This window comes from Aulonocara sp. 'chitande type north' Nkhata Bay, linkage group LG12, assembly GCF_057382095.1.
Source record: "Aulonocara sp. 'chitande type north' Nkhata Bay isolate Kocher_YH1m ecotype deep benthic linkage group LG12, A_spYH_male_GT1.1, whole genome shotgun sequence".
Taxonomy (NCBI): domain Eukaryota; kingdom Metazoa; phylum Chordata; class Actinopteri; order Cichliformes; family Cichlidae; genus Aulonocara; species Aulonocara sp. 'chitande type north' Nkhata Bay.
This window is the reverse complement of record NC_141355.1, coordinates 8,209,226-8,353,404: the sequence shown is the minus strand read 5'-3', so window position 1 is coordinate 8,353,404 and position 144,179 is coordinate 8,209,226. Positions and strand designations below refer to the sequence as shown.

The 144,179-nt window shown below is 39.3% G+C and overlaps 1 protein-coding gene and 3 pseudogenes across 1 annotated transcript; 1 reads left to right on the top strand and 3 right to left on the bottom strand.

Annotated features, from left to right (window-relative positions):
* Positions 1-31,804: 31,804 nt before the first annotated feature.
* Positions 31,805-35,988, bottom strand: LOC147316888 (uncharacterized; annotated as a pseudogene).
* A 6,697-nt stretch (positions 35,989-42,685) lies between these two features.
* Positions 42,686-45,787, bottom strand: LOC147316887 (uncharacterized; annotated as a pseudogene).
* A 12,258-nt stretch (positions 45,788-58,045) lies between these two features.
* LOC147316886 (uncharacterized) lies at positions 58,046-61,469 on the bottom strand. The gene has a single exon (XM_086313439.1). It carries the CDS (start codon positions 61,353-61,355, stop codon positions 59,073-59,075), a length of 2,283 nt encoding a protein of 760 aa, XP_086169565.1. The 5' UTR covers positions 61,356-61,469; the 3' UTR covers positions 58,046-59,072.
* A 2,079-nt stretch (positions 61,470-63,548) lies between these two features.
* LOC147316885 (dynein axonemal heavy chain 5-like) lies at positions 63,549-142,788 on the top strand (annotated as a pseudogene).
* The last annotated feature ends 1,391 nt before the right edge of the window (positions 142,789-144,179 follow it).

Sequence of the window (144,179 nt, the reverse complement as noted above, 5' to 3'; positions counted from 1 at the left end):
TGTTAGGGCTGTTCGATATAACGATATATATCAAATGACAATATAAAAATGTCTATCGTTTCCTATTACGCTATCGTTTGTTTCGTGATGTCGTAAAATAAACTGTTTACAGCAGTATTTTTCATCGTTTTGACGGTCACCTTAGTGGCTATATTAATTTCTTAAAGTTCTCTCTTTCTCTTATATTTAATATAACCACACTATGGGCGGGCAAGTGCCTGTTTTTACGTGTTTTCGTTAGCAACAATGACGGTAAAACCATCGCGTGGTTCCGCTGTACGCTTGTTTGTTTTCCACGTAAACCTTTCACAATAAAGCTCAAGATCCTGTTGAGACTTTTCAAAACAAACTGAATCACATGAGAGAGTATGCAGAGTTTACAGATGAGAAGCAAACAAAGAGCCGTCAGACTCAAACTATATGTATACACCTGCCCGCCTTCGTAAACAACTAAATGCTATGTTGCCCTATCATTTTTTGATTGGTCCACATGGTATATTTTTTCACCAATAGGAAAGGCTGGGGGAGTTGGGAGGGGGACTGAGTGCTTTCTAGTGTTTTTCCTTATAAAAACCGTTTCTTCCCGCAGTAAATATAAACAACGATACTATTCAGGAAGAAAACCTGCATATATTATACTGAACATAAAGTTGTTTGCAAAACTTGTGCATAATTTTTACAAATGTACAACTTCTATTCGCATTTCAAGTTATGAAAACAATTCCTTAAACATGTTTGTGGCTTTTACAGTAAAAATGACAAGTATTTTCTACTCGGATTTTGAATTTTTTTTGTCTGAATTTAGATCTATTGTGCAAATATAGTATAAATGAAAAATTAACTCAAATTTCAGATATTTGAGGTTGTGCCAAAAAAAAAAGAAGAAGATTTTTTTAAAGGTGAAATATAGAGGTAAAATCTAAAGTAGTCAAAAACGGCCAATTATACTCTGGACCCCAGAGGGTTACTAAATACATTTACATGTCTTGGTGACTGCAGCTGGAACCTTGGCAAAAAGTGTATGTGTGTGTGTGGAATGCTAGCTACCAGCATTCATAATATAATAGTTACAATAGCAACAGTAACCAGGGGGGTGGGGCTTAAATGACAGAACAAAGACAGGCTACTATGATGTCACATGCCAGGCCACCATGATGTCACATGCCAGGCCATAAAAATCTATAAATAGGGGTGCCTCGACACACAGTTGTAGAATTCCCTTGCAGGTGAATTTAAGCTAGCGATTGAATTGTGTTTTCAGATGAAAGCGCTTATAACCTTCTCCCAAAGTAGAGTACTCTTCCTCCACCCAAACCTAAAATGTATATTTCTAAATACAGGGAAGCAATTGTATTAGAAAATAAATATAAAAATGAACACAGGACCATGGTGCCAAGAACAGTTAAGGCCCCATCTCATCGCGAAATGTGCCCACAGAGGCCAGAAGGCGAAAAACCTGAACACACATTCAGGAAAAAACCAGAACACACAGGCATGAAGAAAGTCATGGCTCAACCTGCTTGTGTGGATACACGCAAAGGGGACAAGCAGCTCCTTGAGAAATCTGGACTTGTCCCCTTTTATTTACAGAAAAACGATTACAGAATCGTTCCAGGCTACCTGCGTAGAAGAAAGGCAGAGAAAGAAAAGGCTAAGCAGGACAATGATGCCTGGTTAACAAAACAACAGGAAACAGTTAAACCACTGGCCGAACAGGAGAAACAAAACATTCTCCAGGGCCTAAAGAGGAGGTTTAATGAGCTAAACTTTGAATATCAATCCCTCCCTTTTACTATCTCCCCTTCACAGCACAAAAAATACAATTACAAAATGTTTCTCGAAGAGGCAATGAGTCAAGTTGAAAAAGACATTGCCCTTTTTGAGGAACATAAATACATTTACGTAGGCAGGGAAGATGCATCTGACGAACAACAGTTACAGCGGACTCCACTGCCACCCATTAGACCGAAAAAGACAAAGTTGACACCCGCTCCTCAAGTCACACAACCAACGAAAAAGGAAACTTTCTCCACCGACAACCTACCACCTTTTCGTAGGATGTGTGTTCCACCTATATCCAGAAGTGGAAAGCAACCTATTCCCATGACTGAGAACCTTCACAGACAACCTATTCCCACCCAACTAGTTATAATTCCACGACCTAGTCCTGTCCCTCTGCCACCTATTTGTAAAAAAGCTGAATCTACACCCCGACCACCTGTAAGACCTCCAATGAAACTAGGTGTAACACCCATCCTTCCACCCATTTCCACCAAAAAGCTGTAGTGCTGTACCGTTAGAGTAGTTTTTTAACTACCTAACCCCCAACCGGTCTTGACAGAAGCCGCACCATCTGAGCCTGGTTCTGTCGAAGGTTTCTTCTTTTTAAGACAAAGGAGTTTTTCCTTCCCACCGTCGCCCAGTGCTTGCTCAGATGAGATCATTTGATTGTTGGGGTTTTCTTAAACATAAATTGGCCTATTGAAAAAATGTAGTGGTTCTTACTACATTTTATTTTCAATAGACCAATTTATGTTCAAAAAAAAAAAAAATTACAGCAGAAAAGAAAGCATGGGAGACATCTGATGCATTTCATTGCTTTTTAAAAAATAATTTATAATTTATCTGGAACAAATAAAAGAAAGTAAAAATAATCTTTTGTGGATTCTTTTTCTTCAATAAGTAGTAGAATAGGCAGTTCTTTATACATAAAGCGTAGTGTTTTGTTAAAAAATAAAGTGGCACAGCGGCACTGTGTTAAAGGCCTGTGTTTTTACCATCAGCGTGACAGCACCGTGCCGCCTTTGCAGTTTTAAGGCCCAGGGAAACAAGCCTGCCAGCGCTCTGTAGCGGCTGTGACCGCTGCCGATAAGGAAAGGCTGCTCTTCATAGAGGACTCAAGCTCGGGGAAACGTTTTCTGGTCGACTCTGGCTCCCAGAAGAGCCTCTGGAACTCTTGTGTCGTCTTTACAATGGTATATTATTTAATCTCAAAAAAAACAAAAAAAAAAAAAATTGGAGATTTCCCGTATCACATAACATGTGCAGGTACACTGGTACAGCACATGTGAGCGAAATTCTTATGTGTGTGCAACAGAGGTGTGCAAAATACAATAACATAAGAACAAGCAAAATATACGAATGGGTAAATCTGAGAATTATAAGAATAAATATATGTACAAATATAAGAGTGTATGTTAGGGCTGTTCGATATAACGATATATATCAAATGACAATATAAAAATGTCTATCGTTTCCTATTACGCTATCGTTTGTTTCGTGATGTCGTAAAATAAACTGTTTACAGCAGTATTTTTCATCGTTTTGACGGTCACCTTAGTGGCTATATTAATTTCTTAAAGTTCTCTCTTTCTCTTATATTTAATATAACCACACTATGGGCGGGCAAGTGCCTGTTTTTACGTGTTTTCGTTAGCAACAATGACGGTAAAACCATCGCGTGGTTCCGCTGTACGCTTGTTTGTTTTCCACGTAAACCTTTCACAATAAAGCTCAAGATCCTGTTGAGACTTTTCAAAACAAACTGAATCACATGAGAGAGTATGCAGAGTTTACAGATGAGAAGCAAACAAAGAGCCGTCAGACTCAAACTATATGTATACACCTGCCCGCCTTCGTAAACAACTAAATGCTATGTTGCCCTATCATTTTTTGATTGGTCCACATGGTATATTTTTTCACCAATAGGAAAGGCTGGGGGAGTTGGGAGGGGGACTGAGTGCTTTCTAGTGTTTTTCCTTATAAAAACCGTTTCTTCCCGCAGTAAATATAAACAACGATACTATTCAGGAAGAAAACCTGCATATATTATACTGAACATAAAGTTGTTTGCAAAACTTGTGCATAATTTTTACAAATGTACAACTTCTATTCGCATTTCAAGTTATGAAAACAATTCCTTAAACATGTTTGTGGCTTTTACAGTAAAAATGACAAGTATTTTCTACTCGGATTTTGAATTTTTTTTGTCTGAATTTAGATCTATTGTGCAAATATAGTATAAATGAAAAATTAACTCAAATTTCAGATATTTGAGGTTGTGCCAAAAAAAAAAAGAAGAAGATTTTTTTAAAGGTGAAATATAGAGGTAAAATCTAAAGTAGTCAAAAACGGCCAATTATACTCTGGACCCCAGAGGGTTACTAAATACATTTACATGTCTTGGTGACTGCAGCTGGAACCTTGGCAAAAAGTGTATGTGTGTGTGTGGAATGCTAGCTACCAGCATTCATAATATAATAGTTACAATAGCAACAGTAACCAGGGGGGTGGGGCTTAAATGACAGAACAAAGACAGGCTACTATGATGTCACATGCCAGGCCACCATGATGTCACATGCCAGGCCATAAAAATCTATAAATAGGGGTGCCTCGACACACAGTTGTAGAATTCCCTTGCAGGTGAATTTAAGCTAGCGATTGAATTGTGTTTTCAGATGAAAGCGCTTATAACCTTCTCCCAAAGTAGAGTACTCTTCCTCCACCCAAACCTAAAATGTATATTTCTAAATACAGGGAAGCAATTGTATTAGAAAATAAATATAAAAATGAACACAGGACCATGGTGCCAAGAACAGTTAAGGCCCCATCTCATCGCGAAATGTGCCCACAGAGGCCAGAAGGCGAAAAACCTGAACACACATTCAGGAAAAAACCAGAACACACAGGCATGAAGAAAGTCATGGCTCAACCTGCTTGTGTGGATACACGCAAAGGGGACAAGCAGCTCCTTGAGAAATCTGGACTTGTCCCCTTTTATTTACAGAAAAACGATTACAGAATCGTTCCAGGCTACCTGCGTAGAAGAAAGGCAGAGAAAGAAAAGGCTAAGCAGGACAATGATGCCTGGTTAACAAAACAACAGGAAACAGTTAAACCACTGGCCGAACAGGAGAAACAAAACATTCTCCAGGGCCTAAAGAGGAGGTTTAATGAGCTAAACTTTGAATATCAATCCCTCCCTTTTACTATCTCCCCTTCACAGCACAAAAAATACAATTACAAAATGTTTCTCGAAGAGGCAATGAGTCAAGTTGAAAAAGACATTGCCCTTTTTGAGGAACATAAATACATTTACGTAGGCAGGGAAGATGCATCTGACGAACAACAGTTACAGCGGACTCCACTGCCACCCATTAGACCGAAAAAGACAAAGTTGACACCCGCTCCTCAAGTCACACAACCAACGAAAAAGGAAACTTTCTCCACCGACAACCTACCACCTTTTCGTAGGATGTGTGTTCCACCTATATCCAGAAGTGGAAAGCAACCTATTCCCATGACTGAGAACCTTCACAGACAACCTATTCCCACCCAACTAGTTATAATTCCACGACCTAGTCCTGTCCCTCTGCCACCTATTTGTAAAAAAGCTGAATCTACACCCCGACCACCTGTAAGACCTCCAATGAAACGAGGTGTAACACCCATCCTTCCACCCATTTCCACCAAAAAGCTGTAGTGCTGTACCGTTAGAGTAGTTTTTTAACTACCTAACCCCCAACCGGTCTTGACAGAAGCCGCACCATCTGAGCCTGGTTCTGTCGAAGGTTTCTTCTTTTTAAGACAAAGGAGTTTTTCCTTCCCACCGTCGCCCAGTGCTTGCTCAGATGAGATCATTTGATTGTTGGGGTTTTCTTAAACATAAATTGGCCTATTGAAAAAATGTAGTGGTTCTTACTACATTTTATTTTCAATAGACCAATTTATGTTCAAAAAAAAAAAATTACAGCAGAAAAGAAAGCATGGGAGACATCTGATGCATTTCATTGCTTTTTAAAAAATAATTTATAATTTATCTGGAACAAATAAAAGAAAGTAAAAATAATCTTTTGTGGATTCTTTTTCTTCAATAAGTAGTAGAATAGGCAGTTCTTTATACATAAAGCGTAGTGTTTTGTTAAAAAATAAAGTGGCACAGCGGCACTGTGTTAAAGGCCTGTGTTTTTACCATCAGCGTGACAGCACCGTGCCGCCTTTGCAGTTTTAAGGCCCAGGGAAACAAGCCTGCCAGCTCTGTAGCGGCTGTGACCGCTGCCGATAAGGAAAGGCTGCTCTTCATAGAGGACTCAAGCTCGGGGAAACGTTTTCTGGTCGACTCTGGCTCCCAGAAGAGCCTCTGGAACTCTTGTGTCGTCTTTACAATGGTATATTATTTAATCTCAAAAAAAACAAAATAAAAAAAAATTGGAGATTTCCCGTATCACATAACATGTGCAGGTACACTGGTACAGCACATGTGAGCGAAATTCTTATGTGTGTGCAACAGAGGTGTGCAAAATACAATAACATAAGAACAAGCAAAATATACGAATGGGTAAATCTGAGAATTATAAGAATAAATATATGTACAAATATAAGAGTGTATGTTAGGGCTGTTCGATATAACGATATATATCAAATGACAATATAAAAATGTCTATCGTTTCCTATTACGCTATCGTTTGTTTCGTGATGTCGTAAAATAAACTGTTTACAGCAGTATTTTTCATCGTTTTGACGGTCACCTTAGTGGCTATATTAATTTCTTAAAGTTCTCTCTTTCTCTTATATTTAATATAACCACACTATGGGCGGGCAAGTGCCTGTTTTTATGTGTTTTCGTTAGCAACAATGACGGTAAAACCATCGCGTGGTTCCGCTGTACGCTTGTTTGTTTTCCACGTAAACCTTTCACAATAAAGCTCAAGATCCTGTTGAGACTTTTCAAAACAAACTGAATCACATGAGAGAGTATGCAGAGTTTACAGATGAGAAGCAAACAAAGAGCCGTCAGACTCAAACTATATGTATACACCTGCCCGCCTTCGTAAACAACTAAATGCTATGTTGCCCTATCATTTTTTGATTGGTCCACATGGTATATTTTTTCACCAATAGGAAAGGCTGGGGGAGTTGGGAGGGGGACTGAGTGCTTTCTAGTGTTTTTCCTTATAAAAACCGTTTCTTCCCGCAGTAAATATAAACAACGATACTATTCAGGAAGAAAACCTGCATATATTATACTGAACATAAAGTTGTTTGCAAAACTTGTGCATAATTTTTACAAATGTACAACTTCTATTCGCATTTCAAGTTATGAAAACAATTCCTTAAACATGTTTGTGGCTTTTACAGTAAAAATGACAAGTATTTTCTACTCGGATTTTGAATTTTTTTTGTCTGAATTTAGATCTATTGTGCAAATATAGTATGAATGAAAAATTAACTCAAATTTCAGATATTTGAGGTTGTGCCAAAAAAAAAAAGAAGAAGATTTTTTTAAAGGTGAAATATAGAGGTAAAATCTAAAGTAGTCAAAAACGGCCAATTATACTCTGGACCCCAGAGGGTTACTAAATACATTTACATGTCTTGGTGACTGCAGCTGGAACCTTGGCAAAAAGTGTATGTGTGTGTGTGGAATGCTAGCTACCAGCATTCATAATATAATAGTTACAATAGCAACAGTAACCAGGGGGGTGGGGCTTAAATGACAGAACAAAGACAGGCTACTATGATGTCACATGCCAGGCCACCATGATGTCACATGCCAGGCCATAAAAATCTATAAATAGGGGTGCCTCGACACACAGTTGTAGAATTCCCTTGCAGGTGAATTTAAGCTAGCGATTGAATTGTGTTTTCAGATGAAAGCGCTTATAACCTTCTCCCAAAGTAGAGTACTCTTCCTCCACCCAAACCTAAAATGTATATTTCTAAATACAGGGAAGCAATTGTATTAGAAAATAAATATAAAAATGAACACAGGACCATGGTGCCAAGAACAGTTAAGGCCCCATCTCATCGCGAAATGTGCCCACAGAGGCCAGAAGGCGAAAAACCTGAACACACATTCAGGAAAAAACCAGAACACACAGGCATGAAGAAAGTCATGGCTCAACCTGCTTGTGTGGATACACGCAAAGGGGACAAGCAGCTCCTTGAGAAATCTGGACTTGTCCCCTTTTATTTACAGAAAAACGATTACAGAATCGTTCCAGGCTACCTGCGTAGAAGAAAGGCAGAGAAAGAAAAGGCTAAGCAGGACAATGATGCCTGGTTAACAAAACAACAGGAAACAGTTAAACCACTGGCCGAACAGGAGAAACAAAACATTCTCCAGGGCCTAAAGAGGAGGTTTAATGAGCTAAACTTTGAATATCAATCCCTCCCTTTTACTATCTCCCCTTCACAGCACAAAAAATACAATTACAAAATGTTTCTCGAAGAGGCAATGAGTCAAGTTGAAAAAGACATTGCCCTTTTTGAGGAACATAAATACATTTACGTAGGCAGGGAAGATGCATCTGACGAACAACAGTTACAGCGGACTCCACTGCCACCCATTAGACCGAAAAAGACAAAGTTGACACCCGCTCCTCAAGTCACACAACCAACGAAAAAGGAAACTTTCTCCACCGACAACCTACCACCTTTTCGTAGGATGTGTGTTCCACCTATATCCAGAAGTGGAAAGCAACCTATTCCCATGACTGAGAACCTTCACAGACAACCTATTCCCACCCAACTAGTTATAATTCCACGACCTAGTCCTGTCCCTCTGCCACCTATTTGTAAAAAAGCTGAATCTACACCCCGACCACCTGTAAGACCTCCAATGAAACGAGGTGTAACACCCATCCTTCCACCCATTTCCACCAAAAAGCTGTAGTGCTGTACCGTTAGAGTAGTTTTTTAACTACCTAACCCCCAACCGGTCTTGACAGAAGCCGCACCATCTGAGCCTGGTTCTGTCGAAGGTTTCTTCTTTTTAAGACAAAGGAGTTTTTCCTTCCCACCGTCGCCCAGTGCTTGCTCGGATGAGATCATTTGATTGTTGGGGTTTTCTTAAACATAAATTGGCCTATTGAAAAAATGTAGTGGTTCTTACTACATTTTATTTTCAATAGACCAATTTATGTTCAAAAAAAAAAAAAATTACAGCAGAAAAGAAAGCATGGGAGACATCTGATGCATTTCATTGCTTTTTAAAAAATAATTTATAATTTATCTGGAACAAATAAAAGAAAGTAAAAATAATCTTTTGTGGATTCTTTTTCTTCAATAAGTAGTAGAATAGGCAGTTCTTTATACATAAAGCGTAGTGTTTTGTTAAAAAATAAAGTGGCACAGCGGCACTGTGTTAAAGGCCTGTGTTTTTACCATCAGCGTGACAGCACCGTGCCGCCTTTGCAGTTTTAAGGCCCAGGGAAACAAGCCTGCCAGCGCTCTGTAGCGGCTGTGACCGCTGCCGATAAGGAAAGGCTGCTCTTCATAGAGGACTCAAGCTCGGGGAAACGTTTTCTGGTCGACTCTGGCTCCCAGAAGAGCCTCTGGAACTCTTGTGTCGTCTTTACAATGGTATATTATTTAATCTCAAAAAAAACAAAATAAAAAAAAATTGGAGATTTCCCGTATCACATAACATGTGCAGGTACACTGGTACAGCACATGTGAGCGAAATTCTTATGTGTGTGCAACAGAGGTGTGCAAAATACAATAACATAAGAACAAGCAAAATATACGAATGGGTAAATCTGAGAATTATAAGAATAAATATATGTACAAATATAAGAGTGTATGTTAGGGCTGTTCGATATAACGATATATATCAAATGACAATATAAAAATGTCTATCGTTTCCTATTACGCTATCGTTTGTTTCGTGATGTCGTAAAATAAACTGTTTACAGCAGTATTTTTCATCGTTTTGACGGTCACCTTAGTGGCTATATTAATTTCTTAAAGTTCTCTCTTTCTCTTATATTTAATATAACCACACTATGGGCGGGCAAGTGCCTGTTTTTACGTGTTTTCGTTAGCAACAATGACGGTAAAACCATCGCGTGGTTCCGCTGTACGCTTGTTTGTTTTCCACGTAAACCTTTCACAATAAAGCTCAAGATCCTGTTGAGACTTTTCAAAACAAACTGAATCACATGAGAGAGTATGCAGAGTTTACAGATGAGAAGCAAACAAAGAGCCGTCAGACTCAAACTATATGTATACACCTGCCCGCCTTCGTAAACAACTAAATGCTATGTTGCCCTATCATTTTTTGATTGGTCCACATGGTATATTTTTTCACCAATAGGAAAGGCTGGGGGAGTTGGGAGGGGGACTGAGTGCTTTCTAGTGTTTTTCCTTATAAAAACCGTTTCTTCCCGCAGTAAATATAAACAACGATACTATTCAGGAAGAAAACCTGCATATATTATACTGAACATAAAGTTGTTTGCAAAACTTGTGCATAATTTTTACAAATGTACAACTTCTATTCGCATTTCAAGTTATGAAAACAATTCCTTAAACATGTTTGTGGCTTTTACAGTAAAAATGACAAGTATTTTCTACTCGGATTTTGAATTTTTTTTGTCTGAATTTAGATCTATTGTGCAAATATAGTATAAATGAAAAATTAACTCAAATTTCAGATATTTGAGGTTGTGCCAAAAAAAAAAGAAGAAGATTTTTTTAAAGGTGAAATATAGAGGTAAAATCTAAAGTAGTCAAAAACGGCCAATTATACTCTGGACCCCAGAGGGTTACTAAATACATTTACATGTCTTGGTGACTGCAGCTGGAACCTTGGCAAAAAGTGTATGTGTGTGTGTGGAATGCTAGCTACCAGCATTCATAATATAATAGTTACAATAGCAACAGTAACCAGGGGGGTGGGGCTTAAATGACAGAACAAAGACAGGCTACTATGATGTCACATGCCAGGCCACCATGATGTCACATGCCAGGCCATAAAAATCTATAAATAGGGGTGCCTCGACACACAGTTGTAGAATTCCCTTGCAGGTGAATTTAAGCTAGCGATTGAATTGTGTTTTCAGATGAAAGCGCTTATAACCTTCTCCCAAAGTAGAGTACTCTTCCTCCACCCAAACCTAAAATGTATATTTCTAAATACAGGGAAGCAATTGTATTAGAAAATAAATATAAAAATGAACACAGGACCATGGTGCCAAGAACAGTTAAGGCCCCATCTCATCGCGAAATGTGCCCACAGAGGCCAGAAGGCGAAAAACCTGAACACACATTCAGGAAAAAACCAGAACACACAGGCATGAAGAAAGTCATGGCTCAACCTGCTTGTGTGGATACACGCAAAGGGGACAAGCAGCTCCTTGAGAAATCTGGACTTGTCCCCTTTTATTTACAGAAAAACGATTACAGAATCGTTCCAGGCTACCTGCGTAGAAGAAAGGCAGAGAAAGAAAAGGCTAAGCAGGACAATGATGCCTGGTTAACAAAACAACAGGAAACAGTTAAACCACTGGCCGAACAGGAGAAACAAAACATTCTCCAGGGCCTAAAGAGGAGGTTTAATGAGCTAAACTTTGAATATCAATCCCTCCCTTTTACTATCTCCCCTTCACAGCACAAAAAATACAATTACAAAATGTTTCTCGAAGAGGCAATGAGTCAAGTTGAAAAAGACATTGCCCTTTTTGAGGAACATAAATACATTTACGTAGGCAGGGAAGATGCATCTGACGAACAACAGTTACAGCGGACTCCACTGCCACCCATTAGACCGAAAAAGACAAAGTTGACACCCGCTCCTCAAGTCACACAACCAACGAAAAAGGAAACTTTCTCCACCGACAACCTACCACCTTTTCGTAGGATGTGTGTTCCACCTATATCCAGAAGTGGAAAGCAACCTATTCCCATGACTGAGAACCTTCACAGACAACCTATTCCCACCCAACTAGTTATAATTCCACGACCTAGTCCTGTCCCTCTGCCACCTATTTGTAAAAAAGCTGAATCTACACCCCGACCACCTGTAAGACCTCCAATGAAACTAGGTGTAACACCCATCCTTCCACCCATTTCCACCAAAAAGCTGTAGTGCTGTACCGTTAGAGTAGTTTTTTAACTACCTAACCCCCAACCGGTCTTGACAGAAGCCGCACCATCTGAGCCTGGTTCTGTCGAAGGTTTCTTCTTTTTAAGACAAAGGAGTTTTTCCTTCCCACCGTCGCCCAGTGCTTGCTCAGATGAGATCATTTGATTGTTGGGGTTTTCTTAAACATAAATTGGCCTATTGAAAAAATGTAGTGGTTCTTACTACATTTTATTTTCAATAGACCAATTTATGTTCAAAAAAAAAAAAATTACAGCAGAAAAGAAAGCATGGGAGACATCTGATGCATTTCATTGCTTTTTAAAAAATAATTTATAATTTATCTGGAACAAATAAAAGAAAGTAAAAATAATCTTTTGTGGATTCTTTTTCTTCAATAAGTAGTAGAATAGGCAGTTCTTTATACATAAAGCGTAGTGTTTTGTTAAAAAATAAAGTGGCACAGCGGCACTGTGTTAAAGGCCTGTGTTTTTACCATCAGCGTGACAGCACCGTGCCGCCTTTGCAGTTTTAAGGCCCAGGGAAACAAGCCTGCCAGCTCTGTAGCGGCTGTGACCGCTGCCGATAAGGAAAGGCTGCTCTTCATAGAGGACTCAAGCTCGGGGAAACGTTTTCTGGTCGACTCTGGCTCCCAGAAGAGCCTCTGGAACTCTTGTGTCGTCTTTACAATGGTATATTATTTAATCTCAAAAAAAACAAAATAAAAAAAAATTGGAGATTTCCCGTATCACATAACATGTGCAGGTACACTGGTACAGCACATGTGAGCGAAATTCTTATGTGTGTGCAACAGAGGTGTGCAAAATACAATAACATAAGAACAAGCAAAATATACGAATGGGTAAATCTGAGAATTATAAGAATAAATATATGTACAAATATAAGAGTGTATGTTAGGGCTGTTCGATATAACGATATATATCAAATGACAATATAAAAATGTCTATCGTTTCCTATTACGCTATCGTTTGTTTCGTGATGTCGTAAAATAAACTGTTTACAGCAGTATTTTTCATCGTTTTGACGGTCACCTTAGTGGCTATATTAATTTCTTAAAGTTCTCTCTTTCTCTTATATTTAATATAACCACACTATGGGCGGGCAAGTGCCTGTTTTTACGTGTTTTCGTTAGCAACAATGACGGTAAAACCATCGCGTGGTTCCGCTGTACGCTTGTTTGTTTTCCACGTAAACCTTTCACAATAAAGCTCAAGATCCTGTTGAGACTTTTCAAAACAAACTGAATCACATGAGAGAGTATGCAGAGTTTACAGATGAGAAGCAAACAAAGAGCCGTCAGACTCAAACTATATGTATACACCTGCCCGCCTTCGTAAACAACTAAATGCTATGTTGCCCTATCATTTTTTGATTGGTCCACATGGTATATTTTTTCACCAATAGGAAAGGCTGGGGGAGTTGGGAGGGGGACTGAGTGCTTTCTAGTGTTTTTCCTTATAAAAACCGTTTCTTCCCGCAGTAAATATAAACAACGATACTATTCAGGAAGAAAACCTGCATATATTATACTGAACATAAAGTTGTTTGCAAAACTTGTGCATAATTTTTACAAATGTACAACTTCTATTCGCATTTCAAGTTATGAAAACAATTCCTTAAACATGTTTGTGGCTTTTACAGTAAAAATGACAAGTATTTTCTACTCGGATTTTGAATTTTTTTTGTCTGAATTTAGATCTATTGTGCAAATATAGTATGAATGAAAAATTAACTCAAATTTCAGATATTTGAGGTTGTGCCAAAAAAAAAAAGAAGAAGATTTTTTTAAAGGTGAAATATAGAGGTAAAATCTAAAGTAGTCAAAAACGGCCAATTATACTCTGGACCCCAGAGGGTTACTAAATACATTTACATGTCTTGGTGACTGCAGCTGGAACCTTGGCAAAAAGTGTATGTGTGTGTGTGGAATGCTAGCTACCAGCATTCATAATATAATAGTTACAATAGCAACAGTAACCAGGGGGGTGGGGCTTAAATGACAGAACAAAGACAGGCTACTATGATGTCACATGCCAGGCCACCATGATGTCACATGCCAGGCCATAAAAATCTATAAATAGGGGTGCCTCGACACACAGTTGTAGAATTCCCTTGCAGGTGAATTTAAGCTAGCGATTGAATTGTGTTTTCAGATGAAAGCGCTTATAACCTTCTCCCAAAGTAGAGTACTCTTCCTCCACCCAAACCTAAAATGTATATTTCTAAATACAGGGAAGCAATTGTATTAGAAAATAAATATAAAAATGAACACAGGACCATGGTGCCAAGAACAGTTAAGGCCCCATCTCATCGCGAAATGTGCCCACAGAGGCCAGAAGGCGAAAAACCTGAACACACATTCAGGAAAAAACCAGAACACACAGGCATGAAGAAAGTCATGGCTCAACCTGCTTGTGTGGATACACGCAAAGGGGACAAGCAGCTCCTTGAGAAATCTGGACTTGTCCCCTTTTATTTACAGAAAAACGATTACAGAATCGTTCCAGGCTACCTGCGTAGAAGAAAGGCAGAGAAAGAAAAGGCTAAGCAGGACAATGATGCCTGGTTAACAAAACAACAGGAAACAGTTAAACCACTGGCCGAACAGGAGAAACAAAACATTCTCCAGGGCCTAAAGAGGAGGTTTAATGAGCTAAACTTTGAATATCAATCCCTCCCTTTTACTATCTCCCCTTCACAGCACAAAAAATACAATTACAAAATGTTTCTCGAAGAGGCAATGAGTCAAGTTGAAAAAGACATTGCCCTTTTTGAGGAACATAAATACATTTACGTAGGCAGGGAAGATGCATCTGACGAACAACAGTTACAGCGGACTCCACTGCCACCCATTAGACCGAAAAAGACAAAGTTGACACCCGCTCCTCAAGTCACACAACCAACGAAAAAGGAAACTTTCTCCACCGACAACCTACCACCTTTTCGTAGGATGTGTGTTCCACCTATATCCAGAAGTGGAAAGCAACCTATTCCCATGACTGAGAACCTTCACAGACAACCTATTCCCACCCAACTAGTTATAATTCCACGACCTAGTCCTGTCCCTCTGCCACCTATTTGTAAAAAAGCTGAATCTACACCCCGACCACCTGTAAGACCTCCAATGAAACTAGGTGTAACACCCATCCTTCCACCCATTTCCACCAAAAAGCTGTAGTGCTGTACCGTTAGAGTAGTTTTTTAACTACCTAACCCCCAACCGGTCTTGACAGAAGCCGCACCATCTGAGCCTGGTTCTGTCGAAGGTTTCTTCTTTTTAAGACAAAGGAGTTTTTCCTTCCCACCGTCGCCCAGTGCTTGCTCGGATGAGATCATTTGATTGTTGGGGTTTTCTTAAACATAAATTGGCCTATTGAAAAAATGTAGTGGTTCTTACTACATTTTATTTTCAATAGACCAATTTATGTTCAAAAAAAAAAAAAATTACAGCAGAAAAGAAAGCATGGGAGACATCTGATGCATTTCATTGCTTTTTAAAAAATAATTTATAATTTATCTGGAACAAATAAAAGAAAGTAAAAATAATCTTTTGTGGATTCTTTTTCTTCAATAAGTAGTAGAATAGGCAGTTCTTTATACATAAAGCGTAGTGTTTTGTTAAAAAATAAAGTGGCACAGCGGCACTGTGTTAAAGGCCTGTGTTTTTACCATCAGCGTGACAGCACCGTGCCGCCTTTGCAGTTTTAAGGCCCAGGGAAACAAGCCTCCCAGCGCTCTGTAGCGGCTGTGACCGCTGCCGATAAGGAAAGGCTGCTCTTCATAGAGGACTCAAGCTCGGGGAAACGTTTTCTGGTCGACTCTGGCTCCCAGAAGAGCCTCTGGAACTCTTGTGTCGTCTTTACAATGGTATATTATTTAATCTCAAAAAAAACAAAATAAAAAAAAATTGGAGATTTCCCGTATCACATAACATGTGCAGGTACACTGGTACAGCACATGTGAGCGAAATTCTTATGTGTGTGCAACAGAGGTGTGCAAAATACAATAACATAAGAACAAGCAAAATATACGAATGGGTAAATCTGAGAATTATAAGAATAAATATATGTACAAATATAAGAGTGTATGTTAGGGCTGTTCGATATAACGATATATATCAAATGACAATATAAAAATGTCTATCGTTTCCTATTACGCTATCGTTTGTTTCGTGATGTCGTAAAATAAACTGTTTACAGCAGTATTTTTCATCGTTTTGACGGTCACCTTAGTGGCTATATTAATTTCTTAAAGTTCTCTCTTTCTCTTATATTTAATATAACCACACTATGGGCGGGCAAGTGCCTGTTTTTACGTGTTTTCGTTAGCAACAATGACGGTAAAACCATCGCGTGGTTCCGCTGTACGCTTGTTTGTTTTCCACGTAAACCTTTCACAATAAAGCTCAAGATCCTGTTGAGACTTTTCAAAACAAACTGAATCACATGAGAGAGTATGCAGAGTTTACAGATGAGAAGCAAACAAAGAGCCGTCAGACTCAAACTATATGTATACACCTGCCCGCCTTCGTAAACAACTAAATGCTATGTTGCCCTATCATTTTTTGATTGGTCCACATGGTATATTTTTTCACCAATAGGAAAGGCTGGGGGAGTTGGGAGGGGGACTGAGTGCTTTCTAGTGTTTTTCCTTATAAAAACCGTTTCTTCCCGCAGTAAATATAAACAACGATACTATTCAGGAAGAAAACCTGCATATATTATACTGAACATAAAGTTGTTTGCAAAACTTGTGCATAATTTTTACAAATGTACAACTTCTATTCGCATTTCAAGTTATGAAAACAATTCCTTAAACATGTTTGTGGCTTTTACAGTAAAAATGACAAGTATTTTCTACTCGGATTTTGAATTTTTTTTGTCTGAATTTAGATCTATTGTGCAAATATAGTATAAATGAAAAATTAACTCAAATTTCAGATATTTGAGGTTGTGCCAAAAAAAAAAGAAGAAGATTTTTTTAAAGGTGAAATATAGAGGTAAAATCTAAAGTAGTCAAAAACGGCCAATTATACTCTGGACCCCAGAGGGTTACTAAATACATTTACATGTCTTGGTGACTGCAGCTGGAACCTTGGCAAAAAGTGTATGTGTGTGTGTGGAATGCTAGCTACCAGCATTCATAATATAATAGTTACAATAGCAACAGTAACCAGGGGGGTGGGGCTTAAATGACAGAACAAAGACAGGCTACTATGATGTCACATGCCAGGCCACCATGATGTCACATGCCAGGCCATAAAAATCTATAAATAGGGGTGCCTCGACACACAGTTGTAGAATTCCCTTGCAGGTGAATTTAAGCTAGCGATTGAATTGTGTTTTCAGATGAAAGCGCTTATAACCTTCTCCCAAAGTAGAGTACTCTTCCTCCACCCAAACCTAAAATGTATATTTCTAAATACAGGGAAGCAATTGTATTAGAAAATAAATATAAAAATGAACACAGGACCATGGTGCCAAGAACAGTTAAGGCGCCATCTCATCGCGAAATGTGCCCACAGAGGCCAGAAGGCGAAAAACCTGAACACACATTCAGGAAAAAACCAGAACACACAGGCATGAAGAAAGTCATGGCTCAACCTGCTTGTGTGGATACACGCAAAGGGGACAAGCAGCTCCTTGAGAAATCTGGACTTGTCCCCTTTTATTTACAGAAAAACGATTACAGAATCGTTCCAGGCTACCTGCGTAGAAGAAAGGCAGAGAAAGAAAAGGCTAAGCAGGACAATGATGCCTGGTTAACAAAACAACAGGAAACAGTTAAACCACTGGCCGAACAGGAGAAACAAAACATTCTCCAGGGCCTAAAGAGGAGGTTTAATGAGCTAAACTTTGAATATCAATCCCTCCCTTTTACTATCTCCCCTTCACAGCACAAAAAATACAATTACAAAATGTTTCTCGAAGAGGCAATGAGTCAAGTTGAAAAAGACATTGCCCTTTTTGAGGAACATAAATACATTTACGTAGGCAGGGAAGATGCATCTGACGAACAACAGTTACAGCGGACTCCACTGCCACCCATTAGACCGAAAAAGACAAAGTTGACACCCGCTCCTCAAGTCACACAACCAACGAAAAAGGAAACTTTCTCGACCGACAACCTACCACCTTTTCGTAGGATGTGTGTTCCACCTATATCCAGAAGTGGAAAGCAACCTATTCCCATGACTGAGAACCTTCACAGACAACCTATTCCCACCCAACTAGTTATAATTCCACGACCTAGTCCTGTCCCTCTGCCACCTATTTGTAAAAAAGCTGAATCTACACCCCGACCACCTGTAAGACCTCCAATGAAACGAGGTGTAACACCCATCCTTCCACCCATTTCCACCAAAAAGCTGTAGTGCTGTACCGTTAGAGTAGTTTTTTAACTACCTAACCCCCAACCGGTCTTGACAGAAGCCGCACCATCTGAGCCTGGTTCTGTCGAAGGTTTCTTCTTTTTAAGACAAAGGAGTTTTTCCTTCCCACCGTCGCCCAGTGCTTGCTCAGATGAGATCATTTGATTGTTGGGGTTTTCTTAAACATAAATTGGCCTATTGAAAAAATGTAGTGGTTCTTACTACATTTTATTTTCAATAGACCAATTTATGTTCAAAAAAAAAAAATTACAGCAGAAAAGAAAGCATGGGAGACATCTGATGCATTTCATTGCTTTTTAAAAAATAATTTATAATTTATCTGGAACAAATAAAAGAAAGTAAAAATAATCTTTTGTGGATTCTTTTTCTTCAATAAGTAGTAGAATAGGCAGTTCTTTATACATAAAGCGTAGTGTTTTGTTAAAAAATAAAGTGGCACAGCGGCACTGTGTTAAAGGCCTGTGTTTTTACCATCAGCGTGACAGCACCGTGCCGCCTTTGCAGTTTTAAGGCCCAGGGAAACAAGCCTGCCAGCGCTCTGTAGCGGCTGTGACCGCTGCCGATAAGGAAAGGCTGCTCTTCATAGAGGACTCAAGCTCGGGGAAACGTTTTCTGGTCGACTCTGGCTCCCAGAAGAGCCTCTGGAACTCTTGTGTCGTCTTTACAATGGTATATTATTTAATCTCAAAAAAAACAAAATAAAAAAAAATTGGAGATTTCCCGTATCACATAACATGTGCAGGTACACTGGTACAGCACATGTGAGCGAAATTCTTATGTGTGTGCAACAGAGGTGTGCAAAATACAATAACATAAGAACAAGCAAAATATACGAATGGGTAAATCTGAGAATTATAAGAATAAATATATGTACAAATATAAGAGTGTATGTTAGGGCTGTTCGATATAACGATATATATCAAATGACAATATAAAAATGTCTATCGTTTCCTATTACGCTATCGTTTGTTTCGTGATGTCGTAAAATAAACTGTTTACAGCAGTATTTTTCATCGTTTTGACGGTCACCTTAGTGGCTATATTAATTTCTTAAAGTTCTCTCTTTCTCTTATATTTAATATAACCACACTATGGGCGGGCAAGTGCCTGTTTTTACGTGTTTTCGTTAGCAACAATGACGGTAAAACCATCGCGTGGTTCCGCTGTACGCTTGTTTGTTTTCCACGTAAACCTTTCACAATAAAGCTCAAGATCCTGTTGAGACTTTTCAAAACAAACTGAATCACATGAGAGAGTATGCAGAGTTTACAGATGAGAAGCAAACAAAGAGCCGTCAGACTCAAACTATATGTATACACCTGCCCGCCTTCGTAAACAACTAAATGCTATGTTGCCCTATCATTTTTTGATTGGTCCACATGGTATATTTTTTCACCAATAGGAAAGGCTGGGGGAGTTGGGAGGGGGACTGAGTGCTTTCTAGTGTTTTTCCTTATAAAAACCGTTTCTTCCCGCAGTAAATATAAACAACGATAGTATTCAGGAAGAAAACCTGCATATATTATACTGAACATAAAGTTGTTTGCAAAACTTGTGCATAATTTTTACAAATGTACAACTTCTATTCGCATTTCAAGTTATGAAAACAATTCCTTAAACATGTTTGTGGCTTTTACAGTAAAAATGACAAGTATTTTCTACTCGGATTTTGAATTTTTTTTGTCTGAATTTAGATCTATTGTGCAAATATAGTATAAATGAAAAATTAACTCAAATTTCAGATATTTGAGGTTGTGCCAAAAAAAAAAAGAAGAAGATTTTTTTAAAGGTGAAATATAGAGGTAAAATCTAAAGTAGTCAAAAACGGCCAATTATACTCTGGACCCCAGAGGGTTACTAAATACATTTACATGTCTTGGTGACTGCAGCTGGAACCTTGGCAAAAAGTGTATGTGTGTGTGTGGAATGCTAGCTACCAGCATTCATAATATAATAGTTACAATAGCAACAGTAACCAGGGGGGTGGGGCTTAAATGACAGAACAAAGACAGGCTACCATGATGTCACATGCCAGGCCACCATGATGTCACAAGCCAGGCCACCATGATGTCACATGCCAGGCCATAAAAATCTATAAATAGGGGTGCCTCGACACACAGTTGTAGAATTCCCTTGCAGGTGATTTTAAGCTAGCGATTGAATTGTGTTTTCAGATGAAAGCGCTTATAACCTTCTCCCAAAGTAGAGTACTCTTCCTCCACCCAAACCTAAAATGTATATTTCTAAATACAGGGAAGCAATTGTATTAGAAAATAAATATAAAAATGAACACAGGACCATGGTGCCAAGAACAGTTAAGGCCCCATCTCATCGCGAAATGTGCCCACAGAGGCCAGAAGGCGAAAAACCTGAACACACATTCAGGAAAAAACCAGAACACACAGGCATGAAGAAAGTCATGGCTCAACCTGCTTGTGTGGATACACGCAAAGGGGACAAGCAGCTCCTTGAGAAATCTGGACTTGTCCCCTTTTATTTACAGAAAAACGATTACAGAATCGTTCCAGGCTACCTGCGTAGAAGAAAGGCAGAGAAAGAAAAGGCTAAGCAGGACAATGATGCCTGGTTAACAAAACAACAGGAAACAGTTAAACCACTGGCCGAACAGGAGAAACAAAACATTCTCCAGGGCCTAAAGAGGAGGTTTAATGAGCTAAACTTTGAATATCAATCCCTCCCTTTTACTATCTCCCCTTCACAGCACAAAAAATACAATTACAAAATGTTTCTCGAAGAGGCAATGAGTCAAGTTGAAAAAGACATTGCCCTTTTTGAGGAACATAAATACATTTACGTAGGCAGGGAAGATGCATCTGACGAACAACAGTTACAGCGGACTCCACTGCCACCCATTAGACCGAAAAAGACAAAGTTGACACCCGCTCCTCAAGTCACACAACCAACGAAAAAGGAAACTTTCTCCACCGACAACCTACCACCTTTTCGTAGGATGTGTGTTCCACCTATATCCAGAAGTGGAAAGCAACCTATTCCCATGACTGAGAACCTTCACAGACAACCTATTCCCACCCAACTAGTTATAATTCCACGACCTAGTCCTGTCCCTCTGCCACCTATTTGTAAAAAAGCTGAATCTACACCCCGACCACCTGTAAGACCTCCAATGAAACGAGGTGTAACACCCATCCTTCCACCCATTTCCACCAAAAAGCTGTAGTGCTGTACCGTTAGAGTAGTTTTTTAACTACCTAACCCCCAACCGGTCTTGACAGAAGCCGCACCATCTGAGCCTGGTTCTGTCGAAGGTTTCTTCTTTTTAAGACAAAGGAGTTTTTCCTTCCCACCGTCGCCCAGTGCTTGCTCAGATGAGATCATTTGATTGTTGGGGTTTTCTTAAACATAAATTGGCCTATTGAAAAAATGTAGTGGTTCTTACTACATTTTATTTTCAATAGACCAATTTATGTTCAAAAAAAAAAATTACAGCAGAAAAGAAAGCATGGGAGACATCTGATGCATTTCATTGCTTTTTAAAAAATAATTTATAATTTATCTGGAACAAATAAAAGAAAGTAAAAATAATCTTTTGTGGATTCTTTTTCTTCAATAAGTAGTAGAATAGGCAGTTCTTTATACATAAAGCGTAGTGTTTTGTTAAAAAATAAAGTGGCACAGCGGCACTGTGTTAAAGGCCTGTGTTTTTACCATCAGCGTGACAGCACCGTGCCGCCTTTGCAGTTTTAAGGCCCAGGGAAACAAGCCTGCCAGCGCTCTGTAGCGGCTGTGACCGCTGCCGATAAGGAAAGGCTGCTCTTCATAGAGGACTCAAGCTCGGGGAAACGTTTTCTGGTCGACTCTGGCTCCCAGAAGAGCCTCTGGAACTCTTGTGTCGTCTTTACAATGGTATATTATTTAATCTCAAAAAAAACAAAATAAAAAAAAATTGGAGATTTCCCGTATCACATAACATGTGCAGGTACACTGGTACAGCACATGTGAGCGAAATTCTTATGTGTGTGCAACAGAGGTGTGCAAAATACAATAACATAAGAACAAGCAAAATATACGAATGGGTAAATCTGAGAATTATAAGAATAAATATATGTACAAATATAAGAGTGTATGTTAGGGCTGTTCGATATAACGATATATATCAAATGACAATATAAAAATGTCTATCGTTTCCTATTACGCTATCGTTTGTTTCGTGATGTCGTAAAATAAACTGTTTACAGCAGTATTTTTCATCGTTTTGACGGTCACCTTAGTGGCTATATTAATTTCTTAAAGTTCTCTCTTTCTCTTATATTTAATATAACCACACTATGGGCGGGCAAGTGCCTGTTTTTACGTGTTTTCGTTAGCAACAATGACGGTAAAACCATCGCGTGGTTCCGCTGTACGCTTGTTTGTTTTCCACGTAAACCTTTCACAATAAAGCTCAAGATCCTGTTGAGACTTTTCAAAACAAACTGAATCACATGAGAGAGTATGCAGAGTTTACAGATGAGAAGCAAACAAAGAGCCGTCAGACTCAAACTATATGTATACACCTGCCCGCCTTCGTAAACAACTAAATGCTATGTTGCCCTATCATTTTTTGATTGGTCCACATGGTATATTTTTTCACCAATAGGAAAGGCTGGGGGAGTTGGGAGGGGGACTGAGTGCTTTCTAGTGTTTTTCCTTATAAAAACCGTTTCTTCCCGCAGTAAATATAAACAACGATAGTGTTAACTCAAAAGACACGACGTTGTACTCTCATTCACAGCGCTTTTATTCCTTCCGCCATTTTACATACGGACCACAACAACAACACTTCGCGGGCAACCGTACTCTCGCGATAAAACAGAAAATAACAAGTTAACAATCTCCCTCTTTCTTAAAAAAATAAAATAAGAGTATAAACACACCCCAGTAAACATTTGTATACACACCCCTGTAAACATTTGTATACATATATGTATATATTTATATAAACAAAAAAAACATTTCAAAAGTGCTTTGCTTTACTTAAAGCATACTATCATTGCACACAATAAACAATGGTACATTTGAATGCAAAGACAACTTTGTAGACAAAGGATTACAGTATCCAGAGTCCTTCATCTAGCGCCTTTAGAAGGGTTAAAGGTGAAACTCCCTTTTTCGTCAGACAATCAGCAAGTTGAGATTTTGAATCTGACCAACAAACCTGTCTGATTTTCTTGGCTTGTATGAGCTCTTTAATGCTGCTCATTTCTAGCCTCAGTCTCTTCTCTGTAACCTGCTTAGTAGACTTGAGTGCATCAAACAAGGAATGATTATCAGTTACACAGATCAAAGGAAGAGCGTTTAGACCAGTGTTACCAGTTGTAAGCTCAGAAAAAAGTGTTGCCAGGAAGACAGCACTGTCTATTCCATCTGACATGGCAAGAGTTTCTCCTGCCAGTGTACTTCTGACCACGCGCCTGATTTTTTTAGACTGCCAGAAGAGAGGACAAAACTTTCCTCCTTTACCCATAAGGACGATTAATGCCCCTCCTTGAGTACCGCCATCAGGAAGGTTGCCAAATGAAGCATCACTGAAAACAACCAATGCCAGATCCTCACTGTTACCCAAGTGCTGAAACTTAAGAGTCACTTTCTCTGCCTTAAGTTTACGGATAACTTTGTTCACTTCATGAATAGACTGTACAGTTGCATCTTTGATATTAGATCCAAGGCTACATGTGTCAAACATAACATCAGGCCTTGTTTGTTTGGCAACCCACAAAATCTGTCCTATTTTTGACCTGAGTTGCTCACGTTCTGTTTCACTTAAGGAAGCCTCCCTCTGTACAGCCCGTGCTGCTTGTAGCTGAACCGGTTGTAGGTTGTCAATGTAAAGTTGTTGATGCACCTCTATTACATCATTAACTGTACAAATGTCCATACCAACATAAGAAAAGCTGTCATGTTCTTCACGGCCCACAAGGAAGGTAGATTTCAGTACAGGAATGATATGAGTTGCAAAGTGACTTGAACCAGCCCAAAGGAAATCATCAACGTGACATGCAAGCACTCCTGTAACCTCAGATTGTTCATTCTGCCAATAGAACACTGCAGGATCAACCTGTGATATTTTACCACCAGTTTTGAGCATAATGTCTTTGACCTTATTGTACCAATAAAGTGAAGCATCTGCAAGTCCATAAACACACTTTTTCAGTTTCCATAGAACATTGTCCTTGCCAGCTTCAGGTGGGGGACGAAGATAGATGTCTCTTGACAGTTGCATTCCCTGCAAGAAGGCAGATTTAATGTCCATTGAATTTACTCTCCACTTGTTTTGACATATCACAGCTAGCACCAGTCTGAGGGACTCAGACGCACATGTTGGAGAGTCTTTCTGTAGTTCTTTAGTATTTACCTCTTCAAACCCCCGTGCCACAAGTCGAGCCTTTGGGACAACACCATTAGTAGTTTCTTTGAGTGTACAGACCCATCTAGTAGACACACATTTTTGACCCAGGTCTTTCACTTCATCAAACACACCATTACTTTGCCAGCTCTCAATCTCCTGCTGCTTAGCAGAATCAAAGGTAATATCTCTTGTTATGAGTACATCTGCATCTCTGTTTTCAGCTTCAGTGCAAAGACCATCAACAAGTGACATGTCTACAGCTTTCTTTTCACCTTCACTACCATCATGCTCAAGATATTGCACATTGTACCAGTTTTTGTATTGCCCTTTTGCTTTTCCCGCTCTGCCTAGCACTCTGGCTGTGTGTTGAACACCGTTGTCTCTGTTGGTAAAAGCAATCAGCTGTCCTGATCTTAACTTTACATTTGCAGAGACATGATCAGTGGGTGTAGAGGGCTCATTTGCAGTTTGTGTGACAGACATGTTTTCTGTAGTGTGTGTGACAGACATGTTTTCTGTAGTGTTAGTTTCTCTGTCAATAGTGATGTCTTCTTCCTCACTAATACTCTGTTCCCCATCGGGTGTGTCAGTGTCATCATTTTCAACTGCGTCTTTGTTGTCATCATCAGTAGTACTGTGTGATATTTGTTTATCTCCAGTCCGTGAATCCACTTTAGTCAATCTTGACTGGTGTACTCTTACAAGAGTCCCCCCATGTCTTACAAATACAACAGTTCCATCCTGCCCAATAACTACACCTGGACCCTTCCACTCTGTACAGTCGACTCGTTTGTAGTATACTTTATCTCCTGCCTCATATTTGTCATCTGTAGGCCTAAGTTGTTTGCGTAGTGCTCTCCTGATCCTTTCTGAACACTCTGCCTCAGTAAATGCTTTTCTGGAAGCATGTAATGCTGAGATATGTTCAGCTACTCTTGCACTTACAGTTGTGCCCTCTAAGGCAGGTGGCTTATCCATCAACACAGAAGGAAGGTTGGGGTTTTGGCCAAACACAAGTTGATGTGGACTATAACCATGTACATTAAGCATACTGTTTTTGGCCATAAGGGCCCAGTCTAGCGCAGTGTGCCAGTCACATCCTCGTTCCTTTTTTACCTTCAGGAGGATTTCTGTAAGTGTCATGTTATGTCTCTCCAGTAGTCCGTTGCTCCAGGGACTATACCCCGCCGTTGTTTTTACCTCAATGTTGAAGTTTTCAGCCATGTCCCGAATGTCCAACCCGTTCTCACTCCCAAAGCGTAACATTTTACGCTAGGTGACAAATCGTCACCATATTACGTTTTCGGCTACCCACCACGTTCCTAAATGACGACCTCGGAAAAAAGAGGAAATATGAGAACCGTCTGGACTGAATCTACACATGTTCGCTCTTTTTATTCAAATCGCTTAGAAACACACTATTTAACTTCATTAAAGTCCTAGATAAGGTCAGGAATAAGGTTATGGTCAGGGCTAGGGATAAGGTTAGGTTTAGGGCTGGAATACAGGGCTGGAACATCTATTACCGCGGAAGCGTCATTGCACTGGATCCCAGCCATAACCCGCCGCGTACCATAAGAACGCCGAAGGTCTCCTTTCGCGTTCCTCAGGAACGCCGCGGGACGTGACAAAACGTCGACATGTTACGCCTCGGGAGTGAGAACGCTCTGACATGTCAGTTATGAGGAGTGAAGGAAAAAATACAAGATTGATGATACAGGATCTGGATCAGATGGAGAAACAGGCGGAGGAGGCAGGAAGCCAGCAAGAGGTAGGAAGGCATCAAAATGAATAGCACAAACATGTCTGCCTGTTAAATATAGAACATCAGCCACCATGTTTTAACTCAACTCTAAAGGTAAATACTTCAAGTCCCTCTTCCAGCCTTGCGAGCTATAACCTCCAACCTCTTTGTTGTGTCATGCCTCTCCCAGGTCGTGGCCGTGGCCGACGAGGTCCAAACGTACAGAGCTCCGGTGACCACAAAGCACGCTCGGAGCTGAAAACAAAGGATCAGATCATGAAGCAGCGCAAGAAAAAGCAGAAGCACCAGTTCCTGCAGGGCGGGGGGATGAGGAAGCTCCGCTCCAAGAACAAAAAGTGGCTCGGATAAGTTAAAAAGTCAGGTTTTGGAAGGGGTGGCCATAAGAAAGGCAAGCTGAGGAAGAAACTGGGAGGAGGACAGAGGGTTGATGGTGTGGAGGACATCAGGAGGAACTGGGTGATAAGCGTCAGAATCATCTGAGAACATCACCAAAGATTTTCCTGGCGCTTTGTGTGACTGTAGATTAAGGAGAAAATCATTTGTGAATCTTTACACTGCAGAAATGCACGTCACTTCTTCCTTGATGGCCTGCTGAACTCTGCGTTTGCCACAGAGTTATGTTTAATTATGATCCACTAACCTGGATTTACTACTTGTAAGCATGTTGGCAGTCTAATAAAAGTGTTTTGGAGTACTGAAATATGTCTTATCAAAATGGTAAAATACAGATATTAAATATTGTGTGCTTAATTTGCAGTTAGTTTCAAAAATCGTCTCGCCCATCTTTTCTTAAAATAAGAGGTGCTCTATAAAAATGACATTAAATTCTGTAAACGTGCTCTATTTGCAATTATTTATCATTACTGTTGTCCAAGTGGTCTCATTTCAAAGTTGAAAGCGAGCATCGGAACGGGCAAGAAAGGCGACTTTTAATTGACTTTGAATGTGTTGTGGTTACTGATATCAGATGGGCTGGGTTGAGAAACTGGCTTAGAATTCCTCTTGCCTTCAGCATGGCCACGCCCCTCTGACTTCTGCAATCAACAAGGAATTTTTACCCAGGGAAATGTTTATTTCGCTTTTCAGTTTGGACTGTTCTCTGTAAATTCCTGAGAAAATTTGAGAAGATCAGGAGTGTCTGAAAAACGTAAAACAGCCCATCTGTCACCAACAGCAATGCTGCCTTCAAAGTCACTTAAAACACCCTTTTTTTTTTCTGGCATGTGATTGGCTGATTAGATATTTGCATTCACAAGCAGCTGAATAGGTTAGTGCAGGGGTCAGCAACCTGCGGCTCTTTAGTCCTTTTAGTGCGGCTCTGCGTGGTTTGGGAAAATAAATTATTTTTTTAAGTAATTAGCTGAAGTGTATTTTATTTATGTTAGTTTTTTTTTAACTTGTAGTTCTAAATTGGAAGATTACTGTGATATTGAAATATAAATATAAAATTATATTCTATTACAGTTTTTTCTGAATGCCTAAGCACATTTTTTGTAACTATTGGCTAATTTTGCAAAACTCTTCACACAAATAAGAAAACCTGTCACCCAATAATCAAAACATTGTAGTTCTCTTGCAAAAGCAAACACAGCTAGATTAACTCTTCACAACTTCGTAAAAATGGTGTTTCCGTATCAAACAGTACACACAAGCCATCATCTACTAAGCACACAATGCGCCAACTGCACACTGATGATATGAATACAAAACACATCTGGCTTTTGCTTTCTCTGTGCACAAGGTAGGCTATGTCAGTTTGAGCTCATACTTCTGTCATAGATCCATAAGCATAGAGGGATCCAAACTTCAAGTACTGGTGTACTTGAAACACATCAAAACAAACACAAGTGTTCATTTCCAAGTATAGGATTATTTGCAATCGCCATAATGACTATATGGGTTACTTGGTCTGCAGTGAACATGCTTCCTCTGCCCCCAGCATCTGGTCATCTAGCAATTCTGTAAAGTAACAATTTCAGTATTTTTACATCAATGGTATTGGTGTGTTTCTCATTGGCATATGGCAGTGCTACAAATCTTTGTGCGAAGTGACTGTACTAACCGATTCTCATTTCAAGATGTCCTTATGGTACTTGCTACAGTGTAGCGGCTCAAGTTAGGCTGGACCCGTTGGCCAGCTACCCTCAGGGTCATTCCACGGTTGATTACATGGTTGATTACATGGTCCACTATTGTCATCAGCAATTCTATTTCTTACTCTTCCTACCCTTCCTCTCCCCCCTCCTCATCTTCCTCTCCCCCCTCCTCGTCTTCCTCTTGCTCCTCCTTGTCCTTGTCGTCCTCTTCATCCTACTTCTTCACCTCCACGTCCTCTTCCTCGGCCTCCTCTACTTCTCACTCTTTCTGCTCCCTCCATTGTACTCCGCACACACAGCTTACCTGTATTATAGTGCTTAGGCTGATTGCAAAGTGAACTAATTATCTAAAAAAGCTTTCACATGTGAAAGTGTGCCAGACAGTTGGCAAATTAGTGTTAATGATAGCCATACATGTGTATACTTTTGCTAGGAGTGTGTTGGAAATTTGGTAATTGAGTGTTGTGCAGTGAATTGTGCCTACCGTTTTGCAAAGTGTGTGTTACAAAATTGCAAACTGAGTGCAAAGCAGTTTATGTGCTTTTAGTTTTGCAAACTCAGTGAGTGGTTTTGCTATAAGTCTGAATAGTTTTAGAGATTGTGCTACAGGAATCACAGTTAGGGTTTAAGCATTCAGAAAAAACTGTAAGTTTAGAGGTTTACACATCACATCATTATAATCATTGAGCCTGTCTGACTTTAATCGTCCACTTGATGGCGCAGTAGAGCCAATGAATCGTCACAATGCTTCGAACCATGAATCGACCAGTTGGATGGAAAGCTTCAGTTCATCACAAGGCTTCATCTCACCATCACTAATGAAAGCTCTTATAATTTGGCTGCTATTAGAGACCATTGATTTAGTCTCTCTTTGGTTACTACGTGGATCTTTTTTCAGACAAATTAATGAAAAAGAATATAATAAATGGAAAAACAGAGTACAAATGTGGACAGTTAACTGGATATTACAGCGCGATTTCAGTGCATAAATACATAAATACAGGTCTGAGACGTAAGTGGTGCAATATTGATAGAGCTCACATGACTCCGTCCTGTTCGTATCCCAGAAATCCACCAGGATTTTAGTGCCTCATATACTGCACAGGTCATTGGCACACCTGAGATTCAGGACGACATGCTAAGCAGTGCTGTGTCACCATCAATAATACACCATATTAATGCAAGGTACAATTACAGCTGGGCTCCGCCACATTTTATTTTAACAGAGGAAATAAAATATGCAGAGCTAGCTGAGTTGGTTGAAATTCAGTTGCTACTTTAAGAGAATTTCATACAAGAATAATTGAAGATAAAATAGGTTATTAAAGCTGTCATCATTGCTTCAGTGCCATATTCTCTCTGCTGTAACTCCGATTTGAAGAGGGCTTGTTTAGGCAACAACTCAGAGCACTATACGATCACTGCCGGTCACTTAGGTGATTTGTTATAAATGTGAAAACAGCTATGCAGGTTTAATGCAAGGAAGTCTTTACTCAGTGTTTGGCATGGGTCCTAAATGAAGGAGGGGTAGTCTGTCAGTCACTGCATTCCTCACCTGCATGGGAAACTTCCCAAACTGGAAGTTATCAGAAACATTGGAGACAATACTGAATCCACCAGAGACAGCTGGGACAGGTCCTAGTCATTACCATACAGAAAAGAACGGATTTATTTCAGTTCAGTTCAAATTAATAAGGTGAAGAAAAAACAGAGACTGCATCTTATGTGTTTTCTATTCTATTCTAGTAGTTTTAGAATCCAATAACTACACAAACAATCATGGCAGTGAGGTGTGGAGGGCCAGGAGTGACAAAATGAATGAATTAAATATGCCATTAATTATTGAATTAAATGTTTCATTATTTAATTAAATGCCCATTCACTTCACTAGTGTTTGTAGTTGTTGTTGAGAAATGCCCACTGAAAGAATGGCCACCAGGGCAAGTGCCTGTAATCGGATTACAGTAACTCGTTACTTGTAACGCATTACTGCCCATCTCTGTTGAGAACAAATAATGTAAATGAATAATAGTGTTCAAATTGTTCGTTAAAACTCTGCATATCTCAGAAAAACTAAAAAAAAATCAGCTTTCTTCACTCACTTCTTTACAATGCAGCCATTACAGTCTTCTTTGATTGGTCGCTGCAGGATTGCCATTCTTCTCATGTTTAGTTTTTTTTCCTATCAGTGCTTTAATTCTATGAAATAAATTTTTCAAAGTCACTTTTTGCTTTCACTAGCTTGTTTTTAGTGTCCCACTTTTGGATCTTCTGAACTCACTCTGATTAAAGTTGTCATTGTACTAATGTTATTCATGTGCAGCTGACTTCACAGCTGTGTGTGGGTTTTTTTTTGCTTTTTTGCAACTTTTTGTGATATCTAAATGTTTAACCTGTTCAATAACATTATTACTATTCAGTGATTATTATATATGATTATCACTTGGCTACGTGAACATACATAAATCTGTTCAATCTCAGCGACACAAGCATGTCTTCATGCGCACACACAGTTTCTACTCCCATTCATTCAGGTTTATATTTACAACTTTTACAGGACGAATGGACAGCCATCACTTTAAGGAAAAACAAAGAGAGAGAGAGAGAGATTATAAGTTCAGGGCAGGTCAGTTTTTATAGAAATGCATAGATGTGTGTTGTACTTCCATCTGGCTTATTACTTTCTAATGCAGGGGAAAGACATTGGCAAAGAAACACCTACTACATAAATAGTTTGATTTGAAGTTGCTCTTTTGAGTCCTCTCTATTGACTCTGACATCCTGCTGTTAACAGTTTCATGGTATTGCTTTGTTTGCTTTAAACAAACCTCACAGGGTGGTAGAATATGTCTGCGGTGCAGAGGTCCTTGGATCGCCTCTCTGTTGTCTTTGTTGACAGCAATGAAGGTGGTGAAAGAACTGCTCACTCCTGATTGGACACTGAGCTGCACCACCTTCTCCTTCACTCCTCCATCTTGCTGTCCTCTGAGCTCTCTCTCCTTCATCTCCAGGGAACGAATCAGAGTGCAAGCACCCAACCTGTGGACTGTTAATCTGCAGACAAGGAAGAAAACATTTACAGTTCTAATGTTTCCTATTTTTGCTACATTTGTGCATCACTGACTTTTCTGTTTTTCTGTACTGAGGGTGCATTCTTTTTATATTAGAATTAGTAGAGTTACAGAGGGTATATAGAGTGTGAACATAAAATAAGAGCTTGATTAGGCTGTAGAAACGGATGAAAATCCAGTAAAGTGAAGAGTGTGTGTGTGTGTGTGTGTGTGTGTGTGTCTGGCAGGAAGTGAAGCAGGAAGTCTGAATATAGCTTGTGAGCTTGTGAGAGACGTTTCAAAAGGAAAACAGAGGAATTAGAGAGTGAAAGTGCTAAGAAATAGTAATGAAAATGATATTAAATAAATGTCTTAGTGTGTTAATACAGGTGCCCATGGACTTGGCTCAACCTCAGATGAGTACAGCGGCAAAATGATAGATTAACATAATTGGAACGACAAACAGGCCAGGCTTTGGCTGAAATTTTACAGCTTCACCTCTCATCCTGCCCTTATCCTGAGAAGAAGCTTAAAGGACAGTCAATCTCCTGATGAAGACAGAAAACAGACAGAACAACACCGTAGATTTGAAGAATTAACAGCAGGCAGAAGACAGTACAACTGACCTAAAACACTGAAGGGTCCAGCAGCATGTATGTTAATGGAACATGTGCTCTGAATTACAAGCTGGAAAGAGTACCAGTGACATGACTGTGTGAAAGCACTGCATTGGACTGTCTGAGTTCATATTTGCCATGCTGGGAGTTAACCGCCAAGAAAAGACTGAAAAGATGAAGAGAGAATGAACAGAGAAGAAGAAACGGCTGATTTGGGCCTGTGTTTGATTTGGGAGGCCACACAGGAAGCTGTGAGAAGAGGGGACGAGGACCGGTGAGAGGTGAAGGCTGGACGTGTTCAAGTGAAAGTATAGGAAAATTGGGTTGAAAATTGAGGCTGAACTTGTGGGGTTTAGAAATGTCCAGAGCATCGCAACAGAAAGGTGAATTAAAAAAAAGAGAGAGAGCGGGATGAAGAAATAAATAAACTAATAATACATAAATGAATAGAAAAATCTTTTGTATATGGCGAGGTGCTGTGGGCACCTAAGTCTTTGATAGTGTAGAATTTTCAAGTCAATACCATGGTTGCATCTACTGAAAATCTCTGTGAAGCTTAAATCTCAATGACCTTGACTTCAAGGTCAGAGGTCAACTTTTCTGAAAATCAGAGGAGTTTCACATTCATAACACAGGTATGTCTACTAGGAGGCTGAAGGGTAGCTCTATATATTTATAAACAATCAAAAACAACAATTATTACGCAATTTATTTCCAATTTGTATGGAATTTATTTCTGTAAAGGTGGTGTTTTAGGTCTGATTGAAGGACTGATGTGATGGTAAGGTGTCCACTGCTGCGCTTTGAAGATTGGTAGGCTTTTTTTTTTAAATTTTCACAAGAATTGCTACTTCCCCTAGAGTTTTGGCCACTCCAACAATCAGAAGATTTCCCTATGAGCAAGCATTTAGCGACAGTGGGAAGGAAAAACTCCCTTTAAAAAGGAAGAAACCTTCAACAGAGCCAGGCTCAGGAAGGGACAGCCCTCTGCCACGACTGGTTGGGGTGGGGGGAGTGAAAATTAAAAAAAAAAGAAGCCAAAGTGATCATTTTTGGAGCAGCTTAATTAATTTTTGCATTGTAATTTGCTGTTAATGTCATTTTCCAACCCCAGTTTGTATTTTTATCACTTTTGTCCAGGGTGGAAGATGCCATGCTGGAGACTGATTCAGTATGGTCTTTCAATGTTGATACATGGGAACCTTTTAGAGAGGCCAGGGCTGAAAAAGGGATGCCGGAGAACCTGAGAGGGTGTTATCCGCTGGTGTGCATCCAAGGCCAACATCTGTTTAATTAGGCTGACAAATAAGCGTTGGCCAGCTTCTGGTCCTCGTCTAAACATCATTAGCTGTTCAAGGTCATCCAGACGTGTAAGTATTATGTATCTTGTCTCCAGGGATTCATGTCCTGTCCCTGGAACAGAGCCTTTATATTGTTCTTCCGTCTTAAATGTCCAGCGCTGTTGCTTGTATTTGTCTCCAATGAAATAGTTTTCAGTGTACACGCCAGAGTCTAGCACATGATCTGGTGGCTGACCCTGAGTCTCTATGATGAATTTCAGATAATCATAGTCATTCTCCGAAGGGTAGAGTGGCAGCCCTGTAGCAAGCTCCACAGCCACCAGCCCCAGAGACCACATGTCACTTGCTTCATTGTAAGGAAGGCCAAGCATAACCTCAGGTGCACAGTAACCAACCGTCCCCACAAAGTCACCAGGTATCACTGCAGACGCAGGACATGCGAGGCCAAAGTCTATAAGTTTGACTTTGATGGGAGACTCATGGCGGTTTACAACCATGATGTTTCCAGGTTTGAGGTCAGCGTGCACTATTCCCACAGAACTCAGGTGGGACAGAGCATTTGTGATTTGACCTAAAATTGGCCTGACTTCGCTTATGGGGAGACCCTGTTTATTCCGGTCCCCTATGTAGTCCCACAGGCATTGATCAAGGAGTTCAAATTTCAGGCAAACCCGCTGTCCGTCGTGGAAAAAGCCGTTCCATTGAACAATGTTGGCGGCATCTGGATCCAACCTTCGCAGCTGCTCCAAGATGAAAATTTCCACATGTGCCTGTTGCAGAATATCAGGGTCGCTCTTGTTGACTTTAATGGCAACAGCTTGGTTGGTTGTTGTGTCGCGACATTTGGCTACAATACCAAAGCCCCCTTCTCCGAGGAAAGCCTCTACCTTGTAGTGCTTTCCCAAAATGCTCCCTTTAACTAATTCAAGCTCATCTGAGCTGAATGATGGACTGGCTGATGTGTGGACGAATACTTGCTGAGAAAATTCAACCGAGGTTTGAAAACTGCAGTTGATTTTCTGTGATCTCTTGCTTTCCAAGTTTGAAGGGTGCTGAAAGACCACAGGGTTTTGTGATATTTCAGCACTCATGTCAATGCACAGGGAACTCTTAGGGTTGAAAAAGGGATGCCGGAGAACCTGAGAGGGTGTTATCCGCTGGTGTGCATCCAAGGCCAACATCTGTTTAATTAAGCTGACAAATAAGCGTTGGCCAGCTTCTGGTCCTCGTCTAAACATTATTATTTGTTCAAGGTCATCCAGACGCGTCAGTTTTATGCATCTTGTCTCCAGGGACTCATATCCTGTCTCATACTGAAATTGTTGGTCAGTCTTAAATGTCCAGCGCTGTTGCTTGTCTTTGTCTTCAATGAAATAGTCTTCAGTGTAGACGCCAGAGTCTAGAACATGATCTGGTGGCTGACCCTGAGTCTCTATGATGAATTTCAAAACATCATAGTCTTCATTTCCAGGGTAGAGTGGCAGCCCTGTAGCAAGCTCCACAGCTACCAGCCCCAGAGACCACATGTCAATTGCTTCATTGTAAGGAAGGCCAAGCATAACCTCAGGTGCACAATAACCAACCGTCCCCACACGGTCACCAGGCATCACTGCAGACGCAGGACATGCGAGGCCAAAGTCTATAAGTTTGACTTTGATGGGAGACTCATGGCGGTTTACAACCATGATGTTTCCAGGTTTGAGGTCAGCGTGCACCATTCCCACAGAACCCAGGTGGGACAGAGCATTTGTCAGTTGACCTAAAATTGGCCTGACTTCGCTTATGGGGAGACAGTGGTTTTTCCGGTCCCATATGTAGTCCCTCAGGCATTGATCAAGGAGTTCAAATTTCAGGCAAACCCGCTCTCCGTCGTGAAAAAAGCCGTTCCATTAAACAATGTTGGCGGCATCTGAATCCAACCTTCGCAGCTGCTCCAGGATGAAAATTTCCAATTTCGCCTGTTGCAGAATATCAGGGCGGCTTTTGTTCACTTTAATAGCCACAGCTCGGTTAGTCATGGTATCACGACATTTGGCTACAATACCAAAGCCCCCTTCTCCGAGGAAAGCCTCTACCTTGTAGTGCTTTCCCAAAATGCTCCCTTTAACTAATCCAAGCTCATTTGAGCTGAAGGATGGGTGAGCTGACATGGTGAAATGTGTCGGCTTGGTCGGTGAATTGCTAAGTAAAATTCTCTCAAAACTCTCCAAAAAGGGTTTGCTTGCTGTCAGGTCAAGGTCCGTTGAGCATTAAAGTTTAACAGAGCAAAGCTCCTACTTAAGGGTTTTTTCTCTCAGCAAGATGATGACATAACAAAGGATCTATGTCATCATCTTGTGATGTCACAAGATGTCACCTTTTTTCACAAGATGCATTCCATTTGGATCAAAGGCATTCTATTTTTTCAGTTGAAACACTAAAAAAAAACAATGTTTCAACAGGCCAGGCTGCATTTTCTGCTGCGACATCTCAACAGGAGATAATAAGATAAAGACAAGGAAGACTGGTGATCTATCCATATCAGCAACATCGGCAGGTTTCTAGTGCAGGAAGTAATAAATTCAGCCCTCGTGTTTGCACTACAGGTTGCTTTCATGAGTATTTCTGTTTTTGTGGTGGGGGAATTTTTCCTCGTTCCAACGATGTAAACAAAAACATTAATTGTGCTTTCCGCAATGACTAGTAATCATTTTGTCCTACTGTTCATTTACAGAACAGGAAAGGTTTTGTTTGGTTATGATTGTTTTGCAAGAAATGCTTCAATCACAGTGGGGTAGTCTTGATTAAAATGTTATATGAGAACTGTGGCACCATGTGTGACCAGATATTGGCATGTAGTCGTCGCCAGACTGTCATCAAAAGTGTAAAGTTTGGGACAGACTGGACAAAATACATTTTTAGAGATGAAAATCTTATGTCCAGTGATAAATGATCAAAATTCCACCACAAACATGGCTTTGACGAAGATGTCCCTTTCTGAAGTAACCCCAAAAAGTTCCTGAAGTAACCAAATGGAATTTAACCAGTGACCTCTCACTTTGCAGGCGAATGTGTAAACCAGCGATGCCTGGAAAACACTAAAACTGTGCCAAAATGTCATTTTACATTCAAAATGGCGGACTTCCAGACTTCCTCTTTGGATTGGGTTCACTGAATCTGTGTGTAATAAATGTCATACACGTATTTCAAGCTGTAAATAAGTTGTTAGAAGTTCTTTAAAATTTCTTAAGTGGTGCTGTAGATCCATTTCCGCAGTGCCAGTCACTTTTTAAAAAAAAGTACATTTTGACCTGATGTGAAGAATGCAAAAAATGTCATTAGTTTGGAAGCATGTTTGGTATATGATATACTTGCCTGACTAATAATAATTTATTATTACTATTACTACTGTTGTTGTTGTTGTACAATGGAGCCTTTCCCCTGTGAATGACCAGCTCCCAGCTAAAATGTGTATTTTGTGCCATTTATAAGGTCAGTGCTTTATCATACCTTAAACTGTGCAGGGTAAAAGCCTCAGTTGCTGGGAAAAGCACAGGTGTATTAGAGTTTTTCTGAATTGCTAAAACACTAAACCCCATTGTAAAAACTAAACTGTCAACTATGAAAACTCTTTCATCAAATCAGTCCCACTGTTGCCAAAATCTTAAACACTATTCAAAGCTCAGTCTCCCATTTAGCAAAACTCTAAACACAAAACACACTTAGCAGTGTGGTGCACCTGTTGTCGTGTGAAGGCTGTGTGCAGTAGTGATGTCTCCTGTGTGTCGAAGCTTTGAAGCGTGTGTCGGGTAATCTCGTGGTAGTTTTGTAAAGCGCGTATCGAGGCTTGCTTTGATTACGTATGCAGTGATGTTCGAGGCCTCGCGGGCAGTCCGTACCACGTGACTGATTCAGGAACTGGCTCGCCGGTTTGCACCAGATTCTAAATAAATTGGGCAGCAAAACACAGCTGATTCCCCGTCACATTGTGTTGTGGAATTGGATTACGTCCCAGTTACATACTTACTTGAACATTTCTCCTTCGATGGAACCAGCAAGGAAGAGAATATTTGTCTGACAACATTTAATCTCATCTCTCCTAATAAAGTATGCACACAGTAATAAATATCACAAATGATAAGTACCATAATATAAATCAACAACACCACAGATCTTATAATCTGATTTCTGTCTTTTAGTTTATTACAGTTTTTTCTGAATGCCTAAGCACATTTTTTGTAACTATTGGCTAATTTTGCAAAACTCTTCACACAAATAAGAAAACCTGTCACCCAATAATCAAAACATTGTAGTTCTCTTGCAAAAGCAAACACAGCTAGATTAACTCTTCACACCTTCGTAAAAATGGTGTTTCCGTATCAAACAGTACACACAAGCCATCATCTACTAAGCACACAATGCGCCAACTGCACACTGATGGTATGAATACAAAACACATCTGGCTTTTGCTTTCTCTGTGCACAAGGTAGGCTATGTCAGTTTGAGCTCATACTTCTGTCATAGATCCATAAGCATAGAGGGATCCAAACTTCAAGTACTGGTGTACTTGAAACACATCAAAACAAACACAAGTGTTCATTTCCAAGTATAGGATTATTTGCAATCGCCATAATGACTATATGGGTTACTTGGTCTGCAGTGAACATGCTTCCTCTGCCCCCAGCATCTGGTCATCTAGCAATTCTGTAAAGTAACAATTTCAGTATTTTTACATCAATGGTATTGGTGTGTTTCTCATTGGCATATGGCAGTGCTACAAATCTTTGTGCGAAGTGACTGTACTAACCGATTCTCATTTCAAGATGTCCTTATGGTACTTGCTACAGTGTAGCGGCTCGAGTTAGGCTGGACCCGTTGGCCAGCTACCCTCAGGGTCATTCCACGGTTGATTACATGGTTGATTACATGGTCCACTATTGTCATCAGCAATTCTATTTCTTACTCTTCCTACCCTTCCTCTCCCCCCTCCTCATCTTCCTCTCCCCCCTCCTCGTCTTCCTCTTGCTCCTCCTTGTCCTTGTCATCCTCTTCATCCTACTTCTTCACCTCCACGTCCTCTTCCTCGGCCTCCTCTACTTCTCACTCTTTCTGCTCCCTCCATTGTACTCCGCACACACAGCTTACCTGTATTATAGTGCTTAGGCTGATTGCAAAGTGAACTAATTATCTAAAAAAGTTTTCACATGTGAAAGTGTGCCAGACAGTTGGCAAATTAGTGTTAATGATAGCCATACATGTGTATACTTTTGCTAGGAGTGTGTTGGAAATTTGGTAATTGAGTGTTGTGCAGTGAATTGTGCCTACCGTTTTGCAAAGTGTGTGTTACAAAATTGCAAACTGAGTGCAAAGCAGTTTATGTGCTTTTAGTTTTGCAAACTCAGTGAGTGGTTTTGCTATAAGTCTGAATAGTTTTAGAGATTGTGCTACAGGAATCACAGTTAGGGTTTAAGCATTCAGAAAAAACTGTAAGTTTAGAGGTTTACACATCACATCATTATAATCATTGAGCCTGTCTGACTTTAATCGTCCACTTGATGGCGCAGTAGAGCCAATGAATCGTCACAATGCTTCGAACCATGAGTCGACCAGTTGGATGGAAAGCTTCAGTTCATCACAAGGCTTCATCTCACCATCACTAATGAAAGCTCTTATAATTTGGCTGCTATTAGAGACCATTGATTTAGTCTCTCTTTGGTTACTACGTGGATCTTTTTTCAGACAAATTAATGAAAAAAAATATAATAAATGGAAAAACAGAGTACAAATGTGGACAGTTAACTGGATATTACAGCGCGATTTCAGTGCATAAATACATAAATACAGGTCTGAGACGTAAGTGGTGCAATATTGATAGAGCTCACATGACTCCGTCCTGTTCGTATCCCAGAAATCCACCAGGATTTTAGTGCCTCATATACTGCACAGGTCATTGGCACACCTGAGATTCAGGACGACATGCTAAGCAGTGCTGTGTCACCATCAATAATACACCATATTAATGCAAGGTACAATTACAGCTGGGCTCCGCCACATTTTATTTTAACAGAGGAAATAAAATATGCAGAGCTAGCTGAGTTGGTTGAAATTCAGTTGCTACTTTAAGAGAATTTCATACAAGAATAATTGAAGATAAAATAGGTTATTAAAGCTGTCATCATTGCTTCAGTGCCATATTCTCTCTGCTGTAACTCCGATTTGAAGAGGGCTTGTTTAGGCAACAACTCAGAGCACTATACGATCACTGCCGGTCACTTAGGTGATTTGTTATAAATGTGAAAACAGCTATGCAGGTTTAATGCAAGGAAGTCTTTACTCAGTGTTTGGCATGGGTCCTAAATGAAGGAGGGGTAGTCTGTCAGTCACTGCATTCCTCACCTGCATGGGAAACTTCCCAAACTGGAAGTTATCAGAAACATTGGAGACAATACTGAATCCACCAGAGACAGCTGGGACAGGTCCTAGTCATTACCATACAGAAAAGAACGGATTTATTTCAGTTCAGTTCAAATTAATAAGGTGAAGAAAAAACAGAGACTGCATCTTATGTGTTTTCTATTCTATTCTAGTAGTTTTAGAATCCAATAACTACACAAACAATCATGGCAGTGAGGTGTGGAGGGCCAGGAGTGACAAAATGAATGAATTAAATATGCCATTAATTATTGAATTAAATGTTTCATTATTTAATTAAATGCCCATTCACTTCACTAGTGTTTGTAGTTGTTGTTGAGAAATGCCCACTGAAAGAATGGCCACCAGGGCAAGTGCCTGTAATCGGATTACAGTAACTCGTTACTTGTAACGCATTACTGCCCATCTCTGTTGAGAACAAATAATGTAAATGAATAATAGTGTTCAAATTGTTCGTTAAAACTCTGCATATCTCAGAAAAACTAAAAAAAAATCAGCTTTCTTCACTCACTTCTTTACAATGCAGCCATTACAGTCTTCTTTGATTGGTCGCTGCAGGATTGCCATTCTTCTCATGTTTAGTTTTTTTTCCTATCAGTGCTTTAATTCTATGAAATAAATTTTTCAAAGTCACTTTTTGCTTTCACTAGCTTGTTTTTAGTGTCCCACTTTTGGATCTTCTGAACTCACTCTGATTAAAGTTGTCATTGTACTAATGTTATTCATGTGCAGCTGACTTCACAGCTGTGTGTGGGTTTTTTTTTGCTTTTTTGCAACTTTTTGTGATATCTAAATGTTTAACCTGTTCAATAACATTATTACTATTCAGTGATTATTATATATGATTATCACTTGGCTACGTGAACATACATAAATCTGTTCAATCTCAGCGACACAAGCATGTCTTCATGCGCACACACAGTTTCTACTCCCATTCATTCAGGTTTATATTTACAACTTTTACAGGACGAATGGACAGCCATCACTTTAAGGAAAAACAAAGAGAGAGAGAGAGAGATTATAAGTTCAGGGCAGGTCAGTTTTTATAGAAATGCATAGATGTGTGTTGTACTTCCATCTGGCTTATTACTTTCTAATGCAGGGGAAAGACATTGGCAAAGAAACACCTACTACATAAATAGTTTGATTTGAAGTTGCTCTTTTGAGTCCTCTCTATTGACTCTGACATCCTGCTGTTAACAGTTTCATGGTATTGCTTTGTTTGCTTTAAACAAACCTCACAGGGTGGTAGAATATGTCTGCGGTGCAGAGGTCCTTGGATCGCCTCTCTGTTGTCTTTGTTGACAGCAATGAAGGTGGTGAAAGAACTGCTCACTCCTGATTGGACACTGAGCTGCACCACCTTCTCCTTCACTCCTCCATCTTGCTGTCCTCTGAGCTCTCTCTCCTTCATCTCCAGGGAACGAATCAGAGTGCAAGCACCCAACCTGTGGACTGTTAATCTGCAGACAAGGAAGAAAACATTTACAGTTCTAATGTTTCCTATTTTTGCTACATTTGTGCATCACTGACTTTTCTGTTTTTCTGTACTGAGGGTGCATTCTTTTTATATTAGAATTAGTAGAGTTACAGAGGGTATATAGAGTGTGAACATAAAATAAGAGCTTGATTAGGCTGTAGAAACGGATGAAAATCCAGTAAAGTGAAGAGTGTGTGTGTGTGTGTGTGTGTGTGTGTGTGTGTGTGTGTGTGTGTCTGGCAGGAAGTGAAGCAGGAAGTCTGAATATAGCTTGTGAGCTTGTGAGAGACGTTTCAAAAGGAAAACAGAGGAATTAGAGAGTGAAAGTGCTAAGAAATAGTAATGAAAATGATATTAAATAAATGTCTTAGTGTGTTAATACAGGTGCCCATGGACTTGGCTCAACCTCAGATGAGTACAGCGGCAAAATGATAGATTAACATAATTGGAACGACAAACAGGCCAGGCTTTGGCTGAAATTTTACAGCTTCACCTCTCATCCTGCCCTTATCCTGAGAAGAAGCTTAAAGGACAGTCAATCTCCTGATGAAGACAGAAAACAGACAGAACAACACCGTAGATTTGAAGAATTAACAGCAGGCAGAAGACAGTACAACTGACCTAAAACACTGAAGGGTCCAGCAGCATGTATGTTAATGGAACATGTGCTCTGAATTACAAGCTGGAAAGAGTACCAGTGACATGACTGTGTGAAAGCACTGCATTGGACTGTCTGAGTTCATATTTGCCATGCTGGGAGTTAACCGCCAAGAAAAGACTGAAAAGATGAAGAGAGAATGAACAGAGAAGAAGAAACGGCTGATTTGGGCCTGTGTTTGATTTGGGAGGCCACACAGGAAGCTGTGAGAAGAGGGGACGAGGACCGGTGAGAGGTGAAGGCTGGACGTGTTCAAGTGAAAGTATAGGAAAATTGGGTTGAAAATTGAGGCTGAACTTGTGGGGTTTAGAAATGTCCAGAGCATCGCAACAGAAAGGTGAATTAAAAAAAAGAGAGAGAGCGGGATGAAGAAATAAATAAACTAATAATACATAAATGAATAGAAAAATCTTTTGTATATGGCGAGGTGCTGTGGGCACCTAAGTCTTTGATAGTGTAGAATTTTCAAGTCAATACCATGGTTGCATCTACTGAAAATCTCTGTGAAGCTTAAATCTCAATGACCTTGACTTCAAGGTCAGAGGTCAACTTTTCTGAAAATCAGAGGAGTTTCACATTCATAACACAGGTATGTCTACTAGGAGGCTGAACGTAGCTCTATATATTTATAAACAATCAAAAACAACAATTATTACGCAATTTATTTCCAATTTGTATGGAATTTATTTCTGTAAAGGTGGTGTTTTAGGTCTGATTGAAGGACTGATGTGATGGTAAGGTGTCCACTGCTGCGCTTTGAAGATTGGTAGGCTTTTTTTTTTAAATTTTCACAAGAATTGCTACTTCCCCTAGAGTTTTGGCCACTCCAACAATCAGAAGATTTCCCTATGAGCAAGCATTTAGCGACAGTGGGAAGGAAAAACTCCCTTTAAAAAGGAAGAAACCTTCAACAGAGCCAGGCTCAGGAAGGGACAGCCCTCTGCCACGACTGGTTGGGGTGGGGGGAGTGAAAATTTAAAAAAAAGAAGCCAAAGTGATCATTTTTGGAGCAGCTTAATTAATTTTTGCATTGTAATTTGCTGTTAATGTCATTTTCCAACCCCAGTTTGTATTTTTATCACTTTTGTCCAGGGTGGAAGATGCCATGCTGGAGACTGATTCAGTATGGTCTTTCAATGTTGATACATGGGAACCTTTTAGAGAGGCCAGGGCTGAAAAAGGGATGCCGGAGAACCTGAGAGGGTGTTATCCGCTGGTGTGCATCCAAGGCCAACATCTGTTTAATTAGGCTGACAAATAAGCGTTGGCCAGCTTCTGGTCCTCGTCTAAACATCATTAGCTGTTCAAGGTCATCCAGACGTGTAAGTATTATGTATCTTGTCTCCAGGGATTCATGTCCTGTCCCTGGAACAGAGCCTTTATATTGTTCTTCCGTCTTAAATGTCCAGCGCTGTTGCTTGTATTTGTCTCCAATGAAATAGTTTTCAGTGTACACGCCAGAGTCTAGCACATGATCTGGTGGCTGACCCTGAGTCTCTATGATGAATTTCAGATAATCATAGTCATTCTCCGAAGGGTAGAGTGGCAGCCCTGTAGCAAGCTCCACAGCCACCAGCCCCAGAGACCACATGTCACTTGCTTCATTGTAAGGAAGGCCAAGCATAACCTCAGGTGCACAGTAACCAACCGTCCCCACAAAGTCACCAGGTATCACTGCAGACGCAGGACATGCGAGGCCAAAGTCTATAAGTTTGACTTTGATGGGAGACTCATGGCGGTTTACAACCATGATGTTTCCAGGTTTGAGGTCAGCGTGCACTATTCCCACAGAACTCAGGTGGGACAGAGCATTTGTGATTTGACCTAAAATTGGCCTGACTTCGCTTATGGGGAGACCCTGTTTATTCCGGTCCCCTATGTAGTCCCACAGGCATTGATCAAGGAGTTCAAATTTCAGGCAAACCCGCTGTCCGTCGTGGAAAAAGCCGTTCCATTGAACAATGTTGGCGGCATCTGGATCCAACCTTCGCAGCTGCTCCAGGATGAAAATTTCCACATGTGCCTGTTGCAGAATATCAGGGTCGCTCTTGTTGACTTTAATGGCAACAGCTTGGTTGGTTGTTGTGTCGCGACATTTGGCTACAATACCAAAGCCCCCTTCTCCGAGGAAAGCCTCTACCTTGTAGTGCTTTCCCAAAATGCTCCCTTTAACTAATTCAAGCTCATCTGAGCTGAATGATGGACTGGCTGATGTGTGGACGAATACTTGCTGAGAAAATTCAACCGAGTTTTGAAAACTGCAGTTGATTTTCTGTGATCTCTTGCTTTCCAAGTTTGAAGGGTGCTGAAAGACCACAGGGTTTTGTGATATTTCAGCACTCATGTCAATGCACAGGGAACTCTTAGGGCTGAAAAAGGGATGCCGGAGAACCTGAGAGGGTGTTATCCGCTGGTGTGCATCCAAGGCCAACATCTGTTTAATTAAGCTGACAAATAAGCGTTGGCCAGCTTCTGGTCCTCGTCTAAACATTATTATTTGTTCAAGGTCATCCAGACGCGTCAGTTTTATGCATCTTGTCTCCAGGGACTCATATCCTGTCTCATACTGAAATTGTTGGTCAGTCTTAAATGTCCAGCGCTGTTGCTTGTCTTTGTCTTCAATGAAATAGTCTTCAGTGTAGACGCCAGAGTCTAGAACATGATCTGGTGGCTGACCCTGAGTCTCTATGATGAATTTCAAAACATCATAGTCTTCATTTCCAGGGTAGAGTGGCAGCCCTGTAGCAAGCTCCACAGCTACCAGCCCCAGAGACCACATGTCAATTGCTTCATTGTAAGGAAGGCCAAGCATAACCTCAGGTGCACAATAACCAACCGTCCCCACACGGTCACCAGGCATCACTGCAGACGCAGGACATGCGAGGCCAAAGTCTATAAGTTTGACTTTGATGGGAGACTCATGGCGGTTTACAACCATGATGTTTCCAGGTTTGAGGTCAGCGTGCACCATTCCCACAGAACCCAGGTGGGACAGAGCATTTGTCAGTTGACCTAAAATTGGCCTGACTTCGCTTATGGGGAGACAGTGGTTTTTCCGGTCCCATATGTAGTCCCTCAGGCATTGATCAAGGAGTTCAAATTTCAGGCAAACCCGCTCTCCGTCGTGAAAAAAGCCGTTCCATTGAACAATGTTGGCGGCATCTGAATCCAACCTTCGCAGCTGCTCCAGGATGAAAATTTCCAATTTCGCCTGTTGCAGAATATCAGGGCGGCTCTTGTTCACTTTAATAGCCACAGCTCGGTTAGTCATGGTATCACGACATTTGGCTACAATACCAAAGCCCCCTTCTCCAAGGAAAGCCTCTACCTTGTAGTGCTTTCCCAAAATGCTCCCTTTAACTAATCCAAGCTCATTTGAGCTGAAGGATGGGTGAGCTGACATGGTGAAATGTGTCGGCTTGGTCGGTGAATTGCTAAGTAAAATTCTCTCAAAACTCTCCAAAAAGGGTTTGCTTGCTGTCAGGTCAAGGTCCGTTGAGCATTAAAGTTTAACAGAGCAAAGCTCCTACTTAAGGGTTTTTTCTCTCAGCAAGATGATGACATAACAAAGGATCTATGTCATCATCTTGTGATGTCACAAGATGTCACCTTTTTTCACAAGATGCATTCCATTTGGATCAAAGGCATTCTATTTTTTCAGTTGAAACACTAAAAAAAAACAATGTTTCAACAGGCCAGGCTGCATTTTCTGCTGCGACATCTCAACAGGAGATAATAAGATAAAGACAAGGAAGACTGGTGATCTATCCATATCAGCAACATCGGCAGGTTTCTAGTGCAGGAAGTAATAAATTCAGCCCTCGTGTTTGCACTACAGGTTGCTTTCATGAGTATTTCTGTTTTTGTGGTGGGGGAATTTTTCCTCGTTCCAACGATGTAAACAAAAACATTAATTGTGCTTTCCGCAATGACTAGTAATCATTTTGTCCTACTGTTCATTTACAGAACAGGAAAGGTTTTGTTTGGTTATGATTGTTTTGCAAGAAATGCTTCAATCACAGTGGGGTAGTCTTGATTAAAATGTTATATGAGAACTGTGGCACCATGTGTGACCAGATATTGGCATGTAGTCGTCGCCAGACTGTCATCAAAAGTGTGAAGTTTGGGACAGACTGGACAAAATACATTTTTAGAGATGAAAATCTTATGTCCAGTGATAAATGATCAAAATTCCACCACAAACATGGCTTTGACGAAGATGTCCTTTTCTGAAGTAACCCCAAAAAGTTCCTGAAGTAACCAAATGGAATTTAACCAGTGACCTCTCACTTTGCAGGCGAATGTGTAAACCAGCGATGCCTGGAAAACACTAAAACTGTGCCAAAATGTCATTTTACATTCAAAATGGCGGACTTCCAGACTTCCTCTTTGGATTGGGTTCACTGAATCTGTGTGTAATAAATGTCATACACGTATTTCAAGCTGTAAATAAGTTGTTAGAAGTTCTTTAAAATTTCTTAAGTGGTGCTGTAGATCCATTTCCGCAGTGCCAGTCACTTTTTAAAAAAAAGTACATTTTGACCTGATGTGAAGAATGCAAAAAATGTCATTAGTTTGGAAGCATGTTTGGTATATGATATACTTGCCTGACTAATAATAATTTATTATTAGTATTACTACTGTTGTTGTTGTTGTACAATGGAGCCTTTCCCCTGTGAATGACCAGCTCCCAGCTAAAATGTGTATTTTGTGCCATTTATAAGGTCAGTGCTTTATCATACCTTAAACTGTGCAGGGTAAAAGCCTCAGTTGCTGGGAAAAGCACAGGTGTATTAGAGTTTTTCTGAATTGCTAAAACACTAAACCCCATTGTAAAAACTAAACTGTCAACTATGAAAACTCTTTCATCAAATCAGTCCCACTGTTGCCAAAATCTTAAACACTATTCAAAGCTCAGTCTCCCATTTAGCAAAACTCTAAACACAAAACACACTTAGCAGTGTGGTGCACCTGTTGTCGTGTGAAGGCTGTGTGCAGTAGTGATGTCTCCTGTGTGTCGAAGCTTTGAAGCGTGTGTCGGGTAATCTCGTGGTAGTTTTGTAAAGCGCGTATCGAGGCTTGCTTTGATTACGTATGCAGTGATGTTCGAGGCCTCGCGGGCAGTCCGTACCACGTGACTGATTCAGGAACTGGCTCGCCGGTTTGCACCAGATTCTAAATAAATTGGGCAGCAAAACACAGCTGATTCCCCGTCACATTGTGTTGTGGAATTGGATTACGTCCCAGTTACATACTTACTTGAACATTTCTCCTTCGATGGAACCAGCAAGGAAGAGAATATTTGTCTGACAACATTTAATCTCATCTCTCCTAATAAAGTATGCACACAGTAATAAATATCACAAATGATAAGTACCATAATATAAATCAACAACACCACAGATCTTATAATCTGATTTCTGTCTTTTAGTTTATTACAGTTTTTTCTGAATGCCTAAGCACATTTTTTGTAACTATTGGCTAATTTTGCAAAACTCTTCACACAAATAAGAAAACCTGTCACCCAATAATCAAAACATTGTAGTTCTCTTGCAAAAGCAAACACAGCTAGATTAACTCTTCACACCTTCGTAAAAATGGTGTTTCCGTATCAAACAGTACACACAAGCCATCATCTACTAAGCACACAATGCGCCAGTGTGGTTATATTAAATATAAGAGAAAGAGAGAACTTTAAGAAATTAATATAGCCACTAAGGTGACCGTCAAAACGATGAAAAATACTGCTGTAAACAGTTTATTTTACGACATCACGAAACAAACGATAGCGTAATAGGAAACGATAGACATTTTTATATTGTCATTTGATATATATCGTTATATCGAACAGCCCTAACATACACTCTTATATTTGTACATATATTTATTCTTATAATTCTCAGATTTACCCATTCGTATATTTTGCTTGTTCTTATGTTATTGTATTTTGCACACCTCTGTTGCACACACATAAGAATTTCGCTCACATGTGCTGTACCAGTGTACCTGCACATGTTATGTGATACGGGAAATCTCCAATTTTTTTTTTATTTTGTTTTTTTTTTAGATTAAATAATATACCATTGTAAAGACGACACAAGAGTTCCAGAGGCTCTTCTGGGAGCCAGAGTCGACCAGAAAACGTTTCCCCGAGCTTGAGTCCTCTATGAAGAGCAGCCTTTCCTTATCGGCAGCGGTCACAGCCGCTACAGAGCGCTGGGAGGCTTGTTTCCCTGGGCCTTAAAACTGCAAAGGCGGCACGGTGCTGTCACGCTGATGGTAAAAACACAGGCCTTTAACACAGTGCCGCTGTGCCACTTTATTTTTTAACAAAACACTACGCTTTATGTATAAAGAACTGCCTATTCTACTACTTATTGAAGAAAAAGAATCCACAAAAGATTATTTTTACTTTCTTTTATTTGTTCCAGATAAATTATAAATTATTTTTTAAAAAGCAATGAAATGCATCAGATGTCTCCCATGCTTTCTTTTCTGCTGTAATTTTTTTTTTTTGAACATAAATTGGTCTATTGAAAATAAAATGTAGTAAGAACCACTACATTTTTTCAATAGGCCAATTTATGTTTAAGAAAACCCCAACAATCAAATGATCTCATCTGAGCAAGCACTGGGCGACGGTGGGAAGGAAAAACTCCTTTGTCTTAAAAAGAAGAAACCTTCGACAGAACCAGGCTCAGATGGTGCGGCTTCTGTCAAGACCGGTTGGGGGTTAGGTAGTTAAAAAACTACTCTAACGGTACAGCACTACAGCTTTTTGGTGGAAATGGGTGGAAGGATGGGTGTTACACCTCGTTTCATTGGAGGTCTTACAGGTGGTCGGGGTGTAGATTCAGCTTTTTTACAAATAGGTGGCAGAGGGACAGGACTAGGTCGTGGAATTATAACTAGTTGGGTGGGAATAGGTTGTCTGTGAAGGTTCTCAGTCATGGGAATAGGTTGCTTTCCACTTCTGGATATAGGTGGAACACACATCCTACGAAAAGGTGGTAGGTTGTCGGTCGAGAAAGTTTCCTTTTTCGTTGGTTGTGTGACTTGAGGAGCGGGTGTCAACTTTGTCTTTTTCGGTCTAATGGGTGGCAGTGGAGTCCGCTGTAACTGTTGTTCGTCAGATGCATCTTCCCTGCCTACGTAAATGTATTTATGTTCCTCAAAAAGGGCAATGTCTTTTTCAACTTGACTCATTGCCTCTTCGAGAAACATTTTGTAATTGTATTTTTTGTGCTGTGAAGGGGAGATAGTAAAAGGGAGGGATTGATATTCAAAGTTTAGCTCATTAAACCTCCTCTTTAGGCCCTGGAGAATGTTTTGTTTCTCCTGTTCGGCCAGTGGTTTAACTGTTTCCTGTTGTTTTGTTAACCAGGCATCATTGTCCTGCTTAGCCTTTTCTTTCTCTGCCTTTCTTCTACGCAGGTAGCCTGGAACGATTCTGTAATCGTTTTTCTGTAAATAAAAGGGGACAAGTCCAGATTTCTCAAGGAGCTGCTTGTCCCCTTTGCGTGTATCCACACAAGCAGGTTGAGCCATGACTTTCTTCATGCCTGTGTGTTCTGGTTTTTTCCTGAATGTGTGTTCAGGTTTTTCGCCTTCTGGCCTCTGTGGGCACATTTCGCGATGAGATGGGGCCTTAACTGTTCTTGGCACCATGGTCCTGTGTTCATTTTTATATTTATTTTCTAATACAATTGCTTCCCTGTATTTAGAAATATACATTTTAGGTTTGGGTGGAGGAAGAGTACTCTACTTTGGGAGAAGGTTATAAGCGCTTTCATCTGAAAACACAATTCAATCGCTAGCTTAAATTCACCTGCAAGGGAATTCTACAACTGTGTGTCGAGGCACCCCTATTTATAGATTTTTATGGCCTGGCATGTGACATCATGGTGGCCTGGCTTGTGACATCATGGTGGCCTGGCATGTGACATCATGGTAGCCTGTCTTTGTTCTGTCATTTAAGCCCCACCCCCCTGGTTACTGTTGCTATTGTAACTATTATATTATGAATGCTGGTAGCTAGCATTCCACACACACACATACACTTTTTGCCAAGGTTCCAGCTGCAGTCACCAAGACATGTAAATGTATTTAGTAACCCTCTGGGGTCCAGAGTATAATTGGCCGTTTTTGACTACTTTAGATTTTACCTCTATATTTCACCTTTAAAAAAATCTTCTTCTTTTTTTTTTTGGCACAACCTCAAATATCTGAAATTTGAGTTAATTTTTCATTTATACTATATTTGCACAATAGATCTAAATTCAGACAAAAAAAATTCAAAATCCGAGTAGAAAATACTTGTCATTTTTACTGTAAAAGCCACAAACATGTTTAAGGAATTGTTTTCATAACTTGAAATGCGAATAGAAGTTGTACATTTGTAAAAATTATGCACAAGTTTTGCAAACAACTTTATGTTCAGTATAATATATGCAGGTTTTCTTCCTGAATACTATCGTTGTTTATATTTACTGCGGGAAGAAACGGTTTTTATAAGGAAAAACACTAGAAAGCACTCAGTCCCCCTCCCAACTCCCCCAGCCTTTCCTATTGGTGAAAAAATATACCATGTGGACCAATCAAAAAATGATAGGGCAACATAGCATTTAGTTGTTTACGAAGGCGGGCAGGTGTATACATATAGTTTGAGTCTGACGGCTCTTTGTTTGCTTCTCATCTGTAAACTCTGCATACTCTCTCATGTGATTCAGTTTGTTTTGAAAAGTCTCAACAGGATCTTGAGCTTTATTGTGAAAGGTTTACGTGGAAAACAAACAAGCGTACAGCGGAACCACGCGATGGTTTTACCGTCATTGTTGCTAACGAAAACACGTAAAAACAGGCACTTGCCCGCCCATAGTGTGGTTATATTAAATATAAGAGAAAGAGAGAACTTTAAGAAATTAATATAGCCACTAAGGTGACCGTCAAAACGATGAAAAATACTGCTGTAAACAGTTTATTTTACGACATCACGAAACAAACGATAGCGTAATAGGAAACGATAGACATTTTTATATTGTCATTTGATATATATCGTTATATCGAACAGCCCTAACATACACTCTTATATTTGTACATATATTTATTCTTATAATTCTCAGATTTACCCATTCGTATATTTTGCTTGTTCTTATGTTATTGTATTTTGCACACCTCTGTTGCACACACATAAGAATTTCGCTCACATGTGCTGTACCAGTGTACCTGCACATGTTATGTGATACGGGAAATCTCCAATTTTTTTTTTATTTTGTTTTTTTTGAGATTAAATAATATACCATTGTAAAGACGACACAAGAGTTCCAGAGGCTCTTCTGGGAGCCAGAGTCGACCAGAAAACGTTTCCCCGAGCTTGAGTCCTCTATGAAGAGCAGCCTTTCCTTATCGGCAGCGGTCACAGCCGCTACAGAGCGCTGGGAGGCTTGTTTCCCTGGGCCTTAAAACTGCAAAGGCGGCACGGTGCTGTCACGCTGATGGTAAAAACACAGGCCTTTAACACAGTGCCGCTGTGCCACTTTATTTTTTAACAAAACACTACGCTTTATGTATAAAGAACTGCCTATTCTACTACTTATTGAAGAAAAAGAATCCACAAAAGATTATTTTTACTTTCTTTTATTTGTTCCAGATAAATTATAAATTATTTTTTAAAAAGCAATGAAATGCATCAGATGTCTCCCATGCTTTCTTTTCTGCTGTAATTTTTTTTTTTTTGAACATAAATTGGTCTATTGAAAATAAAATGTAGTAAGAACCACTACATTTTTTCAATAGGCCAATTTATGTTTAAGAAAACCCCAACAATCAAATGATCTCATCTGAGCAAGCACTGGGCGACGGTGGGAAGGAAAAACTCCTTTGTCTTAAAAAGAAGAAACCTTCGACAGAACCAGGCTCAGATGGTGCGGCTTCTGTCAAGACCGGTTGGGGGTTAGGTAGTTAAAAAACTACTCTAACGGTACAGCACTACAGCTTTTTGGTGGAAATGGGTGGAAGGATGGGTGTTACACCTCGTTTCATTGGAGGTCTTACAGGTGGTCGGGGTGTAGATTCAGCTTTTTTACAAATAGGTGGCAGAGGGACAGGACTAGGTCGTGGAATTATAACTAGTTGGGTGGGAATAGGTTGTCTGTGAAGGTTCTCAGTCATGGGAATAGGTTGCTTTCCACTTCTGGATATAGGTGGAACACACATCCTACGAAAAGGTGGTAGGTTGTCGGTCGAGAAAGTTTCCTTTTTCGTTGGTTGTGTGACTTGAGGAGCGGGTGTCAACTTTGTCTTTTTCGGTCTAATGGGTGGCAGTGGAGTCCGCTGTAACTGTTGTTCGTCAGATGCATCTTCCCTGCCTACGTAAATGTATTTATGTTCCTCAAAAAGGGCAATGTCTTTTTCAACTTGACTCATTGCCTCTTCGAGAAACATTTTGTAATTGTATTTTTTGTGCTGTGAAGGGGAGATAGTAAAAGGGAGGGATTGATATTCAAAGTTTAGCTCATTAAACCTCCTCTTTAGGCCCTGGAGAATGTTTTGTTTCTCCTGTTCGGCCAGTGGTTTAACTGTTTCCTGTTGTTTTGTTAACCAGGCATCATTGTCCTGCTTAGCCTTTTCTTTCTCTGCCTTTCTTCTACGCAGGTAGCCTGGAACGATTCTGTAATCGTTTTTCTGTAAATAAAAGGGGACAAGTCCAGATTTCTCAAGGAGCTGCTTGTCCCCTTTGCGTGTATCCACACAAGCAGGTTGAGCCATGACTTTCTTCATGCCTGTGTGTTCTGGTTTTTTCCTGAATGTGTGTTCAGGTTTTTCGCCTTCTGGCCTCTGTGGGCACATTTCGCGATGAGATGGCGCCTTAACTGTTCTTGGCACCATGGTCCTGTGTTCATTTTTATATTTATTTTCTAATACAATTGCTTCCCTGTATTTAGAAATATACATTTTAGGTTTGGGTGGAGGAAGAGTACTCTACTTTGGGAGAAGGTTATAAGCGCTTTCATCTGAAAACACAATTCAATCGCTAGCTTAAAATCACCAATCTTAAACACTATTCAAAGCTCAGTCTCCCATTTAGCAAAACTCTAAACACAAAACACACTTAGCAGTGTGGTGCACCTGTTGTCGTGTGAAGGCTGTGTGCAGTAGTGATGTCTCCTGTGTGTCGAAGCTTTGAAGCGTGTGTCGGGTAATCTCGTGGTAGTTTTGTAAAGCGCGTATCGAGGCTTGCTTTGATTACGTATGCAGTGATGTTCGAGGCCTCGCGGGCAGTCCGTACCACGTGACTGATTCAGGAACTGGCTCGCCGGTTTGCACCAGATTCTAAATAAATTGGGCAGCAAAACACAGCTGATACCCCGTCACATTGTGTTGTGGAATTGGATTACGTCCCAGTTACATACTTACTTGAACATTTCTCCTTCGATGGAACCAGCAAGGAAGAGAATATTTGTCTGACAACATTTAATCTCATCTCTCCTAATAAAGTATGCACACAGTAATAAATATCACAAATGATAAGTACCATAATATAAATCAACAACACCACAGATCTTATAATCTGATTTCTGTCTTTTAGTTTATTACAGTTTTTTCTGATTGCTTAAGCACATTTTTTGTAACTATTGGCTAATTTTGCAAAACTCTTCACACAAATAAGAAAACCTGTCACCCAATCATCAAAACATTGTAGTTCTCTTGCAAAAGCAAACACAGCTAGATTAACTCTTCACACCTTCGTAAAAATGGTGTTTCCGTATCAAACAGTACACACAAGCCATCATCTACTAAGCACACAATGCGCCAACTGCACACTGATGGTATGAATACAAAACACATCTGGCTTTTGCTTTCTCTGTGCACAAGGTAGGCTATGTCAGTTTGAGCTCATACTTCTGTCATAGATCCATAAGCATAGAGGGATCCAAACTTCAAGTACTGGTGTACTTGAAACACATCAAAACAAACACAAGTGTTCATTTCCAAGTATAGGATTATTTGCAATCGCCATAATGACTATATGGGTTACTTGGTCTGCAGTGAACATGCTTCCTCTGCCCCCAGCATCTGGTCATCTAGCAATTCTGTAAAGTAACAATTTCAGTATTTTTACATCAATGGTATTGGTGTGTTTCTCATTGGCATATGGCAGTGCTACAAATCTTTGTGCGAAGTGACTGTACTAACCGATTCTCATTTCAAGATGTCCTTATGGTACTTGCTACAGTGTAGCGGCTCGAGTTAGGCTGGACCCGTTGGCCAGCTACCCTCAGGGTCATTCCACGGTTGATTACATGGTTGATTACATGGTCCACTATTGTCATCAGCAATTCTATTTCTTACTCTTCCTACCCTTCCTCTCCCCCCTCCTCATCTTCCTCTCCCCCCTCCTCGTCTTCCTCTTGCTCCTCCTTGTCCTTGTCGTCCTCTTCATCCTACTTCTTCACCTCCACGTCCTCTTCCTCGGCCTCCTCTACTTCTCACTCTTTCTGCTCCCTCCATTGTACTCCGCACACACAGCTTACCTGTATTATAGTGCTTAGGCTGATTGCAAAGTGAACTAATTATCTAAAAAAGTTTTCACATGTGAAAGTGTGCCAGACAGTTGGCAAATTAGTGTTAATGATAGCCATACATGTGTATACTTTTGCTAGGAGTGTGTTGGAAATTTGGTAATTGAGTGTTGTGCAGTGAATTGTGCCTACCGTTTTGCAAAGTGTGTGTTACAAAATTGCAAACTGAGTGCAAAGCAGTTTATGTGCTTTTAGTTTTGCAAACTCAGTGAGTGGTTTTGCTATAAGTCTGAATAGTTTTAGAGATTGTGCTACAGGAATCACAGTTAGGGTTTAAACATTCAGAAAAAACTGTAAGTTTAGAGGTTTACACATCACATCATTATAATCATTGAGCCTGTCTGACTTTAATCGTCCACTTGATGGCGCAGTAGAGCCAATGAATCGTCACAATGCTTCGAACCATGAGTCGACCAGTTGGATGGAAAGCTTCAGTTCATCACAAGGCTTCATCTCACCATCACTAATGAAAGCTCTTATAATTTGGCTGCTATTAGAGACCATTGATTTAGGCTCTCTTTGGTTACTACGTGGATCTTTTTTCAGACAAATTAATGAAAAAAATATAATAAATGGAAAAACAGAGTACAAATGTGGACAGTTAACTGGATATTACAGCGCGATTTCAGTGCATAAATACATAAATACAGGTCTGAGACATAAGTGGTGCAATATTGATAGAGCTCACATGACTCCGTCCTGTTCGTATCCCAGAAATCCACCAGGATTTTAGTGCCTCATATACTGCACAGGTCATTGGCACACCTGAGATTCAGGACGACATGCTAAGCAGTGCTGTGTCACCATCAATAATACACCATATTAATGCAAGGTACAATTACAGCTGGGCTCCGCCACATTTTATTTTAACAGAGGAAATAAAATATGCAGAGCTAGCTGAGTTGGTTGAAATTCAGTTGCTACTTTAAGAGAATTTCATACAAGAATAATTGAAGATAAAATAGGTTATTAAAGCTGTCATCATTGCTTCAGTGCCATATTCTCTCTGCTGTAACGCCGATTTGAAGAGGGCTTGTTTAGGCAACAACTCAGAGCACTATACGATCACTGCCGGTCACTTAGGTGATTTGTTATAAATGTGAAAACAGCTATGCAGGTTTAATGCAAGGAAGTCTTTACTCAGTGTTTGGCATGGGTCCTAAATGAAGGAGGGGTAGTCTGTCAGTCACTGCATTCCTCACCTGCATGGGAAACTTCCCAAACTGGAAGTTATCAGAAACATTGGAGACAATACTGAATCCACCAGAGACAGCTGGGACAGGTCCTAGTCATTACCATACAGAAAAGAACGGATTTATTTCAGTTCAGTTCAAATTAATAAGGTGAAGAAAAAACAGAGACTGCATCTTATGTGTTTTCTATTCTATTCTAGTAGTTTTAGAATCCAATAACTACACAAACAATCATGGCAGTGAGGTGTGGAGGGCCAGGAGTGACAAAATGAATGAATTAAATATGCCATTAATTATTGAATTAAATGTTTCATTATTTAATTAAATGCCCATTCACTTCACTAGTGTTTGTAGTTGTTGTTGAGAAATGCCCACTGAAAGAATGGCCACCAGGGCAAGTGCCTGTAATCGGATTACAGTAACTCGTTACTTGTAACGCATTACTGCCCATCTCTGTTGAGAACAAATAATGTAAATGAATAATAGTGTTCAAATTGTTCGTTAAAACTCTGCATATCTCAGAAAAACTAAAAAAAAATCAGCTTTCTTCACTCACTTCTTTACAATGCAGCCATTACAGTCTTCTTTGATTGGTCGCTGCAGGATTGCCATTCTTCTCATGTTTAGTTTTTTTCCCTATCAGTGCTTTAATTCTATGAAATAAATTTTTCAAAGTCACTTTTTGCTTTCACTAGCTTGTTTTTAGTGTCCCACTTTTGGATCTTCTGAACTCACTCTGATTAAAGTTGTCATTGTACTAATGTTATTCATGTGCAGCTGACTTCACAGCTGTGTGTGGGGTTTTTTTTGCTTTTTTGCAACTTTTTGTGATATCTAAATGTTTAACCTGTTCAATAACATTATTACTATTCAGTGATTATTATATATGATTATCACTTGGCTACGTGAACATACATAAATCTGTTCAATCTCAGCGACACAAGCATGTCTTCATGCGCACACACAGTTTCTACTCCCATTCATTCAGGTTTATATTTACAACTTTTACAGGACGAATGGACAGCCATCACTTTAAGGAAAAACAAAGAGAGAGAGAGAGAGATTATAAGTTCAGGGCAGGTCAGTTTTTATAGAAATGCATAGATGTGTGTTGTACTTCCATCTGGCTTATTACTTTCTAATGCAGGGGAAAGACATTGGCAAAGAAACACCTACTACATAAATAGTTTGATTTGAAGTTGCTCTTTTGAGTCCTCTCTATTGACTCTGACATCCTGCTGTTAACAGTTTCATGGTATTGCTTTGTTTGCTTTAAACAAACCTCACAGGGTGGTAGAATATGTCTGCGGTGCAGAGGTCCTTGGATCGCCTCTCTGTTGTCTTTGTTGACAGCAATGAAGGTGGTGAAAGAACTGCTCACTCCTGATTGGACACTGAGCTGCACCACCTTCTCCTTCACTCCTCCATCTTGCTGTCCTCTGAGCTCTCTCTCCTTCATCTCCAGGGAATGAATCAGAGTGCGAGCACCCAACCTGTGGACTGTTAATCTGCAGACAAGGAAGAAAACATTTACAGTTCTAATGTTTCCTATTTTTGCTACATTTGTACATCACTGACTTTTCTGTTTTTCTGTACTGAGGGTGCATTCTTTTTATATTAGAATTAGTAGAGTTACAGAGGGTATATAGAGTGTGAACATAAAATAAGAGCTTGATTAGGCTGTAGAAACGGATGAAAATCCAGTAAAGTGAAGAGTGTGTGTGTGTGTGTGTGTCTGGCAGGAAGTGAAGCAGGAAGTCTGAATATAGCTTGTGAGCTTGTGAGAGACGTTTCAAAAGGAAAACAGAGGAATTAGAGAGTGAAAGTGCTAAGAAATAGTAATGAAAATGATATTAAATAAATGTCTTAGTGTGTTAATACAGGTGCCCATGGACTTGGCTCAACCTCAGATGAGTACAGCGGCAAAATGATAGATTAACATAATTGGAACGACAAACAGGCCAGGCTTTGGCTGAAATTTTACAGCTTCACCTCTCATCCTGCCCTTATCCTGAGAAGAAGCTTAAAGGACAGTCAATCTCCTGATGAAGACAGAAAACAGACAGAACAACACCGTAGATTTGAAGAATTAACAGCAGGCAGAAGACAGTACAACTGACCTAAAACACTGAAGGGTCCAGCAGCATGTATGTTAATGGAACATGTGCTCTGAATTACAAGCTGGAAAGTGTACCAGTGACATGACTGTGTGAAAGCACTGAATTGGACTGTCTGAGTTCATATTTGCCATGCTGGGAGTTAACCGCCAAGAAAAGACTGAAAAGATGAAGAGAGAATGAACAGAGAAGAAGAAACGGCTGATTTGGGCCTGTGTTTGATTTGGGAGGCCACACAGGAAGCTGTGAGAAGAGGGGACGAGGACCGGTGAGAGGTGAAGGCTGGACGTGTTCAAGTGAAAGTATAGGAAAATTGGGTTGAAAATTGAGGCTGAACTTGTGGGGTTTAGAAATGTCCAGAGCATCGCAACAGAAAGGTGAATTAAAAAAAAGAGAGAGAGCGGGATGAAGAAATAAATAAACTAATAATACATAAATGAATAGAAAAATCTTTTGTATATGGCGCGGTGCTGTGGGCACCTAAGTCTTTGATAGTGTAGAATTTTCAAGTCAATACCATGGTTGCATCTACTGAAAATCTCTGTGAAGCTTAAATCTCAATGACCTTGACTTCAAGGTCAGAGGTCAACTTTTCTGAAAATCAGAGGAGTTTCACATTCATAACACAGGTATGTCTACTAGGAGGCTGAAGGGTAGCTCTATATATTTATAAACAATCAAAAACAACAATTATTACGCAATTTATTTCCAATTTGTATGGAATTTATTTCTGTAAAGGTGGTGTTTTAGGTCTGATTGAAGGACTGATGTGATGGTAAGGTGTCCACTGCTGCGCTTTGAAGATTGGTAGGCTTTTTTTTTTAAATTTTCACAAGAATTGCTACTTCCCCTAGAGTTTTGGCCACTCCAACAATCAGAAGATTTCCCTATGAGCAAGCATTTAGCGACAGTGGGAAGGAAAAACTCCCTTTAAAAAGGAAGAAACCTTCAACAGAGCCAGGCTCAGGAAGGGACAGCCCTCTGCCACGACTGGTTGGGGTGGGGGGAGTGAAAATTTAAAAAAAAGAAGCCAAAGTGATCATTTTTGGAGCAGCTTAATTAATTTTTGCATTGTAATTTGCTGTTAATGTCATTTTCCAACCCCAGTTTGTATTTTTATCACTTTTGTCCAGGGTGGAAGATGCCATGCTGGAGACTGATTCAGTATGGTCTTTCAATGTTGATACATGGGAACCTTTTAGAGAGGCCAGGGCTGAAAAAGGGATGCCGGAGAACCTGAGAGGGTGTTATCCGCTGGTGTGCATCCAAGGCCAACATCTGTTTAATTAGGCTGACAAATAAGCGTTGGCCCGCTTCTGGTCCTCGACTAAACATCATTAGCTGTTCAAGGTCATCCAGACGTGTAAGTATTATGTATCTTGTCTCCAGGGATTCATGTCCTGTCCCTGGAACAGAGCCTTTATATTGTTCTTCCGTCTTAAATGTCCAGCGCTGTTGCTTGTATTTGTCTCCAATGAAATAGTTTTCAGTGTACACGCCAGAGTCTAGCACATGATCTGGTGGCTGACCCTGAGTCTCTATGATGAATTTCAGATAATCATAGTCATTCTCCGAAGGGTAGAGTGGCAGCCCTGTAGCAAGCTCCACAGCCACCAGCCCCAGAGACCACATGTCACTTGCTTCATTGTAAGGAAGGCCAAGCATAACCTCAGGTGCACAGTAACCAACCGTCCCCACAAAGTCACCAGGTATCACTGCAGACGCAGGACATGCGAGGCCAAAGTCTATAAGTTTGACTTTGATGGGAGACTCATGGCGGTTTACAACCATGATGTTTCCAGGTTTGAGGTCAGCGTGCACTATTCCCACAGAACTCAGGTGGGACAGAGCATTTGTGATTTGACCTAAAATTGGCCTGACTTCGCTTATGGGGAGACCCTGTTTATTCCGGTCCCCTATGTAGTCCCACAGGCATTGATCAAGGAGTTCAAATTTCAGGCAAACCCGCTGTCCGTCGTGGAAAAAGCCGTTCCATTGAACAATGTTGGCGGCATCTGGATCCAACCTTCGCAGCTGCTCCAGGATGAAAATTTCCACATGTGCCTGTTGCAGAATATCAGGGTCGCTCTTGTTGACTTTAATGGCAACAGCTTGGTTGGTTGTTGTGTCGCGACATTTGGCTACAATACCAAAGCCCCCTTCTCCGAGGAAAGCCTCTACCTTGTAGTGCTTTCCCAAAATGCTCCCTTTAACTAATTCAAGCTCATCTGAGCTGAATGATGGACTGGCTGATGTGTGGACGAATACTTGCTGAGAAAATTCAACCGAGTTTTGAAAACTGCAGTTGATTTTCTGTGATCTCTTGCTTTCCAAGTTTGAAGGGTGCTGAAAGACCACAGGGTTTTGTGATATTTCAGCACTCATGTCAATGCACAGGGAACTCTTAGGGCTGAAAAAGGGATGCCGGAGAACCTGAGAGGGTGTTATCCGCTGGTGTGCATCCAAGGCCAACATCTGTTTAATTAAGCTGACAAATAAGCGTTGGCCAGCTTCTGGTCCTCGTCTAAACATTATTATTTGTTCAAGGTCATCCAGACGCGTCAGTTTTATGCATCTTGTCTCCAGGGACTCATATCCTGTCTCATACTGAAATTGTTGGTCAGTCTTAAATGTCCAGCGCTGTTGCTTGTCTTTGTCTTCAATGAAATAGTCTTCAGTGTAGACGCCAGAGTCTAGAACATGATCTGGTGGCTGACCCTGAGTCTCTATGATGAATTTCAAAACATCATAGTCTTCATTTCCAGGGTAGAGTGGCAGCCCTGTAGCAAGCTCCACAGCTACCAGCCCCAGAGACCACATGTCAATTGCTTCATTGTAAGGAAGGCCAAGCATAACCTCAGGTGCACAATAACCAACCGTCCCCACACGGTCACCAGGCATCACTGCAGACGCAGGACATGCGAGGCCAAAGTCTATAAGTTTGACTTTGATGGGAGACTCATGGCGGTTTACAACCATGATGTTTCCAGGTTTGAGGTCAGCGTGCACCATTCCCACAGAACCCAGGTGGGACAGAGCATTTGTCAGTTGACCTAAAATTGGCCTGACTTCGCTTATGGGGAGACAGTGGTTTTTCCGGTCCCATATGTAGTCCCTCAGGCATTGATCAAGGAGTTCAAATTTCAGGCAAACCCGCTCTCCGTCGTGAAAAAAGCCGTCCCATTGAACAATGTTGGCGGCATCTGAATCCAACCTTCGCAGCTGCTCCAGGATGAAAATTTCCAATTTCGCCTGTTGCAGAATATCAGGGCGGCTCTTGTTCACTTTAATAGCCACAGCTCGGTTAGTCATGGTATCACGACATTTGGCTACAATACCAAAGCCCCCTTCTCCAAGGAAAGCCTCTACCTTGTAGTGCTTTCCCAAAATGCTCCCTTTAACTAATCCAAGCTCATTTGAGCTGAAGGATGGGTGAGCTGACATGGTGAAATGTGTCGGCTTGGTCGGTGAATTGCTAAGTAAAATTCTCTCAAAACTCTCCAAAAAGGGTTTGCTTGCTGTCAGGTCAAGGTCCGTTGAGCATTAAAGTTTAACAGAGCAAAGCTCCTATTTAAGGGTTTTTTCTCTCAGCAAGATGATGACATAACAAAGGATCTATGTCATCATCTTGTGATGTCACAAGATGTCACCTTTTTTCACAAGATGCATTCCATTTGGATCAAAGGCATTCTATTTTTTCAGTTGAAACACTAAAAAAAAACAATGTTTCAACAGGCCAGGCTGCATTTTCTGCTGCGACATCTCAACAGGAGATAATAAGATAAAGACAAGGAAGACTGGTGATCTATCCATATCAGCAACATCGGCAGGTTTCTAGTGCAGGAAGTAATAAATTCAGCCCTCGTGTTTGCACTACAGGTTGCTTTCATGAGTATTTCTGTTTTTGTGGTGGGGGAATTTTTCCTCGTTCCAACGATGTAAACAAAAACATTAATTGTGCTTTCCGCAATGACTAGTAATCATTTTGTCCTACTGTTCATTTACAGAACAGGAAAGGTTTTGTTTGGTTATGATTGTTTTGCAAGAAATGCTTCAATCACAGTGGGGTAGTCTTGATTAAAATGTTATATGAGAACTGTGGCACCATGTGTGACCAGATATTGGCATGTAGTCGTCGCCAGACTGTCATCAAAAGTGTGAAGTTTGGGACAGACTGGACAAAATACATTTTTAGAGATGAAAATCTTATGTCCAGTGATAAATGATCAAAATTCCACCACAAACATGGCTTTGACGAAGATGTCCCTTTCTGAAGTAACCCCAAAAAGTTCCTGAAGTAACCAAATGGAATTTAACCAGTGACCTCTCACTTTGCAGGCGAATGTGTAAACCAGCGATGCCTGGAAAACACTAAAACTGTGCCAAAATGTCATTTTACATTCAAAATGGCGGACTTCCAGACTTCCTCTTTGGATTGGGTTCACTGAATCTGTGTGTAATAAATGTCATACACGTATTTCAAGCTGTAAATAAGTTGTTAGAAGTTCATTAAAATTTCTTAAGTGGTGCTGTAGATCCATTTCCGCAGTGCCAGTCACTTTTTAAAAAAAAGTACATTTTGACCTGATGTGAAGAATGCAAAAAATGTCATTAGTTTGGAAGCATGTTTGGTATATGATATACTTGCCTGACTAATAATAATTTATTATTACTATTACTACTGTTGTTGTTGTTGTACAATGGAGCCTTTCCCCTGTGAATGACCAGCTCCCAGCTAAAATGTGTATTTTGTGCCATTTATAAGGTCAGTGCTTTATCATACCTTAAACTGTGCAGGGTAAAAGCCTCAGTTGCTGGGAAAAGCACAGGTGTATTAGAGTTTTTCTGAATTGCTAAAACACTAAACCCCATTGTAAAAACTAAACTGTCAACTATGAAAACTCTTTCATCAAATCAGTCCCACTGTTGCCAAACTCAGATCTGCCAAAAAACATCTTAATGCTCCCCGATATATTTTGTGGACTGATGAGAGTGACATCCAGCACAAAACTAATGCAGCATTTCATAAAAGCAATATCACACCAGCTCCTGAAGGACAATGTCTGGCCATCAGTTTGTGCCTTGAAGTGGCACAAACTGAAGTGTAATTGGGTTATGTAGCAGGACAACAGATGTGAAAAACACCAGGAAGTCCACCTATGAATGTCTCAACGTCTCAGGAGCTGCAGATGAAAACAAGCTAGCAGCTAAATCTGGTACAATGCATCCTTTCTCTACAGAGGTTCTGTTTTTGCTTGGTCACTGACAAATAAAGTGGAAATGACAAATAAATAAATAAACAAAATGAAGGGTTTGGAGTGGCCCGGTCAAAGTCTGGAGTTAAATCAGATTGAGGTGTTTTGCCATGACTTGTCCTTGAAAACCTTCTAGTGTGGCTGAATTAAAACAATTCTGTAAACAAGAAAGAGGCAAAGTTCTTCTACAGCGAGATAAAAGAATCATTGCAGTTCTTGCTGGAAAAAACTACATTTTGTCCATACTTGGGTTATCTTTGTCTAATATTAAAATTAGTTTGAGGATCTGAAACACAAACTGAATGAACATCTTTTCTCCCCTCTTATTCACACATTTTCCCTGCATCTCTTCACATAAACCTCACTAAACACCTCAACGCAGATGGAGGATGCCAAAGTTGGCCTGCAAGCCTCTCTTCTGGTCAGATCTCCAGAAACTGGCGAGTTATTTGTGAACTTTGACCCAGAGATTCTGACGCAGATCAGAGAGGTGAACTGCATGACAAAGATGAATTTGGCAATCCCTCCCTTTGCTCTTCTACTGCTGCAAAAACAGGACGTCTTTAAGAAACACTACAATAGAATACAGGTGAGCATAGCACACAGTTGTAGCTAAAATTTCAAAAATGCATACAGTGAACAACCAAATGATCAAAGCTGCATGTAACTACAGGGAGTGCAGAATTATTAGGCAAATGAGTATTTTGTCCACATCATCCTCTTCATGCATGTTGTCTTACTCCAAGCTGTATAGGCTCGAAAGCCTACTACCAATTAAGCATATTAGGTGATGTGCATCCCTGTAATGAGAAGGGGTGTGGTCTAATGACATCAACACCCTATATCAGGTGTGCATAATTATTAGGCAACGTCCTTTCCTTTGGCAAAATGGGTCAAAAGAAGGACTTGACAGGCACAGAAAAGTCAAAAATAGTGAGATATCTTGCAGAGGGATGCAGCAGTCTCAAAATTGCAAAGCTTCTGAAGCGTGATCATCGAACAATCGAGCGTTTCATTCAAAATAGTCAACAGGGTCGCAAGAAGCGTGTGGAAAAACCAAGGCGCAAAATAACTGCCCATGAACTGAGAAAAGTCAAGCGTGCAGCTGCCAAGATGCCACTTGCCACCAGTTTGGCCATATTTCAGAGCTGCAACATCACTGGAGTGCCCAAAAGCACAAGGTGTGCAATACTCAGAGACATGGCCAAGGTAAGATAGGCTGAAAGAGGACCACCACTGAACAAGACACACAAGCTGAAACGTCAAGACTGGGCCAAGAAATATCTCAAGACTGGTTTTTCTAAGGTTTTATGGACTGATGAAATGAAAGTGAGTCTTGATGGGCCAGATGGATGGGCCCGTGGCTGGATTGGTAAAGGGCAGAGAGCTCCAGTCCGACTCAGACGCCAGCAAGGTGGAGGTGGAGTACTGGTTTGGGCTGGTATCATCAAAGATGAGCTTGTGGGGCCTTTTCGGGTTGAGGATGGAGTCAAGCTCAACTCCCAGTCCTACTGCCAGTTTCTGGAAGACACCTTCTTCAAGCAGTGGTACAGGAAGAAGTCTGCATCCTTCAAGAAAAACATGATTTTCATGCAGGACAATGCTCCATCACACGCGTCCAAGTACTCCACAGCGTGGCTGGCAAGAAAGGGTATAAAAGAAGAAAAACTAATGACATGGCCACCTTGTTCACCTGATCTGAACCCCATTGAGAACCTGTGGTCCATCATCAAATGTGAGATTTACAAGGAGGGAAAACAGTACACCTCTCTGAACAGTGTCTGGGAGGCTGTGGTTGCTGCTGCACGCAATGTTGATGGTGAACAGATCAAAACACTGACAGAATCCATGGATGGCAGGCTTTTGAGTGTCCTTGCAAAGAAAGGTGGCTATATTGGTCACTGATTTGTTTTTGTTTTGTTTTTGAATGTCAGAAATGTATATTTGTGAATGTGGAGATGTTATATTGGTTTCACTGGTAAAAATAAATAATTGAAATGGGTATATATTTGTTTTTGTTAAGTTGCCTAATAATTATGCACAGTAATAGTCACCTGCACACACAGATATCCCCCTAAAATAGCTAAAACTAAAAACAAACTAAAAACTACTTCCAAAAACATTCAGCTTTGATATTAATGAGTTTTTTGGGTTCATTGAGAACATGGTTGTTGTTCAATAATAAAATTATTCCTCAAAAATACAACTTGCCTAATAATTCTGCACTCCCTGTAGGAGTATAAAACATCCTGGAATTGTGTTTAAATTCCACACAGATTTTTAAAAATGACTAAAATCGACAAAAACCCATTTTATTGTCAACTGAAAAATTCAGTTCATCCCTTTTGTGTGATTGCAAAAATGCTCCAACATGCATCTATCTCATTTCAGCTGATGTTGAGCGAGAACACTAGAGTGCGTGCCAAGATTCAGAGTGTCTTTGAACAGCTGGCCATGCCACATGTAGCTAAGGTAAGTGGACCGACCCTCGGCTACCAAAACTAGCAATTGGGACATGGAATGTCACCTCTCTCATGGAGAAGGAGCCTGAGTTAGTGTGTGAGTGTTGAGAGGTAGCGGCTAGATATGGTGGATGTGAATGGCTTGGGCTCTGGAACTAGTCTCCTGGAGACGCGCCCTTGGTGCGAGGTGGCCGGCTGGGATTGGGAATCCTAGAGTGATTGACCGAACAGTAAAGGACAGTCAGGCACAGGTTAAAGTCCAAAAAAGTGTTTTTTATTTAACCCAAAAAATGAACTTTGGTAAAAATAAAAAAAATCAACATCTTGGGCAAGAGATCAAAGCAACTGAGCTTGACTCAAAGTTAGTTTTTGTCCCTACCCTCACCTGTGGTCATGAGCTTTGGGTAGTGGAGGAGGTGACTGGGGAGAGGGAGGTCTCAGCTTCTCTACTTAGGCTGCTGCCCCAAGACCCAGCCCCGGATAAGGGTAAGAAAATGGATGGATGGATGTGTCTGTGAAGGTTCTCAGTCATCGTAGTCTAAGGATGGATGGTTTCCCTCTGTTCTTTATCATGTCGATGTCAAATCCTTCATGTTGTGCGCGCTCCAGTTAGCTAAATTATGTTTGCCAGTGCTAGCTAATAAAGCTTTGTTTTGATTTTATATTTCTCTGCAAAGTCCTGCATTTCAGTCCAACCCAGCATCCCATGATCGAGCGTCATGTGATTACATAAAAGTTCAAAATAGGACTCATTTTATTTGATTTCATTTGATTTTATGTTTTTATTTTCAGTTGTCTCTAGTAAGTCAGAAGAACACACAAAAAAATGTTAGATCCTTTTTTATTGTTGCTTGGTTTCGTCATGAATCTTTTCTAAGCATTAAACTGGTGACAGGTATGAGACTGACTGTCACAGCAGGTTGCTTACAAAGTGCATCACCATCATCATACCATACATGACTTACTTGACAGGTGGATGAGGCTATACAACCGGGTTTGACCTCCCTCAACTGGACATCTCTGAATATTGACAAGTATCTCGACCGCATCGACAAAGTGTTGGGTAAGCAAAAAATGTAACGAGATCGATCCTGTACACGCTGACACGAGACATTCCTGCAACTCAGCACTGGCTGCGTGTGATTAATGGATTTATTGCATAGGTGGCTTTCTCACAAGTAACACTCATATATTCAATAGATTCTTTCTCTCTCTACACATTGTCTTTTTTTATACTGAATTGTCTGTTTATCACTGTTCTCTCCTTTGTTCAAACGCATAACAAGTTCCCCTTGATTTTTCCCTCTTTCCCTTATTTTTGGTGGGTTTGTGTCCCTCCCTTTCTCTTTTGTGTGGTTTTTTTTTGTCTGTTTAGCTGATCTTGAGTTGCTGATGGACAGAGTGAATGACCTGGTGGAGTTTAGAATAGAAGCAGTACTGCAGGAGATGAGCATATCCAACCTGTGTGTCCTGCCAGAGGATGAGCCTGTGACCTGTGAGGAGTTTGTTCAAACCACCAGGGTAAACGAAGACAAATAAAATAAAAGTATCCGCTGGGTTATTGTTGCTCTACTAAGTCTGTGTAACTATGCAGACATCTGAAAGATGCTATCAATATTTATTAAGTGGTTTTGGTAATTCTCACACATTTAAAATACTTTTTTCTGTATTTAAACATTATTTCTTATTCTAAAGATTAATTACATTGAACTGAACTGTATATCTGCATGTGTCTAGGACCTTTGCATAAGACAAGCCCAGAAAGTGAACATGAAGAGCTCACTGGTGGAGGAGGCAGCTAATGAACTGATCAACATGCTGCTAGAGTTTGACCACAATCAGAGAGAGGAGGTGGAGAAGTTTGAGGAAGAAAGCTGCACAGAGAGCAAGACCATAGACCACAATGACAGTGAAGGTATGCTGACAGTTTCCTTTCACGATCAAACACAATACAGTGTGATAATTATGATTCAATGCTGTAAGAGACAAGTTAAAAAAGGCAGTTCAAAGGTTTTTAAAGGAAAGGGGATTACCTTTTTTAGGACCTTGTTGTTTTTACTTTTATTATAATGCTGATTTATTCAAGGTGAAGTGTTGCTGAAGGTGTTCGTATTGACTGTAAACGTGTCACCTTCTTAGGTGATGACGAGCGTCTCTTCTCCAGAAACACGCTGCTACGTTCTGCTAGTGTTGGTCCTTCTTCTCCGTTGGTGAGGAGGAAGAAGAAGAGGGACTTGATGGAAGTGATGGAGCAGGAAGCCCAGGAGCTGCTGTCCTACTTCAACCACCGTAATGTGGATGCCTTGCTCAAAGTGACACGCAACACCCTTGAGCTGTTGCGCAAGCGCATACATACGTCCTCGCTCATACACTTCTCTGGTGCGTCTTGTTTAATTGTTTGCTATATTTCTGTAAAGGCCTAAAATATTTAAAATAAGCTCATAAAATGTCTATTCCAATACTTTATGTGTGTTACCCTTCTCTCCCTCTGAAGCTGCAAGTGACCCAACCAGCCATGGCAAAAGCAGCGATCACCATGCAATCTTCAGAGTAAACATGACCCTTTCCATCCCTAACATTGTCATGGTTCCAGCTTTGGAGGAGGTTCAACAGGCTCTAAACCGCGCTGTAGAGTGTGTAGTCAGTGTCAGCAAAGGAGTCAGCCAGTGGAGCAAAGAAAGGATATCTAAGGTGAATAAAGGAAAAATCAATTTGTGACATTTAGCTTGATAACTGTAATAAACTGTTAGAACTGCTCTTTTTAAACTAATATTGTCGTGGTCCAGCAGTGTACTAAATAAACCCGGAGGTTTTACATTCCCCTTTCCAGAGACAAATGAATGAAAGGCGAATGGCAGCACTGAAACAAGACAGCTCTGAGAGCGAAACAGAGGATGGAGCAACAACATACAGAAGCTTGGCTGGTAATAGAGAACATTATCACTTTCATAGCTTAACCTCAGACCTTCAACAGCTCCCAACTGTGTCAGCTCACTCATTTTTAAAATTTTAAGATTTGCTGTTTTCAGCATACAATTACAACTCGATTTTACAGCTCAGCAGAGCAAGCAAATATCTGACCAGGGGCAGAAACACATAATATTGCTTGGGGAGGAAAATATTCAAGAATTTCATATTTAATGCAAATTAAATACATATTTAATTAGAAAGCGGCAGGGATAATCAATTTCCACTATGAAAAGCACATTTTACTTTTAGAAATTATATATACAGAGAGAGAAAAACTAAATGGAAGTAATTCCATTATTAACATGTTCTCTTGTAAAAAGACCTGTAACATATAATTGTTTTAAAAGCCCAGAAGTTAATATTTGGAAGAATAATGTCCATCATTTCTGCTCAATGTGTTTTCTGTGAAATTCTGTCATTTTCAGATGGCAGTACCTCAGACATGTCAGCTTCTATGATCCAGGCCATCCCGTTCCAAGCCAGAAATTACTACAAGAGTGTGTCTGAGAACAAGGAAATAGCCAAGCTAATCTCTGTACTTAGCACCTCTATCACCTCCAGTAAAAAGGTACATGGCACTTAATTAAGCTATTTTTTATATGAAACTAATCCAAACTTAGCTGTCTTTTATTAAATCATGCCATACACTTTTTATATTTCTTTATCCCACATTTACAACAGATATTTTCATCTATATTTCTGTATATTTAATGAATATAAATGTCTTTTATTTTTCTATAAGTGCACTTCATTTCATATTCTCCTGTTGATATTAATGTGCAGGAAGTGGTGACCGCTCTACATCACTTTAGCCGTTACCATCACATCTGGAGGAAAGACCGTGAAGAGACCATGAGGAAGTACGTTGAAATGTATGGTTTCTATATAAATCTGCTTATCTGACATCGCACTAGTGCTATTTTTGTTTGTGTTTTGAACAGATTTATCGAGGGGAGTCCCTTGTTATCGGAGTTTGAGAGCCAGATTCTTTTCTATCGAGATCTAGAGCTGGAAGTAAACTCTGAACCAGAGTATATTGCTGTAGGAGCCTTGGCGCTATTCACAGGTCTTATTAAGTTACAAATTTAAAACCGGCATGAATGAGATTTTTGAGATTTTCAGCAAGTTAAATGATGCTCTCTGCATGCTCATATTACTTCCTGCCAGCACCCTTAAAGATGTCCCTCTCTGCTGAAATCAAGAATTGGATGGTGGACTACGGACTTTACTGTAACAGGAAATGTCGCTCAGAGATGGAGCACATTTTTGCTTTTGTAGATGAAGCAGGAAAGAAACTGAATCGACAGATCAAAGACCTGGATGATATTCGTATTGCCATGGCCGCACTGAAGGAGATCAGAGAGCACCAGATATCTATTGATTTTCAAGTTGGGCCCATAGAGGTAAACCACAGCATCACATATTTATCGAAGCTCTTTTTATACACACAAATACACACAGTGGGAAAGAGACATTTTTAGCTGTTTGACTTTATGAGTCTGTACAAGAAGCTCAGAAAGAAATAATTACACATTTGCACATTCTAGTTTTTGTCAGGTGGAAGACTTAGTATCTTATTTTTCCTCACAGGAGTCCTATGCCATGCTCCATAAGTATGAACTGTCAGTGGCTAAAGAGGAGGCTGAAAAAGTGGATACTCTGCGCTACACTTGGGAAAAGCTCTTGTCCCGGAGCACAGAGGTGCAGAACGAGCTGGTCGCCTTGCAGCCAAACTTCAGAGAAGAACTGGTCAGCAATGTGGAGACCTTTCTGGAAGACTGCCAACACTTTTATCAAGATTATGAAAAGGTAAAGTATCTATGGCTGTTTGCTCTGTTTCAATTAAACTTTTTATTTTAATTCAACAAATAAATGCTCAGTTAATTACAGTTAAGGTTAGTTTTAATAATAGCTACTAAAATGACACTTTTCCCTCTCTGTTTAAGGATGGTCCCATGGTTGTGGGACTTGCACCCCAAGATGCCAGTGACCGGCTGATCATGTTCCAGGTTGGTTAGTGATTAATTATTTTGTCTCTCTGTCAGTTAGTAAATATTTAGATCCTGCATTGACCTGATGCCTCAGAAAAGTAGTTACTTGAAACTGATGTTAAAAGAGCTATTATATTTTTATTATTATTATTACTATTATTATACTGTTACAGTTTCTATTTCATGGTTAGCAAAAGACAGATTTTTTTATTCTGTATAAATTATACTCAGATAATTGCAAATGTTTTACCTCAAATGTGTAATGTTTTAAAGTCCATCAGAGCGTAAGCTGTACCTAATCGTAGCTCTTCTCCTCTTCAGAATCGATTTGACAACCTGTTCAGGAAGTACATCACTTACACGGGAGGCGAAGAGCTCTTTGGACTTCCTGTTACCCAGCATCCTCAGCTATTGGAGATTAGGAAGCAACTGGCTCTGCTGCAGAAGTTGTACGGCCTTTACAACAATGTCATCGATACAGTTAATGGCTACTATGATATCCTCTGGGCTGACATCTGCATCGAGAAGATTAATAATGAGCTGCTCGACTTTCAGACGAGGTTTGGCAATTTATTTGTTTGTTTTTTATTCAAGCAACTGTTGAACTCTTTTAACTGTAGATGTAGTAACATGAGCTTAAAATATGTTAATGAAGAAGGAGACGTTTTCAGGAAAGAAGCTGAACTGGAAACAAACAAAACTGACTATGTGAGAAAATAACCTTCTCATACTGTGTAATCAAGCCCTCTCATTACTGCAGGAATTGGTGACATCACAAAGAGAAAAAAAAAAAAGCAGAATTAAATTAAATGATTTTCATTAGTCCATCCATAAACATCACTCTTATTTTCAGGCATTAAAGAAACTGCTTCCTCTCACTTGCTACAATATGGAAACTTGTTTCGAGATGTTATAATTTCGAAATACTAACCCAAAAGTTTTACATAACAACAAAAAAAGTTGTTTTTTTTTCCAGTGGCAGAAACAAAGCTTCCTGTTCTTCATCAACACTGCATTAATATTTCAGTCTCACAATGCAAAGCTAATCTTTGCCCTTTATGTGGTCACATTTGTCCAGCATGTGTCAAATGGACACTGAAGGGGAAAGAGGCTAATAGGCTACAGGCTAGTTTATTTTACCTAAAGAAATTAAGAACAAGTTTTAATATAGCTGGAAGGGATTACTTGACAATGAAAATCTAGATAAACATTAGAAGCAGTCAGAAGGAAAATATAGAGCTATAGTCAGAGCTGAAGAAGAGAGGATATTTGTTTCCTCTGGCAGAAATGTCAGCTATCTGTTGTGGAGGTGTTGATTTGGTTGAGTGAAGCTATGAACAGACACTGATGCATGAACTTTTGCTCTGTGCTAGTAAGGAAGGATACTCAACAAGTTGTCCAATCCAATGACTCTTGTAGCGTTAATACCAAACTTGAAGTGTGTTGTAATACTTTTCCTTTAACAAACAAAATGTCAACTATACATCTAATCTAGTTCATGTCAACTTTACTTGACTTCAGCAAAGCTAAAGTGTAGTTTAGAAAGAAGACAATAAATATGAGTTTGACTGTCACGTCCTGTGAACTACCAGGTGTCGAAAACTGCCTCGTGCTCTGAAAGAGTGGCAGGCCTTTCAGGATCTGAAGAAAACGATTGATGAATTCAGTGAGTGCTGCCCCCTGCTGGAACTCATGACTAACAAAGCAATGATGGCCCGGCACTGGAAGAGGATAACGGAGGTTAGTGAAACATGGCCACTGGTGTAGCACTGCAACTGAATGTTATTGACTGAAATCAAGTCATCACCAGAACCTAATGATAATGATAATAGCTGTAATTTGTCCTGTTTTGTATCCAGGTGACTGGCCATACCTTTGAGGTGGAAACTGATACATTCAAGCTGCGTAACATAATGGAGGCTCCTCTACTCAAGTATAAAGAAGAGATTGAGGTACAAACGAATCATTAGCTGCTAATTCAATGTGTTTTCTTTTTTATTTGATATAATAAATTCCAAATAAAATACAAGTTTGGAAAATTGTTTGGAGGAAATGAAAACATTTAAAAAGTTTAAAGAGTAATATATTGAATTAACTGATAGGTGGTCCTGTTCAGTGCAAACACCAATCCTGTTTTTTCAGTGCATATGCATCTGTTTGCCATCAGCATTTTTATTGCTAACATTTAAAAACATTTGGGGGGCGGGATTCTTGTGCAGGATATCTGCATCAGTGCTGTGAAAGAGCGTGATATTGAACAAAAGCTGAAGCAAGTGATCGCTGAGTGGGACAACAAGACTTTTACATTTGCCAGTTTTAAGACCCGTGGGGAGTTGCTGCTGAGAGGAGACAGCACATCAGAGATCATTGCCAGCATGGAGGATAGCCTAATGATCTTGGGATCCCTTATGAGCAACCGGTACGGCAGTGTTGAGTGTCATTATCATTAGTGTCGGTAGTGATGATCTTCTTCCACAGCTGTGGGAAATCTAGACATTAGACGAGCCACACACAGGTGTGCGTCCCTAAGTAAGGCGAACGTGAAGATTTACCTTCTTTTTCAGGTACAACACCCCATTTAAAGGCCAGATTCAGAAGTGGGTTCAGAATCTCTCCAACACCACTGATATTATCGAGCACTGGATGACTGTCCAGAACCTGTGGATCTATCTGGAGGCTGTGTTTGTGGGTGGAGATATCGCCAAACAGTTGCCTAAGGTGAACAACATTTCAGGATGTGATTCATATTGGTTATCAGGCTTAAACATGGACTCCAAATGCAGTTTAAAAGGCAATTTCAGTTTAAAAGGCAAACAAGTGAACTGAACTGAAATTACTCATTTGCAGTTACACAATTTACATAAAAAAATTCTATCTTTACATCATTATCAGATTTCTGGACAATATTCTGGGTGTTTAGGTGCAGTAGTGCATTAATGTGCCAGGCGTTGAGTTTCTTTTATTTTCATTTTCAAAAATTATATTTCAGTCTCTTGAGCAAAATAAATCACTGGTCCAGGCAATGTTTTCAGGCCACAGTGTTTTGACATTTAAAAGAAGAAGAAATAATAGTGAAATGTTGCCTTTGTAAGATTGTTTTACGAGCTTAATTCTAAAATCAGCGCCAAACAGCGTCCAAGCATTTAAAAGAAATAACCAAATACAAAATAAAATAATAAAACAGTCAAACAGTGATCATGAGATAATTGACTAACTCAATCTTTTTAGGAAGCAAAGCGTTTCTCTAACATTGATAAGTCATGGGTGAAGATCATGATGCGAGCCCATGAAATGCCCAATGTGGTACAGTCATGCGTGGGGGATGAGACCATGGGACAGCTGCTTCCACATCTCCTCGAACAGCTGGAGATCTGTCAGAAGTCTCTAACAGGGTGAGTAGAAAAAACTTAAAACACCACCATGGCCCTTATTTTTAGGTTCTAATGAACTTAACCACCAAAAGAAAGGTAGAAGATTTTAAACGATAATCAGTAGTGAGGGTAAGTGAAGTGACTGATTTCCTTTTTTATGCTGTACAGTTAACTATCTGGTTTATTGTATTGTCTGTCAGATGATACTTTGTATTGATTTTTTTAAAATTATGTGGTCAAACAGTTATCTGGAGAAGAAGCGTCTGCTGTTTCCTCGTTTCTTCTTTGTCTCTGATCCTGCCCTGCTGGAGATCCTGGGCCAGGCCTCTGACTCCCACACCATCCAGGCCCACCTTCTCAATGTCTTTGACAATATCAAGTGTGTCCAGTTTCATGAAAAGGTGGATTATGTTCTTTTTTTGTTGTTTATCTTAAACACTTAACCTTCTGAAAAATATGTGATTGTAACATGAAAGTAATAAAATATAATAGCTGCTTTAATGTCAAATTGAATGAACTAATCAGAGTAATGTAGAATTTGAAAAATATACTTTTTATAAGAAAAATAACTTCATCATTGTAGTTATAATAATCGATCTAATCAGTGTTGCCTTTCACAGATATATGACCGCATTCTGGCCGTGTCATCACGCGAGGGAGAGACTGTGGAGCTGGATCGTCCCGTCACAGCTGAAGGGAACGTGGAGGTGTGGCTCAATGCTCTGCTGAAAGAATCCCAGAGGTCTTTGCACCTTGTGATCAGACAAGCTGCTCTGGCTATCCAGGACTCTGGCTTCCAGCTAATTGACTTCCTCAACTCCTTCCCATCTCAAGTAAGTCATTGTCCAAATCCAGGAACTAATCCGCAAACGTTTTAAAACATTGATTCGACCACAACTGGCTATCCTTGTGGAGCAAGGACGGCGCTGCTCAAAAACAGAAACCTGTGTAGCCTAAAGAGGCAATCTACTATGAACATTGTAATAAACTCCAAAATAAATTCTAAAGAAAGTTGGGATGCTCCAAAATGTAAGTTAAAATAGGATGCAATGATTCGCAAGTCTTATAAACCCATATAATAAATCTAGCAAATGTTTAAAACTGAGAAAACTATTTTGAGATAAAATATTGGCTCATTTTGAATTTAATGACTACAACGACAGCCAACAAGAGTCTGGATAAATTAGTGGTAGTAAAAAAAACAGCTGGAACATTTTGCAACTAATTAGGATATCTGGCAACAGCTCAGTAATATGAGTGGATATAAATAGAGCATGTTAGATGAAAGAATTGGGCTGAGTTTCACTAATCTGCAAAAAACTAAAATTGTAGAACAATTACAGAATGATGTTCTTTAGTGTAAAATTGCAAATATGAATTTCCCGTCATCTACGTTACGTGATATCAAAAGATTTCAAGTATCTGGAGAAATCTCTGTGTGCAAGGCTGAAAATCAATATTGGATGCCTGTGAGCTTCAGACCCTCAGGCAGCACTGCATTACAAACAGACCTGATTCTGTCATGGAAATCACTGCATGGGCTCAGGAACACCTCCAGAAAATCAATGTGTGGGAGCACAGTTTGCTGTACAGGCTAAAGCTCTATGCTGCAAAGAAAAAGCCATGTGTGAACATGATCCAGAATCACCGTTATATTCTCTGGACCAGAGGTCATTTAACACTGACTGAGCCAATGTGGAAAACTTTTTATACAACATGGAGACCACATCCTCACGCAATCTGTCTTTTTCTGCTCTCTCTCATGGTATGGGGGTGCATTAGTGCCTATGAAACTGGCAGCTTCCACATCTGGATAGATACCACCATTGCTGAAAAGTATCTAAATGTTTTAGAGCAAAATATGCTCCAATCCAGTCATGTCCCTGTCTTTTTCAGGGAACAACCTGCATATTTCAGCTAAATCGCATACTTTGTAGAAGGATACTCTGGGTTTTTAACTGCCTTACATCAGTCCAGACTGTTCACCACCTGGAAACATCCTGTGTCAGAATAGAACTGGGCAATATTCCTTACCCACGTACAGTTGCTGGTCTCCCCAGTTCCCAGATGTTTACTGACTGTTGTTAAAAGTGAACAAGTATTTTTTTTTTTTCTTAAAAGGGTGTGTTTTCTATAAGTATTTGTTATTGTTTCTATGTTCTGTTGTGACTAAAATATGGGTTATTGAGATTTGCAAATCATTGCGTTCTGTTTTTATTTATATTGTACTCAGCATCCCAACTTTTGGGAATTGGGACTGTTATTTTCTCTGTAAATCTTGGGGTGTGGTACTAAACTGCTATAGTATTCCTTCATCAAAACAATAGTTAGATTTCTAAGGTCATCGGTACATTTGACCATTTTGATGTGTTTTGTTTTTTGCACATTAATGTAGGTGGGGTTACTGGGTATTCAGATGATTTGGACAAGGGACTCAGAAGAAGCTCTGACCAATGCCCGATACGATCGTCGCATCATGTCCAAAACCAACCAGTTCTTCCTGGATCTCCTTAACACCCTGATTGACATGACCACAAGAGACTTGGAGGCTGTGGAGAGGACCAAGTATGAGACCCTCATCACTATTCATGTCCACCAGAGGGACATATTTGATGAACTGGTGAGTATGTTGATCATTCGGTGAAAAGAGGCCAGAGACATCCGAGCTGGGATCAGTTAGACTGACGCTGAACTGTGCACATGAACGCTTTGCAATTTCTGTTCAAGATTAGAATCTCCGGCTCAAAATAGCAACCACTCTGTAAACTGTGTTTGATATTCAGACTCCCAAGGGCTGCCATGTCAGAATACAAAATGTTGTTTACTGCAGCGAGTAAATTCTGTCGAAAGTAGTCAGAGGGGTTTTAATGGCAGTCAAGTAATATTTAAAGTCACGACTGTGTTTGAATCTCCACTTAAGGCAGAATAAGCATGTTGCTGAACCCCAAGGTTAATAGAAGCAGTTTGAAGAAACTTTATTTGGATGTGTTTTTTCAGTTCTTTCTAAAATCATTTGTATTTATTTAGCTCATACCATTAATTTGTCCTGCTCATGTTCCTTTGTCCTGTTTGTTTCTAAACACATTTTTGCCTCACCTTATTTCCTCTCCAATAATATATCACACTGCTACTTTTCTACCCCCACTGTATTTTTTCTCACACATATTCTGCTTTTTATCTCTTCTATTCATTACTATTCTAATTCATTTTGTACTTTTTCCCATTTGCATCATTTTAACTTGCTGGACTTTTCTCTTCCCTCCTTTTCACTCTCCCCTATCCTTTACCTTCCTTTCTTCCCATTTCACTTCATGACCTCTTCGTTCATCCTCCACTTTCTTGCTTCTCTTCTCTTTCCACCCTTTTAATGTTACCCTCCTGTCACCGAAATCCCTCCTCACACATCCCGCCCTTCCACCTTTCTTCCCCTCTTTTATCTGGCTTTCATCTCTCTTTTCAAATAATCTTCTGAGTGGTGCCCTTCAATTTCTTATTCTTCACATGCCATCTCCCTTCTCCCTTCACTTCTGTTTCCATCCCCTTGTCTCCTTCTGCCCTCTCTTTCCCTCTTTCCCTGTCTCTTATCGCTACCCTTTCTCCACCTAGTGCCGGTTGCATGTCAAAAGCTCCAGTGACTTTGAATGGCTGAAGCAGTGCCGTTTCTACTTCAATGAGGACTCAGACAAGATGATCATCAACATTACAGATGTGGGCTTTGTCTACCAGAATGAATTCTTGGGGTGTACCGAAAGGCTTGTCATTACACCTTTGACGGACAGGTAAAGCAGACATACGTCAGTAAAATGTATCATAATGGCAAAAGTCATATGCACACACACTAATAAGAAAATAAAGGAAAAAAACAGCAGTATAACTTTTCTTTTTTGCAGTTTAAACAAAGACAGTGTAACCTTGGAGTGACTGTACAGAAAACGTGACCCTGCCTTTGTAACTAAGTCAGAAATGCATGCTGCATCATGCATCAGTTATTTTAGGAACCCACTCTAGATTTATGCTGAAAACTTGACCGTGATTGTTCGTTGTAATGTCAAGTTTCATGAAATGGATTAAACTTTCTGTGGTTGACTAATGACTGGATTTGTAAAGCAAAGAAAAAAAGACAACTCGGGGACTGTGAGGATGAGAAATTAGAAAGCAGGATGAAGCAGGATGAAGCAGTCTTACACAGCGATCATCACATCTGTAACTAACAGGCGATATGAATGACAGAAAGAAAAGGAAAGAGGATCAGACAGAGTGAGGGAGACAGCAGTCCAACAACAAGAAGTGTCTTAGTAACAGACACAGAGGGTAAAATATGAGAAGAGACAAGGAGGGAAAAAAAGATGAGGAGAGACAAGGAGGAGATGTGAGAGGACAGCACTAGGGAGGGAGTTACCATCTAACATCAGACAGCAGCTCTCCAAAAAAGTGGCATGCTGGCCTTATGGCTAGAGGCGCCAAGACAGCTCTGCTTTTCCATCATTTTCTCATGCTGTCTTTCTTCTTTGTTTTGCTTGCTATCATTGTCCTACCTCCTCGCTGCCACCACATCACGTTAAAAAAGGGAAAGGTGCAAGTGGTCCTAAATTGTGGCAAAAAAGATGTTGGGATGAAAAAAGTAAATCTGGTTACGGAGTGGTCAGAATTAATCTGTATCTGCTGAAGGAGAGAAAATATGTCAGTATCCCAGCTTTACCATGATTTTTACCCCGAGGTCAGTCATTGTAATGAAGATGGAGACCAGTGACCAGAGGGCTAGGTCCTGTTGTCAGTCATCCTGATTGCTGATGTGTCCTTGAGCAAATCGCTGAATCCCCATCAGCTTCAGGGGCAGGGTTCTAAAGCTTAATCCTTGAACCTTGTGGAGAATGAGATCACGTTCATTTGTGGTCATTTTGAGTATGGATATTATTAGCTTATGAATTTATGAAATGATTCATGATTTATGAAATTAGATTGTTATTATGTTTGTGTGTCTACAATTGGACAGGTGTTACATCACTTTAGCCCAAGCTCTTGGTATGAGTATGGGTGGAGCACCTGCTGGTCCAGCTGGAACAGGTATGAAAATTAGTCACACAGTATCTATCTATTTTTTGGAAATTACATTGAATCAAAAAGAAAATGCAACATTTTATAGGAATGAAAACCTAGAACTGGTATGCAAAACTTATGATTTCGGAATGGGACAGACATGTTAAAAAGCTGTTCCAAGGTTTGCCAAGTGTTAAAGTAATTGAATTTAACCATTTTAAATATAGATAATTTACCCTTCTAGACTCTATACAACTCAGGTCATTTAAATGAAGAATCAAACAACACAGCTATCTCAGTCGGGAACGGCTTCATTACAGAGTTAGCTTTGATCGTTTCTATTATGAGATCATTTGTTGTCAGGTTTTCTATCAGCATACAAATGGTTGCATTTCAGTTTAGGCTGTGAAAATGTTGCCTTTTGTTATCAGGAAAGACCGAGACCATAAAAGACATGGGTCGCTGTTTGGGAAAGTACGTTGTGGTCTTCAACTGCTCTGACCAGATGGACTTCAGAGGCTTGGGGAGAATATTTAAAGGTGAGAATCACTAAGTAAAGTCATGCTATAAGTGTCATGATAGACTGTGTGGCAAGCAGGAAGTACGTACCAATTGCAGAACTCATGAGACAGAATCAACTTAAAGAGGCAGCGTTTATTGCTGGGAGGCTTTACATAAAGATTAAACTTCACAAAAAACAAACCAAAACCCCAAACTAGAAAACTCGAAACTAAACTGGACACTTGAGTCTAAAAACTAAGAAGCACAAACTAGGAAAACAAACCAGGACTGGGAACTAGAATTTCCTCAGGAATTCGGAGGGGAAAAAACAGACAGCATGGTGAGGGTACGACATGACACAGAGCAAGGAAAACATAGGACTGGAGCAATCAAGGAACGGGAGACAGGAGGGAAACACAGCTCGGGGAGAAATCAGAGCTAACGAGACAAGGTGAAGCAAAACCAGACACACTGGAAGCACAACAGGCACAGAGACACAGACTTGACACTGAACATAGGGACACGGGAACAAGAACTAGAAATCACAGAGCAACAAACTAGAGAGCTAGAAATACTGAGACAGAAACCAAAACACTAACAGTGATAACCATGATGAACTCAAAGATCAAAAACACAACAAAACTCAAAACACTGGGTCACCGACCCAGGACCGTGACAATAAATATATACCCAGAAAGAAGTTTAAGGGTTTGAGTTATCAGGTTATAGGCCTGTGGGTTTTTTTTTTTGCTAATAAATCATAACAATACAGATAAAAAAAAACAACAATCACACAATATGTAATGTCAGATATCTTATTTGTTTGCAGCGGACGGACCATAGCTCTGTGTTTATGTGATTTACCAGGTCTGGCTCAGTCTGGTTCGTGGGGCTGTTTTGACGAGTTCAACCGCATCGACCTCCCAGTTCTTTCTGTGGCAGCCCAGCAGATCGCGATAGTTCTCACCTGCAAGAAGGAACGTCGCAAAAATTTTGTCTTCACAGATGGAGACAATGTGGACATGAACCCAGAGTTTGGCATCTTCCTTACCATGGTTAGTGATGGAAGTAGAACAAGACTGCTAATATCTATTTGACTGGTCAGAGGAAATATCTAAAGGAGGCAGTTCTTAACATCAGTAAATGACACCTTAGTTAACAGAATGAATATTGAAGTGTATGAACTGTATCTGTTTCAGATGGTGCCTGGACATGCTGTGCATGCATGGACATCAATATTTACTCTTGGCTGTTAGATTTATCGCATAATGATTCCTTTTTTTTTAAAGCAAAATTTTTAATCTTGAAAACTGAAATGAATCACAAATAACACTAAAATGGAATTGAACTCTAACATGTAATATTTTATAAGTCAGTTTTTGAATTAAACTTTGGGCTCTGCCTGCTATTTCATGTGATTTATTTCTTAGAGTAATAGTTAAATCGCTTTATCTCCTTGCCTCATTTGCTGTCCTGAGGCAAGTCATTAAACATAACAGTGGAATAATTCCTCCCTGTGGCGAGAGGGGTCAGAGATCATTTTCCTCTTTTTTATTCTGTGTGTGTGTGTGTGTGTGTGTGTGTGTGTGTGTGTGTGTGTGTGTGTGTGTGTGTGTGTGTGTGTGTGTGTGTGTGTACATTAGTATAGACAAGCTTTGTGAAACAGGCTGTGTCTGTAGGCTGTGTCTGCTGAAGTTGAAGGATAGCGTTTGTGATGAAGATGAACTACATTCCAGTATAAACTTCATCCATTTAGTTTCATTGTTGTTGCATTCTAGTCTGTCATCTAAATCAGCGGTCTCCAACCTTTTTTGCGCCACGGACCGGTTTATGCCCAACAATATTTTCACGGACCGGCCTTTAAGGTGTCGCGGAAAAATACAACAAAATAAAACTAGTACCGCTACTGAAAAATAGAAGAGTTATTCATAACACACGTGAAAAGACCCAGGAAAACTGAGTTAACGATAAAAACGATAACAAAATAACGCAGAAAACCGATAAAAACCCTGAAAACCATACATTTCACACCTGAGCCTCAACTCTCGCGGCCCGGTACCAAACGACTCATGGACCGGTACCGGTCCGAGGCCCGGGGACCACTGATCTAAATTTCTAATGCAGTAGAATGGGCAATGTAGCATTTACTCCTAATTATCATTAAATGTTTTATTTCTGTTTTACTCCATTAATATCTTTTTTTTTGTTATTCTCCATGTAATCAGAATCCAGGTTATGCAGGTCGTCAGGAGCTTCCTGAAAACCTGAAGATCAACTTCCGCTCCGTGGCCATGATGGTTCCAGACCGTCAAATCATTATTAGGGTAAAACTGGCCAGTTGTGGGTTTATCGACAACATGGAGCTTGCACGCAAATTCTTCACGCTTTACAAGCTGTGCGAGGAGCAACTGTCCAAGCAGGTATAAAAATTGAAGATCTTCCTTTTAACCTTGCAGTAACAAGTGGAAAGTGGTAGAACTTGCACTGAGTGTGGGAGCATAAACAAGCTGCAGCTAAAAATGCATAAAAAGTCTTACTGACACACAGGCTGCTGAAAATAGAGTGTGATGCTTGTAGGAATGGGGTCAGAAAAGGAGTTAGTTTGGAGGAGGTATCATTGTCACATGACTTAACAACAAGGTTGCACGGGTTTCCATTAATGTGAATGAAACTAAAATGATATTTATGAATGTTCAGGTTCACTATGATTTTGGCCTGCGCAACATTCTGTCAGTTCTGCGAACTCTGGGAGCAGCCAAGCGAGCCAACCCCAGTGATACAGAGTCTACCATTGTCATGAGGGTTCTAAGGGACATGAACCTTTCAAAACTGGTAAGTCTACAATGTACACAATAGGGCATCAAAAAGATAACCATGCTGATATTTCATGTTTTCACTGGGTTTTGCAAATTTGTGTGCACATGCGTTTAGATCGATGAGGATGAGCCACTTTTTCTGAGCTTGATTGAAGACCTCTTCCCGGGCATCCAACTTGACAAAGCGGGCTACCCTGAACTAGAAGCTGCCATTGACAAACAGGTAGGAGAGTTTGGAGAATGGATTTATCTGTTATTGACGAGGAGAGTGAAAATCCACAGTAACACCAAGTTTGCAAGATGGGGGGAACAGGAAGGGGAAACAATGGAAAGAGGCAGAAAGAGAAATGCGAAGGCTGAGTAAGACGGTCCAAAAGCCTAATGGAGAGTGAGGCCGCCGTATTTGTCATGTCAGACCTCAGGACAGGACATCGAGAAGGATACAAATAGTGGCATTTATTATTTGTAAAGGACCTAACCCGAGGACTTGTGAAAAACAGTGCAGGAAGGGAGAGATGCAATTAAAAGTTGGAACTTTTAGATTTTATGCTGTTTTGTTGCTGATCAGTTAAGCAAGTGCATTTGATAGTATTAGTTTAGTTTTTCATATATTGCTTCTGCATTTTGGCTTCATTTTTTTAATTAAAAAAAAAAAGATGTTTTGATGTGTGAAACCTTAAAATTGACTGAAGGTGTGCTTTCTTTTTACCACGACTGTATACTAAGTTATTATACTTGTAAATACAGTAAAAGCATTATTGTTACAAAAATAGCTGGAATTGTAACTACTTTGTTTCTTCAGGTGGAGGATGCAGGCCTAATCAACCATCCTCCTTGGAAGCTAAAGGTCATCCGAGACTCAAAGAGTCCGACATGGCATGATGGCCCTGGGGCCCAGTGGGGCTGGAAAGACAACTTGTATACACACGCTTATGAAAGCTATGACAGGTAGGATTTAGTGTATTTTGTCGCATGTGAGCTTAAAGAAAAAGACACCAACTTGTGGTAAGCTTGTTTTGAATCTATTGTACTGTAGACACGAATATGTGAACAGAATAACCGAAGAAATATACTCATACTGGGACGAGATATCTATTTAATTTATGGGGTATCTTATTAAATCTACATATTTTTAGGGTAATATTGTTACTTTTGTGACCTTGTCATGTGTTTAATATAATTATTGCTCCATTAAAGTATTATATTATCCATTATATTAACTTTAGGAAAACAGAACATGTTTCTGCTAATATCTAATTTTCTTCCAGAATGTGGTCATTCTCACAGAGAGATGCGCATGAACCCCAAAGCCATTACTGCACCTCAGATGTTTGGCAGACTAGATGTGGCCACAAATGACTGGACTGATGGCATCTTCTCTACACTGTGGAGGAAAACACTGAGAGCAAAGAAAGGTCCAAAAAGTTTCTTATTGTGCACATATGTCACACTTGGGTATTAATAAAGCAAAAAATCATTGGTAAACATTGTTTTCCATGAGAACTTTGACAAACCAGTTCAAGTAGGTTATTGCAATTAAGTATTAATACGTTGGGACAACGTTGGAAGGTTCAAAGGAAACAAAGCTCTGTTTAATCTTCCTATTTAGTTCTAAGCTTACACGGATAATTAAAAATGTCTGCGGGCAATTGCGTATGCATTCCATGTTTGCTTTTATGCGTCTAAGTACACATCTCATCTATTAATTACTTGTTCTGATGGTGTTTTGCATATCTATGAGTGGGGTGTTCTCTGCGTATTTGCATTATTTTCCTGCTGCTACTTCCTGTTCATTTGCAGAGCTTGCTACTTTGGACAGAGTGAATTCCAGTGTAGAAAAGTAGATGTGGCAATGTGACAGGGCAGCAGCTCCTGGGTCAAGTAGATATTCCTCAAAGAAAAGAAGTACTTTGTGAAAACAGCTGTGTGCTGTCCACGCTCATTGTGTTTTAACTGATGCAGAAACAGCCTTGTGTGTATCATCTGGTAACTTCTGTGTAAAACACGTGCTCATGTAGTAGTCATATTCAAAGGAACTGATTTCTCAGCATTTAGAGTGTAAACCACATTCAAACAGCAGCTTTATCGTGCGATATTGCCTGAACGTCAGACAACGTCAGCCTTTTGCTTGTTTCAGACGCAATTTGTCTTTTGTGTTTCTGTTTTTGGATGTTTTCCAACTGGGAGGAGAGCGAGGAGAAACGGATTTCTTTGTTCATATTTAAAATTCCACAAAATAAATGACTCAGTTGTTGTTTTTCTTGCAAACTGATAGCTCATGATTGCTGGTTAGCCAAGAAAACATTTTGAACTCTTTTGTCTGCACTAAATTCATATTCAGAAATGTAGCTCATTTTTGCTTGAGGGTGACAGCACAAGGTCTTCATACCACCTCATTTTCGTAATCATGTAAACAAACACTTTGTTTCCCTCACAGGAGAGCACATCTGGATAGTGCTGGATGGGCCAGTTGACGCCATCTGGATTGAAAACCTAAATTCAGTTTTGGATGACAACAGAACTCTTACACTCGCAAATGGAGACCGAATACCAATGGCTCCCAACTGCAAGGTGGTATTTGAGCCGCATAACATCGACAATGCCTCTCCAGCCACCGTCTCACGCAATGGCATGGTGTTCATGAGCTCCTCTGTGCTCACCTGGATCCCCATACTAGAGGTGAAAAACCGGTTGTAATTATTTTTGTTTCATTTCGTAAAAGTTTGAAATCAAGGTATATTAAGGCAATATTTACTTGTGAATCATATAATTTAAAACCTGTGCACTGCATGTAGTTTTGACTAAATAGAGTCATGCTGTTGCTGCTTCTAGGGCTGGTTGAAGAAACGGTCCCCACATGAGGCAGAGATACTGAGAAAGCTCTTCTCTTCGTCTTTCTCCGAGCTCTACCGCTTCTGCGTGCAGTCACTAGAGTTCAAAATGGACATGCTAGAGGCCTTTGTAATCATGCAATGCATAAACATGCTACAGGGACTCATACCACCTAAGGTGAGGTATTCCCATCCACTGGACATGCACACGAACAGCAGCTAATGAATATTTCATTGATAAGTGACTCTTGAAGTAGAAGTGGAAATTTATAGTGAGACCAACTTGTATTTATGTTTTCAAAACCTTTTTAAGCACATTTATACCCATTATACAGACTGGGACTCATAGTTTTGTCCATATATTTTGTATGTTCAGTTTCATAGACTTGGCCTAACTTATGAAGTGCTCATCTCCTTTTTGGGTTCTTTTAATGATCCCTGAATTTCCTCATCTTAAAATGGATATCAATTTACAGGAGCAGTGTGGCGATTTATCCAGAGAGTTCTTGGAGCAGCTTTATGTCTTTGCACTAATGTGGAGCGCTGGGGCCGTACTTGAACTGGATGATCGGAGGAAGATGGAAATCTGGCTTAGAGGAAACAAGAGTATTCATCTAAACTTGCCAGACATTCCTCCTGACAGTGAGGACACCATGTTTGACTACTATGTCACAGCAGATGGTAAGCATGGCTTCATTAACTTTCAGTCAGATGGCGTTGTTTAGTTACTGGGTAGGCAGAGACATTATGTCTCATGTTGTACTTATGGAAAGTACATATGTGTATATAAAATTATTTTTAGTGATAAACTAAATTAATATCCTTGGATTAATATTATTTTGAATTTTTTTTTTTTTCATATTTTGTGTTGATCTCTACAACAAGCTTTATCTTATTAAAATTAAATTAAATATTTTTCCAGGTCATTGGGTCCATTGGAACACCAGAGTGGAGGAATACATTTATCCATCTGAATTCACACCAGAGTACAGCTCAATTTTGGTCCCCAATGTGGACAACGTTAGAACAGACTTCCTAACCCAGACTATTGCAAAGCAAGGCAAGGTATGGTTACCAGTTAGAGTAATTTCCATCATCAGCAAACACTAGTGACCCGCTTCCAGTGACAGCCTACACGCGCATGCTTTAACGCGTAGTGTTAAACTGCCTTCTCCATGTTTGATAGACAATGTGATGATGTTCCACATACTTTTCTTTTCCCATCATTCTGGCACAAGCAATCTTAGTTTTAGTTTTTGGATAATTGTGCAAGGCTCTTTTTAGCTGTTTTCTGTTTTCAAAGTCTAATCTGACCTTCCTGTTCTTGAGTGTTTTGTGTCTTTTCTAAATCCTCTATAGTATTTATTTATTGTCATTGTCAAGAACAATGAAATTGCGTTTGGGGCTTCCATACAACCCAAAAAAAAGAAGAAAATAATAAATACCCCTTAAAACCCAAGTGTACATATTTAACCCAGTGTGACTCCAATGCAATAAGACAATCCTTAGCAATAATGTTCGTAGAAATTCAGACAAAGACCTGAGAAACATGACAAAATACAACAGTGCAACCCATTCAATATTATTGTACTGTGAGATATGATATCAGATATGATAGTTATCTGTTTAAGAAAGAGGGGGGGGCAGGAGGGGGAAGAGAATAAAGATATGATGCACCAATGCAGACCAGTTCATTGCTATTAAGAAGTTGGATATGGTTATTGTCCGTGAGAGGGGGGCAGAGAGTTCAGGAGCCTCACAGCCTGTGGATACAGGCTGTTGGCCAGTCTGGATGTTCTGGCCTGTATAGACCTGTACCTTCTCCCTGAGGGCAGCAGATGGAAAAGGTGGCGCGCAGGGTGATGTTGGTCCCGCAGGATACTGTGCACCCTCCTCAGACAGCGAGTGGGGAAGATATTACTGATCTCTGGCAGACTTGTTCCAATAATTCTGCCAGCTTCTTTCACCACCCGCTGGAGTGCTTGCTGATCGGCCTTGGTGCAGCTGGGGAACCACACTAGAAATCCATACGTCAGAACGCTGCTGATGGCACAGTTGTAGAAGTTCAACATCAGAGATCTGGGAATGTGTGCGCTCCGCAGTCTCCTCAGGTAGTAGAGGTGCTGTTGGGCCTTCCGTACAACTGAGGTGATATGGTTGCCCCAGGACAGGTCCTCGGTCACAGTTACCCCCAAGAATTTAAAACTGCTCACCCTCTCCACCGCCTCACTGCCAATGAAGAGAGGCAGATGGTTGTTATGACCCCTCTTCCGGAAATCTACAATGATCTCCTTGGTCTTTTTGGTGTTTAAGACCAAGTTATTGTCGTGGCACCATGACTCTAGTTGTTGCACCTCTGTCCTATAGTTTGTCTCATCATTGTTGGATATAAGTCCGAGCACTGTAGTGTCATCTGCAAACTTAACAATGAGATTGGACGCGCAGGAGGAAATACAGTCATGGGTGAAGAGAGTGTATAGCAGAGGGCTCAGAACACACCCCTGAGGGGCACCGGTGTTGACCACAAGGGTGGAAGAGGTGTTCTTACCCACTCTGACACTCTGTCTACGGTTAGTGAGGAAGTCCACAATCCAGTTGCACAGAGAGGAGTTAAGTCCCAGTTGGTGGAGTTTGGGACGGAGTTTGTATGGCCGGATGGTATTAAAAGCCGAGCTGTAGTCTACAAAGAGGAGCCGTGCATAGGTGTTCCTGTGTTCCAAGTGCTTCAGTAATGTGTGCAGCACTGTGGCGATCGCATCCTCGGTTGACCGGTTCTCCCTGTATGCAAACTGGTGCGAGTCCAGGGATGGTGGAAAAGCAGCTCTGATGTGTTATATTTACATTTATGAAGGTCTCATCTGTTTTTAGACTTTGACAATGAGTCATGTACTTTCTCCAGAGAGACAACCTGAAGTAAACTTTGGATAAACATTTAAATGTAACTACAAAACCAGCATCATGTGTTTATGCTCAGCAGACGCAGAGGATATGCTCTTACTTTCCCTTTGATCTTTCCTCATAGAATATGCCGTAGACGTGCCTCTCTTGCATTGGAGGACACAGTTAACTGTTCGCGGTCTTGTTCTACTGTCGTCCTTCTCATGTTATCCTATAACGTGGAAGTTAGTTGGGATAATTTGGACTGATGGCAAATCTAAATATGTTTGTTATAGGCTGTTTTGCTAATTGGAGAGCAAGGAACAGCCAAGACTGTTATCATCAAGAGCTACATGTCAAAGTATGACCCTGAGACCCACATAGGCAAGAGTCTCAACTTCTCTTCTGCTACTACACCACTAATGTTCCAGGTAAAGCAGCAGGTCACCTGCCTACGTTTCTCTTAATTTAGAAGAAACAGAAGTGTGTCACTCTGTGAATTTTTAACTTAAAAGGAGCGTTCAGTTAAAGAGGGGAGAACACCACAGGCAGGTAAACAAGAATAAAGAGCAAACTTTAAAAATGAAAGCTGATGCAACAGAACGTAACACCAAGAGATCAAACACAGGAATTAGCTGAAGGCTTATACAAATAGTAGTAAAACCAAAAACAAAAGATATGAAGGATGGATGCAAAGTACAGTGAAACCAAAATAGACACAAACTAGGAAAGAGGGCGGAATACAGCTGAGTAACAAGGCATATTATAGGCTCCTTACTGCGCACACTCAGGGACCGAACGAGTGATGAGATACAGCTGAAGTAGTAAGAGTAGACAGCAGTCACACAGCCAAAGACAGGAAGAAAGTAATCGTTTCAATGCAAGGCAGGGGGCAGTTGTATAAGGCATTGCCAACCTGGCAATGCCTTATGCACAGAGCAGGTCTATAATGAAAACCAACACCATGACTGTGTTCATTTGCCATTAAAGAATATGAACATGTGTGATATTGATGATCTGTGATGAATTACATTTCAGTTGAAATTAAAAGATCTCTTTCTTTATCTCGCTGTACTTTTTCTTGCCTCATCCCTCCCTTTTTTCCTTTTTTTTAGAGGTCAGTTGAGAGCTATGTTGATAAGAGGATGGGGACCACTTATGGACCGCCTGCTGGGAAGAAAATGTCAATTTTTATAGATGACATCAACATGCCTGTCATCAATGAGTGGGGAGACCAGGTCATTATAACATTTCTACTGGTGTTTTTTCATTCATAATACTGGTTAATGATAAATAAATGAAAAACAAAACTTTTCTTGATTTAAGCTTCTTGCTTTCAATCACAGGTGACTAATGAGATTGTCAGGCAGCTGATGGAACAGAATGGTTTCTTCAATCTGGAAAAACCTGGAGAGTTCACAAATATTGTGGATGTTCAGTTCCTGGCAGCAATGATTCATCCTGGAGGGGGCCGTAATGACATACCACAGAGACTGAAAAGGCAGTTCTCAATCTTTAACTGCACGCTGCCCTCCAATGCTTCGATAGACAAGATATTTGGTGGGTAAAACACTGCAAGAAGTCATTTTTCTGCAGTCATTTATATTTTGGGGATTACTTCGCATTACATGTTCATACATGACAAGGTCTAAGGCATAATGTATAATGTATGTCCTGAGAGACATACATTATTTTATTTGTTCTTATTTTACCATTTCCAGACAGTTGTGTAGGTGTTGTGTGCTTGTAATATAGTTGCCAATCATATATATATCACAGCAAGTTAGAGGGATGAACTAAGTACTAATAAATGCCACCATACAGTGATTTCACGAAACACACTGTATCCTTTACTTTGGAAAAAAATATATAACTTTTCTAAACATCGACTTTATGACACAGGCGTGATCGGTGAGGGCCACTTTTACACAGGACGTGGTTTTAGCGAGGAGGTCCAGAGCACTGTACCTCGTTTGGTTTCCCTCACGCGTCGTCTCTGGCAGCTGACTAAGGTCAAGATGCTTCCGACTCCTGCAAAGTTCCACTACATCTTTAACCTGAGGGATCTCTCCAGGATCTGGCAAGGCATGCTCAGCACCAATGCTGAAGTTGTCACCTCTGTCCAGGTGAGATGTATTTTGCATGCTTAATTACCTCATTTCTAACATGACAAGTAGTTAAGAAAAACTTGAGAACATGTTGAGATTTCCACTGGAGAAACATTTTTTTTGGTCACACATGCAGGATTTTTCCAAGGACAAATATGCATGACTGAGTAAGTGACAAACAGGGGAAGTGGCAGCAGTATGAAACTGAGTGGCAAGAGCTGTCACAGGAGGCTTGCTGAGGTCAAAAATAACTAGGTTAAAAATATCGGCTGACAGTCTGACTTCACATTAAAAATCCTAAGTCAAATAATACACTAGTAATACAGTTTTGCAGTAACTAAGCTACCCCAGTGCTTTTACCTATTACCAGTCATTACTTTGTTATTACTTATTATTATTACTTTATTCCATGTAGCTAATTACCTTCTGTCTAACAGAAAAATAACGTAACATATATTTTCCAGACGTTGATGGCACTTTGGAAACATGAGTGCAAGCGTGTGATAGCGGATCGATTCACGATGCCTGATGATGTGGAGTGGTTTGACCAGGCTCTGGCAAAGCTGGTGGAAGAACATCTTGGTGAAGAGCACAAGAATATGGTGGACTATGTAGCAGAAAGATATTTTGTTGACTTCTTGCGAGATGCCCCTGAGGCCACAGGTACTACTGAGTCTGACTATATTGAAATATATATATATTTAAGAGATTTTCTCAGTTTTGTGACCTGCTTTCATTTTTTTCCTCACAGGGGAAGAACCAGAAGACTCAGACTTTGATTTGCCCAAAGTGTACGAGCCTATTGAATCATTTGAGACTTTAAAGGACCGTCTGAACATGTTCCTAAGCCATTACAATGAAAGTATTAGGGGTACTGGCATGGATATGGTCTTCTTTCAGGATGCTATGATACATTTGGTCAAGGTACTCTAAAGAGTTTTTTGTCGTGTTTGTGCCAACCAAAATAATCTACACTTCCTAACGTTTTCATCAGTCAGGGTTTTTACATTTCAAAGTCCTCCATTAATGTTTTCAGACCACCTTAAAGCCCAAGGAATATCCTAACAGTTTTACTTCAAGGAGTATAAATTGTGGAGCGTTCACAAACAGTTGCTCACTCCCAGACATTTGCACTCAGACACAGATTCCTACTTTATCTTTTTAATGTATTCCTACTTTGCTTGCTATTTTCTTTTGTTGCCTACAACTTACTGCAAATCTAAACATGCTTATTTGACTCTAGCTCTGTGTGTATTTGTAGGTGTCGAGGATAATCCGAACACCGGGAGGTAATGCCCTGCTGGTGGGGGTTGGGGGTTCTGGCAAACAGAGCCTGACCAGATTGGCCTCGTTCATAGCTGGATACAAGATCTTCCAGATCACGCTCACACGGTAGTGTGCTGGCAAAAATTAATATTAATATTATTAATGATGTAGGTAGGGTGGTGTAAGTTGTAAACCTCCTAAGGATTGGATTGTGGAGTGGTAGTAACACCTTTCATTGTCAGATTTCCTTTTCTGAGTAATTTCTTCACAAAACATGTCAAACTAAAGTTGTTTTATAATCGTTAGATTTAGTTATAATCTAATCATTAATCATATAATCATCTATAATCAAACCATTAAACTCAGAACCTTTGTCACTGATGAGAAACATTCTGCATTATCAGCTCTCAGGCCCAGCAGCTAGTATATTCTCATTAGAGGTACAGATATCATACTAATTATATGATATCTCAGAAGCTCTGGCTTCACTAACATACTAACTCACCATCACTAACTCGTGCTTCCAAACCTGTCAAGTAGTTTCCTCCTTCAGTCCCTACATTCATTTATTGTCACACTTTCCACCGGTTTGTTCGCCAAACAGATTTTAATGTTTCCTATTAATATTAATGAACCACATGTTTGTCCTCTTAGCTTCACAGCTATCCCTGGTGAAAACGGATACCTCTATTGTGTGTCCCCTTCCTTCTTTTTCATCTGCTCTCTCTGATACACACATAAAACTGATTTTCAGATGCACATCCAGTACAGATAGTTCTCTTATTTCATGCAAACCCAATTTACTCTCTTTCTCTCCCTCTGTCTGTACAGTAACTTAGACTTTCTTGTTGCTTTAATGTACACAATTTCTTTTAAACTTTGTTATCCTAACACTATTATTCCTACTAGAGATTTTTTAAAAGCATTTATTTTGGTATATATGCTGCAGTGGATTCTTAGAAGCACACTAGACTGCATATAAAGAAGCATTTCTATCATCACAGCAGCCCTGAGTGGCTAGTAGTCATGCTGTCTGTGTCCGGGCTCTTTATCCTTATGGCTGACACAATGTTACTTTTCACTTAAGCAGCTTTTCTCCCTTGAGTGGAGAGGTTACTCTTTACCTGTATCTTGCTTAACTAGCTTCATTGTTCTCAAACTGCCATTATTTTGTCCTCAAATATTATTTCTTCTTTTACAAACTGGTCAACTCATCACTTTTGCTGGGTTGAGTTGGGAACAGGTGTGTTTATTTTTAATAACCAGCAATGCGTATCTAGTCTGGCAGTCACAGCGTAACTCCCAGCCACTTAGGGCTGTTGTTATAATTTCTTATTAACTACAGGATGGAGTATCTCATCTCACTGATAATCATTAAAGAACCAGATGAAAGTAATCTGTGGTTTCTCTCTCATGTTGTTTATGCAGTTAATATCTCCAATTTGCAGCTTCTTCCATTTTCCCTCTAACTTATTTTTCATCTGCCTCTTTATAATTCAATAAATTTGACATTCACACACTAAAGCAGGTGAACTTTCAAGCTAAGATGTGCTTCACTTTCATCGTCCAAGCCTCAAACTGGGGCGCCGACACTTTTTTTTTTAAACCGCTCTCACCAATAAATGTAGTTTGAGCTTCAATCTCATGAGAAATTTCATGCAAATTGGCACATAAATAGATGAATTAAAGTTTTTATGCGATCTAGTTTTCTGCTGCTGCACTTTTTGATTGCATTTAACTACGTATGGATGATTTTTAGAAGCTGTAAAATTAGTTATTAGTGAAGAAAGGGTGTGCATATTTATTTTATGCTTTTCTTTTCCAGCTCATACAATACATCCAACCTGATGGATGACCTGAAGAGTTTGTACAGAACAGCTGGCCAGCATGGAAAAGGCATCAGCTTCATCTTTACTGACAACGAAATAAAAGACGAGTCCTTCTTGGAGTACATGAATAATGTGCTGTCATCTGGAGAGGTCAGCAGCACACACAAGGAGAAAAGATTCCAAATAATCCGTATTCATAGTAATGTAATCCTCTACTTAATGTGGGTCACAGTTAAGGCTGTGAGACCAGAACAACAAGAGAATATGCAGTGTGCAGTGTTTGAAAGTTGTATAGTTTTAAATTAAATAATCAATGAGAGGTTAAGGTATCTTTAAAAAGGCATCTGGTTGTTTCTACTTCTTTTATATCATTAATAGACAGTAGTGATCCAGTGCTGTGCATGTGCATGGACTGCATTGGCTCTGTTGTTGTTTTTCAGGTGATATTACAGTATATCCTATGGTTTGTAATCAGGAGTTATAGCTTGGGGAAACAGTTACTTAGATATAAGTTGCATTCTAACTTGTTTTGAGCCACTAGTAGAGTCTTATTTGATAAGCTGCCATGTGATGTTGCTACCATGATATCCATTTCTCTTTGTGGATTTAGCTAAGTGAAGTCAACAAGATATAAGCACATGTTTCACAAGCTATATGGCCGATTTCTAACCCCAAGATATTTTAAAGGTAGTATAAAAGATGGAATTTGAGGAGATTGAATCTAATCTTCATCATCTTCTTAAATAGAAATTCATGTATGCTACACTTGACGAAGCCTAATATTGACCATGAACACTACAGCTTGCTCCGTACCAGTCCAACTTAGTGTGTCACTATTAACTTCAACACAGTGTTTGAAAGTAACTGGCATAGCCTGCACTAAACTGTACCAAACTGCCTAGTGCAGTATTTATATGGAACTTTTGAATAATATAAAGGAGAATACTTCAGTTTGTTTTGCAAGATGTTTCACCAAAAACACAAGTCAGCAACTCATCATGTCTGATTTAAAAACTCTAAAATGAATTTTGGGGCAAAATGCGCAGACATAGTTTGTGTGTTTTCTGATATTTGTTGAATTATGTGAAAAGTTACTCGAAATTACCCACCTTTATTTAAAAAAAAAAAAAAAGACAAAACAAAACGAGTTACTCTATTTATTCAAACTCCTGTTCTGTAGCACAACAGGCTAAAGTACAGCCTCTAGCTAGCGCTAGTAACTTTAATAATATCAGCACCATAAAGCCATCACAGGGTCAAGAATGAAATATGGAATGTGCTGAGAGCTTAAGCAGAAAATGTAATTGTGTGGATGCTTTAAGCATCCACAATATTGAGTTCCTCTTGGGACTTCCGTACACTTTTTGGCACTTAACTACTTCCACAATTTTCAGCCGATTTTCACCGTTCAAATTTTAAAATATTCTGCTATTTCTGCTAATTCCTGCTATGTCTTTTGGTATTTTTCACTATTATACTTTTTAAAATATTAAGCTTAATTTGTCCCATTGAAATGAATGGGAAACTTCTGCAATTCTGCTAAAATTTGCTTGTTTCTGAAACTTAACTACTTCCTCATATTTTCACGTAGAACAACCATTCAAACTTTAAAATGTTCTCAAATTATTGGGCTATTCAGGTATGATTCAGCTTTTTCAAATCTTTTACCGTTTTACCTTTATGCCTCTTAAAGTTTTCAGTTGCAAAATTGTGATTTTTCACAAAATACATGCGTTGTTATGGTTGCTATGCACTTGGCTTCCAGTCTGCCACTGAAGGTTTTGCAGTCTTCTCTTCATGTCCGAACAACTTCTTGCTACTTGCTCAATCTTCACTCAACTTCCACAAATTATATATCAAAACGTAGGTATTTTTGCTGGGTTTCCGAAAATGTCACTATCATTGTTGTGGGATTTATAGAATTTTGGCAAATCTCCTCAGACCAACACAAAGTCACAAAACTCTCCATAGAAAGTCAATGGAGAGCTTGTTCAAAATCACCGCTTGATTTCTGTAATGAGAGGCATATTCGAATCGTCATATCTCCTTAACGAAGCAAAGTTAAGACATAAGGCTTGTCCCAGTATATCTTCAGACACTCCTGACGCTCACAATTCAAGAATTATTTTCTCACCTATTACCGTTCTGAAATGAGTTAGACTTGTTTGAGGGTAGGAAATTCGTCCTTCGCTCAGATTTCTTCAGATTTCAAACTCTGGAAATGAACCACTTTTTTCTCTCGTCATATCTTTTTAATGGATTTCCACAGAGACCTGAAAATTTCCATGATTGTTCACCAAAGCCTGCTGTCTCTTACGGTGAAAGAATGATATTGATACTCCAAATAGATTTAGAGTTAGAAAGCGTTGTTTGAGGGCAAGTCAAGGCAGTTTTTGCTTTGCTCTACTCAGTTATGGTGCATTAGAAGTCAATTATCTTTAATAATTCATATTTTAATGATAAATTGTCAACACTTTAAGATTCCCCCATGTCTTCTGAACAAAACGGTGTAAGAATGACCATTCTAGCCCCTACGGTTAGGAAATTATGGTCATTTGTTTGAGGGGAGTCGTCATTATGAGAAATAGACTGCAAAAATCCTGTGTCTCTCTGTGCTGCGTGCACCTGTTTTGGCGGGAAAAAGTGCACAGGCTCTCTGATTGGTGGATTCAAATTCAGCAGCTCCATGGCTGCTTGACTGAGCTAGAAACTTACTTCTGTGTGTGTGTGTGTGTGTGTGTGTGTGTGTGTGTGTGTGTGTGTGTGTGTGTGTGTGTGTGTGTGTGTGTGTGTGTGTGAGAGAGAGAGAGAGAGAGAGAGAGAGAGAGAGAGAGAGAGAGAGGAAGCCTTTTTATGGGATGATCTCATTGTAAGATTCAAATTCAATATATTTAGACTGGTTGACTGAATTGGATCTTGTGTGTGTCTCTCTCTGTGCATGTGTGTTTCCATATGTGTCCATATTTGTGATTGTGTGGCTGTTATATTTTTTTTTTGCCAATTTTTTTCATTTAACAAGTATATTTTAGGGACCCTCAGCATGTTCAGCATTTTTTCAGCTGTCCATTTTGCTTTTCCAATTTTTCTGTTTAACTTATTACTATTGTGCTAAATCATACTATTTCTGCTTTTAATAGGATTTGTGCTTAATATAGTATTTCTGCTAAATTATAGTATTTCTGGTTTTTATAATATTTGTGCTGAAACATAGTATTTCTGTCAAATGATAGTATTTGTGCTAAAGCATAGTATTAATTCAAAATTACAATATTCATAGTTCATCACAGTGTCTCTGGTAAATCACAATATTTCTGCTATGTTGTACTATTTTTCTAAATCATAGTGTTTCTGTAATGCTTAAGTATTTTTGTCTAAATATATTCTTTCTGTTATCTTATACTATTTCTCCTAAATTCTTGTATTTTTGAGAAGTTATCATGTTTCTGGTAAGTTACAATATTTCTGCTAAGTTCTGCTCTGCTATTGTATTTCTGCCAAGTATTATGTTTCCTCTAAGATATTGCAGTTCTGCTAAGTTATTCCATTTTAGCAAAGTTCCTTTGCTTCTGCAAAGTTTTTACAATTTCTGCAACTTTTCAGCTTTTTCAGCTACTTTTTGCATACAGCTTCAGCTTTAAAGCATCCACACTGCATTTTCGCAGGAAATGCAAATTTTTCTAGTTATTCTTATTATGTACTGAGCCGTATCATGCCGTCACTGGAAGCGACACCAATGCGCATTCTGTTAAATTTTATTGCTCATTAGCTGAAGGTGCTGAAATGGCCTTTTAGATTATTCTGGGCCACTTCAGTCTCTGTTCATAAGGCATTCAAAATGTTATCCATACCTTTTATTTCCTGTCTTTATTATACAGGTTTACCATAGTTATATATTCTCTAAAATGTTTTTTTCCAAAGCTACTCTTGCTTTTCTAGATGGGTTTGGACAAAGACTGACTGACTTTTCATTGACTTTTCTGCTAAATGGCTAAAATTCCTCAACACTTAATGCAAGTTTTGTGTTCATCCCCTAAAATTATATCATAAAGTCTGAAATGTAAGCCTGCCATAAAACTTTAACTGTTTATAAAACTGTTTACAGAGCTCAGTTAGTGTTGGTGTTGAAAAATATATGGTTCCAAGTTTAAGTAAGAGGTTGGAGTCTCATTGTCTGATAGTCCATCTGAATGACTCATACTGATATTTTATATTAGATAATGTTACTGTAATTGGTCTGTAAGGCACTACAGTACAGAAAGCTACTTGGTGCTTCCTTAAGCAAGTTTTCAATCCATTGGTGTCTTTGTTCTCCAGCTTTTCTTTGCATGCTTTACAAACTTAATGTTTTATATTGCATGCATTTTATATTTATATTTTTGTAATTTGCCTTTGAATTGCTTTATAGTTACTGGAGAGGTGGACTTAGAGGTGGTGTTTATTAGAAAATTGTACAATTTATGAATTCTTTGGCACAACTATAATTGTCTGATTCACATATTATCTTTTTATGAAAGCACTGGCACCAGCTATTTAACAGTCACACATAGTTTTGGAAAACCTACAAACTGTTGTACTCGCTCAGATAGCTGTGTATATTCACTTCAAGTCAGCTTAATTTAGTTTTGTTTAAAAATCATCAGTTTACAACACAAGTCTACTCAAAGTGCTTCAAATTGTGAGGTCAAACCCTTAAAATATTAAAGAGAATCCCAATAGTCCTCAACAAGCAATTACTTGGTGACATTTGGGAGAAAGGACTCTATTTTAACATGAAAAACCTTTGAGGCCTGTGTGAGAAGATAAGGAAAAGAGCAGGATAAAGAAGCATGTTAGAAGACAACATTTTGTTTTAGCACTGCATTCCGCTTTGAGTGCAGTAAACATTTCATGAATGCAATCTTAAGAGAGCACGAGTCGTATCAGTTCAGTGCAATTTTAAAAGTGTATTTTCCTCACCATTATGACCGAGTTGCAGTTATTTTCTCTTTGATATTTGTAATGAAATGAAACTATAATGGACAATCACATACAAGTACACCTCTGTGTACTACAGCATTCTTCATTACATCTGCTGAAAGACTCTTTCTCCACTCCCAGAATTTTGTTTTCATCTTTGTCCTGCCCTTTGATTTTTTTCCCCGCTAGTTCTTATGCACATTTCTTACTGTCTTCTCTCTACTCGATGGTTATATTTTCTCTTCCCTTTCCTTCTCATCTTTTCTCCTCCTCTCCATGTTTGTTTACACAGTTGGGAGGGGTTGTATGAATTTTTGCCACCACAGGATATTTAGACAACTTTCAAAGCCCTTATTTTGAACTCCGTATATTTACATTTTGTTATTCGGGAAGTCACTTAATAAAAGAGGTCAGAAGTCAGATCAATTCATGTGACAAGTATTAAGCTTCCAGTGAGGTTTACCAGCACTCACCAAGCTGAAGCTCTTACACTGTTCGAAGTCAGTGGATATCATTGGATTTGACATTTAACACTATGGGAACACCATGATAAGAGCCATGCAGTTGCTTTTTCCCTGTTAGTTTCCCACTTGTTTTCCCTTCTTTCAATTATTTATTTTCCCATCTTTTTGTCTTCTTTTCTTTACTGTGTGAGAGAAAGTGACAGAGATGAGAAACAAAAAGGAAAAGCAAGCTGTTATCGTGATATTGTTTTTTTGTGAGAGTAACAGATGGTTAGGGACACTTACCACAACACCACATAGTCCCCCATGACACTGTTTCACTTTCTTAAATCTGAGTTACATGTTCTCTCTAATGGAAACTGGGGATTTGGAGAAATGACTCAGCTTAAAACATTTAAACAGTGAATCTCGTACCTTCATCCACTTGGTTAAACTTGTACCCACCCAGCAAGCTGTTTTAAAACTCACCATTTCAAGATTTTTTGCCAGCAGTCACATACATTTAGTTCATCAGCCAACCAATATACACTTCTACTGAAATTGCTAAGGAAAGAGGTTGAGGTAAGAAGAAGTGACAACTATTGTGAAGTGTGAGGAAGAAGAAGATCCAATTAAAATAATGTTAAAAAATGGTCAATAAAACACAGTATTGTGTAGGGAAATACATGAATGTTTCTAACATTCATGTCTTTGGACTGTGGGAGGAAGCCATTGTATTTGAAGAGAACGTCCAAGGTTTGCACCCACAGCCTTCCTGTGAGGTGACAGTGCTAATCACTGCATTTAAAAGCTGCAACTGCTAGATCTCTGTATGGGAAATCTTTGATCAGATCAGATTGAAAAATTACTCTGTAAAAGATTTGGTTGGCACTATTATCGGAGTAGAAATGTTTGAGCTTTAAAATACACAGCAGTACAGGTACATGGATTGTGGCGGGGTGTGGCTTGGGAATGGCTGCAGGGGAGGATGAGACACATCGGAGCTCCATCAGCTCATCAGCTAAAAAACGCTGCGGCCATGAGTTGTAAGAGACGACAGCCGAAATTAAGAAAAGTGTTAAACGAGCGAACTATGGTTAGGTCCGTCAGTATTGTGATATCAGAGACACAACTGCATGTTTCTGCCTTCAGGTGTCCAACTTGTTTGCCCGTGACGAAATAGATGATATCCTCAATGATCTCATCCCTGTCATGAAGCGAGAGTTTCCCCGGCGACCTCCAACCAACGGAAACCTGTACGATTACTTCATGTCACGAGTTCGACATAATCTCCACGTCATTCTGTGCTTTTCCCCTGTTGGGGAGAAGTTCCGGAACCGAGCGTTGAAGTTTCCGGCGCTGATCTCTGGTTGCACCATGGACTGGTTCAGCCGCTGGCCCAAAGATGCACTGGTTGCAGGTATTTTTAACACACAGTTTTATTTTCACAAATGTGACCTGTCTGGTGCTCGCATTTCTTTTCAAAAATGTATGCGGTACATGTTATACTCTGTTTATTTCAAAGTGGATGCTGTTATATGAATACAAGATATCGACTTTCTTTGCGCTCTCTGAGGTTTTTCTTCAGTTAATAATGTCCTGTCTCGTTTCTTCCTGTCCTTCAGTTTCAGAGCACTTCCTGTCTGTTTATGACATAGACTGCTCAGCCCAGGTTAAATGTGAGGTAGTTCAGTGCATGGGCTCCTTCCAGGATGGTGTAGCGGAGAAATGTGTGGACTACTTCCAGAGGTACAGTACATATTAGGGGTGCAACGATACACAAAATTCACGGTTCGGTTCGATACTTTGGTGTCACGGTTTGATATTTTTTCGATACAAAAAAATGTTCATGCCTTTTTAATTTGTCATTTATTAAAATTATAAATATATATTTTAACTCAAAAGTACAGTTTTTAAATTTAACCCTAACCCTTGTGCGTGTTTTTTATTTTGACAGCGAATGCGCACCTGCGGACCACTTATGTGCAGCCCTGGTTATTTAGCTCGTCATATTGCAGCCACAGAAATTCTTTTGTCCATGAAACCATAAAGCTGCACTTTCTTTTTGCCTTATAGTCTCATTTGTCATAACTTCTCCGTTTTGTGGTAAGCTTTTCTTTGGCTGTCACTTCTTCACCCCGACCTGTCTTATTTGGCTCAGCAGAACTGAAATGCTTTTACACACTCACATAAGCTCAGCGATTCTCTGCGCGATCAACCTCTCACATGTTTAAGCTTGCTGCGGGAGATTTCACTTGTCATGTTTGCATAGTAAGCTAACGATTAATAAGACGATGTCAGAGGAATTGGTGCACAAATTATCATCACTCACAGATCAGTGCTGTCGCTCTCTATACACAGTTCGCAAGATTGCAAAGTGAAAGCAAAAAAACAAGCGCAAATTCAAACGCGATTTCAATATGTCACATATTGACAGTGGCTCACCGATGCCAATGACATAATTACCCAGCTACATTTCTGAAAGAATGCAAAAGCATTGACATATATTTTTCCTTCCTACAATAGCCCGACGGGCAGGGTAGCCCGTCTGAAAAAAATCGCTAGCCCCAGGACGTCGGGCTAGCGATATTGCGAGCCCTGTATCTGATTGAGGAATCACTCATCTTTGGAAAAGAGAGTTTATTACAGAGAAATGCCTCTTTCCAAAATAAAAGCTATGCTATCCGCTTCTTCTGGGCTATATTCTCAGCAGCATAAGGAGAATCATGTGCTAACAGCTGTCTAAATAACTCGGCTAAAGTTAGTAGCATGCTTGTTGTTTTTGTCTTTGCACTAGGATGATGTCGGCGTAAATGTGCAGTCATATTCGTTGTGTTCCCACTAGTGCTTTCAGGTTAATCTCGTTAAAATGACCTTAACGCCACAACACGGCAAATCTCCGTTAACGAGCTACCCCTGATAGCCCCGTGCATGGGGCTAGACGGCCAACACGTTAACGAACTAACTGCGCTAACACACTAGCTCCCACCCATGTAATTGAGCATTGCGTGGCACATCCAACATACTGTTTTACTTTAGTCCATGACGCGCTTACCTTCAGGGTCATACGTCACATGAAAACCAAAATAATTCCAAACGCCAGATCTGAATGAGGGTGGGGGAGGTTCAATTTGCCATGTTGCAAGGAGAGCTTAACTTCTGTCTCGCTAGCTTGCCCTGCGCTCTTCCTTCTGACAATGCTGTCTGTGTGGAGCGCTCAGTGGATCTGCGCTCGACAGTGCAGCCTAGGCGGAGTAGTCGAACGCAGATTCACTGAGCGCTCCACACAGACAGCATCGTCAGAAGGAAAGTTGATAAAATAAATTACAAATGTTGTATTGTTCGATACATATGCGTACCGAACCGAAAGCACTGTATCGAACGGTTCAATATCGATACGAATATCGTTGCACCCCTAATATATATGTATATATATATATATATATGTGTGTTTGAAGATTATATGCATATATGTGAAGATTGTTTTATGTGTGTCTGCAACGCATGATGATTGTCATAATATTTAGCATGTTGCAGTATTAATGTAACCCAATTTGTTTGAATTTAGATACCGACGCTCCACCCATGTCACACCCAAGTCTTATTTATCCTTCATTCAAGGCTACAAAACCATCTATAAAGAAAAGAGGTCTGAAGTTCAGACTTTGGCCAACAGGTAAATTGTTCAAAATGAGTTCAACAATGTTGTGCAAATGATAACATATGCAAGTTGTGTTGCCATTTAAGCAAACAGAAACCCAGATAGTAGACAGACAGTACACAGAAGCAACAAGTTTGCTGTAATCATATTTGACTTGATCAACTGTATTCAAAATTTCTCCTCTTCAGGATGAATACTGGTCTCCAAAAGCTGAAGGAGGCATCGGTGTCAGTGGCAGCTCTCAGCAAAGAACTGGAGGTGAAAGAGAAGGAGCTACAGATTGCCAATGACAAGGCTGATATGGTACGTTTGTAGGCAGGGAGGGGATTTTTATTTGTATGTGTGTGGGTTTAAGGTTCAACAAGCATACAGAATGCTTCAGCTGGCTTTTTAGTTGCATTTTTATTAAAACAGCAACACGGTCTATGAACTAATCAACAGAATTGAATGGATACATGCTAGTTTGTATTAGACACTAATATAAAGTTTCATGCATTAATAAGAAAGTGAACACAGAATGAAGAGATGAAGTGTTTATTGTGTCCGTTGCTGGGAATCAGGCTTTCCAGTGATTGTTTGGGGAATATTGTATTGTTGCGTAAAATTACCCTCTTGCAGTGAGAGAAATAAGACAAATAGATGTTTAATGGGACGAATGTGTATTTTTTACAGTCATGCTTCAGCATAAGTGAAGCAGTTTAAGCCGTCTCTTTTTTTCCCTCCATTCGTGAACACTCACTCTTGTTATACAGAGACCTCTATATCAGGTAGAGCCTCTTCAGTGTTACAAATGCTCAGATCTGCCATCTCCCATTGGATTGAGCATTCTGTTTTCTACTTAACCACACTTACGATCTTTTCTCAGCTGAGAAAGTCTCCCAGCTTCAAATCATTTCTCTGTCACTTATAATGTGTGTTTGTTTTCTTGTGCAGGTGTTGAAGGAGGTGACAGTAAAAGCCCAGGCAGCAGAGCGAGTGAAGGTAGAGGTACAAAAGGTGAAGGACAAGGCGCAGGCCATTGTGGACAGCATTTCAGCTGACAAGGCCATCGCTGAGGAGAAACTCGAAGCTGCCCGGCCAGCTCTCGAGGAGGCAGAGGCTGCGCTGCAGGTATGGGATGTTGAAACAGCAATGTTGAATACATGCCTCCAAGGCTTCCCTCCAGACTTAAATTTCTCAGGTAGACATATCTACGTTCAGACGTCTTTTTTGTTTGTTTGTTTGTTTGTTTGTTTGTTTGTTTTCTTTTAAATCACTCAGAGCCTATAGCCATGCTAGAGATTCACAACATGCTATACGAACCATTTCAGTTTAAATGTTAAACCTGAGTATTTTTTTTTGAGTACCACATTGGCGGTGAGTGTGAGTGTGTGTGTGTGCGTGTGTGTGTTGGACCGGGGGGTGTATTATAGGATAATTAGTTTTGCAGGTAGTTGATCATAAATCACTTAACGAGACAAATTAAAATGATCTGAAGATTACAAAATGTGCTGGAAAAATGATTGCAATTAATCATTCAACAGCAACGTGACATCGTTGTCTGAACTGGCTTTCATGAGCCAAATGTCACCCTAATGTTAGTGCCAGTGAAAAAAGGCGGGAGATCACCAGAGTCATCAAAGTTCATCTTGTAGACACCACGAGTCTTGTAGCTATTAGATTATTTCACTCATAAGCAGAGTTTTTCCTGTGTCACAGCTTTAGGGGGGTGAATGTAAGCATGTTTGATCCAGTAAAGCAAAGCATATTTGCTTTTGCCTTCATGATCTAACCCTACAATATAACTTGAATATTTAAAAAAGTGAGGGCAGTCTTTTTGTGCTTTAATGTGTGACTTACATTTACCCAATTTAGATTTCTCCTGCTCTTTTACTATGTATTGCTTCAGGGTGCCACTTAAAGCCCTCTGTGACTTAATGTGTGAAGCTGTATGAATGTTTCTGCCTGCAGCTTTACTGTCCTGGTGTGTCTAAACTTAGTATGGTCGTCTGGTGCCTCTAGCTGCATTGTAATTAAAGCTGTCCTCCTGGGTAGATGGTTGCATGCAGAGCTCCTGTGGCAATTCCCTCATTAAAAAAATGTTATCGTGCAACTGCATATAGAAACCTCGGATTTCTAAACAGACAACCCAAGACTCTTCCTAATGTTGCTGGTGTTCTGCAGTATAGCGAGATTAAAGTAAAAGATATTTTCTAACTTATTCAAGAACATCAGTTTTAGTGGCAGAGGAGTTGAAGGAATTCATGTTTCCTTTCTTCAGGCTTTTCATACCACACTGTCACATTAAAATATTCACCGACCGGTTCTGTTTCCTGATTAATTTGGATATTCACCCAGCCTTTAAAAGGACCGAGTTTGTGTGTGTGCAAACTCAAGGTAACGGTACCATTCTATAACATTTCCTTGTCATACAAAAGGAGCTGATTTGCTAATAGTTACAGTGGATTAATGATGACAGTAAAGCATAAAATGGTTTAGTTTTTGTAGTTCTTGCTGAACTGGAGTGATGATTTTATTTTGTAACAATGGGCTTAGTGAGAGATTTTCATAAGAAGCTGTAGGAGAATAGAGGATATAGGCTAGTGAAAGTAGAAGTACATGATAACCCAGACTGTCTGGTGGCTGACACTCTAGTGGGAAATTCAGGCTTGCACTGAGTGGAAATGGAGCAAGGAAGAGAGAACAGAAATGGGAAGTGCAAAACAAGAAAAGATAAGAAGAGAGTAAAGCAGCCGAACAGTTCTCACAGGAACATTTTCTTTACTGGTCTGCTGTCTCTTGTTTTAATCAGTCCCTGGAGGAAATCCTGTGTCACCCTCTCCTGAACTCCTCTCATTCTGCCACAGTTTATACTTACAGTCGTCGTGTTGTTTCCCTCTGCACACCTCCTCTGCTTTTATATTCTGAAACTGGAGAATTAGGTATAATCCTCATTAATGTATCTGTCTCTTCTTTGAACACGGTAATGAGAAACAAATGATTTATCCTTTGTTCTCGTCATAGTAACGCGCTGCTCTAATCGTCTCCTAACATGCTCTGCGTTTGTCCAGTTTGCTGGCGTCAAATCCTTACTCGACTTACTTGTCACATGTTTCCAGCTCTCCCATCGGGGTCATGCCATACAGTAAATGACTGTTCTAAATTCTCCCGCTCTCCGTTTGTCCTCTTTGCCCACATAGACAATTAAACCGTCGGATATTGCCACAGTACGGACACTCGGTCGCCCCCCTCACCTCATCATGCGGATCATGGACTGCGTGCTGCTGCTCTTCCAGAGGAAGGTCAACCCTGTGAAAGTTGACCCAGAGAAGAACTGCAACACTCCTTCATGGCAGGAGTCATTAAAACTCATGACTGCTGGAAACTTCCTGGGCAGTCTGCAGGTGCAGTAACATTTATTTAATTTGTATATAGTTAAGACTGAAGTGCTCATATTATCTCAACACATGATTCAGGATTTATGCTTTGTGTTATTTGCCATGTTTAACATGAATGAAAGCTACATTCTACATAATAGAAAGGGCTAAACTTAGACTCTTAAGAGTTTAGTCTCTGCACTTCCATAAAAGTGGTTCATGTCTTATTAAAATATTTATTTGTAAACACCTTTTATTTTAAACATAACCCATTGATGCCCTGATTTAAATAGTTTTTTTTTCATCCTGATGCAATTTTGGTCTCAATTGAGTACATGCTCTATTTTCTGTCTTTGTCCCTTTCAGTATGTATTTTTTTCATTTTCTCTGGTTTTGTATAGCTTTGCATTTTCAGCATTTGTCTAAATGCACAGGCTGAAATAAGTCCCAGATTAAACCGCCGCATACTCATTCTGTTTTTTCTGCCTCTTTTCCCCTCCTGAAGCAATTCCCCAAGGACAGCATTAATAGGGAAACTGTGGAGCTCCTGCAGCCTTATTTCGAAATGCCTGACTACAACATCGAAACAGCCAAGAGGGTGTGTGGCAATGTAGCTGGCATAGCATCCTGGACCAAAGCCATGGCTTCCTTCTTTTCCATCAACAAGGAGGTCTTGCCCTTGAAGGTAACAAACATTATTGCAGATCTAGTAGAGTGCTTCCTCAGAAAAGCAGAAAGTGAACTGAATAATCTACTATTCCACTGACTACCAATTGGCATCTGTAAGTTAAACTCACCCTTACAAATATGTATTATGAAACACCTCCTAAAATGTGTAACATTAGGGACACACACACACTTTTTGGACTATTCTCCCAATCTGATGAATATGAAACATTTCATTCTGTAGAAAAACCACAAGCCACAAAAGCACAAAAAGGCACATTTCCACACTGCAGCAGCAATAATTTGCTGATGGTAGAAGTTTGAAGTGCAGCAAAATTCAGAAGTATTTATCCACTGATTATAAACATTGGGTGCATCTCAGATTTTCAAGGCTTACGTTTTTAATCTTGTGATACAAGCCTGAAAATGGATTTCCTCAGACTCCTTGTGCTCAAAGACTGCTTATTTATGCAGCAGGCTGCACTATTTATTCGCTTTATGTCACTGGAATCCCTGTGAATTATTCAATTATTAATTATGAATTATTAAATCCACACACCCAGATCTGATATCTGCAGAAAATATGTGCAAAGTCTTGATTATTACTGCACAGCATCACAAGTTGTGTAAGCTAAAAGCTTACCAGCTGAGCCTTCTCTCACCTTCATGCTTACCCCAGAGATAAAATACAAACATACTAAATCTTTATTTTTGTCATTTTTTTTGTGTGTGCCATTTTTGACAACTAAATGGATCAGCAAAATCAGCCACTAAAGGCAAAGTAAAGTGTTTAACAAAAAGAAAAACGGTGTATTGCATCCATGATTGACCTTTAAATCAAACATTTTCTTGATCTGTGGCTGTTTTTGGGGAAAAAGGACTTATGACTTAGTAGAGAATACAGAGCTAACATTTTCAATGTTAGAACGTTTCTAAAGTGTTAATATTCAGCCTTACCTTATTCAGCAGTTAATTCTTCCAAAACAGAAAATTATTTGGTCAAAAAAATATAGAAATTTAGAAAATATGTTTAGAGATAATGTAGTCTAAGCACAATGGAAAAGTGGATATAAAGATGCCAGACAGTGCCAATGACCGCTTTCTAACCAGAAGCAACTGAACTTTACTTCAACTAATCTCTCTTTTACTTATCATTTTTTAAAGGGACAAACTTACTTAACTAGTCACCCTCTAAACTGAGTGTCTCTAGTTGGATGAGTGTGCCGAGCTTGGTCAACGGAAGAGGTTACAGAATCATGAGAAGCACTACACAGAGTTGCTTGCAGAAGCTTGTTAGCTACAAACAATACAAAACTAGCTAACAAGCAACCTTTAGTTCATGCCAATCAGGAAACACAGCATGGCACGTTGTTCACACTGTCCTGAATAGCAAAGTGGCAGCTCTTTTAAAGCGGCTGCTGTGATTAGTGCTGTATTCCAGTTGAACCACTGCACCGGGGCAACTGTCCAGTCATTCGTGAGAGAACGCAGAGCAGGCCAGGAGGCAGGATGAGAGACAAGTCCAGGCACCAATCATTAACAGGGGCTTGCACATGCTAATAAGCATACAAAACAGACAGGGCTAATCACGCCAGATGAAAGAGCGAGGTGACCCATGGCTGTAACATGTGCTTTCACCAACACAAAAGGCAAAATTCTTCTGAAGAATCACCCACTCGGTTAACTACAAGTAAATACAAGCTGCTGTGAATGTCTGATGGGTCATAGTCATTTAAAGGCATTTACAGTGTACATTTATGCTTTTGGAAATGTTGCCTGATGATGACATCTGTTGCTGTCACCCTTGTTAGTTCTCATTCAACACCTCTCTCTTTTCTTAACTGCATTCTATTCTTTTTGCTCTAGCCACCAATTTCTTTTTCCTCCCTTCCACTTTGTTTCCCTAATCCCCCTCCAAACACACTCACACACAGCTACATATATACACATCCCTCGGCACTGTTGTTTTATTTTGACCTTTTGTGGAGCACAGCCTACAAAACAGATTTTCTGGTTTCGAGCCCAGTGGTGTTTTCCCTTTAAGCTGGATACAGAGATACAGTCGAATGGACAGACATGCAGAAAGATGAGACGGGATTTTCTTTTCTTTCTCTACAACCCTAGCTCTATACACAAACTATCTTTTTGCTTACTTCTGTCATCTTCAAACTCTTTCTTTCAGTGTTTATGTCCATTCTTCTAAAATATCTTACTAACCATTTTCAGACATTTCTGCCTCTATTAGATAGCACACTGGTAACTGAGGCCATGGGTTAGAGTTGAACGCTGGCTGCTGCATTTAATCTTTGTGGGTTGCGCATGCTGTGAGATAAACTGGCATCCCACTAACCATTTAACTATTTAATGACTTTTTCTCTGTTTTTTACCTGAAGCTTTTAATGTGCAAAAAACAAAGCAAACAAACAAACCATCACAGCTCTCCCCTCCACACTCTTTCATTGTTTTTCTCTGTTTTTTCTAGGCTAACTTGGCCGTGCAGGAGAATCGTCTGACCATAGCTAATGCGGACCTTCAGAAAGCTCAGGCTGAGCTAGACGCCAAGCAGGCAGAGCTTGATGTGGTACAGGGGGAATATGAGAAAGCAATGATGGAGAAACAGGTCAGCAACTTCATCAAAACACAACTGTAATTTAGTTCAGTACACAAAACCTGTGTGTTGCTCCTGATATAGGAATTTAATACCTTTTATCTTTTATTTGAAAGTGCAACAATTACTATAGGGGATAAACTGTGTTTATTATTTGTTACATGATATTTTTTCCCACGTTCTTCAAGAAAGCAAAATGTTTTTTGAGAATATCAATGTGCCACTGATGTAATAACAATATTATTATAAACTGCAGTATGTACAGTATGACAAATGTACCATAAGATCTGTGACAGCCTGGCTAAAAGGAAAAAAAGGACTGAACCTTAGTTACTGAAGTGACTGAGTAACACCGGTTAATCCTCTGTGGAGGTCTGTGAGAGCATCTGGTCTGTGTTTTCCCATGTTCAGTACACTTTGTGATGTGAAATGTAACATCTTAATGGAACAGCAAGTGAATCAAGACTCCCTGATTAAGAGACCAGGACGGGAACAGGTTATAATGTCATGATTAAGATGCAGAGACTGTTCATCTTCCAGGGCTAAAAGTGAGACTGAAAGGCTCGTTGCAAAGGCATTTGGTGTTGATGATGGACAGGAGTGGCTCCAAGTGAAGACCAAAGTCTCGATGTAAAACAGAAAGCAAGCTTTATTAGGAATGCAGTCGAAGTCCATAACTAAACAATAAAAGGCAAAAAACAGAAAAAGAACTGGAAATCTAGATGGCTCTCTGGATGAAGACTGGGAACACTAGGCTCATGGGAAGGAAACAGACATGCTTAAAAATATCATAGCTCAGTCATTAAGATACTGATGATCTAAACAGAATCTGATGGACTGTAATCAAGTGTTTAATTCAATTATGTTTAAAAGGCAAGTTAGATTTGCAGCATAATTTACCATGGTGATATAACTCGGTAAGAAGTAAACCACCTTCATAATACAAAAAACTCAGGGTTAGCCCTGAAAGTACCAGGATAAGATGAAATTCTGCTTCATAGCACAGGCCACATGCCTTTTTCAATATTTCCCCTTTATAAAGTGGTAAAATATATTTTTTTAAAAATGAGTCCTGGAAAGCAAAAGAAGACAGATAAAGTGAAGATAACATTAACAACAATAGCTTGGGGCAATACAAGCTTCCCAGGACGTGTTAATCTGTCTGCATTTGTATGCTTTGTTTGTAATCACAGATTTAACACCCAGCATTTTCTTTATTTTGCCCAAGTCACTGTGTTCCTGACACATCACACTACTTCTTCTCTCCTGTGACCTGTTGGAACAGCACCACCTCTCCTTTATAGTCCTCTTGATTTACAGAAGAAGCCCTCGGTTTTTCTCTCCTGCTTAACAAAGCACACACTTCAGCAGTGTGGAAGGGCACTGTGTCCCTCTCTGTCAAGCAAAAAAACCTAAAGTGTGGCTTGCGCATGCAGTGAGGGGCAGTTCGCTGGTGAGCAGCTGAGGGAAGAGGCAAATATTCTTAGATTCATGCGTACTAAGTTAGATAAGGATGATGGGTATGTAATTCTGATGAACAGAGATGAGCTTTTAGGGGTTTAATCCACGATTGTGCAGATGGTGGAATAAGACTTGGATAGAGGCAGACACACTTGGACAGACACACAAGGCTAAATAGACACATCAACCTACTGACCTGTTTGCGGGCCCCTTTCCCATCAGACGCTGCTGGAGGATGCTGAGCGCTGCAGACACAAGATGCAGACAGCGTCCAGTCTCATCAGCGGTCTCGCTGGCGAGAAGGAGAGATGGACGGAACAGAGCAAAGAGTTTGCTGTCCAAACCAAACGGCTCGTGGGTGGGTTTCACAGCAGGTTTCAAAAACATAGAGTTAGCCTCTGCAACATAATAACAAATATCTATCATAATAATATGAAGTTCTTTGTGTGATATGGGAAATGTTCTGTGGATAAATAATGTGCAGTGAAGTGAAAAATCTCTGTCTGATGATGCAGTTATACTTGGAGTTATAACCTTAATCTGTCATGTCGTTATTGTATGCTAATGTTTTTAATTTATCAGCGGGATGGTCGTGATGCTACTGTTTGACATGGAATTTCTTGCACTTTTAAAATTACCCCACTAATATTTAGGCATGTTCTCATTTCAGTGCATAGGCAGTGCCACATCTGATTAATATGTAACTGATACACTGATGTGTACTGATAAGTATGTACACGTAACAACGCTTGTTCCTGTTCCAGGTGATGTTCTTCTGGCCACAGCCTTTCTTTCTTACTCAGGACCTTTCAATCAGGAGTTTCGTAACCTTCTGCTGAACGACTGGCAGCGAGAGCTGAAGCAAGTGCTGTGTACCACATAAAATCGGCACAACCAGAATTCATACATAAGGCTCACTGTCGATTTTTGAGAAAATTAAAGGATTTTATGTGCACCTTAAAATCCTGCGGAAAATAAGGTAATTAGGTTAATTAAAAATTAACTGATAGCGTCATTATTATTATTGTTGGTTGTAGTAACAGTAATGTAGTAGTTAGTAGTTGAAATAAGTTTTGTGAATATATGGGAATCTAACTAGAATTGCTAACATTTTTGTTAGCTTAAGTTGTTTTAACGTTTGTGTAAATGTTAGTTTATGTTAACAGTCATATTTTTTTTTACCCCTCAGCAGTAAAAAGCTGATATGGTGTTGTTGTCAGTCTGCTGGGTCGCCAACCGGGTGGTGTGGACGCCCAGTTTGTAAATCAGATAACTTGAAAACCAGACAATTTAGGATTTTTAAACTGATACCATAGGTGCTACTAAAACGCTGATGGGTAGCACTGGTAGCTGCTAATATCTTTTATTTATCTTTAAACGAGGATCCCAGGAAACATTGATTGCTGGACCATTTATCATTGGTGGAGATACTGTTAAGCATCAAGATTGACCCTCACCATTTATTCATGTTGTGTCTTACAGGGTTTGCCAAATGATGACCTGTCCATTCACAATGGCATTATTGTAACCAAAGCTGCCCGCTTCCCCCTCCTTATTGACCCACAGACACAGGGAAAAATCTGGATCAAGAACAAAGAAGCCAAGAATGAGCTACAGGTTTGCAAAACTATCTTCTACAATTTCGTTTCAATGTCTGAAGCATATAAAAGTTAAATGAATGCATCCATTCATCCATCCGTCATGCAGCCTTTTGCATTATACCTAGTCTTCTTCACCAGTCCAAATGTCCTGTGCCCATTTTGATTTTTAGTGGCCTCTAATATCAGAATCAGAATCCTAGAGGAAATTGTGTGTTCACAGTTCCAAGTAAGAACAGTTACTACCAAGTTAAAGTACCAATGAAATAATACTAATTTAAAAATAGAACAAAACAGCTCTAATAAACGAAAATAGCTCCAATTATAAATATCCCAATATATTAGACAACACTGAATATAGACAAAGCTGAAATTGCAGTGCCCTTATATTCCTGTATAGGATGTGCAGATCATAAGTGTGTGCAACTACTGCAGTGTGTACTGGTGGTTTAGATTCATGAATTTTACAGAGAGAGAGCCACCGGCAGGAATTATTTCCTGTGTCATTCAGTGGTGCATTTGGGTAATCTCAGTCTCTCACTGAACGTGCTCCTGTGACTGGGTGGGAGGTATTGTCCAGCATTGTCCTTATCTTGGAAAACATCCTTCTCTCTGACACCACATTTAGAGAGTGCAGCTCCATCCCCACAATGTTACTGGCCTTGTGGATCATCATTGCTTGTTAGTAACTGTGGTACTAAATTCTTTAATGCCCTTGGTCCTTCCTGCTATCCAGTATACAGAGCACAATGTCAAAACCCCCCACAAAAAAACTACCACCAATTCTGCAGACATAATAAGCTAAGCAAAAGTCGCTGACCCTGTTAGGGGCAATCTCTAAGCCGAGTGAATGCATTCTGAAATCCCATTATGAGCATCCTGGAGACACATTTCCTCCAGCGGTAGGTTTCAACCCTTTCTTCAGGTCACATCATTAGAAAAAGTTTATTTATTTTTTTCTAAAAATGGCTCACTTGAAAAGCAATTCTTTGTTAGCTTGAACAGTCAGAATCCGCACATAGAGGCTGACCTTTGTAGCTTTGAAGGAAAAGTGAGGAAACCACACATGTGTCTCCTACTCCTGTTGGAGACAAATATTATTGCTGCTGTGGTCACATAGGAAGGTTATTGTATCGTACAGTAAAATCAGTATTTTTGTCTGTTTTGTAAAATCTTCTCACATTTAGCCCATTTATTTCATATCCTCAGGACAATATCAGGCTCTGTGGTGGTGGTCATCCAAACTGCACATTGAAATCAGACAATTACCATTTTAAAATGTGTTTTCTTGTCTGATCTCAGATCACCTCACTGAATCACAAGTACTTCAAGAACCACCTAGAGGACAGTTTGTCTCTTGGTCGACCCCTTTTGATTGAGGATGTGGGGGAGGAGTTGGACCCTGCGCTTGACAACATACTTGAGAAAAACTTCATCAAAACCGGCTCCACTTACAAGGTAACAACACAGAACGAAATAATCCTACTTAGATCCATGTGTTAGATTTTACTTTTAGTTAGAAGGGTATGAAATTGGCAGGCATGTTCAAAGACTAGTGGTCAGTATGATGAGACTTTGCCAGCTTCTCCTTGGCACGCCAGCTGTCACACCTGGACTGATAGAGCTTGATTAGCTCAGACAGAGAAAAACAAGCTCTCTCGCTGACACTGCACAGGTAGTGTCGACTAGAAGAGAGTTTTAAGTATGAGTATCATTGGCAGCCAGACCACATTTCCTAGATCATATTAATTCTTTTGAGACAGATTAAAATGTACTTGGTAAGTCTGGGAAAAGGGTTTACACTGTGCAGTGTACATTGTACTATTTCCTCCTTTATTTTGCTGTTTTTTATAGAAGGTCGGCATCATTAGATCTTGTCAAAAAGGCACAGTTGGTTCTCTTGACTCTGCTTTGGGTGTTCAGACAGTTTTGAAAGCTACATTAACAAAAAATACAATAAAATATAAAATTTTAAGACATACTCAGGGAAACAAACATTCAATATGTCACCACTTAGAACAAGGGCAAGTGTCGATACTTTAACAGACTTCTGTTGCATAATGAAACTTCCTTTTCTTTTTTATTTCCATCATTTTTGTTGATGCCAAACAAGTTAAATTCACCACATAAATCGAACTCAATCAGTTGTTAAAGTAACATCAAATTAAATACAGTACACAAAGTGCATTCGGTATCCTGTATTAGCTCACATTCTAATGCAAAGGAGTTCAGGCTGTGGAGCATTGAGCCAGTGCAGATGGGATGTTGGTTGATTTGAATGAATATTATTTTTTGGGGGGCGAAATAAACAAACTGGAGCTACCTGATGCTGTTGCGTGAGTTGTGGGTGTTTGGGGGCATGTTAGTAAAAAAACAAAAATAAAAAAATCAAATGATTTTACAGGATGAAGGCTGAAATTGCAGCATACTTTTGCAGAGTGCTTCCTGTTCCTGAGATGCGAAATGCACCGATTTTGACTCTATTGCAGCTTCAGTTTTATGTAATGTTGAAGATAATTGTAGTTGGGAAAATTGCAGATCACAGTTTGAGTGGTTTTGGTTTCATTAGCCTAAATGACGACCCCAAATTAAGCTTTGGAAGTAGACTCTGGGTACAACAGGACATTCATATGTTTTTAATGGAAAAAATGGTTTGCGCTTTTGGAGAAAAAACATTTATATTGTGCGCAAATGTCTTTTCTGTGTTGCTAATAAAGATTTGAACAATTCCAATTTCCTGAAAACACAAATGAGAACACTCTAAATTAATTCTGCACTTTTGGATGCTAAAAATATGAACTTTTAGCATCCAAATACACCCACATTAATTTCCAATGGAAAACCAGAACTCCAACCAGTAATTCCAACTCTGAGCTCTTTATTATGTTATTTGTAAGACTTAATATTCTAAACAATAACACACATACACCCTCTTGCAGGTGAAGCTTGGTGACAAAGAAGTGGATGTGATGAAGGGCTTCAGGTTGTATATGACCACCAAGCTGCCTAACCCGGCTTACACTCCTGAAATAAGTGCTCGCACCTCCATCATTGACTTCACTGTCACCATGAGAGGACTGGAGGACCAGCTGCTGGGCAGAGTCATCCTCACTGAAAAGCAGGTATACAAGTACTCAAAATGGTAGCCACTAAAGCCAGACGATACATAATTAAGGAACATATTTAAATTAGGTTAGCATAATGTACTATTAGACTGTACCCCTGCATTAATACTGCTTATGTGCATCCTTGTAGAACCTGAAATAAATCTTGAACAACATTTAAATGCAGACTCTCTACATCTTTCCCAATCTCATTTTCTCTGTACTGTGACATCAGAACGCCATTTGAATACAAACAATTGCAACCGCCCTGCTTTGGTCAAACACAGTGTGAGTGGGGAATAAAAGTAACCCAGAAATAGTGCTCACGTGTATCGGTACCAAGCATACGCACAAAGACACAGACAAGTGACGTCAGTCTCACTGGGGAATAGATTAGTGAATTATAAATGCACCAAATGCAGGACTCATTGATTGTCACTCTGAAAAGGCTGGTCCTGTTACAGAAAAACAATTTTCCTTTTGCTGATAGCTGGTCATGAAATGAAAGATTTATTCCAGATGGGAAGAGGCTTGTTACTGTATCTGTGTACTAAATTTGGATTTAATCAAATAAGAGCTAAAACTACTACCTCAGCTGTAAGCCCTGCTTCTTGTCTTTACAATTTGTGCAGTTTTCACAAACCCAACATCACTGTTGAATCGTTTCTTTTTACTTTCAGTCAAACTTCAATTCTACGCACAGCTTTCAGCTCCAGTATGACTTACATCTGTCTTTGTAAGCTATTGAAATCATTCATATGCAGTAATAGAAAGGGTATGAATACTAATTCTGTCCTCTCAGACCCACTGGTTTCAAACCAGCCTGCTGTCTTGACCATAATAATTCTCATAGTAAAAGTAAAATTATAGGAAATGTAAAAAAAAAAGCATTTTCATAAATATTTGTGTATTCATATTATATTATATTATATTACATTATATGTAAAGAGCATTTATCATTGATAACAACCTGCTGTGATAGTGTCCAACACAGCAGTTCTTAGGAAAATATGCTTGTAATCTACAATCAAAATAGCAATCTAATTGATTTAAAACACACCTGCCACTTAGAAGTGGTGACTGTTTTTTTTATACCCGCTTAAAGGCAGTCAGTTTAATGGGATGTGGATAGTCGGCCTACTTATGAGCCACCATTAAATTTGACTTAGATAACAAGACAAATTTTGTTTTAGTTTAATCTCTCGCACTCTCAAAACAAAATATCACAATTATTGTCTCTCATACTCTAAAAGGGATTTAGCATGCTGGTCAAATTTACGCTCCCAGCAGGCAAGACTGTGGTGTAAATTTTGATAAGACCTGCTTTCCCCAGTGCAGAAATAACACTTTTGGACACTTAGAAGAGGTAAGCTGGAGTCATTTGCTGGGGCTTACTTAGGACTACGGAGAAAAGGGCGACAACATAGCTTTACAGGTCTTATCATCACCCTGAGGCTATCTCTCCTCTAGGGGCGTTTTTATTCTTCATAAGGATTCTGCTCATCTATTCATTTAGATAAGGTATTTATTAATTTTTTTTGCCAAAATCTCAGCTTCTTGACCTTCACGCGGCTGCAGATATTAGTAAGAATAATATAGACAGCTACCAGAGGCCACCATGATAGACAGGCACCGGAGAAGAGTCTAAAGCCACAGACAGAATCAACTCATCAGAGCAATGCAGAATCAAAGACCTTTGATTTTAATGACAGGCTTTCTCTAGCACCATCCTGCAGCTATATCTGCTCATGTGGTTGTGTTTTCTTTGCTTTTATGACACCAGGAATTGGAGAAGGAGAGGACAGACCTCTTGGAAGATGTGACATCTAACAAGAGAAAGATGAAGGAACTAGAAGACAGTCTTCTCTACCGACTGACGAGCACACAGGCAAGAAACCGCAATGTGTCAGAAATGTTCTTTTTAGAAATGGTTAACTACATTGCCACCAGTGAGAAAATGTTTTATTCATTTGCATGGGTGAGGTTGGGGCCAAGTTTTGTGCATTCTCGTTTTTTAATTAAAACTAGAAATAGTTTGCAGCCTTCTTTTTCTTTTTCTCTTTTGCTTTATAAGATATAAATTGTGAAAAATAATCGTTTTTAAAAAAAAAAAAATTGTTTGTGTGTTTTTTAGGGTTCCTTGGTTGATGATGAGAGTCTGATTCTTGTCCTTAGCAACACGAAGTGTACGGCTGAAGAAGTCACTCAGAAGTTACAGATTGCCGCAGAGACTGAGATCCAGATCAACGCAGCCAGAGAGGAGTACCGGCCAGGTAAGTGAAAATGAAAATGATTTAAAAACAAAGTTCCCTCTTTTTTTGTGTGTTTTTCTAAGTAAGCCTGCAAAGTGTCAGTCAGCCTTCAGTTACACAAATGTGAGACATATTGGTTTTAATTTAAAAAATACAGGCTACAGTTAGTGGGGATAGGTTAATCCATATTGCCCATAGGTATGAATGTGCGAGTGAATGTGAGTGCGAATGGTTGTCTGTCTCTGTGTGTTGGCCCTGCGACAGACTGGCGACCTGTCCAGGGTGTACCCCGCCTTTCGCCCTATGACAGCTGGGATAGGCTCCAGCGCCCCCCGCGACCCTGAACAGGATAAGCGGACGCGAATGGATGGATGGATGGAGGCTACAGTTAACAGAACATTCTTTCAAAAACCTGTTTAAAAATGTCCTCATGAACGATATTACTTGTTTTGTTGGAGTTTGTGCTTTTGTGTTTCCCTGTGTGATTCCAGTGGCCACCAGGGGCAGCATCCTGTACTTCCTGATTACAGAGATGAGTATGGTGAATGTCATGTATCAGACGTCTCTTAGACAGTTCCAGGGACTTTTTGACCTTTCTCTGGCCAGGTGAGGATACGCTGATATTTACCATTTCCTGCTTAATGAATTGGTTTGCCCATAGTAATTTGTTGTGTGTTTATATGTATATTGGAAAGTCTTTGCAAACTTCAAATCAAGGAACTATTGTGCATTTAAACCACCATACCTTTCTAATGTAAAAACCTGCAAGTTATTACTTCATGAAGTTGTGCAATCATTACTAGTAGTTTATATTTAGTGTGAATGCTTGAAAAGCATTCACAGTATTGTTCTTCTAATCTTTATTAGTGTGAATGCTTGAAAAGCATTCACAGTATTGTTCTTCTAATCTTTATTATTATTTTCTATTCCGTACGTTTTTCGCCGACTATCTCCTTCAAAACCGTTCAACTTAGAAAAACCATTCAAACACCATTAGATTCCTCTTCTTTTGGAATGGTGTGCTTCTATTTTTCTCATTTTTAACATTTATATTTTTAATTTTATTCAACTTTATTCAACAAAAATTTCCCATGTATTTCAATGGGGAGACCCTTCAAATTCTCATTCAACTTACTCATTTTTAAACTCTTACTACTTCAACATACGTTCACATAGAGCCACCATTCAAACTTTAAAACGAAGACAAGACATTCAACTATTCAACTTGTATTTATCTTTTCAATATCTATTATACTTTTTCTTCAGTTCCAGTTTAAGTTTCATGATGTTTTTTCACCCGTTTCAGAGTTTATAATGGGTGTGTATGGGACGGAATGTTGGGGCTAGAGTGAGGCAGCTCAACTGCTAGAGTGAGAGGAGCAAAAAAATTAATCTTAAAATATTTTTTAAAACTGCTGCTGTGTCCGCAGCGTTTGCTCTACAGGTATGATTTTACCCTCAAAACGTAGCCATCGCTGTCCTCTTTCATCCAATGTGTTTACTATTGTACTAGGTGTTATGGTTCTTTCATAAATGTCACCAATGCACAGCCTCCTCCCTCCAACTCTTCCATAGACTCTAATGTTAAAATGGCTCAGAAGGTTCGTTTGAAAATCAGAAGAGCATGGTGTCTTTCCACTGTCACCACGTCCATATAATAAGCTCCACAGGCATGAAAACTGAGAATTAGGTAGACTAGACATTGCTGTCGCTCACGGTGAAAGAATTTTGTCAATACGACTTTTACTTTTCATTTGGGAGCGATTTGTTTCGGCCTGACTTTTCTGTTCATTTTAAGCAGCAAAAGTGAGGTGCATGTCTGTGTGCGTGTGTATGGAGCCATTGGGTGCGGTCACTATAGCAACCAGGCTCACACCTGCCTGCTTAACAAGCTCTCTCTGCCACTCTGCCAAGATTCATCTTAAGCACTTCTCTTTCAACTGCTGCTGTGTCCACAGTGTTAAAGCCATCATTTTACCCTCAAAACGTCGCCATCGTTGTTCTTTTTCCAACATCTTGTCTTTCAAAGCTCAGAGATGTAAACTTTTTAAACTGTGTGGGTCCAAGTGGAGGGATCACATTTTAGTCATTCAGTGATTCAAAGAATATGACCTTTTAATATTCTTTCAGATGTTTTCTGACTCTAAATGTTCTTTTCTCATTTCTTAGGTTTTTCTAATTTACAATTAAAACATTTTCAGCTTTTTTCCAACTTCTTCTTCTGTGTAACCTTCAGCTTTTAGCAGTTCAGCACTTTTGTTTTCAGGTTAAATTCGGGGGTTTTTTTTAATCTCATTCAAGATTTTTAACTTAAATTCAGTAATTAATTCATTTCAGTGCATACATTCAGATTCAAGCATTCACACTGCAGTTTCTTCAGAAAATGCACTTTCTAGTTAGTGTGAATGCTTGAAAAGCATTCACAGTATTGTTCTTCTAATTAGTGTGAATGCTTGAAAAGCATTCACAGTATTGTTCTTCTAATTAGTGTGAATGCTTGAAAAGCATTCACAGTATTGTTATTCTAATCTTTATTATTATTAGTGTGAATGCTTGAAAAGCATTCACAGTATTGTTCTTCTAATCTTTATTATTATATTTTATCTATTCCGTACGTTTTTTGAAAGCCTACTCCTTCAAAACCATTCAACTTAGAAAAACCATTCAAACACCATTAGATTCCTATTCTTTTGGACATGATTGCTTGTATTTTTCTCATTTTTAACATTTATATTTTTAATTTTATTCAACTTTATTCAACAAAAATTTCCCATGTATTTCAATGGGGAGACCCTTCAAATTCTCATTCAACTTACTCATTTTTAAACTCTTACTACTTCAACATACGTTCACATAGAGCCACCATTCAAACTTTAAAACGAAGACAAGACATTCAACTATTCAACTTGTATTTATCTTTTCAATATCTATTATACTTTTTCTTCAGTTCCAGTTTAAGTTTCATGATGTTTTTTCACCCGTTTCAGAGTTTATAATGGGTGTGTATGGGACGGAATGTTGGGGCTAGAGTGAGGCAGCTCAACTGCTAGAGTGAGAGGAGCAAAAAAAATAATCTTAAAATCTTTTTTAAAACTGCTGCTGTGTCCGCAGCGTTTGCTCTACAGGTATGATTTTACCCTCAAAACGTAGCCATGGCTGTCCTCTTTCATCCAATGTGTTTACTATTGTACTAGGTGTTATGGTTCTTTCATAAATGTCACCAATGCACAGCCTCCTCCCTCCAACTCTTCCATAGACTCTAATGTTAAAATGGCTCAGAAGGTTCGTTTGAAAATCAGAAGAGCATGGTGTCTTTCCACTGTCACCACGTCCATATAATAAACTCCACAGACATGAAAACTGAGAATTTGGTAGACTAGACATTGCTGTCGCTCACAGTGAAAGAATTTTGTCAATACGACTTTTACTTTTCATTTGGGAACGATTTGTTTCGGCCTGACTTTTCTGTTCATTTTAAGCAGCAAAAGTGAGGCGCATGTCTGTGTCCGTGTGTATGGAGCCATTGGGTGCGGTCACTATAGCAACCAGGCTCACACCTGCCTGCTTAACGAGCTCTGCCTGCCACTGTGCCAAAATTAATCTTAAACACTTCTCTTTCAACTGCTGCTGTGTCCACAGTGTTACAGCCATCATTTTACCCTCAAAACGTCGCCATCGTTGTTCTTTTTCCAACATCTTGTCTTTCAAAGCTCAGAGATGTCAACTTTTTAAACTGTGTGGGTCCAAGTGGAGGGATCACATTTTAGTCATTCAGTGATTCAAAGAATATGACCTTTTAATATTCTTTCAGATGTTTTCTGACTCTAAATGTTCTTTTCTCATTTCTTAGGTTTTTCTAATTTACAATTAAAACATTTTCAGCTTTTTTCCAACTTCTTCTTCTGTGTAACCTTCAGCTTTTAGCAGTTCAGCACTTTTGTTTTCAGGTTAAATTCGGTTTTTTTTTTTTTATCTCATTCAAGATTTTTAACTTAAATTCAGTAATTAATTCATTTCAGTGCATACATTCAGATTCAAGCATTCACACTGCAGTTTCTTCAGAAAATGCACTTTCTAGTTCTATTTTATTATTATTATCTATTCCGTACATTTTTTGAAAGCCTACTCCTTCAAAACCGTTCAACTTAGAAAAACCATTCAAACACCGTTAGATTCCTATTCTTTTGGACAACACTGCTTCTATTTTTCATATTTTTAACATTTATATTTTTAATTTTATTCAACTTTATTCAACAAAAATTTATAATGTATTTCAATGGGGAGACCCTTCAAATCCTCATTCAACTTACTCATTTTTAAACTCTTACTACTTCCACATACATTGACATAGAGCCACCATTCAAACTTTAAAACGAAGACAAGACATTCAACTATTCAACTTGTATTTATCTTTTCAATATCTATTATACTTTTTCTTCAGTTCCAGTTTAAGTTTCATGATGTTTTTTCACCCGTTTCAGAGTTTATAATGGGTGTGTATGGGACGGAATGTTGGGGCTAGAGTGAGAGAGCTCAACTGCTAGAGTGAGAGGAGCAAAAAAATTAATCTTAAAATCTTTTTTAAAACTGCTGCTGTGTCCACAGCGTTTGCTCTACAGCCACCATTTTACCCTCAAAACGTAGCCATCGCTGTCCTCTTTCATCCAATGTGTTTACTATTGTCCTAGGTGTTATGGTTCTTTCATAAATGTCACCAATGCACAGCCTCCTCCCTCCAACTCTTCCATAGACTCTAATGTTAAAATGGCTCAGAAGGTTCTTTTGAAAATCAGAAGAGCATGGTGTCTTTCCACTGTCACCACGTCCATATAATAAACTCCACAGGCATGAAAACTGAGAATTCAGTAGACTAGACATTGCTGTCGCTCACGGTGAAAGAATTTCGTCAATACGACTTGTACTTTTCATATGGGAACGATTTGTTTCGGCCTGACTTTTCTGTTCATTTTAAGCAGCAAAAGTGAGGTGCATGTCTGTGTACGTGTGTATGGAGCCATTGGGTGCGGTCACTATAGCAACCAGGCTCACACCTGCCTGCTTAACGAGCTCTCTCTCTCACTCTGCCAAGATTCATCTGAAACACTTCTCTTTCAACTGCTGCTGTGTCCACAGTGTTACAGCCATCATTTTACCCTCAAATTGTCGCCATTATTGTTCTCTTTCCAACACCGTATCTTTCAAAGCTCAGGCATTTAAACTTTTTAAACTGTGTGGATCAAAGTGGAGGGATCACATTTGAGTCATTCAGTGATTCAAAGAATATGAACTTTTAATATTCATTCAGATGTTTTCTGACTCTAAATGTTCTTTTCTCATTTCTTAGGGTTTTCTAATTTACATTTAAAACATTTTCAGTTTTTTTCCAACTCCTTCTTCTGTGTAACCTTCAGCTTTTAGCAGTTCAGCACCTTTGTTTTCAGGTTAAATTCGTTTTTTTTTTTTTGTTTTTTTTAAATCTCATTCAATATTTTTAACTCAAAATTCAGCAATTAATTAATTTCAGTGCATACATTCAGATTCAAGCATTCACACTGCAGTTTCTTCAGAAAATGCACTTTCTAGTCTTTATTATTATTTTTTCCTATTCCGTACGTTTTTCGCCGACTATCTCCTTCAAAACCGTTCAACTTAGAAAAACCATTCAAACACCATTAGATTCCTCTTCTTTTGGAATGGTGTGCTTCTATTTTTCTCATTTTTAACATTTATATTTTTAATTTTATTTAACTTTTTTCAACAAAAATTTCCCATGTATTTCAATGGGGAGACCCTTCAAATTCTCATTCAATTTACTCATTTTTAAACTCTTACTACTTCCACATACGTTGACATAGAGCCACCATTCAAACTTTAAAACGAAGACAAGACATTCAACTATTCACCTTGTATTTATCTTTTCAATATCTATTATACTTTTTCTTTAGTTCCAGTTTAAGTTTCATGATGTTTTTTCACCTGTTTCAGAGTTTATAATGGGTGTGTATGGGACGGAATGTTGGGGCTAGAGTGAGGCAGCTCAACTGCTAGAGTGAGAGGAGCAAAAAAATTAATCTTAAAATCTTTTTTAAAACTGCTGCTGTGTCCGCAGCGTTTGCTCTACAGGTATGATTTTACCCTCAAAACGTAGCCATCGCTGTCCTCTTTCATCCAATGTGTTTACTATTGTCCTAGGTGTTATGGTTCTTTCGTAAATGTCACCAATGCACAGCCTCCTCCCTCCAACTCTTCCATAGACTCTAATGTTAAAATGGCTCAGAAGGTTCGTTTGAAAATCAGAAGAGCATGGTGTCTTTCCACTGTCACCACGTCCATATAATAAGCTCCACAGGCATGAAAACTGAGAATTAGGTAGACTAGACATTGCTGTCGCTCACGGTGAAAGAATTTTGTCAATACGACTTTTACTTTTCATTTGGGAACGATTTGTTTCGGCCTGACTTTTCTGTTCATTTTAAGCAGCAAAAGTGAGGTGCATGTCTGTGTCGTGTGTATGGAGCCATTGGGTGCGGTCACTATAGCAACCAGGCTCACACCTGCCTGCTTAACGAGCTCTGCCTGCCACTGTACCAAGATTCATCTTTAGCACTTCTCTTTCAACTGCTGCTGTGTCCACAGTGTCACAGCCATCATTTTACCCTCAAATTGTCGCCATTATTGTTCTCTTTCCAACACCGTATCTTTCAAAGCTCAGGCATTTAAACTTTTTAAACTGTGTGGATCAAAGTGGAGGGATCACATTTGAGTCATTCAGTGATTCAAAGAATATGACCTTTTAATATTCATTCAGATGTTTTCTGACTCTAAATGTTCTTTTCTCATTTCTTAGGGTTTTCTAATTTACAATTAAAACATTTTCAGCTTTTTTCCAACTTCTTCTTCTGTGTAACCTTCAGCTTTTAGCAGTTCAGCACTTTTGTTTTCAGGTTAAATTCGGGGTTTTTTTTTTAAATCTCATTCAAAATTTTTAACTTAAATTCAGTAATTATTTCATTTCAGTGCATACATTCAGATTCAAGCATTCACACTGCAGTTTCTTCAGAAAATGCACTTTCTAGTTAGTGTGAATGCTTGAAAAGCATTCACAGTATTGTTCTTCTAATCTTTATTAGTGTGAATGCTTGAAAAGCATTCACAGTATTGTTCTTCTAATCTTTATTAGTGTGAATGCTTGAAAAGCATTCACAGTATTGTTCTTCTAATCTTTATTATTATTATTATATTTTATTCTGTATTCCGTACGTTTTTTGTACTCCTACTCCTTCAAAACCGTTCAACTTAGAAAAACCATTCAAACACCATTAGATTCCTCTTCTTTTGGACATGACTGCTTCTATTTTTCATATTTTTAACATTTATATTTTTAATTTTATTCAACTTTATTCAAAAAAAATTTCCCAAAATTTCCCATGTATTTCAATGGGGAGACCCTTCAAATTCTCATTCAACTTATTCATTTTTAAACTCTTACTACTTCCACATACATTGACATAGAGCCACCATTCAAACTTTAAAACGAAGACAAGACATTCAACTATTCAACTTGTATTTATCTTTTCAATATCTATTATACTTTTTCTTCAGTTCCAGTTTAAGTTTCATGATGTTTTTTCACCCGTTTCAGAGTTTATAATGGGTGTGTATGGGACGGAATGTTGGGGCTAGAGTGAGGCAGCTCAACTGCTAGAGTGAGAGGAGCAAAAAAATTAATCTTAAAATCTTTTTTAAAACTGCTGCTGTGTCCGCAGCGTTTGCTCTACAGGTATGATTTTACCCTCAAAACGTAGCCATGGCTGTCCTCTTTCATCCAATGTGTTTACTATTGTCCTAGGTGTTATGGTTCTTTCGTAAATGTCACCAATGCACAGCCTCCTCCCTCCAACTCTTCCATAGACTCTAATGTTAAAATGGCTCAGAAGGTTCGTTTGAAAATCAGAAGAGCATGGTGTCTTTACACTGTCACCACGTCCATATAATAAACTCCACAGGCATGAAAACTGAGAATTCAGTAGACTAGAAGCTGCTGTCGCTCACGGTGAAAGAATTTCGTCAATACGACTTGTACTTTTCATATGGGAACGATTTGTTTCGGCCTGACTTTTCTGTTCATTTTAAGCAGCAAAAGTGAGGCGCATGTCTGTGTACGTGTGTATGGAGCCATTGGGTGCGGTCACTATAGCAACCAGGCTCACACCTGCCTGCTTAACGAGCTCTGCCTGCCACTGTACCAAGATTCATCTTAAACACTTCTCTTTCAACTGCTGCTGTGTCCACAGTGTTACAGCCATCATTTTACCCTCAAATTGTCGCCATTATTGTTCTCTTTCCAACACCGTATCTTTCAAAGCTCAGGCATTTAAACTTTTTAAACTGTGTGGATCAAAGTGGAGGGATCACATTTGAGTCATTCAGTGATTCAAAGAATATGACCTTTTAATATTCATTCAGATGTTTTCTGACTCTAAATGTTCTTTTCTCATTTCTTAGGGTTTTCTAATTTACATTTAAAACATTTTCAGTTTTTTTCCAACTCCTTCTTCTGTGTAACCTTCAGCTTTTAGCAGTTCAGCACCTTTGTTTTCAGGTTAAATTCGTTTGTTTTTTTTGTTTTTTTTTAATCTCATTCAATATTTTTAACTCAAAATTCAGCAATTAATTCATTTCAGTGCATACATTCAGATTCAAGCATTCACACTGCAGTTTCTTCAGAAAATGCACTTTCTAGTTCTATTTTATTATTATTCTGTATTCCGTACGTTTTTTGTAATCTATCTCCTTCAAAACCGTTCAACTTAGAAAAACCATTCAAACACCGTTAGATTCCTATTCTTTTGGACAACATTGCTTCTATTTTTCTCATTTTTAACATTTATATTTTTAATTTTATTCAACTTTTTTCAACAAAAATTTATAATGTATTTCAATGGGGAGACCCTTCAAATTCTCATTCAACTTCCTCCTCTTTAAACTGTATCTACTTCCACATACATTGACATAGAGCCACCATTCAAACTTTAAAACGAAGACAAGACATTCAACTATTCAACTTGTATTTATCTTTTCAATATCTATTATACTTTTTCTTCAGTTCCAGTTTAAGTTTCATGATGTTTTTTCACCCGTTTCAGAGTTTATAATGGGTGTGTATGGGACGGAATGTTGGGGCTAGAGTGAGAGAGCTCAACTGCTAGAGTGAGAGGAGCAAAAAAATTAATCTTAAAATATTTTTTAAAACTGCTGCTGTGTCCACAGCGTTTGCTCTACAGCCACCATTTTACCCTCAAAACGTAGCCATCGCTGTCCTCTTTCATCCAATGTGTTTACTATTGTCCTAGGTGTTATGGTTCTTTCATAAATGTCACCAATGCACAGCCTCCTCCCTCCAACTCTTCCATAGACTCTAATGTTAAAATGGCTCAGAAGGTTCTTTTGAAAATCAGAAGAGCATGGTGTCTTTCCACTGTCACCACGTCCATATAATAAACTCCACAGGCATGAAAACTGAGAATTCAGTAGACTAGACATTGCTGTCGCTCACGGTGAAAGAATTTCGTCAATACGACTTGTACTTTTCATATGGGAACGATTTGTTTCGGCCTGACTTTTCTGTTCATTTTAAGCAGCAAAAGTGAGGTGCATGTCTGTGTCCGTGTGTATGGAGCCATTGGGTGCGGTCACTATAGCAACCAGGCTCACACCTGCCTGCTTAACGAGCTCTCTCTCTCACTCTGCCAAGATTAATCTGAAACACTTCTCTTTCAACTGCTGCTGTCTCCACAGTGTTACAGCCATCATTTTACCCTCAAAACGTCGCCATCATTGTTCTCTTTCCAACATCTTGTCTTTCAAAGCTCAGAGATGTAAACTTTTTAAACTGTGTGGATCCAAGTGGAGGGATCACATTTTAGTCATTCAGTGATTCAAAGAATATGACCTTTTAATATTCTTTCAGATGTTTTCTGATTCTAAATGTTCTTTTCTCATTTCTTAGGGTTTTCTAATTTACAATTAAAACATTTTCAGCTTTTTTTCCAACTTCTTCTTCTGTGTAACCTTCAGCTTTTAGCAGTTCAGCACTTTTGTTTTCAGGTTAAATTCGGGTTTTTTTTTAATCTCATTCAAAATTTTTAACTTAAATTCAGTAATTATTTCATTTCAATGCATACATTCAGATTCAAGCATTCACACTGCAGTTTCTTCAGAAAATGCACTTTCTAGTTCTATTTTATTCTTCCGTACGTTTTTTGAAAGCCTACTCCTTCAAAACCGTTCAACTTAGAAAAACCATTCAAACATCGTTAGATTCCTATTATTTTGGACATGACTGCTTCTATTTTTCTCATTTTTAACATTTATATTTTTAATTTTATTCAACTTTATTCAACAAAAATTTATAATGTATTTCAATGGGGAGACCCTTCAAATTCTCATTCAACTTACTCATTTTTAAACTCTTACTACTTCAACATACATTGACATAGAGCCACCATTCAAACTTTAAAACGAAGACAAGACATTCAACTATTCAACTTGTATTTATCTTTTCAATATCTATTATACTTTTTCTTCAGTTCCAGTTTAAGTTTCATGATGTTTTTTCACCCGTTTCAGAGTTTATAATGGGTGTGTATGGGACGGAATGTTGGGGCTAGAGTGAGGCAGCTCAACTGCTAGAGTGAGAGGAGCAAAAAAATTAATCTTAAAATCTTTTTTAAAACTGCTGCTGTGTCCACAGCGTTTACTGTACAGGTATGATTTTACCCTCAAAACGTAGCCATGGCTGTCCTCTTTCATCCAATGTGTTTACTATTGTACTAGGTGTTATGGTTCTTTCATAAATGTCACCAATGCACAGCCTCCTCCCTCCAACTCTTCCATAGACTCTAATGTTAAAATGGCTCAGAAGGTTCGTTTGAAAATCAGAAGAGCATGGTGTCTTTCCACTGTCACCACGTCCATATAATAAACTCCACAGGCATGAAAACTGAGAATTCAGTAGACTAGAAGCTGCTGTCGCTCACGGTGAAAGAATTTTGTCAATACGACTTTTACTTTTCATTTGGGAACGATTTGTTTCGGCCTGACTTTTCTGTTCATTTTAAGCAGCAAAAGTGAGGCGCATGTCTGTGTACGTGTGTATGGAGCCATTGGGTGCGGTCACTATAGCAACCAGGCTCACACCTGCCTGCTTAACGAGCTCTGCCTGCCACTGTACCAAGATTCATCTTAAGCACTTCTCTTTCAACTGCTGCTGTGTCCACAGTGTTACAGCCATCATTTTACCCTCAAAACGTCGCCATCGTTGTTCTCTTTCCAACATCTTGTCTTTCAAAGCTCAGAGATGTAAACTTTTTAAACTGTGTGGATCCAAGTGGAGGGATCACATTTTAGTCATTCAGTGATTCAAAGAATATGACCTTTTAATATTCTTTCAGATGTTTTCTGACTCTAAATGTTCTTTTCTCATTTCTTAGGTTTTTCTAATTTACAATTAAAACATTTTCAGCTTTTTTCCAACTTCTTCTTCTGTGTAACCTTCAGCTTTTAGCAGTTCAGCACTGTTGTTTTCAGGTTAAATTCGTTTTTTTTTTTGTTTTTTTTTAATCTCATTCAATATTTTTAACTCAAAATTCAGCAATTAATTCATTTCAGTGCATACATTCAGATTCAAGCATTCACACTGCAGTTTCTTCAGAAAATGCACTTTCTAGTTATTATTTTCTATTCCGTACGTTTTTCGCCGACTATCTCCTTCAAAACCGTTCAACTTAGAAAAACCATTCAAACACCATTAGATTCCTCTTCTTTTGGAATGGTGTGCTTCTATTTTTCTCATTTTTAACATTTATATTTTTAATTTTATTCAACTTTATTCAACAAAAATTTCCCATGTATTTCAATGGGGACACCCTTCAAATTCTCATTCAACTTACTCATTTTTAAACTCTTACTACTTCAACATACGTTCACATAGAGCCACCATTCAAACTTTAAAACGAAGACAAGACATTCAACTATTCAACTTGTATTTATCTTTTCAATATCTATTATACTTTTTCTTCAGTTCCAGTTTAAGTTTCATGATGTTTTTTCATCCGTTTCAGAGTTTATAATGGGTGTGTATGGGACGGAATGTTGGGGCTAGAGTGAGACGGCTCAACTGCTAGAGTGAGAGGAGCAAAAAAATTAATCTTAAAATCTTTTTTAAAACTGCTGCTGTGTCCACAGCGTTTGCTCTACAGGTATGATTTTACCCTCAAAACGTAGCCATCGCTGTCCTCTTTCATCCAATGTGTTTACTATTGTACTAGGTGTTATGGTTCTTTCATAAATGTCACCAATGCACAGCCTCCTCCCTCCAACTCTTCCATAGACTCTAATGTTAAAATGGCTCAGAAGGTTCGTTTGAAAATCAGAAGAGCATGGTGTCTTTCCACTGTCACCACGTCCATATAATAAACTCCACAGACATGAAAACTGAGAATTTGGTAGACTAGACATTGCTGTCGCTCACGGTGAAAGAATTTTGTCAATACGACTTTTACTTTTCATTTGGGAACGATTTGTTTCGGCCTGACTTTTCTGTTCATTTTAAGCAGCAAAAGTGAGGCGCATGTCTGTGTACGTGTGTATGGAGCCATTGGGTGCAGTCACTATAGCAACCAGGCTCACACCTGCCTGCTTAACGAGCTCTGCCTGCCACTGTACCAAGATTCATCTTAAGCACTTCTCTTTCAACTGCTGCTGTGTCCACAGTGTTACAGCCATCATTTTACCCTCAAATTGTCGCCATTATTGTTCTCTTTCCAACACCGTGTCTTTCAAAGCTCAGGCATTTAAACTTTTTAAACTGTGTGGATCAAAGTGGAGGGATCACATTTGAGTCATTCAGTGATTCAAAGAATATGACCTTTTAATATTCATTCAGATGTTTTCTGACTCTAAATGTTCTTTTCTCATTTCTTAGGGTTTTCTAATTTACATTTAAAACATTTTTAGTTTTTTTCCAACTTCTTCTTCTGTGTAACCTTCACCTTTTAGCAGTTCAGCACTTTTGTTTTCAGGTTAAATTCGGGGTTTTTTTTTTATCTCATTCAAAATTTTTAACTTAAATTCAGTAATTAATTCATTTCAGTGCATACATTCAGATTCAAGCATTCACACTGCAGTTTCTTCAGAAAATGCACTTTCTAGTTATTATATTTTATCTATTCCGTACGTTTTTTGAAAGCCTACTCCTTCAAAACCATTCAACTTAGAAAAACCATTCAAACACCATTAGATTCCTATTCTTTTGGACATGATTGCTTGTATTTTTCTCATTTTTAACATTTATATTTTTAATTTTATTCAACTTTATTCAACAAAAATTTCCCATGTATTTCAATGGGGAGACCCTTCAAATTCTCATTCAACTTACTCATTTTTAAACTCTTACTACTTCAACATACGTTCACATAGAGCCACCATTCAAACTTTAAAACGAAGACAAGACATTCAACTAGAGCTGGGCGATATGAGATTTTTTCATATCACGATATGTTTTTTTCATTTCAGGCGATAACGATATCTATCACGATATAAGCCAAATAACTATATTTGTAAGATTTAAATGTGCCGTTGCTCACAAGTAAAATGTGAAATAATCAGCAGCTTGTTTTTATTTAAATATTTATTTCCCATAATAAGTTCAACAGGGTAGATGTACTTAAGGAACATGAGACTTTTTCAGATAAATAAAGGCAAATATTGCAAACTACACAAAAGGCAGCCGCTAAAGCGTTTAAGTTTCAAAATAGAACAAACGAAACAAACTAAATTGTCAATTCCACTTAGAAACAAAATATTAATTCTAAAAATAAATCTTAGTTTGTTTTACAGAAGATCAGACAAAACTGACTAACTTTTGTCAATATCAAATAAACTGAGAACTAAAAGGAAATTCTCAATCTCTCCTTGTTGTATAGCTGAGCTTTTCAAACAGTTTTAACAGTTACTTTAGTCTGACAAAAGCCGAATGACGAATTAGCGCTTCCAGTCAGAGACTGAGGCTACGTCCACACATACACGGGTATTTTTGAAAACGGAGATTTTCCGTTTTCGTTTTAAAAAATAATCCCGTCCACACATAAAGGCAGAAATGAAGGAAAACGCTGCTATGAACATGCCAAAGCAGCAGGTGGCGCTAGATTCCTAACCGTGCCGAAATGTTGGCCAATCAGAAGTTTAGAAGCCTCGGTGGGAAAAAGTAAACAAAGCTGCGGCATAGAAGCAGAACCGAGTCGTATGTGTGGAGGGACAGTAACTGTGTGTATATGTAAGCATTTAAACACTGCAGAGAGTAGAATTAACAGTAACAGTATTGTAGAAATTCATTTCACCGAAACAATAACGTGGCGCACAGTGTGACGCATGCACCAGTTTATTGTATTTCCAGACTTGCTTTCGGCACAATTTACAGTGCACGCTACTCTGTTTTTTGTCAGACTTGAAATAGCCGAAATACCTTCACACTACGGAACTTCTATGGCTCTTCCGTTCGACAATCTCTCCGGCATTGGAACCATCATCTGTTTTCTCTTCGGTCACGCTCGGTTGATTTTTCTAGTCGGAACACTCATTTCCTCCATTACGTGCTGGCTCCATTACCCGCTGGCTGCTTCCCAAACAAACACACGTGCGGCTTGGCACTTGTGCTGTACGTAACAAGTCACGCGACGTGACGCTGCGGCTGTGATTGGTTCGGCTCTGCGCTACTTAATTTGGATTGGCTGACCTTTTTTTTTTTTTTTTTTTTTTTTTTTAAGAGGACAAGAGCAGCGAGGTCTATCGCGATAGCTTAATATCGAGTAAAAGTTATATCGCGATACATATCGTTATCGTTCTATCGCCCAGCTCTACATTCAACTATTCAACTTGTATTTATCTTTTCAATATCTATTATACTTTTTCTTCAGTTCCAGTTTAAGTTTCATGATGTTTTTTCACCCGTTTCAGAGTTTATAATGGGTGTGTATGGGACGGAATGTTGGGGCTAGAGTGAGGCAGCTCAACTGCTAGAGTGAGAGGAGCAAAAAAAATAATCTTAAAATCTTTTTTAAAACTGCTGCTGTGTCCGCAGCGTTTGCTCTACAGGTATGATTTTACCCTCAAAACGTAGCCATGGCTGTCCTCTTTCATCCAATGTGTTTACTATTGTACTAGGTGTTATGGTTCTTTCATAAATGTCACCAATGCACAGCCTCCTCCCTCCAACTCTTCCATAGACTCTAATGTTAAAATGGCTCAGAAGGTTCGTTTGAAAATCAGAAGAGCATGGTGTCTTTCCACTGTCACCACGTCCATATAATAAACTCCACAGACATGAAAACTGAGAATTTGGTAGACTAGACATTGCTGTCGCTCACAGTGAAAGAATTTTGTCAATACGACTTTTACTTTTCATTTGGGAACGATTTGTTTCGGCCTGACTTTTCTGTTCATTTTAAGCAGCAAAAGTGAGGTGCATGTCTGTGTCCGTGTGTATGGAGCCATTGGGTGCGGTCACTATAGCAACCAGGCTCACACCTGCCTGCTTAACGAGCTCTCTCTGCCACTGTGCCAAAATTAATCTTAAACACTTCTCTTTCAACTGCTGCTGTGTCCACAGTGTTAAAGCCATCATTTTACCCTCAAAACGTCGCCATCGTTGTTCTTTTTCCAACATCTTGTCTTTCAAAGCTCAGAGATGTAAACTTTTTAAACTGTGTGGGTCCAAGTGGAGGGATCACATTTTAGTCATTCAGTGATTCAAAGAATATGACCTTTTAATATTCTTTCAGATGTTTTCTGACTCTAAATGTTCTTTTCTCATTTCTTAGGTTTTTCTAATTTACAATTAAAACATTTTCAGCTTTTTTCCAACTTCTTCTTCTGTGTAACCTTCAGCTTTTAGCAGTTCAGCACTTTTGTTTTCAGGTTAAATTCGGGTTGTTTTTTTTTTATCTCATTCAAAATTTTTAACTTAAATTCAGTAATTATTTCATTTCAATGCATACATTCAGATTCAAGCATTCACACTGCAGTTTCTTCAGAAAATGCACTTTCTAGTTGATTTTAGAGAAGTTCTCACTCTTACTACTGGCAAGTATAATTTTATGACATAGCAACAGAATCTTCAAGTTGCTATGTTATTTAGAAGACCTGTTTATTTCCCTGAAAAGGTCTTCTAAAAGCCCTATCACAAGTAAACGGATCGCCAACATCATAGAGTTCATGACCTTTGAAGTTTATAAGTACGCAGCACGGGGCCTGTATGAGGACCACAAGTTTCTTTTCACTTTGCTGATGACGTTGAAGATAGACATGCAGAGCAACAAGGTCAAACACGAGGAGTTCCTCACACTCATCAAAGGTAAGAGGCAGATGCAAACACTGAAGGTTTTGTTTGTACGGGTAAATTGTTGTTTTTGTGAGCACATGCAACCATGGGTTAGTTTGAATATTTGGAACGTTTCAGTGGGGTCATAACTCATGTTGATTACTGGCATTTAGATGTGCATAAGTATTCTTTATTTATTAGGTATTTAACTGCATATTACAAATATAAAGAATAGAATTTTCGTTACATGAAATAACATCAAACAATGCAACAATATTTCTATGATCTACTAAAATACGCCAAATGAAATCTATTCAGTAACGCAGGAAAACAAATAAAAGATAAAAATGCTAAGACCCAAAATTATGAGTTTCAACACATCTGCTCTGAGCTATGAAAAAACATGGCTTGTATTGACAAAGATTCTTAGTACTAAGAATTTAACAACATCCCACCGTTGCAACAAGTGAGTTTGGGAAATTTCTTCACTCCTAGATATTCCACCATCAGCTAAACTACAAAGTGTTAGACCATGTAAAGTTACAGGGCGGGATCACTGAATACTGAGACACATAGTGCATGAAGGCTGCCAGTGCTGTGCTGACTCACAAATTGTCCAGAACCAAAGATTCTACAGCTAACGAATAGATCATTTAGCTAACAACACTCTACTTCCTGTTTGATCGATCACATGGTTGTAAACATGATTATGATATTTCTTACGGCTTGTTAGAATGAACAGACAGATTTTCTGAAACATATTCATCTGGACAAAAACTGTTTTTCCCTACTTTTTCTTAAGATTTATTTTAAAACACCATTTTGAAATAAAAATGAAAATACAAGGGTTTCTGTAAAGCTATCATTCACATCAAAACAGCCTGAAGGTTTGTTAAAATTGCCATCTGTTTCTGCTGTTTGTTATTCTTTTCTTTAACCATATTTATTGTTTATTTCAAGGAGTAGACAGGTTTTAAACCTCATGACAGAAACTATGCAGAATTTGAACATATTGACACTGTAGCAGTTCACTGAATATGATATGGAGTGCTCCTCACTGTGGGGATAAAACCCAGCAATGGCAACTGGCAGAACCAGAACAGCCACAGTCTGGTGCACGCACGCAGCTTCACCATCTGTCAGCTCCGGCCTGATAAACAACAAATTACAATTCTGATGACTTTTTCTGTGTTTTTGAAGATTGGGTTTACATTTTTACATTTGTTATGTATTTTGGGAGTTTAAAATTGAATTTTTTGCATTGGATCCTCCAGTTATACTTGCAGGTGTCTATATCTGTAATTGTTCATGTTCATATTATTCAGGAGGTGCATCCTTGGATCTGAAGGCTTGCCCCCAGAAACCAGCTAAATGGATCCTTGACATGACCTGGCTAAATCTTGTAGAGCTCAGCAAACTTTGGCAGTTCGCTGATATACTGGATCAGGTACAACATACACTTGATCAATTTAGACATGCCTTGACAGCTGTATGATAGTGTCCTTTAGCCTACAGAAAATCTACCCACTTGGACTTTTATCTTTTAAGTCTTCAGATAGCAGTTCTAATCTATCACATACACACCTGCACACTCACACACTCACATACACAGCAGTTGTCTCAAGGTGCTTATTAAATACTTTTCACAGCTCTTCTTTGCTCTAGTAAGCATGTCAATATCAGTCTCATCATGGCTCACTTCATTTCCCTCTTGTACATAGACACACACTCATCATGATGGACTGTCACTCACACTTAAATACACACACCCTTGTGGATGAATGACAGCACTGTGGTCCCCGTGGAGTCAAAACTCAGTGCTCTGTGAAATGAGCTTAGTTGGAGAAACTTCCAGTCAAATACTTTTGGCTGAGCATGTGTGTGCGTGTGTGTGTGTGTGTGTGTGTGTGTGTGTGTGTGTGTGTGTGTGTGTGTGTGTGTTAAGTAGCAGCAGGTAGCTTTTTGACTGCAGTAAGTAGTCGTTAAAGGGCATACTCTTTTTCAAGATTACACACATGCCTAAATATGAGCAATATTTTAAAGGTACATTTTTATTGAGATTTAGAAGCAGGGCTTGCTTTATCCCTTTGAAGTGACTTGATTTCTTAAAGAAACTAGTTGTTAAGATGTTGTTAATACAGCTTTATTAGGAAACCTGCCTAATTTTTTCTAATTTTGTTCGATTACACACAGTTATCCATGGCATTGCTGTTGTTACAAAAGATAAAAACATGCGTGTTTAAGGTGATTTATGATTCTGACTTGACCACCATATGTGTCGGTGCCTGAAGTTTTTGCAATGGTGATAGTTTGTAATTTGGGCCTAAATAAGCAGTTTTCCAAGAACAACATCCACCCACAGGTGGGGAACGTTTTTGCTAGATGTTATTGGATTAGCCCTGGACTGAAGCTGGACTGGTTGAGGTCCCCCTGGATGTTGTAGCTGTGTAGCAAATTAAAGTGAAACGCTCTGGATTAGAGAGGTGGTGAAAAAAAAAAAGACAAGGAGGAGGTGGTGGACTTTCTAACTGTTCTGCTTTTAGCAAAGTGACATTGAAGTTGGCTTTGTGTATTTCTTCATAAGATACACACCAATGGTATAAGCGAATGGGCTAGTTTTCTTGCAGTATTATTGTGACGACAGGTCTGACTTTCGATGTTATTCAGAAGTTTAAGTTATTCAACAGAAGTTTTGAGGTTTAGTCAAGCATTTAGTGATGATGTTTGAAAATGTTCAGTTATCTTCTTCTACGTCTTGACTTTGTACACACTTTCTTTTCATCGCTGTAGCCAGGGTGATACTACAATTTTAATTATAATTTATTTGTCACTATTAACAGGATACATAACACAGGCTTTTAAGGTTTCTGTCATTAAATTACTTCTTAAATTCCTTGCTTGATCTAAGTGTCTCATCTAATTATAGACCATATTGCAACCATCTTATTTCAAAAAATTATCCACTTCCTCTGTTTTAAGATAAATAAAACGTTCCTTTTTTATAAAGCCTATAGTTAGCAATAAAAATAAACCTTAATTAAAATCAAATTGAATTGGATTAAACTGAATTTTTGCTTCCTTGTATGTTTTTGTTCCAAGAAAAAAAATGGAAAACTGCCTATTTCACCTGTTATGTAAAAGTGAGCCTTTAGAAGAGTAACACTTGCCCTCAGTCTCAAATTATCGAATCTCCGATAAATTTGGAGCAAAAACAGTCTTTACTTGTTAATGTGTTAAGTGAATTTCAGTCTGGCATTAGAACGGGGCACAGTACAATTACTACTGCTTCAGAAATGATCTTGTGGATTGAACTGTAGACAGTAATTTGGGCTGCCAAAAAGGGCATCTAAGAACTAAGTCATGTTTTGCTTGGGGATCAAATACTTATTTCTCACAATGATAGGTGAATCAATTTGTAACTTTTATGTAATGTGTTTCTTCTGGATTTTTGGTTGATGTTCTGTCTTTCTAAATTGAAATGAAACAACCATTAAAAATAGAGACTGTTTTTCATTTCATTGGAAGTGAAACTTACAAATTGGCAACTTACAAATTCAGCAGGGGATCAAATAATTGGTCCCTCCACTATGTATGTGTTACCTTATGACTGACTGCTAAACTGTCTTGGGTATATCCTCAATTTTTTTTTTCTAAATTTGATCCTAAAGTATGTGAGAGTTTAAAGCTATATTGATGAGCTGTATCCACTGTTATACAGTTAAAAGGTTATTGCCGTGCCATTGCCAGACTTGTTTAATTTCCCCCAGGGATCAATAAAGTATTCTGATTCTGATTCTGATTCTGATTGCCATGCCACTTCTGCTAGTCTAGTTTCCTTTGTGCTTCGTTGTGATAAACATAACAATATTAGCACAATCTGTTGGCATATTTTGTGCTATCACACATGCAGATCGCATCTTGGAAGCACATGGTGTTTACAGCAGTGTCAATTCATGGCCTCCTGTTATTGCATAATCATCTAGTTAGGTCACGCATTACATGTTGTGTCTGTCTGTGCTCGTTATAAAATGAAGTGCCATAAATAAGACTTCTTCCATGCATGAGACCTCAGCTATATTGTCATGAATTGCTGTGTGAAGCAGGCAGGATAGGACAGAAATGCAGACTCACACTCAGAACAGCTTTATTGCTGGACGCCAGGAATACAAAACTTATTAAACTGGGAATACACATGAACTACACAGGCAGGCAGAGCACACAGCGGGGAAATGAGGGAGATCACGACACAGGACAGAGGGAGACGCAGACATAAATACACACCAGGGCAAACGAGGGAACAAACTACTGGAGGGGACCCAGCCGAACGTGATCTAACTAACGAGACACGGGGACACAAAACTGAACATGATGCACACCAGACAGAAGACTATCAAAGTAAACCAGGAATCACTAAGACAGAGACCAAGTCACACAACTTGACACGGGAGCTGGGAGGAAAGAAAATTCAGGGAGATGAGACGGACCAGGGAGATAACGGGAGGAGACAACGAGGGGGACACGGAAACAGTTAAGGGAGACGAGACACAGAGAGAGAGCGAGGGAGTGCACATAGTCAAACAGGGTACATTTCATCCTTCTTTTGTCTTTTTTTGTTGTTACTTATTAGCTTTCTTTTGTTGGCCACTTTGAAGATCACTTTGTGTCTAAATATGTTTGAAGTGTTCACAGTATTCTTTTATCTTTTCTGCAGATTTTGATGTGCTGTAATGCAGTTAAAGTTTTGCCCTGTTTTATATTTGTTTCCCACGTCAGAGCTTTTTGTCACAGATAAGTCTTCTTACAGATAAGTCGTAACGAGAAACAGTGGAAGGCTTGGTTTGACAAGGAGGCCCCAGAGGAGGAAGTAGTCCCAAACTCCTATGACCAGTCTCTTGACTGTTTTAGACGGCTGCTCCTCATACGCTGCTGGTGTCCTGACAGGACCATCGCACAAGTAAGGAGAGACATGTTTATGCATGGCTATAGAGAACAGATACAATGATTAAATTCAGTTTTCTTTATATAATGCCAATTCAAAACAAAAAGTTCCTTGGAACATTAATATTGTAATAACTGTTATAAGTTCCCCTGTGAACAAGCCTTTGGTGACGGTGCTCCAGAATTAATGATCGGGTCCTTGGCAGAAGCTGGTTTAGGTTCAGAAAGGGAGGCCATCTACTGCGACTGGTGAGGGGTAAAGAGGAGAGAGAAAAGGAGAACATAGAGAGACCAAGGACAAAACATAAACTACAAGAGTGAGAAGGGAAATATTAACAGTATGAATATCGCAGTGTAAACTTTAAAAGCATCAGAAGAGTCTAACCAGCCTATAGCAGCATAGGATGGCTAAGGGTCACCCAATCCATTTTCTTTAATTAGAAAGCCAAACATTGGTTGTCTGGTCTGTTTTTTGGTCATGCTTTTGCCTACTTTATAATATACAACACAACAAGTAGAACAGGCAATGTAAATCTACTTTTCTCATTTCTATCATAGTGCATTTTCAATAGTATACTGTAGACTGCAATTAAAATTAATAATTACCACTAAAGAAAGAGAAAAGGCTTAAAGTTGCTAATCTGAGAGTTAATGGCTTAAAGCTTGGGAAGCGATACCTCCTGACTTAAAAATACAGCTACATAAATGAGACACGGACCACAAAACAAGAATGTATAATCTCTTAATCTTCACTGAAAGCTGCTTGGTCAAAGCTCTTCTTGAGATAAGAAGCAGCTTGTGTAACTTGTTGTTATACAGCTTTCACCCTCCAGCCTGCTGTGCCTGAATATTTACAGTGGCTAAAAGATATTCAGTTTTACTGATGGATAACTTTCTGGCCCACTGAAGACAAGCCTGGAGTCCAATTTATTTAGTTAAACTCACAGTCCAGTCCACAGTTGCCCTAGCCTTAAGGGTAAAAAGAGTTAGCCAGTAAAGAAAATGCTTTGAAGAATTATCTCAGTTCTCAGCTTTCTAGAAAGTAAATTTATTCCAATATATACTATTGGACTACTTTGCTCAACTCTTTGCATTACAAAGCATTTAAAAAATTACATCTGCTTTGCATCATATTCTTTCCTTTAGGCCCGTAAATACATAATGGACGCAGTAGGGGAGAAATACACTGAAGGGGTGATTCTTGATTTAGAGAAGATGTGGGAGGAGTCGGACCCACGAACACCTCTCATCTGCTTCCTTTCAATGGGCTCAGATCCAACTGACTCCATTATAGCACTCGGGAAAAAGCTGAAAATCGAGACCCGTTATGTATCCATGGGTCAAGGACAAGAGGTCCACGCACGCAAGCTTCTGCAGCAAACTATGGCTAATGTGAGTGGTGAGATATTACTGCTGTTTTAGCAATACAGATGTTCTGTCTCTAAAAATGTGGTTTGGAATTTATAGAAATTATTTAGGGTTTTCTTGAACTCCTCATTTATAGTCTTCGTCATGGATGATAGGCATACTACTGTGTTTGTCCCCAGGGTGGCTGGGCCTTACTCCAGAATTGCCACCTGGGTTTGGACTTCATGGATGAGCTCATGGACACTGTGACAGAGACAGACTTTGTCAACAACAGCTTCCGCCTTTGGATGACCACTGAGGTCCACAGACACTTTCCCATCACACTTCTCCAGATGTCCATCAAGTTCACCAATGAACCACCACAGGGCCTCAAGGCAGGGCTTAAGAGGACATATGGCGGTAGGTTTGGCTCACTTAAGCTCACATTAAAGAAGTCCAGAAATACTAGCCAGTTTAATAGATCCAATTTATCTATGTGATAAAGAAAGAGGACCTAAGAGAATGAAATATATTCCAATATTGATGTGTACATTTGGAGATGCAGATATACAAAACACCTCTACTTCGTGATATCCATGATAGGAATAAGTAAGTGAATAAAAAGATGGAAATGTGGGAGAAACACCTGTTTGATGCTATATTTATTGTATTCCGGATTTTGTTTTTTACCCATGTTACCCAAGGTTAGTAAAATTTTAAACAAGTCTGAGTTATCTAGTCTGTGTTTTGGTCCAAAACAAGGGTGAAGAAAGAAAAGAATCTTTAAAATGTAGAAACCAGCTGTCTTTTCCTGGCTCAGATGACATGGTTCCTGGAGGGGAATTGAGATCGTATCTACAGCTTGAATTTTTTTTTTTTTTTTTTATAGAAAACAAGCAGAAAAAAAAAACAAAGCAACATACTAAACACAACACCATCGCATTAATCTAGCTAAGTGTAAACAGCAGTAAATACTAAATATTCAATGTTGTTGTGCAGCACGCAGGACAGATGTGCGTCGAAGTAGCAGCCAAGAAAGGTGTAATTTGGGTCTACGAGCAGTGAACACCCGTGTGCATACCTGTGTGGATCCGCGCGCTTGCATTCCAAAGGTTTCTCCATGTAATGATCTGCTAGGGAATTCTGATTTCGATTAGTAATTGCAGTTTGGTATTATATCAGAAAGAAGGTATTATTTTGACTGACATATTCAGTTCACTATCTTTTCTCCCACATTTACGCAACAAATCCTAACTGTTCGCTAAAAAGGAAATCTGTGTGTGCATGTTTGTGCAATGCTTGGTTTTAGAAGTAACTGACTTTATTCAGTTATGGATTATTTCAATACATTTCTGTAGATGTTACACTTAGCCTCCTTTTGGGCATGCAGTACATCTTTTTGACCTGCATGTCCCTGACCAGGTATAAACCAGGACCTTTTGGATGTCAGTAACATGGCGCAGTGGAGGCCGATGCTGTATGCAGTAGCCTTTCTTCACAGCACAGTTCAGGAGAGAAGGAAATATGGCCCCCTGGGATGGAATATTCCCTATGAGTTCAACCAGGCTGATTTTAATGCCACTGTCCAGTTTGTTCAAAACCATCTTGATGACATGGATATTAAGAAGGTAGGTAGAGTAATGCTTATTATTCTGTGTGATTAGGACTCTTGACCATAAAAAAATGTTAAAAGGGTTGAGATTTAAAGAAAGGATATTGTAAATACTTATCAACAACAGCCATCTGCTGGGAGTTTTAGAGCTTTCTGACTGTGTATGTATTCAGTCTGCTCACAAATTATATTGCACATTCATGAACAATTTTTTTGTCATCCTTTATCACTGTTTTATCATCTCCTTAGGGTGTGTCCTGGAACACAGTTCGATACATGATTGGAGAGATTCAATACGGTGGTCGTGTGACCGACGACTATGACAAGCGCCTCCTCAACACCTTTGCCAAGGTGTGGTTCAGTGAGGAAATGTTTGGACCTGCATTTAGCTTCTACAAGGGCTACAGCATCCCAAAGTGCTCCAGTGTTGACCAGTATCTAACATACATTCAGGTCAGTCTCTAAAAATAAGACATTTCTTAGTGCAACGTGTCTGCCAGAACTCCCACTGTGTCAGTGACTGAAAATTCATCTGTTTCCAGACTATTTCTCTTTTTTTCTCACTCAAAGTTAAGTTCTGTGATATACAGTGTTGGGTAAGTTACTTTAAATGAGTAACTTAGTTACATTACTAGTTACTTCTATCAAAAGTAACTCAGTTACTTCAAGTTACTCGTTACTTTCAGAGTAACTAGTTACTAGGGAAAGTAACTTTGGTTTTACTCAGAATTCTCTTGTTAATGTGTTGCTTCCGTAACTGGATACCCAGCAAGATTCTTCTTCTAGCTTGCTTACTTACCACAAGTGCACTGTGCCACCTACCAATAGAAAGGAAAAAATAATGTGCACATTTCCACGAGAGAAATCCCACGCCTGATTCTATCCTAGCCTGCTTTTTACATCCAACACAAAAACTGCAGTCGTGGTGCTTTCGATTGTACTCAGAACTCGGAAATTCTGCCTTCTGAATAGGAAGATGTAGGTAACACCAGACTGCAGATGAGCTGCATACAGGGCTGGACTGGGACAAAAAAATCGTCCCGGGCATTTTGACTAGAGACCGGCCCACCATTATAGGAAAAATCATAAAGCCTTTGAATGAAAATAAATACTGTTGTGACAGTGATGTACACTGTTCTGATGGTATATATGCATCAATCTATCAATTGTTTGTTGTAAGACTCAGATAATTATTTTTTTAAAAGTGAGACATTTTAAATGAGAATAAGAAAGTATTTCCTTGTGCCCCCCTTTCCCTTTTAATTCCCTACATGGACCCCTGGCAACACTTTGCTAGACCCGCCCCTGCACAGTTACCAGCTGTCAGCTGCTTAGAAAAGGATCCTGGTGTTATTTATCTCTCAGAAACAGTTCATAACTTCCCTTCAACTCATTCATGTTAACTAAAAGGTAAACCTGTTTCTCCATCACAGCTCTGATGATTCAGTAAGGACATCTCCTGGTTTCATCTTCATGTTTCCCACTCACCACATCTCCAAACCGACATCATGACCAGCAGCTTTACAGCTGTGGCTCCAGCAAGCATCAGCTGATACTAGAAATTAATATTAAATAAATTCTAACAACAGCTGATCAAGCTTAAAAGTGCTGCTGTTGTTTAGCGCAACATCCGCTGGTTTCCTCTTTCTGCCGCAAAGTGGGCGATAAATAAACAAGAGAGAAAAGCCGATCAGCTGATCATTGATCAGTTTCATGATTGAAGTAGAAACAGGAGAGGGAGGGTGAGAGGATGAGAGAAGAAGAGGCAGCTGTGCAGCGTAAACACAGAATAACTCCAGCTTTGTGTCTTTTTCATTGTAGCTGAAGTCCGGGACAAACTGTTCCTTTTCACCTCAATAAGAAACGCGTAATATTTTCTCTGAATACCAGACGATTCTGTTTTTTACGGGACGGTTGGCAACTCTAATAATTAACCTTATGAACAAAATAAAGTTCAACATCAGTAACATAGCACCCACCCAGCTGTATAGAAACTCCGTCATGCTAGCTAGCACGCAGTACAAAAAAGTCAGCATAACGAAAATAAACTCCACCTAAACTTGGTTCATATCTGACCCAGATGGACTGCAGGTTATAACTTCTTACCTGAAGTTCAGTTCACCTGACACTGGGACCGGCGGCCGCTTCGGGTCTCTCCTCTTGCCTCCCTTTCTCTCATCCACCTGCTGGCTTCCACCACTTGCTAATGTTATTGAATCTGTGGAAGCTCCGCGATAGCCACCACACGAAGTAACGAATAACGAGCCTATCTAAATCCCAGTAACGAGTAACGCGTTCCTGGTTTTGGCATAATAACTAGTTACCGTGCTCGTTACCACAATAATAACGTAGTTACTGTAATGCGTTACTTAATAACGCGTTAGTCCCAACACTGGTGATATATTTATTGTTTAGCGGGGTGTCATTTATTTATTTATTTATTTGTTGTTGCTTTCTTGTGATGTGCTCTTGTTACATCCAAAATGCACTCTATGTGAGATTTCACAGATTATATATATGAGTTATTAGTGTGCTTAACTTGTAGGTGTGTGTGTGTCTAGGGGCAGTTCCTGA

Excerpts from the sequence above, each read along its gene's own strand:
- LOC147316886 (XM_086313439.1), bottom strand. The coding sequence starts at position 61,355 with ATGTCAGCTCACCCATCCTTCAGCTCAAATGAGCTTGGATTAGTTAAA.